The sequence below is a fragment of the Fistularia commersonii genome, chromosome 4 (assembly GCF_037954325.1).
Source record: "Fistularia commersonii isolate RoL2024-O1a breed Wild chromosome 4, RoL_Fcom_v1.0, whole genome shotgun sequence".
Taxonomy (NCBI): Eukaryota; Metazoa; Chordata; class Actinopteri; order Syngnathiformes; family Fistulariidae; genus Fistularia; species Fistularia commersonii.
Genome location: NC_141287.1, coordinates 18732349 through 18862155, shown reverse-complemented (window position 1 = coordinate 18862155; position 129807 = coordinate 18732349). Strand labels below are relative to the sequence as shown.

Genomic DNA, 129807 nt, shown 5'->3' with positions numbered 1-129807 from the left:
AAAAGACAGCAGGCAGAACTAGAGGTTGCAGAGATGAAGATGTTGAGGTTCTCTTTGGGAGTGACCAGGATGGATAGGATCAGGAATGAATCTATCAGAGGGACGGCACATGTTCGATGTTTTGGAGAGAAGGTCAGAGAAGCCAGACTGAGATGGTTCGGTCATGTACAGAGAAGAGATAGTGAATATATTGGTAGACGGATGCTGGAATTGGAGCTGCCAGGCAAGAGGTCTCGAGGAAGACCAAAGAGAAGATTTATGGACGTAGTGAGAGAGGATATGAAGGTAGCTGGTGTGAGAGAGGAAGATACAGAGAATAGGGTTAGATGGAGGAAGTTGACTCGCTGTGGCGACCCCTAACGGGAAAAGCCGAAAGAAGAAGAAGAAGACTGCTCAAAAAAAATAAAGGAACACTTGAACAACACAATGTAACTCCAAGTCAATCACACTTCTGTGAAATCATAGTGTCCACTCAGGAAGCAACACAGATTCATTTTGACTTGTTTTAAGGACATTACATCAAAGTTGGATCAGCCTGGAGTTTGTTTTTACACTTTAATTTTGAGTGTGATTCCTAATCAGACCTCCATGGGTCGATACAATTGACTTCCATTGATCATTTTTGTGTGATTTTGTTGTCAGCACATTCAATTGTATAAAGAGCAAAGTATTTCATAAGAATATTTCATTCATTTAGATCTAGGATGTGTTTTTTAAGTGTTCCCTTTATTTTTTGAGCAGTGTATATGTATATATATACACACATTATTGTTAATATGAAAACCCAGAGAAGGTATTTGGAGTAAACATTATATATATATATACAGGGCTGTCTCAGAAAATTAGAATATTGTGATAAAGTTCTTTATCTTCTGTAATGCAATTACAAAAACAAAAATAAATTATTTTAATATTGCTGATTGATGCTTTTATCTGAAGAAAACTCAAAAATCATATCTTAAAATATTAGAATATCATGAAACAGTAATTTTTGCTTTTTTAATTGCATTAAAGAAGATAAAGAACTTTATCACAATATTCAAATTTTCTGAGACAGTCCTGTATATATGTATAGTCACCCTCTTAAAATAATCGCCTAAGTCATTTTTTCAGATTTTTCAGGAAACACAAAAAACAAAAACTGAACCATGAAACCTGAACCTGTCACACTCTTGACATTGGCAATTTCTACTAAAGGGGTCGAATGGCACAATCTGTTTAACTGAGGATGTAGGCAATTTTTCCAGAGGTGGTCAGCATCATGAGGAGATGATTTAGGCAAAAAAAAACATTTCTGTAAAAAAATGAATTAGGTGATTATTTTAAGAGGATGACGATATATGAATATGCATGTACACATATATGCTTATATACATATATATACATACACACACACACACACACACACACACACATATATTTCATATATTGTTGTCAATATGAAAAGCCAAAAAAAGGATTTGATTAAACTCTGTCTTGACATGCTGACTTATCAGTCATTTGCAGGGTTTACAGTTTAAAGTGTGAGTGTCAAATAGTTTGATGTTCTGTCTTTTTTTTCAACTGGAAAACAAAAAAAATCCCCACGTTTTTGTGATTCCAAAATGAATATCTTTTGTCTTTTTGCAGCAAAGTGCTTAACAGGAATCACGTATGGGTTGATCCCTTACAACTGGCTCCACAGAGAAATAGAAATGTAATTAGGAAAATAAAGAGATAAAAAAAAATTGATTATAACAAATGCAACAATGAATGCATGATAAGTGTTATAGATGATAGATAATTGGATTGGTTTTGAAGAAATGGAAAATCATGCTTGAGAATGAACCATTCTTGATTTCCAATCAGTTTCTATCACTATTACTAATAATAATAATCATCATCATCATCATCATAATGTCTGAATGAGATTGTGCTCTAGTATTGGGTCACTTCTTCGAGAGGTGCCGTCTGTGTGGCAGGCGAGTACAAGGTGGAGGTGGGAGTGCATCAGCAGGGTTTCTGCAGGTATCAGATAATCTAATTTAATACTTTTAATGACACTTTGAACAAATTTAATGCCCATGTCCAACTGCAGGGACATTTATTTATAATGATATCAGTTATGTAGAAGTGAAATAGATTTCATAGATGCAGATATGTACATATATATGATGCATATGACCTTCAGAGCGACAATGGAACTGAAGAATTGCATGGATTTAAAGTTTTGTATGATTATCAATGGATATTTATTTTTATTTTTCATGATAAATTAAATTTTTTTCTTATTTTTGTTTCCTTTTTTTCCTTTTTTTTTTTTCATTTGCGTGCACCGTCAGAACACTGGCCGTAAGTAATGGCTATTAAAAGGGTTCCACCAGCCAATGATCACCAATCATCACACTATTCCAATTTAAATTTTTAAACGTTTATATAGCCTTATCATAATAAATTGCACATAATTTTTTCTCCCCATCAAGTGTATTTAAATTTCTATGCCTCTAGACATCAAATTTAATGCAATTTAATTCTTACTAAATCTATTTAATGACTTTTAATGCTTTTTAGTGACCTTCAGAAACCTTGATCAAGGATCACCTCTGGGCCTTGTTTGCAATGGTGATGGACTCACTGGCAGATTGGGTTAGACATGCATCTCCATGGACTATGACGTCTGCAGACGTTAGTAGATAGAATGGCGATCAGGTGGAGGAAAACCTCGAGAGGTGGAAGTACATCCTGAAAAAGAGAGGGATGGAAGTTAACCATTGCAAGACAGAATACATGCTTGAGAATGAAAGGGACTCAAATGGGACGGTGAGGCTACAGGGAGGAGAGACAAAGAATGGGAGGATTTTAAAGATTTTAAAGTGCTTAGTATCGACAAAACCAGGTTTAGAGACAATTGCACTGGGGATACGACACGACACGACACGACACGACACGACACGACAAGATAAGATAAGATAAGATAAGACTTTATTGAACCCCATAGGGGAAATTCTGTCACAGCAGTGCAACAATGATAATATTAATAAATATGAGCATAAATATAAATAAAAGAGATAATTGAGAGATGGCAAAAGACAGCAACAAAAAATAGATAGCAAAATGAACAATGATAAAAATAGACAACAGAATGAAAACAAACAACAGCAGCAACATGGGTGAGAATAGACGACCAAAAAAAGACAGGAAGCAGAGCTGAAGGTAGCAGCAATGAAGATGTGAAGGTCCTCTTTGGGAGTGAGGAGGATGGAAAAGATCAGAAACGAGTCCATCAGAGGGACAGAACGCTAAATTTCTGGAGATGAAGTCACACTGAGATGGTTTGGATATTTACTGAGGAGGGATGGTGAAGATCTGGGATGCAGAGGTTGCATCTGCAAGGCAGGAGGTCTCAAGGACCAGAATTTCTTACTTATTTTATTCTTATCATTGCTACCGTCACTCTGTTTATGTTGTCGTTTAGTTTTGGTTGTCTATTTTCACCCTTACTGTCTTCCTTGATGTTGTTGCTGTTGATCTCTCTGCTATCTATATATTTGTGGATGTCTTTTGGTTTTTTAAATTGTCTCCTTATTGTCTCTATTTATATTTATATTCATATTTATTTGACATTTACAATCTGTCATGCCGCTGTGACAAAATTATTTCCCCAAGGGAGATCAATAAAGTTTATCTTATCTTAAAAAAAGGTGTTTGTCCCCAACGGCAATTGTTGGGCACATGGGGTAGTAGCATCAAATTGTAATCATCAAAAAATAGAATAGAAAAAATAACTAAAATAAATAAAAATAAAAATATCTGGTCCAACCCCTCAAATGCACTACACTGCACTGCTTTGCACAACTTGCCATTTTGCACAAACAGCCTCGATCGCCCTGATCTGACTTGTATTTTTCACTTATTTAATTCCCCTTACATGTTTCCTGTCAAGCACCGTCAACCAAAGCAAATTCCTTGTAGTTGCAAAATGACTTGGTGAATAAAGCAATTGTGATTCTGATTTGAGTGATATGGAAGCGGGAGAGAGGTCTGAGGGGTTGGCCAATTATTTTCGAGGCCAATTATTTTGGAGAAGACCAGAGATGAATGGATGGAGTGAAAGAGGACAGGATGTCAGTTGGTGTCATAGGATAGGATGGGATGGGATGGGATGGGATGGGATGGGATAGGATAGGATAGGATAGGATGGGATAGGATGGGATAGGATAGAATAGGATAGAATAGGATAGGATAGGATAGGATGGGATAGGATAGGATAGGATGGGATGGGATAGGATAGGATAGAATAGGATAGGATAGGATAGGATAGGATAGGATAGGATAGGATAGGATGGGATGGGATGGGATAGGATGGAATAGGATGGGATAGGATAGGACAGGACAGGACAGGATAGGTTAGGATAGGTTAGGATAGGTGGGTTAGGATAGGTGGGATGGGATAGGATAGGATATATTTATTGATCCTTATAGGAGAAATTCTTTTGTCACAGCAGTGCAACAATGACAGTATCAATAAATATGAGCATAAATATAAATAAGAGACAATTAAAATATCAGATGACATTGTGATCTGTACTGAGAGGAAGGAACAGGTTGAGGAAAATCTAGAGCGGTGGAGGTTTGATCTGTAAAGGAGAGGAATGAAGGTTAGTCGCAGCAAGACAGAATATATGCGTGTGAATGAGAGGAACCCGGGTGGAACGGTGAGGCTACAGGGAGTGGAGATTAAGAAGTTGGAGGATTTTCAAGTAGACTGTTCAAAAAAAATAAACTCTTAAACAGCACAATGTAACTCCAAGTCAATCACACTTGTGTGAAATCAAATTGGAAGAAACACTGATTCATTTTGACTTGTTTTAAGGACATGACATCAACGTTGGATAAGCCCTCTTGTGTGTTTTTTCCACTTTTAATTATGAGTGTGACTCCAAATCCAGACCTCCATGGATTCATAAATTTAATTTCCATTGATCATTTTTGTGTGATTTTATTGTCAGCACATTCAACTATGTAAAGTATTTCATAAGAATAATTCATTCATTCATTCAGATCTAGAGTGTGTCACTTTAGTGTTCCCTGAATTTTTTCAGCAGTGTACTTTTTTCTTTTTATATTTACTGATGTTTCATTTCCGTGCTGTTTAACATTATAATATTGAATATAGAGAAATTGACAAAATTTCAGTTTAAAAGTAAAGAATCAAAAAACAGACATTTTAAATGATTACAAACTTTAAAAGAAAGAAATGTTATAACAAAACGTGCATTTCTGCACATCACATGCAAAAAATCATGTGAATTTGTTATCTAAAATGGACAGTTTGTGTGATTCTCTACAAGTTCATCAGAGGGACGGATGCTAAAATTGGAGGTCAAGAGGAAGACAAAAGAGAAGCTTTATGGATGTAGTAAGAGGGGATATGAAGGTAGTTGGTGTCTTTAAAAGAAAGAAATGTTATAACAAAACGTGCATTTTTGCACATCACATGCAAAAAATCATGTGAATTTGTTATCTAAAATGGATAGTTTGTATGATTCTGTACGAGTTCATCAGAGGGACGGATGCTAAAATTGGAGGTCAAGAGGAAGACAAAAGAGAAGATTTATGGATGTAGTAAGAGGGGATATGAAGGTAGTTGGTGCGAGAGAGGAGGATACAGAGAACAGGGTTAGATGGAGACCCCTGAGGAGAAAAGAAGAAAATTAAAAAAAGAGGAGAAGGCTGGATGGATTCAGACGATTGGCTATGAGAAGAGAAACACCGAAAGGGGGAAGAAGAAAAAAAAAAAGGAAAAAAAGGACTGGGTCACTTCTCTTTTTATTTACAAGGTCAGGTTTAGTTCTTGTCTCCAGCCGGTAGGTGGCGCGGTTCACCAGGCGTAACGGGACCCGCTGAACCGCTGGAATAATTGTCCCTCCCAAATTTCCTCTCACTCCACCCCACCATCTTTTCCACAACAAAAAATAAATAAAAGAAAGAAAGAAAAAAAAAACAAGGAAAGAAAGAAGGAAAGTTGTTAATATTGGCGTGGTTTCTACGTGCGTAATCACGCGAGATCACAAAAGAGGGGGGGGGGAAGAAAAACAAAAAAAACGTCGAACCCGCTCCGGTTCACGGTCACTCGGTCGAAGGGGGCCACGCACGGCGTGTGTGTGCATGCGTGGACAGGAGGATGCGTGACACGTCGATGCACCAATCACCTGCGGAGGAACCGAGCGAGTCTCACTTCCCTGCGCCGGAGTAGCGGAGGGGGGGCGGGGGTAGAAGAGGCGGAGGAGGGGGGCTGACGGCCGGTGGATATCTCATCATCACCCACAACTGCGCGGTCACGTCGCCCGTGGGAGAGATCTTGCGACGCACCGTGGATTTTGTTTTTCTTTTCTTTTCTTTTTTTTTGTTGTTGTTGTTGTTGGTGGTGTTGTTGGTGTTTCCACGTCTGCAGCGATGGCCGGGATCCTTGCGTGGTTCTGGAACGAGCGCTTCTGGCTCCCGCACAACGTAACGTGGGCTGACTTGAAAAACACGGAGGAGGCGACGTTCCCGCAAGCCGAGGATCTTTATCTGGCGTGTCCTCTGGTCTTCTGCATCTTCATGATCCGCCTGGTGTTCGAAAGGTGGGTCTGCGGGACACGCTCAAATGCACACCCTCCCGGTGCGTGTTTTTTTTTTTTTTTTTTTTTTTTTTTTTAACTGCGTGAGATGATGTGTGATGATGCGGGAGTGATGCTGCGCACACCGGTACCCAAACAATGGCATCCTGTCTGGTTGGCCAACGTGGATCTTCCCTTCCTGCAGGCCCCGCAGCGGCGTTTGCACCACGCAAATCCACAACACCGTCCTCCCTGTCCTGTCCTGTCCCGTCCTGTTCCCGGTTCACTCCCCACGCACACACACACACACACATTCTGGTCCGTTTTCCGTGATTTCCGCCGCGGTTCACATTGTCCCCCGACTCCCACGGCGCCGTCAGTCATCGCACAGCCATGATGCTCTCGGCTTTTCACGCAAACGCCGTGCAATTTCAATTTTACATCCCTTGAACGCACCCACCGGCTCCCCACTTATTTCCCAAATGTTATCTTTACACATGCAAGATGTGAATCAAAAGTTGAAATGGACTCTGAAGTCGCCTTGATGATGGAACCAGAAATGCAGTTTTAAATACTGACGTCCCAGATAGTTTTTGTTTATTAACACAGGAATTATATGCAACACCATAATTTGCAAATAAAATAGGAACTTCTGGCATTCGTGTGCCAGGAGTCAATCCGAACAAGTCTTGCATCTGTCCCTAACGTTTCACTCTTCTGTGTAGGATTATATATACCAGGAGAAAAAAAAAAGATATTTCTAAAAAATAGGATTTGAAATAAATGACCCTGATGTATAATATAAAAAAAACCTTGCGAAATTCCCCCTTTTATAATCTGCTGCGTGTATGTCAATGATTAACCCCCTTTTTTTTTTTTAAATCTAGGTTTATCGCAAGACCATGTGCCATGGGGCTGAAGATTCAAGCCAACGGGCCCCAAAAAGCGCAGCCCAATGCCATCCTGGAGAAAGTTTTCACCGCCATCACGAAGGTGAACGACCTCCCCCCCCCTCCCCCGCCTCCTCCTCGCACGTTACACGCCGGCATCGTCTAATGAGAGGCGTGTTAAAATCGACTTGCCCCGTGTCTTAGCACCCGGATGAGAAGAGGCTGGAGGGCCTGTCCAAGCAGCTCGACTGGGACGTCCGAACCATCCAGCGTTGGTTCCGACAGCGGCGCAACCAAGAGAAACCCAGCACCCTCGCACGATTCTGCGAAAGCATGTAAGTCGATATTATTCCGGCTTTTCTCCTCATCCACAGCCCGTCGGTACTTGCAACTACATACAGCAGTTTTTTTTTTGTTTTGTTTTTATAAAACAAATTGCAAATTTTCACTATGCCTGCACAGTGACAGTTAGAAATCTAGATTATTGAAAAAAAAAATGTCTTTATATCAACAAATTCAGTAACACTAAGGAAAAATGAATGTATGGCATGGGGGTACGGTTTGCGAGCGTTTTCGCCTCGCGGCGAGAGATCCCTGGTCCGATTCCGGCAACGCTATGCTAACTTTGCATGTTCCTACGGTGTCTGTCGGTTTCCTTCGAGTTTTCCGGTTGTGAATCCTCACATATGGGAATGACAGTGAACGGTTGTTCGTCTCAGTTTGTGGATTGACTGCCGACCGATCCGAGGGTCAATGCCGCCTCTTTCGCCTGATGAAAGCTGAGAAAGGTTTTACCCCGCCACCCCTGACCTTGAGCACAGAATAATCAGTACAGATAAAGAATGAATGAAAATGGATGACACCTTATGGCGCCAAAAAAGGGTGGATTTTAGCTCTTACGGTATCTTCGTGCATGTGTTGACAACGAGGTGGTTTCCTGCGAGCGTCACACTCTCTCATCACCACAAGTAAAATAGAAATTGACTTTTTATATCTCCGCAATCCCCAAATTCTCCCGAAAACTCCTCTGGCGGGGAACAGAAGCCGTGGGCTGTGTGTGGGCTGCAGGTGTAGCTGAATAAGGTGAAGCAAGAGAGCCACCTCCCACAGAGGTAAATGTGGTATTTGAGCTACGATAACAGCCTCTGTGACATAACACGGTTCTAAATATACAGAAAGATTGTTTACCACTTGTCAATTATTCCTGGGAAAGCATACTGTGTGCTCCAAAAACAATATTAGTAACACAAATGGGATAAAACTAAGAGCAGACGTAACGCTGGCGTTTGTCATCTCTGCAAGGTTATTGTCACACTGGTTGGAAATAAATGTAAAATCTGTGGCTACTGAAAAAACACACAACTAAAATATCCCCGCCTGTGTTAATAGTGGCTGCAATGTGGAGGCGCTTGTTGTAGGTGGAGTGTTATCATTTTATCAATGATCCAACCCCCTTCTCAAAAATATCTTAAATTCTTACCTTTTTATCAACCGGCTGCAAAGCTTTGCGTCCGAACCGAAAACTTTTCAGATGATCCGACAGTCGAGATGAACTCTCCGTCCCAGGAGCACGGCCACCTAGCATGCGGTGGTTTGGGAAATAGTTTTTCAGCAGTAGCAAGCTAAAAAAAACATGTAAAAAATATGAATAGAAATAAAAGTAAAATCTAAAAAAAAAAAAAAAAAAAAAAACCTCATATTAACCAATACAGAGGAATGAGCAAAGTGGTTACTAGAGTGAGTTATTCTCTAGTTATGGCATGAGATAGGAAAGATTTCTTGTATCTTACTGCAATACATAGACATAGCGGTTATATCTGATTTAAATTCTCAAATCTGAATGCAGTCGGTTTGAAACAACATGACGCAATGAGAAGCAGCTAATTCAGAAGCAATTTTTTGCTCGACAATGGCTCGGTGACTGTGACTACTGGGTCGTCAAAAGGAATTGTCAATCATCCCTTTGTCAGTCGATGAATCAGCTCTAACAAAGGAATAGTGGTCATTAGAGAGTCTCCTCTCTAAAGATCGCGACATGAATGGCGGTTCTTCTCGGGGATAATGGACGATCGTGTCCCACCGCGAGCCGCCAAACCCACTCGGGCCGCAACGGAGAACCGGCTAATCCGCGGCGGAGCGTTCGCCATCAGGGAGATGGTAGTTACTTAGCGGTGTGATGTTAAAGGCCAACCAGTGAGTGGGACTGTCACAGCGGAGTCATGTCTGACACCAGGAGAGCCAATCTGGCAGATTCAGACACGGGATATCTCACCTCTTTCAGATTTTTGCCCGAGGCTGCCATTCAGTCAGGCGGTAGAGCGTTGTTTGCCGGGGCCGACCTCTGAACTCCTATTACCACTTCAGAGCAGGGGGAGGGAGGGGGGGAGGGGGTAAAAAAAAAAAAAAACAAAAAAAACAAATACCGTTGTCTCATATGATAATCTGCCTGAGAATCCGCGGGGTTTATTTTATTTTCTTAAATGTGGCCGACGCACGTCGTCAAAAAAAAGCGGCAGCTTTATCTGCATGCAGCATAATTGACTGCAGATGACTGCAATACCAGTTTGGCCGGGGAGTCTGTCTCAGTTGCTTACGTTGCAGTTCTCCAAACGGGCCTGGCTGCCGTCCTTCCACCAGAGATTTTGTTCTAATTAAGCCCTCATGAGCAGCTGCTGTGGACTGATAGTATTCTTTGTCTCCCAGTTGTCAGGGTGGTTTATCTGTTGTCTCTTCTTTTCCCTCTCCAAACAGACACTCCGATGTCACAGATGCGTCGGGTCTTACAATAATGAAGACCAGTTTCTTATTGTTGCCTCTCCTTGTTACTTCCGTCAAGGAGGGGGTTTTGTTTTAGATTCTGTCTGTCCGGCCACAGAGGTATTTCGATTTTTGTAAAACCTGTGAGGATTACCGCCAAGTCCCCGATAGATTCTAGTGGCTAATAAAGTTTTTTTTTTTTCTTCCATTTCTTTTTATGGACACCTGTATTCTCTAAGTCCATGTCTTGTTTCCAGCAGGATAAGATAAGATAAGATAAGATAAGATAAGATAAGATAAGATAAGACTTTACTGATCCCCAAAGGGGAAATTCTGTCAAAGCAGCGCAACAATGATAATATCAATAAATATGAGCATAAATATGAATAAAAGATAAGATTAGATAAGATAAGATAAGATAAGATACGACTTTACTGATCCCCATTGGGGAAATTCTGTCATAGCAGCGCAACAATGATAATATCAATAAATTGTAACGTAAATAAGTTATAAATTTAAGATAAGATAAGATAAGATTTTGATTCGAGTGTTATGGCAGGGGGAGAGAGGTTTGAGGGGTTGGACGATTATTTTGGAGGTCAGTTATTTCGGAGAAGGCCAGAGATTAATGGATGGAGTGAAAGAGGACAGGATGTCAGTTGGTGTGAGATAAGATAAGATAAGATAAGATAAGATAAGATAAGATAAGATAAGATAAGATAAGGATTATTGAGCCCCATAGAGGAAATTCTTTTGTCACAGCAGCGTATCAATTAAAAGTATCAATAAATTTGAATATAAATATAAATAGACAATTAGAAGACAATTGGAAAATAGAAAGGGAAAATAGCAAAAAAAGAAATCCACAAATAAATAGACGTCAGAGAGAACAACAACAGCAACAACATCAAGGATAAGAATGGACAAAAAGAACGGTGCGGGGGCAGTTAGGGTGAAAATAGACGGCCAAAACGAAACAATAACATAAACAGAGTGACAATAGCAATGACAAGAATAAAATAAAAAAAAATAGGCAGGACGCGAATGGGTTGTGACCAACAAGGATAAAACAGACAATAGAGTTGATGCACCTCGGGAGGGTCAGAGTTGTGTGCCGTCCAGACTGCTGTTATACAAGATATAAAGTAGCTGAACATTTGTAAACGCTCTGCAGTATGTATTCATATTATTTATAAAAATATAGTGTCTTCTTCTTTTAGTCCTTTGGGCTGCTCCCTTCAGGGGTTGCCTCAGCCAATCATCTGCCTCCATCCAGCCCTCTCCTCTCTGGTCTTCCTCAAGACTAGACTTCCTGCCAGGCACTTCCAGCCTTGCACCCAAATCTTCACAATCCCCCTTTTCCACATGTCCAAACCATCTCAGTTCATCTCCAGAACATCTAACATGTGCTGTCCCTCTGATGGACTCCTCATCCGGTCCCTTCAGCTCATTCCCAAAAAGAATCTCCACATCTTCAGCTCTGTCTCCTACACTATATGGCCAAAAGTTTTCGCTCACCCATCCAAATAGCTTCCGTGGCCACAAGTGTATCAAATCAAGCACCCAGGCATGTTTTTACAAACATTTGTGAAAGAATGTGTCGCTTTCAGGAGCTCAGTGAATTCCAGCGTGGAACTGCAATAGGATGCCACCTGTGCAACAAACCCAGTTATGAAATTTCCCAAACATTCCACACTCAGGTGTCAGCTGTGTGTTTGGGAAGTGTTTTGAAACAACAGCAACTCGGCTACAAAGGGTTAGGCCACGTAAACTGACAGCGGGGTCGGCGGATGCTGAGGCGTTTCGCGCCAAGAGGTCGCCAACTTTTTGCGGTCAATCGCTACAGACCTCCAGACTTCATGATTATCGGTAGAACAGTGCGCAGAGAGCTTCACAGAATGGGTTTAAATAGCCGAGCAGCTGCATCCAAAGTGCAACGCAAAGCGTGGGATACGGCGGTGTAAAGCACGCCGCCGCTGGACTCTAGAGCAGCGGAGACACCTTCTCTGGAGGGACAACTCGCGTTCTAGATCTGGTGATCTGATGGACGAGTCTGGGTTTGGAGGTCGCCAGGAGAACGCTACTTGTCTGACTGCATTGTGTGAAGTTTGGCAGGGGGGGGGGGTTATGGCGCGGGGTTGTTTTTCGGTAGCTGGGCTCGGCCCCTTAGTTCCAGTGAAACCTCAGCATACCAAGACATTTTGGACGATTCCATGCTCCCAACTTTGTGGGAACAGTTTGGAGCTGGACCCTTCCTTTCCTAACATGACTGTGCACCAGTGCACAAAGCAAGGTCCATAAAGACATGTATGACAGAGTCTGGTGTGGATGAACTTGAGTCCTGACCTCGACCCCATAGAACACCTTCGGGATGAATTAGAGCGCAAACTGAGAGACTTCTCGTCTGACATCGGTGTGCGATGTCACCAATGCGCTTCTGGGAGAACGCTCAAAAACTCCCATAAACACACTCCTGAACCTTGTGGACAGCTTTCCCAGAAGAAGCTGTTCTAGCTGCAAATGGTGCATATTGAACCCTATGGATTAGGCATGGGATGCCACTTAAGTTCATATGCAAGTCAAGGCAGGTGAGCGAATACTTTTGTCCATACAGTGCATCTCCTCCATTGCTCTTCTCCACAGTCCCATTGAATTGTATCCCTCAGTACTTCTTTATCTCCACGCCCTGCAACCCAAACGTTCTGGCTGAGTCCCTTTCATTCACTCCCATGTATTCCGTCTTCCCCTCTCCTTTCCAGGACATACTTTACATCCGCCTAACTAGACTTTCCTACCTGCTCCCTGTTGACACTACAGATCACAGTGTCATCTGCAAACATGAGATTATCATTATCATGGATTATATTCACCCTCTTTAAGGTCACCTTGAAGAACTGCTGGAAATCACTTAAAATTGAGGGTGAAATATGATGAAAAATAGGTATACTTTATCAATATTATTAATGGGAATAACAAAAACAATAACAATAAACAAAAATCTGAGAAATGTACCTTAAATAAGTGCTTTTGAAATCTCCATACGTAAGGAGACACTTGGTATGCACAGTATATTTGTTTTTTTTTTCTTCTTTCAAAGAAAAATCTTTCTCCCAAAAGGCCCGCAGTGCTTATTTCAAGTGGGAAATTCAAAGAATGCAACCCTTGAGCTTTCCATGACTTGATTTAGAGAAGATTAAGTAGATTTAAAAGAAATGCGAGTCATTAGGGTGCGTGGTTGTATCAGAACGGCTCACCTCTCATTAATTCTCCCTGATAAGGACAGACCGAGGCGTCGATGTCCCCAATATATCAATGCTTGTCTGATCTCACCTTCCTCCATCTTCCCTCCGCTCCTCTTTCACTGTGCAAAGAAATTATCAAAACGATCCAATCCGCATTCAGAAGACACAAAGGCGTAGCACTTGTGCGAGACTAGCTACTATATTTATCCCCCCGTGTCTATTACTGGCCTCCGTTGATACAGGATATACCTCAAAATATAGGTTTATAAGAGACGATAGACCCATATTGCTCCCTCTCGTGATCTCGGTTTATAATTCTTCAGAAGCCCTAAATATGAAAAAGACTTTTGTGGCATGTCCAGCTGTTTAGGGTGGCTGTCGTCGAGACTTTTGGGATCCCGAACAAGCGTGGAGATTCTCTCTGCCGCAGGCTGAATAATTTGTCAGTGTATTGTTTCACCCTCGGCGATCCGATTCCGTCTTCAGACCGAGAGATAAAACGTCATCTCATCTTTTACTGAGCTGAGTTTCACCTTTGGCAGCATCTGTTTTCGATGCCGGTAAATGAGGCCCCGAAAATCAACATTTTCTTTTTTTTTTTTAATTTAAAACAAAAAAAAAAGAAAAAGAAACAACGCTTAGTTTTTGAAACAGAACGCCTTGTTAATGAGCCATGCTTACGTTGGAATCTGTAAAAAAAAATACATAAAGGCATGACACTCACCTTCAATAATATGCTTTTAATAGCAGCCTCTCCTTCAAACCCAGAAGTAGGTGTGTGATTTTCAAACCGTTCAACTGACTCACACACACACACACACACATACACACACATGCATACATCCCAACAGTAGCGCAGTCAAGCTGACAGCCAATTAGCATATTTGTGCTCAGCGGATACTTATTACAGGACAGCTGAGGGATGAGCAATTTAAATGTGTTCAGAGAGGATAGCTCCCTAAAATTAGATTCAGACTCCTAATAGGAAGCTTCGTTTTATTTTTTTTTTTTTTTTTTTTTTTTTTTTGCTTTTTTTCTAATTCGGGCAATTTGAAATGACGCCCGGTAATCAAACCAAATTAGACACAAACAGGGAAAGGTGAAGGGAACGGCCATTACTGCCCGTCAAGGGTAAAAGGCCTGTTCCTCCCGGAGCTGTGGGGTGCGGCGAGGGATGAATGGGAAACGTCAGAAGTGAATCGTTCGCCGCGGCCGGAGCTTTGTGACGAATCGTTACGTCGAAACCACTCAAGTGCTGACAGCAGCCAACAGCTGGCGACCGCCCGTAGAGACGACAAACTCCAATGTAATGATGCAGCTCGACATTTTTTTTTTTTTTTTAACGAGAAAGCTGTAGCGAAAAATCATCCGGCTTCACTTGTGACTCTTTGAACGAATCATCAACCGCACCCCGCGTTGATTCATTCCAGGCAATTTTGAGCCCAAACAGGTGGAATCGGTTTCACGGGGATCAGCGGGTCCACTCGCGGAAGAGATATCGCAAATGAATTATTAATATGTAACCCGAAAGTTGATGGTTTCTGTGGATCAGAAAGCACGATAAACCGCAGGTCGCCGATTCTTTACAAGACAAATCATTCTGTTAACCACAGTTAGTACAATACAGTAATTAATTTAAAGTGCTTTGGCCGCTCGCCACCAGATTGTGTGCCACAAATAAACAGCGGCTCGATAATTAAATGCAGAGGATTTCGCTTTCTCCCGGAGCCAGTCATTATCAACACATGTCCGAGAGGAATTAACTCATAATGACTAAAACAAGCCGGTCTTAAAGATCAATTCATGGGAAACAGTTGGGGAATCGTCGTGATTGTACAAACACACACACACACACACACACACACACACACACAGCAGCAATTCGCCTGTACTTGGGGAAAAAAAAAAGAAAAAAAAAAAGGGCTTCATGCAGGCTTGATGAAGCAGTTGCCATGCAACAGGCCTTACTGTGTGCCAGGTAGACTTGTCCGACTAATTTGGTTTCACAATACTGTTGATCCAGCACAAAAAGCGGTTGATGTTAGCATCCTCGGGCCAACGTGTTCACATGGTAACAATAATATCTTTGCTTGTGTGAGCGCGCCGCTTTTTCTTTTCATTCCCCGAGGGGCAGGTGTGGGACTTTTAAATAGTCACACCTCACGGCATCTAAACTAGCTGCTGTCCAAAAGGTGAATATCGGGAGGAAGTGGATCATTTGAATGACGTATCGGTAAGATGTTTTTATCCGTTTTACCTTGGATTAATTTAGAAAAAAAATTCCCAGTCTATAATTTTACAGATATTTTCCCCACTTGGACGCCGACATTGTTTCAATTGTGATGTTTTTTTTTAGTGGCTTTTTTAATTTGACATCCCAAGTCCACACAACATGACACTGTTACTTTTTAATGTACTTTTTTTTTTAAGCTTGAAATTAAACTCTAGCATGCAGTCCCTTTGGAGGTTTTTCCCATTTAAGGTCTTTTCTGACCTTAACTGAAGTGTTTCTTTGCACTTTTTTTTTTTAAATTGAGTTCAGGTATAATTTGCACAGTCTGAAATGTAAAAATAATTTGCAGGGACAAGGATTAAAATGTTCCAAAACTGTCAAAATATAATATATGATCTTTATGAGACTGATTAAGGAAAGTGGGTACTTTTTACTGGGCAGTACTTTTGGAATTAATATCCACAAATCAACACATAATTGATCAGTGTTGGAAATTTTTCTCTTCCAAATGTTGGTATCAGCTTCAGGAAACATTTAAACCAGGGGTCTCAAACTCGCGGGCCAATTGCGGCTCTCGGAGCAATATTTTGTGGCCCCCTGCTGCCTAAAATCAAATCTTTGTGTTAGCGCGGCCTGTGCGTTTTTTCCTATAAAGTGGGTTTCAAAAAAAAAATGGGCAAGGAAAAAATAAAAAAAGTAACTTTGCGATGTATTTTTTTTTTTGCTCCAAAATTTGAAAACAAAAATGTTTTTTTTCTGAAAACACGTCTAGTGACATTGTTTGAACGATCTTATTTTTTATTTCTAAAAAAAAAAAACACAAAAACGATAGCAAAAAAAACAGGCAAAATTAAAAAGATCGAGATCGTCTAGTGAAATGGTTAAAACGATTTATTTTTCTTTTCTTATTTCTACAAAAAACACAAAAACTAAAGCAAAAAAAAACCCACCAAAATTAAAAAGATTGATTTAATAACCAGAATAGCCACCATTAGCCTTGTAAACACTAAACCTCCTCTTATACATGCTACCAATCAATTTTCTAAAAATTCTAGTGGCAAATTTTTCCACAATGAGAAGATTTTCTCTTTTAACTCAACAATATTTTTAGGGCGTCATTTCATCAATTCTTTTTTATTCATTTTTAATATTAATTCGTCATGTATTTTTTAGAGGAACAGTTCATTACATAGAAAGATTTTTATAATTTAACTGTTTAACTCCTTTCCACTAAAACAAAGGAAGAATTTGGGCTTAGTGTTACTTTCAGGTAATGATTTTTCGGATACGGCCCCCTTGACATCAAATTAGGTTTGACACGTAAAAAAATGTCACCCCGGCATCCTTCTAAGGATTGATGGAAAGTTGTTTTTTGAGGCGCGAGCCGTCACCGAAAGCCGGCCGTAAGATCAAGCGACGCAACCGTTGAATTATGGAAACCCGAGTGGAACATGACAAGCTCTATGACTTTTGTCACAACTATTGAGTCGCCAGAACAGAAAACAGGTTTTCTTAACACCACTCTTATACGCTTAACTCCACAAAGCTGATGCAACATGAATGTGTGTGTATGTGTGTGTGTGTTATTTCATGAGAACAAAATGAAATGAGGCCTCATTAAGTCTCCGCGGTGCGCAGCGTTACGTTGAGATGAGCTTGATTCCTGAGAGGTTTAGCGCTGCTTGATTTGTATTGATGAAATTAATATGACTTACATTTATGTGGATGTGTAAGGTTGTTAGAGCCGCCGTACACCTCGGTAATCGATGCAAATCATTAACACTTAGTCGTGTTGTTTATGTATTTTCAACCTTTGCACACCTCCAAACCCTTGAGTGAGGACAAATTTATATACGCACAATTATTTTTTTATTCATAGAGAATATAGAATGTGGTATATAAAAGATTTACTGCCTGCTACAATCCGGTGCGGTTTCCAAGTCTGCTGATAGTTATTTTTATTGACATGTCACACGAGTGTGTTTATCATTCTTTTCAATGACAGGCCTGCCTCTTTTTTAGATGACAACTTTATTTACGCCCTATTGACTATTTATGAAGTTTACCGTTACTTTTACACGTCCGAGCCGCAGACGAAGAAGATTGTCGTGTCACGCTCTCTGATAAACCATGTTTTTTTTTTGTTTTTTTTTTGGTCTCATATTTGATTTAAACGCGCCGCTACCTGTACGACTGAGATACATCACTCGTCATAGGACAAGGTCTGGGTCCACGCTCACCAAATCCCCTGTCTTTCCTTGATTTTGAATTTCAGTTTTCCAAATACTTGGCCTTATTCGGTCTAAGATAATCTTGAAAAGCCCCGTGAATGATCGGCTGAACACAACGAATACATGAATAAGAGAAGACTTTGAAATGTTCTAAGCTAGATGTGACATACGGTGGTCGGAAATAAAAAAAAACAAACGTTGAATATAAAGGGCAGCCCATTTGTTGTTCCCCACTTGCTAGTCTCGCAGGTTGATTTTCTCTCCGGCTTCTTCCATTGTTCTCTGTCTTGCAGAGTTTTCATATGCCAATCACGGCATTAATTTGAATAGATTTTAAAGCGTGAGAATAATAATCAGTTTCTCCTTCTGACATCAGGATCGCTTTTTCCCCCGGCGACTGCGTAGCTGTGATATGGAAATGTGCCGCGTCATGGAAATCGCAACGCCCGCCGGGCTCGGTAGTGGACACTCCCGTTGTCTAAGCCGCGGCGACGTCTGGCCTATATTTGAAATTCACCATGAATCGCAGCCCTAAATCATTTTATTTCAGCTCACAGGCCTGACGGGCGCAGTCATGCAACGTGCCACAGCTGCTGCACCGAGGGCCGAAAACTTGGAGTTGTGTATAAGTTATTTAAAAGTTGCTTCAGGATGGGCGGCGTCTGAACGGATTGGTCAAAGTTGGGCCGATCTTCTACCTACTAGAACCTTGTTGAAGTAAATAAAAGTTCTATTCCGAGTCCGGAGGCAAAGTCGAATATCAAACGCGTAAGCCGATCCGCTTATTTTCCAATTTTTTCCGTTATGCTGATAATGTCGTATCTCTGTTTTCCCTCAGGTGGAGATTTACATTCTACCTCTACATTTTCACCTATGGAGTGCGCTTTCTTAAAAAGGTACGAGCATCTCGCAGGCCTCCTTCAAGCACAATTTTGCCCTTTAGTTAGTTTGCAGAAAAATATGCGTATACCGCATGCATCCCTGTGGAAACGGTTTCCAAGTTATGAAACTGGCGAGATGAATAGATGCTTTGGAGCAAGAAAGCGTTTCAGAGGATATTTCACATACCCTCATTATCACTGATTACTCTTTAACTAGATAACCAGAGTTTTGTTACCTGGTCAGAGGTTAACCGAGTTCTAATTCTATATTTTATGCCGTTTTCATTTTCTCTAGACTCCATGGCTGTGGAACACAAAGGAATGCTGGTACAACTATCCGTACCAGGTATGATGTCACTCTATTTAGATTGTTGTTTAGTCGTTACTCAATTTATATTGTTGTTTAGTTCTAGTTGTGTATTTTTCACCCTCACCGTTCCTTGACGTTGTCCATTATCATCCCTAATGTTGTTGTTGTCGTCGTTGTCTTGCTATATCCTGTCTTCTGCCTTTCTATCTATACTCCTATTTATATTCATATTTATTTCCTTTTTTTTTTTTCCATCTCTGACATTATAACTGTTAGGCTGCTGTGACAAAGGAATTCCCTCTATGGGGATCAATAAAGTTTATCTTAGCTTATCTTATGAGTCTCTGCATTGTTTTCATTGTTGCGTGTTATCGCCACTCACATAATACATTCAGTCCTATTTATATTTGCCACGTAAAGACTTTTAATCCTTATTAAAACTTGAAAAATTAGCTTAAACTCTGTTGTTTTGTACATCCGTGCAGCCCCTGACCGTGGACATCCATTACTACTATATATTGGAGCTTTCTTTCTACCTGTCCTTGCTCTTCTCCCAATTCAGAGACATCCGGAGGAAGGTAAGAACGACCGCAGAGCCGCGCCAGAATAAGATCCATAAACCCCGATTAACACAAATCACTGGGTGTTCGATTAAAGTCCTGCCGCAATGGACTCACTGTCGAACCTTACAGCATTTTTTTTTTTTTCCCCCGAACTGATTATTCTCAAGGTTCAAAAAAAAAAAAAAAAAAAAAAAAATTGCGTGAAGAAGTTAACTCTGGTGAGAGTATGGAAATATAAAATATGAATAATAATAATGATTCAATTTGGGGTGTAAAATTAAATTGAGCCGACAGAGTCGTCTACAAGACTTTGGTCCAATGGGAATCATACCGGGCTTGACTAAAAATTGGCGAGTTCGAGAGCTTCGAGCACTCATCGCACGTAATAACGCCTGCTTCTGCATTAACCAATTAGAAAAGAGCAAATGTCGCTTTTCATTTGAAATACAGGAAATAAAATCTCCATTAAGATGCTTCAAGTGTCAGGAACTCGAGACAGTTCACGCCCGCGACGCACGTCCACAATTGAAATTGAATTCCAGGCTGTAAAAGCCACAATCCTAACGGGCAGCCACCAGTTTCAACCCGCCCTCATTTTCTTTTTCCCCCCCAAAAAATAAAATAAAATAAACATAATTTCAAGTTCATCGGGTGTTAATTTGCATGCCTTCCTGCCGTGATCTTATCCCCCTGTCTCCAGTCCATCCCGGCTCCATCTTCACAATGCATTCCACTCACAGCGGCCCCGTGATGCCACACTGTGTATGCCTTCACTCTGTCATCTCTTTGTTGACTGTTGGCATGTTGTCTGTTTTTGTTTCTCCTTTCAGTTTTTTCATGCACAGTTCCAAACTGAGGAGGTCCTCTGCATCCCCTGCCAATTCCAGTATGTTCTCCCCGCACACTCTTGACTTCGCTTTCATTCTTTGTCTTGCATCATTACTCTTCCCTCTCATCTCCCGTCTCCCTCTCTCGCCATGTTGGGATTGTTTCTGGTTGCTCGGAGGTGGGGAAAAAAAAAAATGAAAAAAAAAAAAACATAAATCAGTAGCTAAAGGATGATATTTCGTCCGTGCCGCTCGTCTTCATCCTCAGAGCTCCATCCGAACCCAATGTCTCATTAGACGACGAACCGAAAGCGAAGTGTCCAATAACGCAGCCGACGGATTGAGTGCACGCCGAGGAGATGTCGGTCTTTTAAATTCGCTGAAATTAAATATTGAATGGCTTTCCAGACAGACAAGGGCGAATCCAGATATTTATGTATAATTGAGAGTTCGCGCAAAATGGACAAAAGACAAAGACAGTAATAAGAAGCCCTTTTTTAGTACGGACATAAAAAAATCTCATCGCAATTAAGCATGGGATTATAAAATCTCAGCTGCAAGGCACAAATATATTTTGTGTGTGCAAGGTTAATCTAGCGGTTTAATTCCACTCGCACGGAAAAACAATGTTTTAATGAATTTGGCACAGCATCACTGAGCCGACGTGGAAGTATTTATTTTAAATTGTAAGATATTTTTGTGTCCTATTTTTTAAACTAACCCGTTTTTTGTTTTTTTTTCCCCTTGTAATTGCTCACCGGTTTCTCCTTGATCTTTAGGTCATTTTGAATTTGTAGCTAATTCCTAGGGTTGGTGTTTTTTTGGAGGGGTAATATTCTTAGAGGCTTTCTTAAAATTGTTCAATGCTTTATGCAAACACAGACTGTAACATCACGGTTGTGTTGTATGAATTATTTGGCATTTTGCGTATCCTGATTTCCTGAGCCATATTCTTACGTGCAGATGTCACATTACTGGTTTCGTGCCCATTTTTTTTCCCCACCATGACCTTAAATTATCAAACCAGTCCTGCAAGCGAGCGGCCCGATTGTTCCTTGACTTGGCTGAACGTATGCATGTCTTTTGATGCCTTATTGTCGGAGTATTTATTTTATTTCTACCTATTTCGGTCTTTTTTGGACGCTGTTTGCTTCGTGCCTTCTCTTGTGTTTAAAGCTGGTCGCCCTTTAGTTGGCAGTTTGTGTTTAAGGCACGAAAAGGAAGTTGTCTGATAAGCGCTGATGTTTCATCCGCTTCAATGTACGGGAAACAAAATATTACATGATGTTAGGAGGAGAAGAACAAGACCTTGCCTTGGTCGGGTCGGTCAGAATGACGCATTCAGCTCGCAACTACATTCTCAACATGATCGCCCTGGGCCAAAATCAAAGATGATTTTATCGGGATCAATATCGCCCCTGAAGGATTGAGCGAACACTCTTTTAACCTCGTCTTAAAACGTGTGCCCGTTCCCGTCTAACTCGGTGTTGTTGTCAAAGTCAGCCGTTTCACTTTGAATCCCGGTGCAGCGCTGTGATGCTCTCGCCCTTCTCAAATGAAAAAAAAAAAAAAGAAAAGAAATTGAATGTGCCAGCAACCTGTACTTTACAAGTTTTTATCAGTAGAGGCTGCTGTTGCTCAGCAACAATATGCGTCAGGACAGGATAGGACAGGGCAGGCGTGAGCATCCTCAACAGATCATTCCTGACACCTCATATTAATGTGCCCTGGATGCAAAACTCTATCCGTCTATCCTATCCAGCACGGTTTGCGGTGATTTATCGGCACGAACGGCACTCTGAGCGCCGGATTGTCCAACGCCGCTTAGCGTTGCCGTGTTGATCCTTTTACTCGATTATTGTCCGCGGGGCAACCTTTCGAGAGCGCGGTCGCAAAAGCACGAGACGTACGGCGTCCGGATGATCGTTTCGTTCCACAAGACGGAGGATAAACATCCGGAAAAGGCCAAAAGAATCACATCGAAGTCATAGAACTACAAAGATGGTGAAGGGATTGTAAAATGTAGGTTCTACTTGTGTTGAGCAGCGAGACGCCTTGTTTATTTTCAATAAGAATAAGAACAACCTGATTTATCCTGAAGGAAATTGTTGTGCCAGAGTTACAAGAAAAACATAACAATAATAAATGATAGTAGAAAATTGTATAAACAGTAAAAGTAAAAAAAAAAAAAAAAAAAAGGGGGGGGGTTAAGAAATACAAATAAACTATAAAGTGTCTTAAGAAGTATCAAGTGAAGACTATAAAGTGTCTTAAGGTCTTAAATACTAAGTGAAAGATAAGGAGTGCACAATATTGCACAGTTATGAATATATATACAGATAAATTATTACAATTTACAGTGAGTGGGTGAGATTTTTTTTTTTTTTTTTTAAGGTTTAAGATTTTGAGATTTCCTGCGGCTGAAGGGAAAGGAATTAAAAAGTCTGATAGCCTCAGGTAGGAAAGACAAGTACGATATGTGAACCCGCTTCCATGTCCCTTTCACGTCATCACATCGGCCGCGCTGCGTGAAACTTTCTCGGGAACATGCCCGACAACGCTCTGCCGGGTCGTTTTCCGTCGTCGAAGTGGAGTTGATCATTTTTGTCGCAATTCTGTTCCCAGGATTTCCTGATCATGTTCCTGCATCACGTGGCAACCATCTCCCTTATCACTTTCTCCTACGTGAACAACATGGCGCGCGTGGGAACCCTGATCATGTGTCTGCACGACGCGGCCGACGTCCTGATAGAGGTGAGGACAGGAAAACGGATAAAGTTCGGATACTTCGGGGCTCGATGAACCCCTTTTTTTTTTATCCACAAGTAAATGTTGGTTTCTGCCATGAGGAGACTATTTCAAATAGCGTTATCAGAGGAATATTTGACAGGAACCATGAGATCAAGCGTCGCATCTTCAAAGGTGCTGCCAAACCGAACACGGCACGCAACAGAAACGGCGAGTTCCGGGTTTGATGTTTCACGGCTCAGCAGAAAGTCCTAAACAGCGTCTCGGTCACGCAGTCTAACGGGTGCTTCGCCGACGTTTTCAAAGAAGTAGCGACAGCTTTGAAAGAAGTGGTTTTGGCGTCACTGAAACAGGCGAACGCTTTCTGTCGCGACGGCCTCGTCCACATTCTGTCACACGCCGCGAAATTAGCCGTCGCCTCTACGAATGACGGTTTTCGGAGGCGTAGTAGGGAGAGCGCGAACATGCTGCTGCCAGCTGGAGAATCTCATTTCTGAAATTGTCAAACATATTTCCCCAAAGTTGTTTGAATATTCAAACTGATTATTGCTTTTTATTTATCTTTTTTTTTTTTTTTTTTTTTTTTTCCGCAGGCTGCCAAGATGGCCAATTACGCCAAATGTCAGATACTGTGTAACCTGCTGTTTGCAATGTTTGCAATTCTCTTCATAAGTTCCAGGCTGGGAGTTTACCCCGTGTGGTAAGTGGCCCGCTGTCGTTGGTGTGCGCGACCGAAGAACCGCTCGTCCGTCCAGAGATGTTTCGGAGATGAAATATACTCGAGAGCCGTGACGATTTGAGCTGCAGCTAAGACACGTCTTTGTAAATTTTGTTGCTAAGTAATAGTTACTATGGATACTGCAGCTTTAACCTCTCAAAGAAAGCTAAACAAATCAACGAATGAAAAGCCGATCATTACGGCGGCCGCCTGATCATTGGAAACTGAGTTTAAGCTGATTAAAATACATCAAGTGGAGCATCTACTCCCACCGACCTCTGGTCATTTGGTTTTTTTTGGGGGGAGTTTAAATTTGATTCGGTTTTAAACTCGTGCCTTTTAGACATGAAGAGAATTATGGGAAACTGTGAGCACAGAAATAATCGAGTATATTCTCCAGACTGTAGCGTCAGTTTACGGTCACAGATTTTTGAGTAGACCTCTCAAGGGAATTGACAGAGGATTTGTCTCTATACCATTTTAAGATACATTTAAAAGGATTTGGACTTGGTGTCCACACAGTAATATGATGATCACACACTACATTACAGTGAGCCTCCAGCACACCAGTAGTAAAGCCATCATTTATAAGGCTGTTGCCATGGCTTCGGTATCTATCTGCAGAATGATTCACAAAGTGTCAATAGATAGAATTTTTCCATGGATACATTAATGACAGATCCCTGATATTCCGATTGTATGTTCGGTGAAGCCGAGCAATCCTTGCTTTTCCGCCCCGTTAGCTTTTTCAATTGTAGTTCGATTCATTGAAATGCGTGTGGAGCAACATAAATGTCAATAAATGAAATATTCAGAGGACTTGGTAGGTCAGGGCTCTGACAAAACCAAATGATTTCACTTAGTAACGGCATCAGTGTACCACAATGGTCAGTTGGATCACTTTAGCCCAGACTTGAGCATTTTACGGCCCATTTTGCTTTTTTTATCCGGCCCGCAAAACTATTTTCCTTGAATATTTTCAATCGATATTGAATTTGGAAACCCCACGGGGAAACTCGTTCTCTGAAATTAACCCATCGTGGATGAACGAGGAACGTTCGGTTGTAGAGACGGTTGTTCTGCCTCCCAAAATGCCAAAAACGTTAAATACTTAAATTACAATTTTTATTTTGTTCAATTAACATGATACCTAATTTGCCCGCGCATAAGAATAAGAAATGTGGCCCGCCAGCCAAAATAATTACCCACCCCTGCCTTAGCCTATGAGAAACTGACACCACTTTAAATAAACTCAGCTTGTGATCGCACTTCGTTTGCGTCGCCCAGTTCACCCTAATCCACGTCCGAGACAGATGATCATCTGTCGGTCAAAAGCGAACAGCTAACTAGCGAAGAATCGTGAATCAGTCGCCTCGGCAGCCGCTTTCCCCTCCGCGTGTCTCCAAGCGGAAACGGACTTCAAGACCCAGGAGGCGATCACATTGATCAATTTCAGCATTATCTCATTACGATGCCGTCTAATCCTCTTCTAACTAAATCCGAAACGTTTCTTGATTTAATCTTTTGGTCGAACTGGTTTACCCAAAGTGAACAACCAATGACCTCTACAAAGACAACCATGCTAATGTAACTATGACGGGCTTCACACGTCATGCCCGAACTCTGCCGTCTTATCCTTGTTTGTCACACATCCTGCTTATTATTGTTCATTTATTTCATTCATTGCTATCGTCACTCTATTTCTATTTAGTTAAGTTTAGTATTTTTCACCCTCACTGTTCCTCACTGTCGGCCATCGTTATACCTGATAGTTGCTGCTATGATGTCTTGCTATCTTCAATTTCTCTATATTAACCCTCATATTATGTTAAGGGTCAATTTGACCCATTGGGTCAATGGGTGAAATGGGTCAAATTGACCCTTAACATAATATGAGGGTTAATTTTACCTTTTTGGTTTGTTTGTTTGCTAGTTTTTTTGACATTCTAACCGTTATGCTGCTGTGCCAGGAATTTCCCATATGGGGATCAGTAAAGTTTATCTTATCTTATCTTAAATGACTCACGGATGGATAAGAAACAGACCCATGTCATGTATTTTACTGGCTTTTATTCCTACTGTTTAGGACAGGGGTCGGCAACCCGCGTCTCTTTCATCTATACTCTGTGGCTCCGAGTGGCTTGAGAAAATGAATTTTAAATATCTTATTGAAGTGTATTTCACTTGTGTTAATTCCTTTTTTTTTTACTTTTAGTTCTAAGTTGGAAGATTATTCCGATCTTGAAATATCAGATAAAATTATATCTATTATTTTTCGCCGCTCAAAATAACGTCACACTCGCGGAAGCCGGTAAACCCGCCAGCAGGTAAAGTCCCGATTTGCAGATGCTGTGCGCAGAAGTGCAAGAGCAGAAGTCCCATAGACCAGGTGACATAAATATTTATGAAGCAAATATTTATTTTTTATTGTTAACTGACGCGGTGATTTTTTTTTTTGATTTATTTTTAAAATTCAGGTCAAGGCTCCGCTACACGTTCTGAAAGCCCAAAGCTCAAAATGAGTTCATTACATAAATAAAATTTAATTTTCTCTGTAATACTGTGAATTTCAGAAGCAACACACTACACACTTGTTTATACAAAGTGTAAAGTTAATAAAAGGCAATATATACAGTGGTACCTTTATTTTAGACGTCAAAAAGTAATCGCGGCTCCCATTGTTTTCTTTTCTGAGGAAACCGGGTCCAAATGGCTCTTTGGGTGTTAAGGGTTGCCGACCCTTAAGGGTTTAGGACGTTGAATAATTTCTCCCTGAGGAAGTTAGTCACCTCCTTCCCTCTCTATCCTAGGATTTTAAACACCACCCTGTTCGAGAGTTGGGAGATCATAGGTCCCTACCCATCCTGGTGGGTCTTCAACCTGCTTCTAATCTTGCTGCAGCTACTTCACACCTTCTGGTCTTATCTCATAGTGAAGACCGTGTGCCAAGCCATAACCAAAGGAAAGGTGAGTCAAAGCGCTTCCGAGATTCCCGCCTCCTATTACGGCCGACAGATGTACGGCCAGTACTTCTATAAATACTTCTGACGTGCCTTCTCTATTCTCTCTGCGAACATGCAACCCTCAAGGTGGGGAAATGGAATCCTTTACATGTGAGTAGCCTTCAAGGGTATCGGCTTAAAGAAAAGCGGGCGTTTGGTTGACATTTCTCTCTCGCCGGCATGCTGTCGTTTACAAAATTTTAGAGGGTCAAATATGGGTTCGCTTTAAGAAGCTCGGTGTCAGCTGCTCGGCCACTTCAGATACATCGGGATCGATTTTGTTCAAATATTCACGGTTCCCCGGGGCAGGAATCTTACTAACTTAAGTCCATCTCTGCGTCTTACTGTTCCAAACTTAGAGGCTGGATTTTTTTTTTTTAATGATTTTCAGACGTTTTTCCACCGACGTAACAACAAATGTGTCCGCCGACACGTCATTGTGTGACGGGGAGAGAAGTAAAAGGCATGAATGACCCGGCAGAGATAAAGATAACCAATTAGAGCATCCCTTGTAGCTGGGATGCCTATCAGTATAACGCCTGCAGGGGTTGAAACAAATCCCCTGAAACACCGATGTGCATCTCCCTGAGTGACGGCTGGAGGTTAGAGGAACTGACAGGGGAAACTGTCCGGCACGCATCAAGAGAGGGTTGGCGCGTGACGTGTCGGAGCAGAAATGAAAAGCATTTGACTGGAGAGATGGCAAAACCTGTGTAAACGCTGTCAGCGAGTATCCGAAAAAGGCTGAAAAAGCATTTCACGGGTACGGCCTTCGAAACACAGCGAAGCCCCGTTTTTTTTTGTTTTTTTTTTTTCTTAATATCGCGATTTGAAATCATCATCTCTTCCGGAGTTAAACGATCGGTTTGGCTTAAACGGGAGGCGAGAAATCGGCAAGTAGGTGTGACTCAGTAGATATCGGACCTGATCGGAACGCAGAATGCGGTCTTGAAACTGCTGTGTCATCACCGACCTTTCAAAAGCCCACAGAGAAAACGCACCAGATGGACATCACAAGACAGGCACATTTTCAGCCGTAAATAAAAAAAAGGAAGTGATTAAACACTGGATATCTCTCTAGCCTTCCACAACGGACACAGATCAAATAGGCAATAGCTAAAATATTACAGTCTGTTATTATTTAGCAGTCGACTATTCAGCCACTGGTGGCTGAATGAGCGAAAACCTGTCATTTTTAAACCTTTTCCGACGGAGATGTGAACGTTCGGTCCGAATGCGTCCCGCATCGGGTTCAGCATCTGAGTGTCAGGTTAGGTCCGAATGTGTCTACTGCCTGGACGGTTACTGAAAGCGGCGCTCAAATTAATCAAAATCCATTTTTAATGAATCATTTATTGGGCAACGAGTCAAACTCCGACTGCTGCCAACTCTAGAAATGTGTAATTGGAACTGGTCTTATGAACACGTCATCGAGCATCTATGACAGGGGTGTCAATCTCAATCACATACGGCCTAATTTGATGTCAAGGGGGGGGCGGATCAGGAAAAGAATTACAATTACAATTAATTACAAAATAATTAAATTAGTAAAACTAAGTCAAAATTTTTCCTTTGTTTTAGTGTAAAGGAGGCAAACATTTAAATTATAAAAATCTTTCTATGAACTGTTCCTCTAAAAAAATGCATGACGAATCAATATTAAAAATGAATATGAAAAAAAGAATCGATGAAAATACACTGGAAAAATATGGTTGAGTTAAAAGAGAAAATCTTGTCACTGTAGGAAAATTTGCCACTAGAATTTATTAGAAAATTGATTGTTAGCATGTACAAGAGGAGGTATAATGTTTACAAGGCTAATGGTGGCTATTCTGGTTATTAAATCAATCTTTTCTCTTTGCGATAGTATTTGTGTTTTTTATAGAAATAAGAAAAGAAAAAATCGTTTTAACCATGTCACTAGACGTTTCTTCATGAAAAATTTTGCCAAATTTTGAAGCAAAAACAATACATTGCAAAGTTACTTTTTCATTTTTTTCCTTGCCCGTTTTTTTTTTTTTAAACTCACTGTATAAAACCCCCAGATGCATGTGACAAAAAAAGTGTAGGCCGCACAAACACAAAGATTTGATTTCAGTCAGGGGGCCACAAAAATATTGTTCCGAGGGCCGCAATTGGCCCGCAGGCCGCGAGTCTGAGACCCCTGATTTATGGGATTTGATTTGTTGCACAACAATAAGAAAAAAAAAAAAAAAAAAAAGCAGCAAGGTCTGTAAAACGGCCTTTTTTTTTTGTTTTCTTTTTTATTAGAATATCTCTCCAAGCAAAATGCAGTCCCAAGTTCACAGCTGTCACTAACATGAGCGTGAATGAATGAATTAAATCTCATCATCCGTAAATATCATGAACTCAAGTCACATAAAATATAAAATCGCTTCACCGAAAGTGTTTGCCGTCGCCGGCGGCGAAATCGGCGCGCGTTAAATTCACGCGGACGAGAGGCGGTATTGCAAAACAGGCCAAACAGAAAAGAACCCGATCCCTCCGTATCGCTCGCAGGTGTCTAAAGACGACCGCAGTGACATCGAGTCCAGCTCGGACGAGGAAGAAAGTCCTCCGCCAAATCAGAAGAACCACAGCAGTTCCACCAACGGGACCAACAAAAGTCACGGCAGCAACGGCTACCTGACAGGAGCCCCTTATCCTGACGAACACTGACTGGACTGATACCATCGGAGCTACTGTCCGCCCGTCGTTCTGTGCGAGTGTGTGCGAGCGCGAATGCGTATAGTGGAGGCACGAACAATATCGCTTTCCTGGTACCGGAATTTCCAGATTGGGATTTACCTGAATGCAGTGCAGTTGTCAACCTGATTGTTTGCTAATGTCCCTTAGGGATATATTCTTTTCATCTCCACATTTGCATCAAACTGCACTCGGTGAAATATCAACGCACTCTCATCAGTACACGCCACTATGTTTAGCCAATGAGTGAATGAGGCGTTCCAACGTATGGTACAGCCATGCTACTTTAATATACAGTAGTCCGACATTCTGGGGTTGTGTTTCTTCTTACGTTTGTGTCTTTCTGTTATTTATTTTTAATGAGTATGTGCAAATCATAGTTGAACATCTACTTCGACGTCAGTAATAAAGATTGCATTATCTCGCTGTTTTCATACCACATGTCAAGAATATTCGGGTTTACTTTCAATGCTACACCCCCAAAGATTTGCCAAAACAAAAAAAAAAAAAAACACCGTACAAGTTCATCTTCGCCCACAAATGAATTGTACCGTGAGAAGTTTTACTTGCATCTTGAAATGCGAGCGTTCTCAACTCAAGACTGTAGATGAGATGTGAACAAAAGTATTGTTTGCACTTCAGACAGGAGAAGACACTGCATTCCCTTTTTGATGCTTTTGTTTTTGGTTTTTTTGTTTGCTTGTTTGTTTTTTAGCCTGGCACATTTCTGGTAAAAAAAATTTCATCGAAAGTCATTTTCTCTCCGACAAGGCAGTCACGACTTGTTCGACTTATTCCGTAAATAAAATAAAAATAATAATAAAAAAAATATATTGGCGATTGCAAATGTTTGTGTGGATATGCTTAATGGGGTAAAAAAACGCACAAGTTGAGTTTTAACTCAAAGGATACAGAGCTGGAACAAGGCCAGGAGATTTAAACGTATTTTAATTTTTCAAAATTCAAATATTCGTTGGCATATTTTACAAAAAAATAATGTAAAGAAAATCCTACTCTCTATACTATATCGCTTATTATGCTGTTCCTGATTTTTTTTTTTTTTTTAAATTGACTGCACTTGAAAAAAAAAGTCCATACTGTTAAACTTTACTTTTTTTTAAATTCAACTAAATTTAAAAGGACCTTGAATGCATACATTTCAAGAGATATCTTATTTCAGTGTTTTCATTTACAGCTTTAAAAAAAAAAAACCCTATGCGGCTTGTTTACCTTTCAAAGTAGGGCCTCTTCTTTTTTAAATGAAGGAATTCGTTTATCTGATAAGATTGTGAATAGGCTTTTCTTGGTCATATTTTTCTAACGTGGCCCCTTTGACTTGCTGTCACCTTCAAGTTTAGTCTGCTATAGCGTGTGCGGCTTTTTTTTTTTTTTTTTTTTCCCCGCCTGCTGGAATTTTCCTTCGTATTCTCCACGTAGAAAAGCTCAAGTGATTTCCGCGCAAGTGATTTCGGGAGGGGGCGGTCAAAGTTCCTCGGGTCCAAAGTCAACAAACAGTCACGGTCTTTAAGATGAAGAACAATATCAGCACCTGCTCTGTGAGTAGACGATTTGTTAAGAAAATATGTGGAACCTTGTGTTTTTTTTTTTCCCTTCCAAAAGCATCACAGCAAGAAAAAAATGTATTTTTTTTGTTGTGTTTCAGTACAACCACCTCTATCAAAACGTGAAACGGATTTCCAAAGATGGGGAATACTTCTGCAAGGAACTCATGGCTGTTTTCCAACAAAGGTAGGCACTGGATTACTGCCGGGGGTTGTTTTTGTTTTGGTCCGACCAAGGAAGTGCCAATATTTACCAATTTTAGGGCCGAGATGGAGCATACTTATGCTAAGGGGCTACAAAAAGTTGCAGGAAAACTCATGAGGGCGTCCAAAGGAATGCCAGTCAGGTAAAGAATTTCCACTCTAGCTGTTTTAACCTTTAAAAAAAAAAAAAAGCTGACGGCTCTTAAAAATAACCCAACCTACTTATTTATCACTCTGGGTTTCTTTTTCAGTTCCACCTACAGCGCCTGGTGTCAGGTGTCTGATGAGATGTTCTCCAGAGCAGACGCGCACAGGTGGGTTTCAGCCCACGCCACTATCAAAACAGATAATTTCAGGGGGAATTAATTTTCTTTTTTAGATGTCAAGAGCTTTTCCTTCCAGATCGCTAGGAAACGCATTACAGCAAGAGGCCATTCTGGAAATACGTCAAGTCTTGGATGAGCACAACAAGAGAAAGAGGCCTGTGAGTCCATTTGTTCTTGCTTAATCGAATCGCCCGTTTGATCCGGCTCTAACTCTTGATTTATCAGCTCGACAGCGCCATTGAAAGAACGGGGAAACTTGTCACCTCTAACTGGAACGAACAACTCAAGGTAAAGAATCTCCGGATTCAAAGAAGCCAGAATAAAACTGCTGCTGAGATTTTTACTCGATAAAATGAACTACTTGGAGGCACAATCCAATAATAAACGCTTAACTCGCTTTATGCATTTACACCATTGTTTTAAGACCTCATTAAGATCAAATTGGGACCGATAATGAGTATTTTGGAATTACTTCTGGTATACGGTACACTGAAAGCTACTGAGGGGATATAATAAATCAGTGTCTTACTAACCCGAAACGCTGAACATGTAGTTTGTCTTCAGGTGAAACTTCATTAATGAGTCACTGAGGCAGACGACACAAATTCAAGTCCGATTTTAACAGATACGTTTGATGATTATCTTAAAAGAACATTCACCCCGTGCTTACCAATGACAGAAATGTGATTTTGTGAAACCCAAGTACAGTCACTCCTCACTTAACAACGTACTCGGTTAACGACAACTTGGACTTACGACGGGCGTTGCGACTTTGACCGATATTCATTTGACGAAACTATCTCGACATCAATGTATATGTGCCAAGTACAGTGGCAGCGCAGTCGAGTGAAAATGTACCCAAACGTAGCTGTGTACGGTAAGTTGGGCTTAGTAACTTTTAACCGACAGTAGGTTGCCTTTTAGGCTACAGTAGGCTAGCCTACCGTAAGGCTATATGGTGTACTGCTACTACTATATATATATGTATATATATATGACGATTTGAGTTGGCATAAAGGGAATCCTTCGCCTAACGACGGATTCGCTCAATGACGTGGTCGTTGGAAGGGATCATTAAATGAGGGTTGACTAATTTTTTGCGAAATTTATGGATGTTCGCAAAGACCTGGACTCGAGTTCCTCGAATTATAGACTCGACCCAGACTTGCGGGGCGAAGGCTAAAACCCAACAGCTTGGTCTTCGCTCCGTTATTCGTTTTTCATAATACACGGCGTTTCTGATTGTGATGCAATTCTGATTTCTGACGTTTCCACAACAGACAAAGAAGAAACTGGCAGGCATAACACGAGAGCACGAGGCTCTGTTCAACTTTGTGGAGAGCAACAAGCACATCAGCACGGAAAAAGAAAAACAAAAGGTCGACCAACTACGTTTCACCCCAGCCTGTTCTTCGGCCCGCCTCGAAATCTTAGTGGTGAAAACTTGCTTTTTAATCGTTTCCTTTTCTTGACTGCAGATGTTCAACAGGCTAACAAAGTCGGCGGAAATGCAGGCGCGGGTGGACGAGGAGTATTTCTGCATGAACATGGAAGGCCATCTGATGAGACTCAAGTGGGAAAACACACTGAGAAGCTGTCACCAGGTAGCGACAATGCTTTTTTTTTTTTTTTTTTTTTTTCTCCCTTTTTGCCGTCCGAGTCAGAGACTAAAATAACCAGGAGCTCTAAAACGAATTTCTTCCTTCGAAATAATATCGCATCTATGGCTGTCGGGGGGCATTGGGGAAAAGTCGCTATCCTAACAGTCAACCCCATGATATTTATTCGAAATGATTAGTGCATTAAACGCTTCACGGCCCATAAAACAACCCTGGCAGTCTCTTAAGACGCTAAATGAATGTCAGGGAAAAGCCTCACCACTTGGCTGCTCGGCGCAGATTTTACAGGAGCTGGAGAAAGAGCGGATTGAAGTTCTAGGCGACATTCTGACGAGATATAACCTCAACGTGTCCGGTTTGGGGCAAACTTTAAATCACGTAAGGTTCTCCCGCCGTCAAGTTTGCCAGCAGGTAAATTCCTGACTGGATATTATGACGGATATTTATTTCGGCTACTTGCAGGGCCAAAAGCAAATAGAACAGGCGTCCCAAAGGGTGGACATGGACGGAGACATCAAAACCCTGATGGAGGAAAACAACATCCCCACAACAGATAACAAAGCGGAATTTTTGATAGCTGATTATTTTGTAAGTTTGCCATGACAACCGACAAATAATAAAGCTAATCATCTTCTTTTTTTCGCCTTTTCCCTTCAGATGTTGCCACAGCGAATCAACCTTCTCCATAAATAATAAAGCTAATAAAAGTAATAATAATGCTTTTTTTTTAATTTCTTCTTTAATCTGTTTTCTTACTCAATCAAAATGTTGAAATGACATTTATTCACTCCTGAATGTGATCAATGCATTGTATTACTTATAGAATATATTATGAAATATTCTCGGGATATGCGTGATGATTTACTGTACATTTTTCAGCTTACGCATGTACAACATACTGAGCCGAGGACAAACCACATGACCTGTCACACTTGATTACGGTGTTTTCTGTGTTTTCATTCATCAGGAGGAAGACAGTAAATCACTGATGTGCAAAGACCGGAGAGGAGAGGCCATCAAAATCAAGCTCAGCCGCCTGGAGGGCTGGATTTTAAAAACGAAGAAAGACTGCGAAGGCAAGTAAAAAGCACAGCACAAACCACAAAAAGTGAAGTTAAAAGGATCTACGTGGGTTGCTTAGAATGTCAAAGCTGAAAATTCAGACGGCAGGAAACTGTTGCTGCCTGTAAAAGGGTATTTATGTGGCCCTGTCAGGTCAAGAACGGCACATAAAAAGATTGCATCAGAGACAAAGGCTAGTCTCACAGCTAACAACGAATGTCAGATGTTAATAATTTGATGGGACTATTTTGTCTGTATTTCCTGTTGCAGGAATTGAGAAACTGATAAGAACGTACTCGGAAAACCCGTCCTTTTCAAACCAAAAGAACCTGGAGGAAACTGAGCAGCAGCTGGACGAGGTGGTTTTCATTTTTCTTACAAAAAAAAAAAAAAAAAGGAAATTACTTACAAATTGTCAGGGGAAAATACAATTTTGAGGACACCGCTAGATCAGCCGATTTGATGTGGAAATGAACAATATTTTCCGTTCCCCTTTTCTTCTGATTGCACCCAGAACACTCTCAAACTGGACATCCTCGAAGCCACTCACTACAAACTCTCTGCATCGCTGTCCGAGCTCGAGGGGAGACCGAGGCCCTTCAGCCGATTCGGTGAAAGCCTCTTCAAATGGAAAGATAAGGTAGGAGGACATGTTAACATATTTGAAATTGATCATCCTGTCAATAGGATCCCTCATCTTTTGTATGATGATCAAATAAAGAAATATCCCGTCTGCACCAAGAGGACTAATGTCTTCAGGATTTATTTTTTGATCAAGAGATTATGCCATGATTAAATAAACTACCTATAAATTTTACAGAAATCACCTAAAATTGGATTGAAATGGTCGAATACTCAAAAATATTACCAATATTATGATTTACCTTAACAAATTGGGGGAAAAAAAATTGGAGAACGTTAGATTTCAAGTAAAAATATAAAACTGAAATCCAAACGTCGCTCCCTGTGGCCAGTGGTGGTTTATATGCCATTTATTCATGCCTGGACAAAAAACAAGATATATTTCAACGTCAAAATATCCATCCATCCCTCCATTTTCTACCGCTTATCTGGGATCGGATCGCAGCAGCTAAAGCAGCAGCCGAAGCACACAGGCTCAGACTTCCCTCTTACATTGGGCTGCAAAGTGCTCCGTTGACAGCTGAACACCACAGTCCCAATCCAAAATCCCAATCCTGGGGTCACCAAACCAGATCCTGTCAACACCCTGGCTGCGCATAGAAATGCTGTCCATAAAAGTTATGAAGACAATCACTGACAAAAGGACATCCTGACGGAGTCCAACCCTCACCGGAAACGGGTCGAGACGACGAACGGACCTGGTTTTCCCATGTCCGGACCCAGGTCCATGGGGGGGGGAGCACCAGAGACGGAGCCCGACGGCGAGCCCTGCACCCATGGGGCTCGGGTGGACTCAGCCCGAAAGGGTAACGTGGAACCCCCTCTTTCTTAAGGCTCAACACCCATAGGAGGCCATGGGGGTCGAGTGTGATGCGTGTTAGATGGTGGGCGGAGTGTGAGACCTTGCTGGTCCGATCCGCAGCTGCAGAAGCTGCCTCTAGGAACATGGAACGGTACCTCTCTGGCGGGGTAGGAGTCTGAACCAGACCGAGAGGTTACGGCTAAATAAAGTCGGACTCACCTCGGCCTCTAGAACCAAGCCTCTTGAGAGGGGCTGGACACTTTTTATCAAAATATTACGTGTCAAAAAGCGGTGTGTGTTTTGTGTCCGGGACGTATTTTGTGACCGCATCGGCCAAAAATGAGCAACGAACCCTGTAGCTCTACATGTACAAGAAAGCGTGTACCTGAAAAAACATCTCGTCTCCACTGCAGGACTGTGAGCACAGTGCAATCCAACTGAGTCGTCCAGTCAAATGCAGAAAGACATCCTTTAGATCCAGACAATCCCTGAGAGCCTCCATTATCTACAAGGGACCTGTTGAAGCGCTGACAGTGCAGTCCGCGGCGCCTACGGCCCAAGCTACCGACACGGTCTCCGCCGAAGACTGGACCCAAGAGCCCGAGGGTGACAGCACAGGCGGAGCCCTGCCTCACGCCGACAACAGCAAACAACAAGGTAGAGCCTTAAAGGTTTATTTGTACTTGCTTTCATCACGAGATTACCGATAAACAATGTCAACACTTAGCAGGCCAAGACTTCTGCAGTATAGGACGATGCAAAGCCCTGTACCATTTCAATCCTCTGCACGACGACGAATTAACATTACAAGAAGGTGTGTGCGTCAGCTTCAGCTCATAAGAAGTCGAATTGGCGGTAATGTGATAATGAAACTAATCTGTCTTACAGGAGATCTTCTAGATATTTATGCAAAGGAAGATAGTGGCTGGTGGTTTGGTGCACTTAATGGGCAACTGGGTCATTTCCCGTCGACCTACGTCGAGGAACTGCCTTTGTTAAACACTGTCAAATCATCTGATGCCTAACATCCTGTGAAATTCACCAGGAACCAGCTGGACTAAACAAAACAAATGGAATCTGAGAATACTGATCATGTTAGCAAGAATGGACGTGCTACGCTTCGTGACGAAGGTTGATTAACACCAACCGACAAATACTTTTTTCCTAGTGCTAACCCAAATCCATTTTAGTGTAATTTACACAGCTACGAAACAATGATGCATACTTTATTATTTATTTTATAGATCAATATTACTGACAAATACAAATACTGACAAATGCTGTCGTTGATGTAAAATAAACTACAAAATGTTTTCAGGAAAAAAAAAAACCCTCAATGAGCCTGCTTTTATTTTCCAAACAATATCTACAATAAACTTGTGAAATATGTTGGCACACACAAACAAATTTCCCCCAGAACTGTTCTCTCGGTGTCCAAAAGGCCTTAAAATCAACAAGTGAAGGAGGAGAGAGAAGAAAAAATGGAACAGGAAGAAATAAACAAAAATAAAAAGACACACACACACTTGGACTAACAATGAACATTGGGATCGGTCTCTTCAGAAGATCCAAATTTAGCAATGTAGACAGTTCATCACCAGGCAAAACCAAGGTAATACCTCACTTAAGGATTGTTTCTTGACACCTCAACATCAGTCCCGAACACAGCGTGACCATTCCTGTGACCTGCTTTCCCCACCCCTTCTTTTTCAGTCTTAGCGAGCCTGTGAGATAAACTCCTTCCGAATGTGTGCAAGGAATGCTGGCAAGTTATTGGTCTCCTGAAGCCTTTTTTCCAAGACTGGCAAACTCTCCAGCTTTGGGTCACTGGACACAACTGTAGAAATAAAAGGTTCTTGTAAATATTATAGAAGCTGTTTTTTTTTTTTAAATATTATTGTAGCGCTTTGCAATTTTTCTTGCACATTTGGCTGGTAGTTTAAGGTTTGTGACACATTTGTCTATGTTCTCTGTCAAAGGACTGCTTGTTTCTTAGAAAAATAAACGGCGATGTACATTTCGGACGATATTGTTTAACAAGAAAAAAAATGGCTAGTGCCAGCTATCTTAAGATGTCTGGTCAATCACTTTTAGGCAGGTTTTTGCACAAAAAACATGTGATATACAAAGCCATCATACTATGTCACAAATACTTTGATATTGGTAGGAGTTGACTACAGTTTGATAGTAATCATTTAGTAACCGGTATTTACCGGTTGACATTTTACCGGTGTGACTTACTGTGGTATGATCGGTCTTCTTTGATACCCATCGTGATGATGTAAGGGCTGTCCAGATCAGAAGGGTTGATGTTCCGGTAAACAAACTGCAACATTTCACCTGAAAAAGCAAAAAGAAAGATTTAGTTAAATTCATTCTGGAGACAGCTGATATGGAAACTATCAATATGTACATGCAGAATCCTATCACAGCCTTTGAAATAAATGTGAAACAGCATTGCAAAGTATTAAAATAAAAAACAAGCAAATTATTCTGACCATTTCCTATGAATTGCTAGTTTGCAGGCCTCTCTGTATATATATATATATATATATATTTCTTGATTGTTTTTCTTTTGCTAAATTTTTTGCTTGGAAATGATCAAGTGAAATCACTGAAGCGAAAAGTGATAGAAAAAAAGGCAATCTTTATTTTTCAGGGCAATTGTTCAAGAGTCTTTTTTAAACTACATAATGATCCACATCCGGATAAACTCAGTCAAGTAACACACTAATTATTTAACTGCTGAAAATGCAGGCGGGAATATGTATTGACATTCAGTGTATGATGCACCGCTACTTTACCTCAACTGAATAGAGGTCCAGACAATATGTCTATTCACCTGCACAATATTACGTAATTGCGCAACATACCATTCATGTTTTTAGTGTAAGTGGCTTACCTTTATCTTCGCCACGGATTGATCGAATCTCCATCCCCAAATGATCCTGAAAGACGCCCCTGGCTTTGTTCAGATTTCTCAGTCTGTCTTTGTTTGCTTTATACTGTGACTCAATAACTGATGAGGGGAAAAAAAAAAGAATTGAATAATAAAATGACAGTGTGCAATGGAACGGTCAAAAGAATGTTTGTGATACAGGGGTTAATAATTGAAACAAACTCACGCCCTTTTCTCTTGGCTTGGTCTTCTCTAAGCTTCTCAATCTGCTGCATAAGCTCATCTTTTTCAATATCCTTCTGCTCACTCACAGCCATTGTCTCAGAAAGAATATGTTTTTTCTCCTTTATCAACACTTTCTTCTCTTGAAAATCTGTGGGAAAGACATCGCACCAGTCCAGTCAACTATCACATTACATACAATTCTTCTTTGTAGCTGAAAGGAATAACTCACCAAATGAAAACAGATAATGATTTACAGATACTAATATCAGAAGCATATAAATACACTTGCCTACTTAGCAAAAATGAGAAGGCTTTGCAGTATAATGAAGAGCCTCACCTCTTTTATAGTCCTGTATTGTTTCAAACAGCACTTCATCATCCTTGCATTTTTTTAAACATGTATCTGTATTGAAAGGAACAAAAAAATCCAATTAAAACTAGGACATCACCCATGTTCACTTAACCATCTACTGAAATTCATGATCCGCTGCACACACACAGAACAATGGATTGTATGTTTTAAATGAAATCATACAGAAACTATAGTAATATTCCAATTTCAGATGCTGGTTCATTTCCATTTACAGAAATCAGCTGAGCTTTAAACACAAGCTAGTTCTTTGTAGTTCTGGTATATTATTATGTCATATGCAGAGAGAAATGTTTTGTTCACTCATATTTTAGTGTATCATCAGGGCAAGAGAAAGGGGGAAAACAAAAGTAAAGCAGCCAAGCAGTTAATTCGCCCTTCTCAAGACTGATCAAAACCTTTTAAAATGTTTCAGTTTCAAAGTAAATGAAATGTTGTCAGATTTAATGGAGTGATACATGGAGAATCACTTTGTTAGGTTTTTACTTAGTACAGCGTAACTAGATCTGTGATAAAACCATGCCGACGTGCAGTTCAGTCATTGAAACAAAACACAAAGGAACTTTACCAAGAGCAGATTTCAAATAATGCCTTTGGGACTGGCACAACTCTGATGTGGAGTCAATAATGTCCCTGTAAATTTTCAGCTGCTTGTCTTGCATCTCCTCCATTGCTTTTGTAAATCTTTCGTTAATGTTGGGGTCAGTGATCGAGGCCATCTCTACTGAAGTCACCAAAACTGTGGGAAAGAACAAGCGCAGACAGCATGACAATTGTGAGCAAGATATTATTTTAACAATTCAGCAAAAAGGCCCAAAGATGTGATGAAAGGGGATTGTCTGCAAATTTAGTCTGACACATGCAGCAAAATTTGTTTATTCATTCCAGACTGTTTAGGCATGATTTTGCTTGTGAATAGGGTATTTATTTCCCAAATATTGAATCATAATTTCAGTCCTTTAAGTCAAACTTCACCCTTATAGTTTGCGTAAAACCTTTGACAACAATTGTGGATTATTTCCCAAGGTGGCATATTTTTTCGAAAGACACAGTAACGTCAAGTCAGAAATGCTGAGCTCGAAATAAAATTTTAATACTTAAAACATCGCTTGAAAAATGTTATCTTTAGCCAAAGCATTGAAAATTTGCTTTCTGAATAAAATATTATCCATAATCAAAAGGGTCATGCTGAGACACAAGTTATCGATTGCTGAGAAACAAGTTAATGTTGTTTAAGCCCGTTGAAAACGCCAAGTCTCCGCGTTGGTGTTTAAAATAAAACCAAAACATATTTAAAATCATCACATCTTATTACGGCATTTTCAATAGAAGTGGAATGATGCCCTTCAGAGAATTTAACATTACGGCTTCGTCAAAACAGATGCTCTGTTGTCTATAAAGAAAACCTACAGCTGTTAACTTCAGCATTAGCAAACAAGCTAACGCTAACATGGAAGCGGTGCCAGAAATGTTATGTACTTTACTACCCAGAACTTCGAAGTCTTCAGCGGTAAATAAAGAATTAAAACGATTTTTAACATGTTCCTTCGAACACGATGGATACTTACTTATTAAAAATCTCGTTTCCAAGGGAGCTCCTCCCAATGATAGAAGGACTACTTCTGCTTATATTGTAGTTATTTTCAAAAATTCCGCGGTCAACGTTCGTCCACAGGGCGGGCAATATATACAGGAAATGACGTCAGGTAACTTCCGTTTACCAATGCGAGAAAACTACACATGTCGTCCCTTCTGTCGCCCTTTCTTTGAACCCGTTTTAGCGTCTGCCAGAAATGTATTGTATATATTTTTCATAAACCTGTTCAGACAGCCAAAACATTTCCGTTACGCCACACATGGGCTTTGCTGTAAATTTGTGCCACCTAGTGGTGAAACGTCCGATTGCGTTCCGATCAGCCTGCAGTCAGTCTGCTTTATGAATCAATCTAAAACAGACCTACTGTTTGGCTCTATTTTTTTTGAAATATTATTGATTATGTAGTGACTTATTTGCACATTAAATCAGAGATATGCTGCGCAATACTTTAAAAGGGGAGGCTTCGTAAATGCCACATTCTCTGAATGGGACTGGATGGCAGCTCTGTGCTCCTTCCCCCTCAGTGTGTACAATGGCTAATATTTAACAGCCATAAAAGCAATGACCTGTGAAATATCTAATGGCTACACAGTCAGGGTGTAAACAGTTTTTGTAACTTCTTTAATGCTGAGCTCTCATGATTTAGGCACACATGATTTTACATCTTCCATGTTCAAAGTGAAGAGCTTGCTCTCGTTGCCATGGTTCCTAAATGATTCATGATGCCGGGGGGGATATATAAAGCTTAGGAGCTGCAGAGCAGTGGAGGCTCAAGGGGTTTTGACTGGTTGTGTTGTCGTTCTTCTGGTCCCGAAGACTAAAAGCTAGTTTCAGATGGATTTCCTCCACAGTTATGGGGTGCTGGTCATCCAGCACATCCAGAGCAACTACAGGGAATACTACGACTTCCTAAATTTAATGTCAGCTGTCGGTGACCCGCGTAATATCTTCTTAATTTATTTCCCCCTTTGGTTCCACCTGAGTCACCATGTGGGCACCAAGATGGTATGGGTGGCTGTTTTTGGAGATTGGTTCAATCTCATTTTCAAATGGTAAGCCTTTTTTGTGTTTGAAATGTTGCCATCAAGAGAGTACCTGTATCATTTCAACTCTTTAATTTATTTAGGATTTTGTTTGGGGAGCGACCTTACTGGTGGGTGCATGAAACCAACGTTTACAACGACTCATTACCACACTTGGAGCAATTTCACATAACATGTGAAACGGGGCCAGGTCAGCTTCAAGAATCTAGCGTCTATTTCACCGTCTTCGATATGTTTATTTTCATTTCATTTTAATCTGTTCTTTTGTGAAGGTAGTCCATCTGGTCATGCCATGGGCTCATCGTGTGCTTGGTATGTCATGATCACGTCGGCCATCAGCTTTACCCAGTCCTCCAATGTCACGTCAGTGCCGAGTTTTCAAAGGTTGAAAGATTATACGACTGTGTCGGCACCGCGTCTACAATAGCTTCATGGCGAACGGTCAATTCAAAACTCTTTTGTTTCTCTCAGGTTTCGTTTTGTGAGGTCCTGTTTGTGGACGGCTTTTTGGACCATCCAGATGAGTGTCTGCATCTCCAGGGTTTTCATTGCCACACATTTCCCACATCAAGTCGTCCTTGGTCTCCTCGCCGGTGAGTTTAATTCCTTCCTCCGTCGAGTACTAAACCGCTCCACGTTAAAGTTAATATCATGCATTTTTGTACTTTGTAGGTATGCTGGTTGCCGAGGTGTTTGAACACATCCCCTCCATCCACAACGCCAGCCTGAAAGCCTACCTCCAAATCAATCTTTTTCTTTTCTCCACCGCCGTTTGTTTTTATCTGCTCTTAAAACTGGCGGGACTGGATCCCCTGTGGTCGGTTACGAAAGCCAAGAAATGGTGCGCTAACCCCGAGTGGATCCACCTCGACACCACCCCTTTTGCCGGTCTGGTGAGAAACCTGGGATCCTTTTTCGGCCTGGGCCTGGCGCTAAACTCGGAGATGTTCGCACACAGCTGCAAGGGGAAGAACGGCTGTGACACTCGATCGAAACTGATGTGCGCCACCGCGACGCTCACGTCTCTGCAGCTCTACAATTTCATCAAACTACCCACTCACACCGAAGTTCTGTTTTACTTGCTGTCATTTTGTAAGAGTGCTTCAATTCCCCTTGTTGTTGTCGCTGTTATCCCTTACTGTGTCCGTTTGCTTATCAGAGAAGAGGACAGGAAGCTTGTTTAGTCTTCGGGGCGATGTGGACATTATCTAACAACTAATGTTTTACATTCGCACTGAACTATAGCAAACACTTTGACATGTGTCGAAGATAACCTGATTTTGTCACCTGTGGTTCACAGTTACTGCACTGTTACAAGTTTTACTGCAGCCCGCATTCATTGCATATGATGTAAATACAAAACGTACCTCTCAGTTTTTATCTTTTGCTTGTTTTAGACACATAGTTCACTTTGTAGCTGTATTTTACGTACAAATGTGAAAGCGTTTGCAGCCCGATGAAGATTTTTGTAAATAAAAGGATGCCAATAATTGTCAATTTGAATTTTTACAGAATTATTAAAAATCTAATAATTCACTTATAAGTCACGCTTGTTTGTTCTTGTTTTCCAAATCTATGCAAAGAACAGTTGGGGAGGAAATACATATAAGGGTTTTTTTGAAGTTGATATTAAGACTGGAGGAAATATAACAATATTGACATTGACATTAGAAGCTGAATTTAAAAATTACTTGAGAGATATTAATTAACAAACTGACAAATAATGCACCTTTAAATCACAGAATTTGTGTTCCTAATTTCTGGCAAGAGATAATGACTATCTCTACCTCGACTGCTTCTTTTTTACATTTGTCCCATTTAACAGATTCAACATTAAAATTTAAAACTATACAGGATTTAATTATTTCATGATTTCTTTTTCAAACAGGAATGCGGGATGTCCCTTGTTGATAGTTTAGGAAATCCATTGGTAACAAAGGCATACATTGAAATTTAATCAGACGCAAAGAAGCAGCCACAGATAACTTTCCTTCCCTATTTGTGCCGGCAACCCTTTCAATTTTTTCCTCCGTGCATCTCTGTTTGTATTGGACACGTTTGTGTGGATACCCCACACTGTGCGTACTACATAATCTGCCTCGCGTTGCTTAGTTTCCTGAGGAAAATTCAGTCATTATTCAACCAAAACGTAATGGGGTAGAACAGAATCTCTGATGTAACTGGATCAGGCAGGTCAGTAAAACTCCCCGGCAGGACTCAGTTTGTGTTTTACGCTTCCATCAGTAGTTGTTTAATCCCCAGTAGCGCCGTTGGTCACACACCAAATGATGTAACCGTCCTAAATGGTTTGGCTAAATGCTAAACCAAGCTTGAAGATACATCTGTGCGTCTAAGTGCCACAACATTTTGCTGCCAAAGGTTCAGTTGAATATTAAGAAAAATGACACTCCAAGCACTCTTTCATAGAAAAACAAAATCAAATAATTATTTCATAAATCCATGTTCTTTGAATAATTCAGAATGACGTAGCATCACGTTTACTCTGAATACTGTATCACATTGCTGATTTGTCAAGTATTACGTATTGTATCTGCCGCTTTGAATACAATGTCCACATGAATATAATGCATTTCATGCTGAATCATTCCAAAGTCCATGGATGCCCAGATGGGTCTTGCCAGTGTTCATCAGAATAATAATCATAAAACAATAAATAGTCTCTTCTGTATGTGTGTGTGTGTGTGTGTGTGTGTGTGTGTGTGTGTGTGAGGCTCTTTGTCTATCTTCCAAAAATGCACCAAGCTCACCCTTTCCATGCAAAACGAAAATACGTGCTCTCTTTGCTTTGGCACCTTTGACAGCAATGCACAAATAATTCACAATACATTTGTAATGAAAGAAGTTTTACACCGCATGTGGCCTGTGAGAACATCTCAAAAAGTCTGATGGCCTTAAAATAAATAAGTCAAACACGTGCATTGACCATCAACAACATTTCCCACCATTCATGACGGTCATGTTACCCGCGAAGTGACGGCATTCTGCCATTAAATTGCGATGTATCCACATCAATGCCATTTTCAACAAATGGAACTGAGATGATCCCGAAATGTCCAGGAAGAGAAAAGTCGATACAGATGGAAGGCTGTTTCAAGAAAGATGGGAAGGCGAATACGTTTGTGCTTCCAGGAGGAAAAACGGTATGTCTTTTGTGTTGGGTTGTCAGAGAGTACATTTTGACACCAAACACAGAGCTCAGTATGCCCAAGGTAGCCTTTCAGAAAAGCAACAAATTGTCTAAAAATTAAAAGCCAAAACATTACATGTGCACAATTTTGGAATTGAATTAGCAATACATTCGGAGTTATTTAACATTAAGGAGTACAGTGACCCCTCGCTATAACGCGGTTTACGTCTCACGGTTTCGCTACTTCACGGATTTGCATCGTGCATTGTGTTCTGCATTCTGATTGGCTAAAAAGTCACTCCGCTTCTTCTCTACCTGTGCATCAATAACGTTGCAGTTTAATATGTACACGTACGTAAAACAGCTTGCCAAATTTACATGACGTACGTGCAAATTCTCTTGCAATTTCGAGTTTCTCTAAAACCCATAATGTTGACAAAACGCTCTGGACCGACAAAAGCACCTTGCAGGGCCCAAGAGGCAGCGGAAGATGCTATCCATCGCAGATAAAGTTAAACTTCTGGACATGCTAAGGGACGGTAAAAGCTATGCGGCTGTAGGTCGGCATTACGGAATTAATGAATCTTCCGTTCGTTCCATAAAGAAGGAAGAAAAAAACATAAGGACGACAGCAGCAATGTATAATAGAGTATTTAATTGAATAATAATTGTAAAAAAAAATAAAGGTTTCTACTTCACGGATTTTGCCCATCACGGGTTCTATTTGGAACGTAACCCCCGCGAAAAACAAGGGTATACTGTAGTGACATTTATTTTACATTACACTTAGTTACATTTATACTGTTACCGTTACATGTGGCCCTTTGAGGGCAACCATTATGCCCTCGGTGAAAATGAGCTTGACGCAGCTGGTTTCGTTGAAATCAACCTAGGATGGCGAGGGTAGGATGGACTAGCTGATGGGAGCACCTGTTGTGACCAGTTTATGATAGGCGCCGGTTTTGGCCATGAGTTGTTCATGTGTTCCTTGTTCTATTATCACTCCATTCGACATCACCGCAATGATGTCAGCGTTCTGGATCGTAGACAGCCGGTGAGCGATGACGATGCTGGTTCGTCCTTTTCTCGCCTCGTCCAACGCGGCCTGGACAGTCTGCGGGATAAACCGTATCTTTAGAATGCCATCATGAAGATGAGTGAAACATGCTGTACAGATAACTCTGCTGCTACTCTTTATATTCAAATTCAAATTACATATATTTATACAGCTCAGGTTTCTGTGCTGTTAAATCCTTGTCATCCTTTCACCTCAGTACCAGTAGATTGTATCTGCGTGCACCGGCTGCAAACCTTCTCGCTCTCCGTGTCCAGAGCAGAAGTGGCTTCGTCCAGTAGCAGGATCTTGGGGTTCCTGACTATGGCCCGGGCGATGGCGATGCGCTGCTTTTGTCCCCTGGACAGCTGGGAGCCCTGCGCGCCAACCTGTGTCTCGTATTTCTATCCATTTACCGGCATAAAGTGAAATGCGGACAAGCCGAAGAAATAAAAGATTCAGTTAGAAGTAAATCGAGCATGACGAAACGTTTTCGCAGTCGTTCGTTCAGTAATCCGGGTAAGGCATACAAATTGGGACGATAAAATCGGATCCGGTTCATGCGGTGTTTAAGCCAAGCAAAACGTTCGCCCTCACATTTGGTAGCGTCATCACAAAATCGTGAAGATAGGCTTTTTTGGCGGCCTCGATAATCTCGTCCATGCCGACAGAGCGCGTGTTGTCTCCGTATTGGATGTTCTCGGCGATGCTGCAGTCGAACAGCACCGGCTCCTGCGACACGATACCGATTTGCGATCTGAGGAAAGGCACGTTGACCGTATGAGATGGGTGGTCGTCGATAAGCTGCAAATAAAAATGACGAAATTAGGTGGTGAATCGCGCTCATGTCGCCATCGGTAAAAACGAATCTCCAACTCGATAGACTCACCACTTGCCCTTCATCTGGGTCGTAAAATCTTTCCAGCAGCTGAACGCTGGTGCTTTTCCCACAGCCGCTGCTCCCGACAAATGCCAAAGTCTGACCAGGCTTCACGGATACGGCAAGTCCTTTCAATACTTGGGTATCAGGCCGTGTTGGATAAGTGAACTTGCAGTCCACGAACACGATTTTACCCTTAAAGTTCTCCTTTGGATGGAATATATAGGTTGATCACATGGCAGTAACATGATGACACATTATATACATCCATGTTTAAGTCCTATCGATTGGTAGCCGTTTCAATTTACAAACCCATTTCTCGCCATCTGTGTGGCACGTGCTGATTTTAGGGATCCGGTCCAAAAGGTTGAAAAGGCGAGCCGCGGCAGTCTTGGCTTTGACATAATCTGGGGTAAAGGTGAAAACCCTGCCCACTGCGACCCCACTGATCACAACCAACGTAACCACCCTGGAGAATAAACATGCACTCGTGATGTACACAAATCATGTCGCAAAAGAGGAATAGTACACATACGCATGGACCGTAAAGGCGTTTTACCAACCTGAAAACGATCATATAATGTAAGCCCTCTGTACTAACCAGAAAGCCTCCATATCTAAATGATGCCGCGTACGCCATGAAGATAACACACTGGGCTAAACCAAAAAACATCCCATAGATGTTGGCTCTCTTCTTCGCAGATTTGTACGGGGAATCAAGTTTTCGTTCGTAAGATTCCACAAAAAAACTCTCTTTGGTCAGGCCTGCAATCGTCCGGATGTTGGCGAGAGCTTCGCCAGACGTCTGCGAGAGAAGGATACGATTTTGTACAGCAGCTGATGAAATCACATAGAACGACACGGCTTTAAATAGCAGTCCAGGAATATTGCGATATGAAGCCGGGAGAGATTACCTGACCCGCCGCCTCCAAGGCATTTCTGTCTTCTTTCGCAAAACCTGTTAGCATCTTGGCTTGAAACACCCCCGACAGCCCGATGAGCGGCAAAAAGCACAAAATGACTAATGTCAACTTCCAATCAAAGTAAAAGGCCATGATGAAAGATACTCCGATGTTTGTCATGGAGTGAACAATCACACCGATCTGAGATCCTGTAGCCTGCGGGCAGGAAAGAGAAAATCACACCTGCTACATGCAAAATTCACAATCAGAAAAAAAAATTGATTTGCCCCCCGAGGGGCAACTGGCAGCACTTAGGGGTAGCAGCAGCAAATTGTGAACATCAAAGAATAAAATGAAATTGAAAAAAAAATATATATATATATAAATATTAAATTGATAAATTTAAGAAATAAAAAAAAACATAAAAATGACCAACTATAATCATGTAAAGAAAATATATATATAAATTAATAAAATAGATAAATAAATATTTATATGTATAAATAAATTACCGTACAGTATAAATGAATTGCTCTAACTAGCACACCCCCCCACCTGATTTCAACTTTCAGTCTTTATAAATAAATATAAAAAATAATAAAAATAAATAAATACACAAACAAACAAACAAATAAATAGATAGATAGATAGATAGATAAACAAACAAATAGATAAATAAACAAACAGATAGATAGATAGATAGATAAATAAATAAATAAATAAAATTAAAAAAAAACATATATCAATATTTATGAATTCATTTATACATTAATTCAATGTTCATCCTTTTTCTTTGCACTCTTGAGCTGTGAGATGTGACCATTTTCTACTCACACCCTGCACCATAGACGCGTCGCTGGCGAGTCTGGTGGTCAGAGCCCCGGGGCTGTTTCGGAGGTCATCGAACCAGCCGATCTCCTGCCTCAACATGGCCTGGAAACCTACTTTCCTGAGGCGGCGCGTCAGCAGCTCTCCAGACTTTCCAAACGCAAACCCCTGGAACATAAAGGCTCGGTTGGTACCAGGCCTTGAACAAGTTGAAATAAAAAGCCAATACACTAAACAGGCTAGATAGATGGATGGATGGATGGATGGATAGATAGATAGATAGATAGATAGATAGATAGATAGATAGATAGATAGATAGATAGATAGATAGATAGATAGATAGATAGATAGATAGATAGATAGATAGATAGATAGATAGATAGATAGATCGTCATACAAACCTGCAAAAACTGTGTGAAGCAAACAATAATGGCCAAAATGCAGAACAGCACACAGATGCCATTGATGTCCTGTTTCTGTTTGTTCAAGTCCTGGACAGCAAAGGTCTGCGGATATAAAGATCGTACGAGTTGTTCATTCGAGCCGGTCGAGCTCAGAAACGAGAATAAACGGATGTCGATCGACAGGCCCGACCCCAATAATCTGGCTGAAGAGGATGGAATAGATGGGGTTCACCGAGCCGTTGACTGCGGCGGCCAGAGAGCCGAGGAGCATGTAGGGCCACTCGGGTTGGTTGTATTTCAGGATCCGCGCTACTGAAGCTGCCTCCTCGCCGTCGTCCTCGCAGTCCTCTTCTTCCTGCAAGATCATTTATATCCCATTGGTGGTTTTTACAAAAAAAAAAGGTTTCAAATGCCAACAGGACAACTTGATTACCTTCTCGGGTGCAATCTGGTGCGGGAGGATCCCGAGGGTGGTGGACACGGCGTCAGGGCTGACGTCATTGGACAATGTGCTCGGCGATCGCAGTCGCATGGAGTTCCTGTGGGAATTATCATGAGAGGGAGCTGTTTTTAAGAGACATGTTCACCGGGTCGTGGTAAATTCTTGGCAAAATCTTCTTGTCTTGGCAACCGGACTTGAATTTTGAAGAGTTGATCTGCAGAAATGGGGTTGAAGGGGGAGTGTTTTGCTAATGGAGGTGTCGTCCGTTGGAGCAAAAGAGCACTTTAGTGGGAATTGGTAATCACGTAATCTAGACCCGCCCAATAGGTCATTGGACCTGAAGGAGCCTCTCGGATCAGGAGTGAAGAAATTCCGGTTCCCAAGACAAGAAGATTTCTACAAGTGGTTTTAGAGACGATACTGATATTTTTTCTCCACTACAACCAAATCTATTTTACGGCACCTTTTATTTAACTTGATGCTTCCAGAGTTGAAACTCCTTTTCCTGAAACTTCCATCCTTCTCAGCATCAACATCTGTTTGACAAAAAAAGGTAATTCTACCTTAATACAAGAATTTAAAGGCAGAATTGTTCACATACATCGGCCGGGAGTTGAATCAGTAAATTAAATAACGGCAACTCCGTCCTTGCCGGTGCCCCAGCGGTGACCATCAGGCCTCTGGAGCTTATTCAGAAACTGGCAGCAACTCCCCTTCTTATGTCCCTACATTGGCTCCCGGTAGCCGCCCGCATCAATTTCAAGTCCCCAGTGGTCGCCTACCGGGCGGTGAATGGGACAGCCCCGTCTTATCCCAAGGTTATGGTCAAGCCACATGTCCCCATCCGTCCCCTCCGATCTGCCACCTCTGGGCGACCGTCCACCCCGTCGCTCAGAGCCCTCCGGCTACCGATCCAACCGGCCTCGGCTCTTCTCGGTCTCGGCTCCACGGTGGTGGAAAGAACTCCGGACTCAGAACAGCGGGGGTCGCTGCCGATCTTTCACCCTGAGCTGAAAACATACCTCTTTGCCAAGCACTACCCTACTACTAGCCTCCAAAAAAACACCCAAAAAAACTATGCACTTCTTGTAAGTCGCTTTGGATAAAAGCGTCTGCCAAATGATTGTAATGTAAATGACGGTAACGTAACCTACCCGTGTTTTCTCTGGCCTTGTCTTGGTTTTGCAGGGTGACCAGGGTGAAGTAAACCCCTTCCTTCTCCAGCAGTTCACTGTGTGTTCCTTTCTCCACAGCCCGTCCGTGCTCAAACCCAACAATTACATCCGCTTTCCTGATGGTAGAAAGTCGGTGGGCTATGGAGACGGTGGTCCTGCCCACTCGTACCTGTCAAGGGTAACAGGATTGTCCATCGATGAACACACTATGAACCGCGTTAATTGTTGAATCGGACTTACGTTTTCCAAAGCTTGCTGGACTACAGCTTCACTCTCGTTATCCAGGGCGGACGTAGCCATATCCAGCAGGAGTATCTTGGGGTTTCGGACCAGAGCTCGAGCTATCGCGATCCTCTGCTTCTGTCCTCCGCTCATGTGACCTCCACCTTCTCCCACCAATGTGTCAAATTTCTATGAAGTAGAAAATTTCTATCAAGTTTGTTTGGGATCTAGCAGACCGACGTTACATCGAAAATATAAAGTGCGACAAACTCGGGGACCAAAATGCACGATTCTACAAGGTCAACGCACCTGTGGCAAGTCCATAATGAAATTATACGCATTAGCTTGTTTGGCTGCCTTGATCATTTCTTCCTCGGTAACTCCTGGTTTCCCGAAGCGGATGTTTTCTGCGACGGTCGTAGCAAAGAGCGCCGGTTCCTGCTCCACAACGCCGATGAGCGAGCGAAGCCACTGGATGTTTAAACTCCGGATGTCGTGACCGTCCAAAGTCACCTGAGAAAGCGAGAAAGCTGGTGATGTGACGCCGCGATCCGGTCTCAGAACGCCCGTGCCTTTGCGCGTCCGTGGTTCGTTACCATTCCTTGATTCGGGTCGTAAAACCGTTGCATGAGCTGGACTGCCGTGCTCTTTCCGGAGCCGCTCGGCCCGACAAAAGCGGTGGTCTCCCCCGCCTCGATTTCCATGCTCAGATCATCTAAAATCTGAAAGAGTCGTTGGCTCCTCGTGAGTTCAACCGCGAAACGATAAACTGAGCGATTATAAAAGTTACCTTGACGTCAGGTCGAGATGGGTAGTAGAAAGTGACGTTATGGAATTTAATGTCACCTTTTACTCGGTCTAATTTATGACCATCCTCTGAGAGACAGTTGATTTCTGGTTCCTGTGAATACCCCAAGACTGACTTTAACAAACAATATAATTTGCTTTTAAGCGTTTTAGGCATAGAGTGTTAAATAATGTATCTCTGTTCTGGAATGCTGAATTTTACCCGATCGATTAGGTCGAAGATGGTCTTCGCGGCGGCTCGGCCGGAGGCGAAGGCTTCCAGGCACGGAGAGGCTTGGCCGAGGTTCATGGCTGCGATGAGTACACCAAAAAACACCTGGGAAAACAAAAAAACAAAAAGCTGCGGTGAGGGCAATTGTCCCTGAAAAGTCAGAGTCTAACCCAGTATTTGAGGTTAAGGACTTTTATTTAAGTACCTGAATAAGAGTACCGGGTGACAGCTCCTTCGTTTCAATGACCAATTTTGATCCGTACCAAAATGCCAAAGCGTAGCAAAGGAAAATGATTCCCCACAGATATCCTTGAAACATTCCTATAATTGTGCTCTTTTTCACGCCCCAGTTCTGAGCTTGAAAAAGTTTCCTGTCGTACCTGTACAGGAGGAACCTTTTTAGTAATCTCAAAACATTTCTGTTCAAGTCAAATGTTGAACGAGCACCCGGGATCATTTCCCATACGACAGTGTTATTGTATCCTTTAACTATATTGTGCTGATAAAATAAAATAAAATAAAATAAAATAAAACAAAAAAAATAAATGATAATAAAATAAAATAAAATAAAATAAAATAAAATAAAATAAAATAAAATAAAGCTTTTCTATAAATTATCTTGTGAGCACAAAATTAGCATTTAATTACCATGCTCCGACAACTTTTTATTTCATTCAGGAATGATGATTAGTTAATGTGGACGGGATGATTATTTAAGATCAGACCTATGCAAGAGAGATACAATGTTTTTAACTTGAGGGTCTCCATTATTAAACATTTTGATTAAAAAAAAATGACCTTTCAGCTTCCTTTTCCTCCCCGCCAAACGCTGCCACTGTTCTAATGGAGGACAGGACCTCATCGGCCACTGCACCCGCCTTTGCGTAGGCTTTCAGCTCCTTCCTTGTCAGTTTGGACACAGCCTACAAAAACAAGCAGCACAAAAATGTGACAAAAGAACATGAACGGCGAGTAAAAAAAAAAATCACCGTCCGTGTCTCGCACCATAGCCATCAGCCCGGCGGCTGCACCGATCAGCGGGCTCACCGCCACGACCACCAACGTCAGCTTCCAGCCACCAATGAATCCAACCATGAAGCCAAACACAAACGTAGAAAGCCTCTGGATGAAGAGGGACGTTTGGTCGGCGATGGCGTTATCTATCTTGTTGATATCACTGAAAGAAAGACAAAGAAAAATGACAAATATTTAATTATCACGCAATCCCGGCTTTTAACGCGTGACGGCGTGAGCTGCAAACTCACTCCGTCAGCCTCGTGTTCAGCTCCCCCACAGAGTTGCAGTCGAACCATCCGATCTCCATTTGCATTACTTTTCGGAAATAAGCCTTTCGGATTTTGAGCGTCTGTCTTGCGGCTGCCGACACCCAGAGCGCAATCTGGAGATGGTTTAAGGTGCACTTTACCAATGGAAGAACATTGAATTCAGAAGGGCGCCGGATGAAATATACTAACCTGAAAATACCCAAGAAGAAAAACTCCCAATCCAATTCCAATGTAGTAGTATGCAAACATTGTCATTTCTGCTTCAATATCCACCCTGTTGAAGGAATCATTGTGAAAAACCAGCCCGGGATAGCAACAAGTGGAAACATCATTATTTACTCACCCGCAGTAAACGGTAATATTTTCAGCGTTTTCATAGATGGAGCCATTTTTCCAGTGGATGCTGTTGTTAACGCACTCCTTTCTGGGGTCCTTCAGTTCTTGAGCCTCCAGTTCATAAGCCACAAACGTGTTGGTCATCATGCCGTACACCAGGAGCATGAGAGGGGCGGCGGCACCGTGGAGGAGGGCACACACACTCCCAACGGACATCATCACCGAGTCTTTCAAAGTGGCGAATCGGAACTGCGGCGAAGAAGGCAATCACATTTCTACCTTTTTTTTTTTTTTTTTTAATTATTTTTTCATATCTCAAATCATTTAATGCACTTAAAAATAAATAAATGTATTTACCAGTTGAAAATATCCCACACTCGGCGTTTTCCCTTTTTGTTTTTTCTCTCTATAAACATGAAGTTGAAGATAGCCTCGGTTATTATTACCGTGAAACGATCCATACTGTATATCCTGATGTGAGATTAACACAGTTACCCTTTCTCTTTGTGATCTGGGAAAAAATTGAGGAAAAATGAATTTAAGTTTGCTTCAAGCCAGTTAAGATTTCATATAAACTCATGAAAATGTCACTTACCATCTTCATCTTCACCTGGAGGTGCAAACTTGACCGATCTCTTCATGCTGTCTAACTGGTTTCAGTTATTGCTGTCCTCGTGCAGAAACTGTTGATGCTGACAAAACAAAAGAAAAAAAAAAAGGAATAATGATAATTATTTGGATGCGATTCTTGATATAATAAAATCAGCTAATAATTAAAATAAAAATAATTGAATCTAGTTTGAATACTATTGATTTTGTTGAAGACAGGCAAAATTATCCCTTTTTTTAAACATCTGCTTTTCCTCCAAGTTGGGCAAAAGAAGGAAAACAGAATTTCGACGCGCAACTTTAAATACGTACCGGCATCGGGGACGACAAATCAACACCCGATAACAAAAGGAAGAGAAACGATCCAAGGGGCGGATGGAATATTTGTTGGAAACGAGAAAAGAGTTGGAAATGGAAGAATAACCCGACTTACCGGGACCGCTCGCTCCTCCGTCAGACTTCAGAAACCCACTACCACCAACACCGAGGTGCATCAGGTAACCTATGCCCCTCCTCTCCTATTATCTATAGCCATAATCACCTGATAAGACTTGTGTCAGCATTCTGACCTTCACTAGACTCGCCCTGCAAGGGAAATTTAAATACATGAATCACTGTATTATTGATTAGCGTTAACCATCAGTTATACTTGTGTGTCTTCAAACACCGGACGATTTGACGTTGGGAAATTACGTTCACATTGCTCGGTCACAGGAAATGAAAACCCCTCATTACAACTGTGTTGACTCGTTATCAAAAGCGATTGTAAAATGAGTTTAATGACCTCGAGGCCATTAGTTACGTCCAGGTGCCGTTCAATAACAACATACCATGCAATCGTAATATTCTGGATGTTGGCATTTTGGGAAACACCAGACATCATTGGAAATAACTTCAGCTGGAAAAATACTTATAAGCATTGGAAATATAATTATTTTTACTGAAACAACTACAAACGTACAATACTAATATTTAATGTTCATGTATTTATACTGTATATACAGCATATAATATCAGTAAAAAGTGGGGGATGATGCAGATTTTGATATCTAGCAATGGTCACACAAGCAATGTATTTTTCATATTCCACTCCTCACTTTCCCCACCCCGAACCCCGCACAAACACACACACACACACATACACACCCATAACAGCCCCCCTGTAAAACACACACTGTCAGATATGAGCATACATGTGCACGTACAGGACTGCCCCAAAAATTAGAATATTGTGTTAAAGTTCTGATCAAAGTGCGATCAAAAAAACAAAAATTACTTTTCCATGATATTCTAATATTTTGAGATAGGATTTTTGAGTTTTCTTAAGATGTAAGCCATAATCAGCAATATTAAAATAATAAAAGGCTTGCAATATTTCAGTTGATTTGTAATGAATCCAGAATGTATGACATTTTTGTTTTTGTAATTGCATTACAGAAGATAAAGAACTTTATCACAATATTCTAATTTTCTGAGACAGTCCTGTAGATACTATACATGTTTGTAGATCGGTGTTGATATGTGAATATTGGTATAAATACAGTATTTATGTGCAATACACACACACACACACACAAACATTATTTTTATACATACAGTATATATATATATACACACACACACACACACGCACACACACACACACGTCTGTATACGTATATCAAATGTGATGTATAATCCTATGATTGTGATTATATATGACATACATAAAAATTACATGTATATATTCACGATTAGACTATTTAGTATTTCTGGACTGGTTTTGTGTTAAATGCCAAAATAATTTCCTGGGGAAGTGATATGACTAAACGTGTAAATGTTTGCCTAGTTTATTAATAATTATGACGGTAATGGAGAGGTGAATGCCCGCCAGGTCACATCGCTGGACTGGAATTCGCTCTTATTTCTGTTGCAAGCGACTGATAATGCAAGTGAGGCTCAAATAGAGCAAAATGGCATCAGAAGAGAGGAGAGCTGAAAAAAAAGTGAAGTAAACGAATGATAAAGCATCCTGTTTCCTGCAGGAGAATTAATACACCTAGAAGTGGGTTTCCAAGGGGTGGGTACTTGGTAGGGTTGCAATATTGTACGTAAATCAACTTAAAAATACCCCCAAATCCAACATACTAGTCCTTTGTAGAAATAAGTGATGAGGAAAAAAAAAATTGAAAATTCCCTGATTCATTCATGGATGTCCCTCAGTTTCCAAACAGAAAAGGCAATTTTTCATATCATCTTTTAATCCTAATAATCGATCCCTCCGATCCCAACGAGGACGCAGCGGTTTTCCAAGAGCTCGCATTTTAACAAACTTCGAATCGGTTTCAGGCAAGACAAAAAGAAAGAAGAAAATTTAAAAATAACCCTTTCTGATTGTGTGCTTCATATTCCCAGACAGCATATCCATCCACAGCATCCAGGTTTGGACATCCTGACCAATCACGCACAAGGATCTTATTCATTATTAATCATACTTCCTTGAATAATTCCAAGAGGATCCTCATGTAAATCTGGAATAAATATTAAAATGCGCAGTTTCGTCCTCCGACACAGAGGGGATCCTGAGGAAAGAGGCAACCCTTTCTTAGGAAAACCGAGAACACCACCACATCAGTGGTGTTTGTGTGTGTGTGTGTGTGTGTGTGTGTGTGTGTGTGTGCGTGTGTGTGTGTGTGTGTCGATGTCTGTGTTTGTTTAGATATATTTATGCTAATTGTTTTAACTTTGGTATTTATTTTGCTACTCTTTGTACTTTTAATTGACCTGAACTGAACTGAACTGAACTGAACTGAACTGAACTGAACTGAACTGAACTGAACTGAACTGAACTGAACTGAATTGAATTGAACTCAGTTGTGCTGAACTGAACTCAATCGTCTAAATCAGATCCAACTGAGCTGGTCTTTGTAGTGAGCAGTACTGGGTGCTCAAACCTCATTTGTGTGCAAACATACCCAGGAGCACAGGGAAAGGAAACCTTAATATTTACTTTGCTACTCTCTGTGCTTTTAATTGACCTAAACTGAACTGAACTGAACTAAACTGATCTGAACTGAACTGTACCGAATCAAACCAAACCGAATCAATGTGAACTGAACTGAACTTAACTGAATTGAATTTAATTGAATTGAACTCAATTGTACTGAAGTAAACAGAATCGTCTTTGGAAATGTTTGTATTTATTTTGCTACTCTACATGCTTTTAATTGACCGAAACTGAACTGATCTGAACTGAACTGAACCGAACCGAACCGAACCGAATCGAATCGAATTGAATTGAACTGAATTGACTTGAATTGAACTGAATTGACTTGAATTGAATTGAACTGAACTGAACTGAACTGAACTGAACTGAACTGAACTGAACTGAATTGAATCAAACTCAATTGTACTGAACCGAACTGAATCATCTCTGGAAACTTTGGTATTTGATACTTTGTGCTTTTAATGAACCGTAACTGAACTGAACCGAACCAAATCGAATCGAATCGAATCGAACTGAGCTGAACTGAATCGTCTAAATCAGATCTGACTGAGCTGGTCTTTGTAGTGAGCAGTACCGGGTGATCACACCTCATTCTTGTACAAACATGCCTTGGAGCACAGGGAAAGGTACATGTAGGTATTTTTCAAGTATAAATGATTGTGTTTCCTGTTTTGCAACTTCACCCCGAAGCGTAGCGCTCTTACAACACAAAGCAGGATCGTCCAGTCTAATTACCTAACTAACTTTGTCCCTTGAACTGGTGTAGATTTGGAAAGAACTTGAAATTCAATACATGACAGAGAAAAAGTACAGGAAAAAGTGGAAAAACAAGCTTAAAATGTTTATTTGAGTTAAATTTCTTTCACATTATTACAAGATCAATACCGAGCCCAGAACATGCAAAGCAGAGAACAAGACTGAATATTAAATACATGTACACTTCCTCATTTCAGACATGAGTAAAGTACGAGTCGATGCAAATGCTGCACTTCAACGTGAGACAAGTTCCTGTCCAACTGAAGCCGCAAATTAAGTCAGATCAGTTTCCACATTTCATTCATTCATGACTGTTGCAATGTGAGGATTATATCACTCCATTTTCAGCCACATTCATTTTCAGATTTGTGAATAAAGAGGGATAAGAAATACAAAAATATAAATGTTATTGGAATTTACCCACCATTATTTTAAGGACAATTAAACATTTCTAACCAAAAAGAGCAGGGAGGGATTAGACAGCAAACAGTAAATAATAAAAAGGCCTCCTATTTATGTAACAAGCTGAGCATCTTCATCTCCTGATTATTTAGCAGCTAATGATATTGCAAACACCTACATTGTACTGGTGGACAAAATTAATAATTCATTTCAAGAACGGCATGACCAGTGCAAGCAACTGCCGCCCCTAGTTTTATTCATTTTATTTCATATTATTTATTCTATTTTAATTTATTTTTTATATGTGAATAAATAGATTCAAAGTAAATAGAATATGATAAATCTGTTTTAAAAAATGAAATGACATGAAATAAAATGTTTTTTTCCATTCCATTTGTTAACTTAATTTGTTTTAATTGTATTATTTGAAATAAAATAAAATGTAATAGAATCAAATTATGTAAATAATAATTACAGTACTACCATAAATTTATTATATTATATTTAGTTTGACTTGACTTTATTTCATTTGACATTATTCAATTTATGCAATAAAATTGAATAAAATAAATAGAATTAGGTTTATCTAAATAGCTGATTGAAGTAAAATTACATTATTTCATTCCATTTAGTTTGATTTGACATTATTTTAATTTGTTTGATTTCATTTCACTGATAAAATGAAATTGAATAAAATAAATAGAATTGGTTTATCTAAACAAGTGATAGAAATACAATCACATAATTTTATTCCATTAAGTTTGATTTGACTTTAGTTCATTTTGTTTGATTTTGTATCATCTATAAAATAAAATTGAATGAATAAATATAATTAGGTTCATATGAATAGGGGATAGAAATACAATTACACTATTTCATTCCATTTAGTTTGATTTCCCTTGTTTTAATTTGTTTGATTTTATCTCACCGATAAAATAGAATTGAATAAAATAAATAGAATCAGGTTTATCTAAATAAGTGATAGGAAAACAATCACATAATTTTATTCCATTTAGTTTGATTTGACTTCATTTCATTTGGTTTAATTTCATTTCATTGATAAAATAACAAAATAAATAACAAATAAAATAACAAAATAAATAATAAGAATTAATTGTATTTTAATAATATTAAACAAAAAAATACATTTAATTTAATTTAATTTAATTTAATTTAATTTAATTTAATTTAATTTAATTTAATTTAATTTAATTTAATTTAATTTAATTTAATTTAATTTAACCCCAGTGAGCATGTTATGTATGTTCCAATCCGCTAGGCGGCAGTGTGTGCAGCGATTGCAGCCGAGCGCACTTTTCTTGGTTCTTGTTTTTTTTCCCTCCCAGTCTCCGTCCAAGCCTTCAGAATCTGGTCAACCGATAAACGTCGCCTGGTTGTTTATTACCTCTGGCGTCCGATCGGGGGGACAGAGGCTTTTCCTACTCTGCTTTTTTTTTTTTTTTTAAACACCGACCGCGGAAAATACCGGAACAAGTAAGTGTGAGTTGACTTTGTGGCGAGCAGGAAGCTGCGGAGGAGTCCCAGCAGATCATTGACACACCGATACCGACGGGATTTAAAGTTTACTTCGTACTTCTATGATGCAACAATCTTAATTATTCAAAACAAAAAACAAAAAACCAGAAAGAAGGACTAGGAGTGAGACGAGTCTTGTTTTGTTTTGAAGTGATGGTCCTGAGAACTCTGGTCCTGGGACTGTCCCCTGCACACACACACACACACACACACACACACACACTGTCACACTCACACACCATGCAGAGCATCAGTTTGCGTGAAAGTTTAAAATAAAAATTGCAATGAAATCCACTTTTCAAACCCCAGATCCACCTTCTGGAACTATTGATCAGGGTTGGACTCACCAGAGGCCTTTAATTCTCTGTCACTTTATTTTATTTGTTTTTGGTTTTTTTTTATATACCAGCTTAGAATAATGCACCCAAACCTGAAGGAACGCAGGTGGAAGGGAAGGCACAAACCGGCTGGAAGACTGATAACCGCACAGAAACAGGTTTACGTTCACAGAGGAATCTGTTGGGGGTTAGAAAGGGTTGTAGATTTCTGTGTGACAGATTTTTGAATTTGGAAAAAAGGAACTTAAATGTCACCCGACGCCTGATAAAGTCTAAAACAAGTCTGAACCGTCCTGAAGGAATGATTGTGCATGAATCTTGCGAAACATTATTTGTGATACTTTAACTGACACATTCCAGTGTTGTCCTGTTTGCGATTAATCCATTTTATCATTACGACGATCACAGAAACGATACAAAAGACGTTGACGTTATTCGAGCTTCTTATTTTTCGCAGAATCACTCTTGAGCCGCACTTTGACAAAATAACTAACAGCAAATAACGGCGCAGAGCAGATTGTCGTCGGTCCGAATGAAGAGAGGGGAAAAAACGCCCATCCAACCAAAGTCCAACCAGAGGTCAATAATTAATGCTCCTGCAGCAACATGAAGACAAACGTGCACGGAGATAAATCTATTGGCATGATAAGGAGGAACGTAGAACATGTATGACAATCTCACCATATGTGATCTATTTGATATTTACCAGAATTATGACAAAGGGGGGTAATGTTGCAGCGTGCCGAGTCACTGTTCCAATCTTACCCGCTTTTCAATACATATATCATATTTTTCACGCGTGTGTTTGCATATTTTCACAAAACATTGACGCTTTTTCTTGCTTCTTCATGTGCAAGTGGTGCAAAAAGCTGCGTTGCAGCGTCCCCTGCTGGCCAACCTTTGTAACAGCACAGTTTCTTGGTATACTATTTCTTTAAATAATATATTCATAGAGATATAAATATATGTCTTAGGAAGGCACTTGTTGGCTGATAACATTAGAAAATAAGTCAACAGCTCAGGCAATAAAAGAATTATTGGAGTCAGTGGACTTCATGGAAACAATAACATGTCAGTGTTCATCCTTCTTCAAGTTCAAAATAAAAAAATAAATGTAGGGAAGTAACACCAGCAAAAAAAAAAAAATGCAGAGAAGTTGTCAACTTTGACAGGTATTTCAAAATTAGTACCTGTCAAATTACACTAAACTGTGTTTTTTTTTCATGTAAATCCAGTAATAACATTTTTGTCCTCTTCTTATTCGGACTTTTCTCCTGTATTTTTTTCTGCTATGCTAACATATCGACGTATCGTGGGTAAGCGGCCTATTTCACTCGAATCGTCATGCACGCGAAAATAAGCGTTTCGCGTTATATGTAAAATAAATTGTCTTTTCTTTTTGGAAAATTTCAGCACCCGTCCTGATCTGGCCACCGGACGTGCGTTTTTTTGCTCTTCTAGCTCTTAGAAAAAGCCCTTTTTCTTTTTTTTTTTTTTTAAATATTTATATCGCAAGCAATAACTGCAATTTATTTTCCGTTTTCTTTTCAGACAAAATGTTCCTGTACGTCATCGGCCTGTTGGTCCTGTGGTTTCTCTACCGATGGATCAAAGAAATGCCCCGGGTGCCCGACAAGGCGGATAAGTACGTTTACATCACCGGCTGCGACAGCGGCTTCGGTAATCTCCTCGCCAGACACCTGGACAAGCTCGGTTTCCGCGTGGTGGCCGGCTGCTACACGGGAATGGGCGAGGACGAGCTGAAGAAGAGCTCGTCGGAGAGGTTGATCACCACCCGGCTGGACGTCACCAGCTCGGAGAGCGTCGCCAAAGCGGCGGCTTTCGTCGCCACCCTGGTCGGACAGAAAGGTACGTAAGTTTAGCTTCCCCGGAACGAGCGTTTTTTGTCCTCTGGCGAGCGATTGTTGGTTTTGAGGTGGTCGTGAGCGTCGGCTCACCTGTTCGGATGTGGTCCCCCCTCCCCTGCAGGGTTGTGGGCCGTCGTGAACAACGCCGGCGTCGGTTTGCCCTCCGGTCCGACGGACTGGCTCGTCATCGACGACTACAAGAGCATGTTCGCCGTCAATCTTCTGGGCGTCATCGATGTCACGCTCAGCGTCCTGCCGTTGATCAAGAAGGCCAGGGGTCGAGTGGTGAACGTGTCCAGCGTTTTCGGACGAATCAGCCCGTTCGGCGGACCGTACTGCGTGTCCAAATACGGCGTGGAGTCCTTCAACGATAGCCTGCGGTGCGAGGAGGAGGCGTTTCATTCGCCGTGTCCCTCTCTTCCCTTCGTTTACAGGAATGGTGTTTTTGTTTCAGGCTAAACATGGCTCACTTTGGGGTCAAGGTCTTGTGCATCGAGCCCGGATTCTTTCGAACGAACGTCACAAACACCTCCATGTTGACAAGCGGCTTGATGAAGCTCTGGGACAGGTTGCCTCAGGACGTGAAAGACGATTACGGCAGCAATTTTATGGATAAAGGTGAGTCGCAAAGCCTTTTTCAAGATATGTTAAGTCATGAGAGAAAAATCCTCTTAGCTTTTGTTTCTTTTAAAGGCAAATCAAATACAAGAGCCGGTTCGGAGTCGCAGGAAAGGGATATTAAACCCTCTGGGGGGAACGGTAGAAACAAATTAGTCGGTTTGTTCCTAATTTCATCTACGGATCCGTTGGAAAACAGATTTTCGGCACAAGTGCTACTAATTCCTGAGTCAACTTTAAAAGATATTGACGAACAATGTTCCTACTTACAGGATAAATATCTGAATATTTACCGTCAATATTTTTGGGGTGGAGTGCATCCTCATAAATCTGAGCAACTAGCTAACCAATAAATCCCCCCCCCCCAAAAAAAAATACAGTATCGTGTAACAAAATGATGAGAAAATACTTGTCACAATAAAATTCTGCAGTTATTTTTCCCTAGAAATATTGCAAAGTCGGCATGTTGTAATAATATCCTTTTTTTTTCACTAAAATGAATACATTTGTTACCTTACAGTGAGAATACTCACCTTCTAATACTAATACCTTCTTCCCTCAGCCGCAGGGAATCTTCAAATCTTTGTACTTAAGACCTTAAAACACTTGATAGCCTTAACCTGAATATTTATATTTTATTGTACTTTTTACTCTCCCTCCTTCCTACTATTATCTATTATTGTTATGTTTTTGCTTGAAACTCTGGCACAACTTCGGGATAAATAAAGTTGTTCTCATCTCGTCTCATTAATAGGATGTGTTCTCTTAGACACCAGCAGAGGGCGCTGTTGCTCAGCAAACCTATAAAATAATCAAATCTTGAGTTTTTCTTGCTCCTTTTTTTTTTTTTATGGTTACCTTTTTTTTTTTTTTTTTCCTGAGATTATCAACTCGGATTAACCTTCAAGGCGCTCCGTGCATGAAACGTTTTGTCTCGTAGCTCTCGAGCTGATGAACGAGCGCTTCAAGCAGCTGACCGACGGCGACCTGATGAAGGTGGTGGGCTGCATGGAGCACGCCATCACCGCCGTTCATCCCCGCACCCGCTACTCCCCCGGATGGGACGCCAAATTCATCTGGCTGCCTCTGTCCTATCTACCCACCTGGATCGCCGACCCTCTCTTGCTTAGAAGCACCCAGAAGCCCAAAGTGTCCGTCCTGTAGGCTCGATCCAGAGTCCCCTCTTTGGTTTCTCCTCCCTCAGTGTCGTCTCATCTCTTCCGACCGCGCAATCGAATTTATCTCTAATTCAGGCCAGTTTGTCAGTTTGCGGCCGAACCGATGTGCCGTGTTGGAAGAAGTTGTAAAAAAAAAATGCAAATGTACTCAAAAAAATCCATCAATAAAAACCTGATTGGATCGCCGAGGTCTTTTAACTCGTCACTTTTGTTACCGGGTCGTCGGCGGGGATTATCTCGACTCTTGTCGCTTCGCTTTGCTTTCCGGGTGGACTTTGTCTTGGCCGCAGCTCGGGGTCAGCGATCGTTCGCTCCTCGACGGCAAACACCAGCACGGCGCGTCGCGCAACCTGCGAAATGTCGTGGCCTCGGAGAGTTGATTCGAGGTGAAATGGGAATGCGGTTATCGGGACGTGAGCTTGTGTTGTCGATGACACAATCCCCGGGCTTTTGAAACAACCGGCGTGTTGTTATGTTGCAGATGGTCCTGGACTGTGTTCGCTTCCAGCCTGGAGTTTCCCTTATCAGCTGAAAGGGATTGTTACTGTGGCCTGGTATTTTTGTTTTATTTTTTTCTCCGAAAACGGAAGGCAGATTTACCTCCCCAGCAAGTGTAGTCATGGTACGTCAACATACTTCATCTATATTGAAACTTAAAAACGCACAAGAGATAATCGAAAGAGTCAAAAAAAAAAAAAAAACGTCCTTATTTTCCCCCTGTTTTTAAATCAAAATACTGGGAAAGGCTTTTATTTGTCATTTCCAGCTAATATTGTCAATTCTCTTGGTTTTAAAATCACGCCAGTGGACATTAATCGTGTACAAATGACTTGTGTTTCATTGTTGTGAATAGGAAAATAATGCTTTTTGATAACGCGCTATTGATTATTACCAATGAGCATCATGGAGCGTTAATTACCTCGGACCATGCTGCGTGAATGTTTTACGCTTACAAATAAATAGAGGGTTTATATTATTTCTGCATTCAAATATAATATGTTGTATTTTACGACTGTTCCGTCTTGTTTCGCCCTTTTGATAAAAAAAGTACAAAGGTTAAAAAAAAAAAAGATAATATTGTCAAGTGCTCTCCTGCTGGATATGAGATACTCGTTTCTTTTCTCCACATTTGCAACATATATTGAATTTCTAAAAAATCCTACAATCGGGAACCAAATACCGATTTTTATCAGGTATTTCTTATTTTCTGCCCTTAATTGGAATGTTAAGCCACTTTCAGAGAGGATGCACGAGGAGCTTAACATTTCACCTTCCCGCTACTGGAAAACTAAATATTTATGAACGGAACTATATACACATGTTCATATTTACACATCATCCCGTTCATACAGTTCTATCCCGTCATTTCGCACGTAAGTATCTGCATGAATAAAATTATTTTTGGGAGGATGATGAAATTGAATTTAGTGTTTTTTTTGTTTTTCCTCAATTTTTTTTTCTTTTTTTTTTTTTACAAATATCAAATTAATCCTTCCAGGCAATTTCAAGCACCATGATAAAGGTGATAAAATAACATTTAAAAATGACTGTTGAATGTTGAAAATTGCCAAAATACTCATGGTAATCATCGAATTTATGTGTGTGTGTGTGTGTGTGTGTGAAACGTTTTCAAGTGTGAGTAACTCGTCTCATATCTCTATGTTCAGGTGTCAACTGCTGATCTCTTAGAGGTAAGTGGATAAACCCTCTCAACTCATATAATGCATTCACACACACACACACACACACACACACACACACACAGACACAGCAGACCATCACATATGTGAAAAGTCCAATAAACTCTTTGTCTTAAAAAGGTTTGCATATGAGGACATGTCAGTCACGATAAATAGTTTTTCCAGAGATAGTTAAGGTAAAGAGGTGATTTGTTTTTGAGTTGTGTCGCTAAAACTGCCCAAACATCTTTAGACTCTGAAAAGATTTGGAAAAAAGACTCGTGGAAAACTATCATCTCACTCCAGCTCCCATCGAAAGACTAGTTTTTTAGAGTTTTAAGAGTCGGCCTAGTCTGACTGGAGTTTTGACAAAGACTGTGGATCTTACGTTCAAAGATTTGGACAAGACTCGTGGAAAACTACGAGTAGATTCTTTCTAGAATCAGAAGAAAAAAAAAGCAAATTGGCAACTTGGGGGCACATGGGGTGTAGCAGCATCAAATTCAATAATAATAATAAATAATGACAAAATGAAAAATAAATAAATAAATCTAAAAATAAAATAAAATGAAATAAAAAAATAAGTTAAAATATACATATGTATAAAAAAAAGAGTAAAATCAAATTTTAAAAAAGTATAATATATATACTGCTCCAAAAAATAAAGGGAACCCATAAGCAACACACTGTGACTCCAAGTCAATCACATTTGTGTGAAATCAAACTGTCCACCTCGGAAGCAACACTGATCCATTTTGACTTGATTTCAGGACATTACATCAACGTTGGATCAGCCTGTAGTTTGTTTTTCCACTTTTATTTGGAGTGTGACTCCAAATCCAGACCTCCATGGGTTCATATATTTTTTCTTTCCATTGATATTTTTCATATTTTTTCATTTTGTTGTCAGCACATTCAACTATGTAGAGAACACCCAAGAAAGTATTTTAGAAGAATATTTCATTCTTAGTTATTTCAGTATTCCCTTAATTTTTGTCAGCTATATATATATATATATATATATATTTTTTTTTTTTAATTATTATTTTTTTTAATATATATATATATATATATATATAGATTACTGCACAGAATTGTGCAAATTGTAAGTAAGCTTGCTTTGCATTTATAGAATAAATATATCATGAGTGGCATTACACTGGCAATGAGGGGTCTGCAGGATGTAGCATTTTTTTCCCCACCATGCAATGTTTTCACCAGATATTTGCAGAGCGTCCGTTGCTTTTCCCTCTCCGCTCGGTCGCGATAAATAATCATAAATAAATAGTCATAAAGCCGGGCTGTTCCGTCCACACCTCCGCCGTCCGCTCCTCTTTCCGGGCGGTCCTGATCGTTACCGTTCATCCTTACCGCCAAAAAATACCGTCTCAATCCATCAATTGTTTGTCTACTAAGTTTCCTTTTTCCGGTGTTGTTCAAGCTCAGCTATTGGTTGTTGATTGTGTATTAAGACTTGCGATAATAACAAACATGTTTGTTTTTGTCACAAACCCAAGACAAGGAAAAGACTGAGCTAAGTTTGGAATATTACAAATGTTATACATTATACTACACTGCTCAAAAAAATAAAGGGAACACTTAAAAAATACATCCTAGATCTAAATGAATGAAATATTCTTATGAAATACTTTGCTCTTTACACAGTTGAATATGCTGACAACAAAATCACACAAAAATGATCAATGGAAATCAATTGTATCAACCCATGGAGGTCTGGATTAGGAATCACACTCAAAGTTAAAGTGTAAAAACAAACTCCAGGCTGATCCAACTTTGATGTAATGTCCTTAAAACAAGTCCAAATGAATCTGTGTTGCTTCCTGAGTGGACACTACGATTTCACAGAAGTGTGATTGACTTGGAGTTACATTTTGCTATTCAAGTGTTCCCTTTATTTTTTTGAGCAGTATATATTCTACCAAGATGACGGGAGCGCACCGCGACCCCAGTAAGACTCTTCAGATTTCTCTCATTTTCAAGTGTGCGACGGTGAAAATGGCTCGCTGTGAATTCTGTGCTTGTAGGTGCTCCTCTCCCATCCGGCCTTAACCTTTGCCTTCCTGCTGGTCATTTTCTACGCCGTACGCCGGTACGTCAGAGATTCCTCCGAGGTGGAGGACCTGAGCCGTAAGCACGTGCTCGTCACCGGCTGCGACAGCGGCTTCGGGAACCTGCTGGCCAGACGGCTGGACCGGCAAGGCTTCCGCGTCATCGCCGCCTGCCTGACGGAGGAGGGGGCGTCCGATCTGGCCTCGGCCGCCTCCCGCCGGCTGAAGACGGTCCTGCTGAACGTTACGGACGGCGAGAGCATCAGGAGGACGGCGGAGTTTGTGAGCGGGGAGGTGGGAGAGCGAGGTGAGTCGGGCGGGGGGCAACGGACAGATAGGGTGCCAGTCAGAGTGAGGCACTGGGAGAGATAAAGACAACCTGAACCGCACCGCCATCAACCCGTCATCCTCCCACTGGTGTGCTCAGCAAATCCTCTTTTTCAGGAAGAGGAGAAACACTCTTCCCCCTCGCAGTGCGGTAAAGCTTCCTCACGCCAACTTCTGCTGCGAGCGATGCCAGAACCCTGCCGTCGTCGACGTAAAACTAGCGGGTCGGGGTTTTTGCAAGACCCCCCAAAACACAAGAAAAAAACAAAACAAAACGGAGCAGTGAGGAAGATACGATGGACCCCCAGCGAAAAGTTGAGACGTGATCATTTCGATGGTATTTGCAGATATAATTAACCCTCAGCGAACCTCACTCAACCCTGTACCATCCTCCCTGCGCATACGCCTGGACCTTCTGCTTACTGGTATCTTCAGAAACATTCTTGGAGGCAGTTGCCACCTCTGCTTTTTTTTCTGTTAAAAAAAAAAAATATATGTATACATATTAATTTTATAAATACATATATAAAAATATGTATATAATTTATATTTTTTTATTATATTATATTTATATTATATATACTTATATATATTTTTAAATATATTCACGTGTATATATAAAATACATACAAATACATTTCCACACACATATATTTTTTTGTATATATATGTATATATTGATATAAAAATAAAAAATATTTATATATTTTATATATATATATATATATATATATATATACTGCTCAAAAAAATAAAGGGAACACTTGAACAACACACTGTAACTCCAAGTCAATCACACTTCTGTGAAATCATAGTGTCCACTCAGGAAGCAACACAGATTCATTTTGACTTGTTTTAAGGACATTACATCAAAGTTGGATCAGCCTGGAGTTTGTTTTTACACTTTAATTTTGAGTGTGATTCCTAATCCAGACCTCCATGGGTTGATACAATTGATTTCCATTGATCATTTTTGTGTGATTTTGTTGTCAGCACATTCAACTGTGTAAAGAGCAAAGTATTTCATAAGAAGATTTCATTCATTTAGATCTAGGATGTGTTTTTTAAGTGTTCCCTTTATTTTTTTGAGCAGTGTATATTATATACATATAGAAATTTAAATATATACATGAATATATAAAAAAAAAAATATATAGATACATATGTATGTTTGTATAAACTGCCATGGTGCCGTCGATCGAGGTACAAAAGTGGACTGACTGAACTATCGTCCCAATCCTTCGACAGATTTTGCAGGGCTTTTGAGGCGTTTGTTTGAGCGTGAGACCAGTCACTTTAATTTCTTCCTCTTCTTGTCGCTTCCCTTCCTCTTCCTTGCTGGCAGAATTCATCATCTCGTTGAGGTCCTCGTCCACCAGCAGAGGAGATCTCAGATTTTATTTATTTATTTTAAAATTTATTATAAAATTTTAGTTTGATTTTATCATACTTTTTACCTTTTTTTTTTTCTTCTCGGGCTATGATATGACAAAAAAAAAAATGTTGAAATACCAGCAAAAAATACGAAATAAGGAAAAAAAAACATATGAACTTAAGTGACGTCCCATTCCCAATTCATAGGGATCAATATGCACCATTTGCAGCTAGAACAGGTACAACTCTTCTGGGAAGGCTGTCCACAAAGTTCAGGAGTGTGTTTATGGGTGTTTTTGAGCATTTTCCCAGAAGCGCATTTGTGACATCGCACACCGATGTCGGACAAGAAGGCCCGACTCTCAGTTTGCGCTCTACTTCCCCACCAGACTCTGTCATCCATGTCTTTATGGACCTTGCTTTGTGCACTGGTGCACAGTCATGTTGGGAAAGGAAGGGTCCAGGTCCAAACTCTTCCCACAAAGTTGGGAGCATGGAATCGTCCAAAATGTCTTGGTATGCTGAGGTTTCACTGGAACTAAGGGCCCGAAAAACAACCCCTCGCCATAATCCCCCCCCCCCTCCGCCAAACTTCACACTTGACACAATGCAGTCATACAAGTAGCGTTCTCCTGGCGACCTCGTCCATCAGATCGCCAGATCTAGAAGCGCGAGTCGCCTCTCCAGAGAAGGCGTCTCCGCCGCTCTAGAGTCCGGCGGCGGCGTGCTTTACACCGCCGCATCCCACGCTTTGCATTGCACTTTGGTTGCAGCTGCTCGGCTGTTTAAACCCATCCTGTGAAGCTCTCTGCGCACTGTTCTACAGATAATCATGAAGTTTGGAGGTCTTTAGCAATTGACTGCAAAAAGTTGGCCACCTCTTTGCTCTATGCAGCTCCGCACTTTGAGTCTGTCGTTCCCAAACGCTTCCTATGGAAACATTGCAGAATATTTGGATTTGTCGCACAGGTGGCATCCTATCGCAGTTCCACGCTGGAACTCACTGAGCGACCCATTCTTTCACAAATGTTTGTAAAAAAACAGTCTGAATGCTTGAATTGATCCACCCGTGGCCATGGAAGCGATTGGAAAACCTGATTCCGATTGCTCAGATGGGTGAGAGAATACTTTTGGCCGTATAGTGTTTTAAAAAAAAATCACGAACAGCTCAAAAGCTCAATAATCGTGACGCTAACATGAATGTCCGAGGCCCAGCGGGAGGTGATCGGAAACAACGCGCTTTAAAAATCAAGAACCTTATAGTCTGATTATTTAGTTTTCACCTTCAGGAAGGCAAACGGTGGCTCTTTGTGTCTCCCCCTGCAGGTCTGTGGGGGCTGGTGAACAACGCCGGCAGGTCCACGCCCATCGGTCCCGCCGAGTGGATGAAGTTGGAGGATTTCACGCGTGTTTTGGACGTGAATCTGGTCGGGGTCATCGAGGTGACCCTCCGCTTTCTGCCGCTCCTGAAGAAAGCCCGGGGACGCGTGGTGAACGTGGCCAGCGTCCTCGGCCGGCTGGCTCTCACGGGAGGAGGCTACTGTCTGTCCAAATGGGGGGTGGAGGCTTTTTCCGACAGCCTCAGGTAAACGGCGGGATGTGTCGAGAAGAAGCCGCCTATCAAAGAAATAGAATTAGATTAAAAAAAAAAAATAAATACAAAAAAAACAGCAACTTCCAGCTTGAGCTGATTTTCAAACTAATAAAACAGTGTCAGCGTTATATTTATATATATATAGACCTTAAAACACTTGATAGCCTTAACTTTGACACTTTATATTTTATCTATATTTCTTATTCTCCCTCCTTCCTACTATTATCTATCATTATGTTTTACTTGAAACTCAAGCACAACAATTTCCATCGGGATAAATAAAGTTATTCTTATCTTATCTTATATTTCTATTAAAGTATAGAGGCTAAGTCTGATGTTTTCTTTTAATGTAACAATTTCTTTTAGATGTAAAGGGTTAATTTTTTTTTTCAAATTTTTTTAATTGAGTTTTTGACAGCAACTGTGGGAATACGATGCAAAAAAGAGAGTTATGGTTGTGTAAGGATCCTTTTTTAAATCTAATTGTGATCAGAAATAACTTGCAAAGCGCGACATCCCTTGCTGGATATTTACTTAACACCTTTCAAACACAGTTTGAACAGTCGCTTCAAAATTATCACAATAGATAAAAGTTGAACCTTTTAAAAAAGGACAGAAATATGGAAAATGTATCAGGCACTGAAGTTTAAGGTCATCCAGGATTAAGATTTCTCTCTACAAGAATATTTCTGCAAAATTGTTTTTTTTTTTTTTTGTAAGAGGCCATTTTTGTTATATTTCATAAATATACATTACTTATACTTTGTTGTCTGCTAAGTTAAATATCTCTAAAAATTAACCTCATAGCAAAGAATGAATCAGTGAGATGGTAAATAAGCATTGCAGCTCTATTAAAAAAAAAACAAAAAAAAAACGTTTAAATAAATAAATAAACGTAAAAAATAAAAAACTCACTAACCCAAGCATACTGTTCCGTATATTTCCTGTGCATCGTGTATTTGCAAGTGTATTTCCAGTCCCTATGTCCTCTTTTGTAAGTCGCTTTGGATAAAAGCGTCTGCCAAATGCAATGTAATGCAATGTAATGTTTCTGATTTCCAGGAGGGATATGCAACCATTTGGCATCAAAGTGAGTATTATCGAACCCGGCTTCTTTAAGACCAACGTGACCCGGCTGGATCTCATCGAAGCCGACCTGAGGAGGCTGTGGGTCGGCCTCCCCCAAGATGTCAAAGACTCCTACGGAGCCGCGTACTTCGACGAATGTGAGCAGGAAAATTCAGAAAACCGTAATCGCGATCGATCCGTCCTTTTTTTTTTTTTTTGGTTTGGTTTGTTTTTTAGACGATTCCCCCTCTTTTGTCTTTAGATCTAAAAGCTCAGAGCTTCTCAATGGGCATCCTGTGCAGTCCTGACATCTCCAAGGTGACCGGGTGTATGGAGCACGCCTTGACCGCTCGTTTCCCGCGCACGCGTTACAGCGCAGGCTGGGATGCCAAACTCCTCTGGATCCCTTTGTCCTACCTCCCCTCGTTCGTGTCGGACTTCGTCGTGGAGAAACTTCTACCTCGGCCTTTGGCTGCGACCGCAAGCGCAAAAAAAACCCCCCCGCAGGCCGGAAGCTAGTCAACGAAAATAAGTCGAGACCATCACAAAATAGAAAATTTATTCATTCATGTCTCAGTAGCAGCAACTGAACCATGCGGAGACCTTCCTGGATGATCAGAGAAAATTAGAATTTCCTTAATAAAATGCGAAAGAAATCATTTGTAAAAGGGTCGTTCCAGAAACTGTGGCCGTGATTCAGGAAACGCAGTTTCAAAGTCTGGGGATAATAAAAGTAAAATGCTTTATTCGATATACTACCATTAGTATTTCACGTTTTTTGTTTTGTGCATCTTCGCATAATTGGTGCGTTTTTGAACAATTAAAAAGGTGTAAATCTATCTTTTTTCGTTTGCTTTGTCAGCCCTGAAGGTATTGAGGTATATAAAACATGAAATAAGACCTAAATACATCTTCACTTTTGTTACGTGGAAAAATAAAATAAAATCAGCATCCCGTGGTTTTCTCTGATACCCTCTGATTATAAAGTACTGTACATTCAGAATACATCTCACCTTTCATATGTGTTATTGTGTTTATGCAATACTACTCTTAATGGCTATTTCAAATAGTTTGAACATTTCTCTTGAACAAAATCTTAATATTTAAATTTACAAATATACAACATATTCATCTACATCTTCATCAGCAGCTTCAGTGCAAAGATATACGTATTGTACATCGGAATACGGAAGAAAACATGGACACAAGAATTGGCATCGGAAATGTCAGAAGGCATGTTCTTCATTCAATGGAAACGTTTATCTCTTGACTAAAACAAATTTTCAGACTTCCACACAGGCTGCATAAAAAAATAAATTCTGTGCAAATTGTGTTTCTTCTTTTTTTTTTTTTTTTTTCTCATTTTTCTTCCCGTCAGAAAGAAGGGGTTATACGTCACTGTCCTCTCTGACGAGGTTGGCTGTGTCTTTGAAACTGTCCTCGGTCGGTGAAAAGGTGCTTGGACGCTCCCGCTTCTGGATTTTGGCGGGCTCTGGGCCGGAAGGGTCCGCGTCGCTTCTCGCTGGGTTCTCGTCCTTCATCTGCAAAACATCCCCGTTCGGATCACCGTCGGCTTGAAAAAAAACCACGATTCCGACCCCAAAAAGAAACGTACCTCTGAATATGACGGGTTGTCAAACGTGGTGCTCGGCTTTAACTTTCGCTTGAAGAAACTCCACTTTGACTCCTGCGATGAAAGCAACAACAAAGCTGCGGCTTCAAAAAGCGGACGGATTTATCTTGCTTTTTTTGTGGACAAAGTGCGCGGAGAGACACTCACGTCCGCAGGTTTGACGCCGATACCGTCGCAGGACGGGGTCGCGGTGTCGGCGGGCGGCTCAACCTGATACAGCGGGTTGACGAAATTGTTCTGAATCTCCTCCCCGCTCACGTTCACGGTTACCTGTCGGAAGAAATAGATAAATGCAACAAGAAGCAACAAGACTAGCATCATCTCTCTCAACCTTCAAGAAACAAGTAAAAACTCTTCTCTGTCAGGACTATTTACTGTGCTGATGCTTGAGCTGCCCAAGATCAGGTTAGGCAGCAAGTTAGGCTATACAGTATGTATGTGTACGTTTGTGTACGTCTTTGTCAAAAAAAAAAAAAAAAAAAAAAAAAAGAAAAAAAAAACCTCCCTAACCCAAGCTTACTGTTGTGTTTATTTCCTGTGCATCTTGTATTTGCAAGTGTTATTTGCAGTCCTTATGTCCTCTATTGTAAGTCGCTTTGGATAAAAGCGTCTGCCAAATGTAATGTAATGTAATGTAATGTAAAAAATGTAATTTCACAACTAAAGGACTGTCTCAGGAAATTGGAATATTGTGATAAAGTTCTTTATCTTCTGAAATGTAATTAAAAAAACAAAAATGTCATACATTCTGAAATCATTACAAATCAACTGAAATATTGCAAGCCTTTTTTTTTTTTACTGTTTATATATTTTCCTACTATTATTTATCATTGTTATGTTTTACTCGAAACTCTGGCACAACAATTTCCTTCAAGATAAATAAAGTTGTTCTTATTCTTATTCTTATTTTCAATATTGCTGATTATGGCTTACATATATAGAAAACTCAAAAATCCTATCTCAAAATATTAGAATATCATGAAAGAGTTTTTTTTTTTAAATTGCATTACAGATTATAAAGAACTTTATTACAATATTCTAATTTTCTGAGACAGTCCTGTATATAACATCTAGTTAATATGTATGCAGGAGACGTGCGACGCCCACGAGAAAAGACGGAAGCATTTTATGCTTTTTATGCATTTTATGAATTTATTTTCATCTTGAAAATAAATGCTGGGCTCGGATTTTTCAAGCCACGGTTCCTTGTATTTTGGGTTGGAACAATAGTTGTGAAAAGCGCATGTCTTAACTGTGGTTAATACCTTTTGAATACAATTACAAAAATTTAAAAAATCATTTTCGTAGCATTGGTCCAAAACTTGAAGATGATCTGCAGAGTAGAGTTCAGTGTATCATTTAAAATTATTATATGAGATGAGATGATGAGATGAGAACAACTTTATTTATCCGAAGGAAATTGTTGTGCCAGAGTTTCAAGTAAAAACATAACAGTAATAGATAATAGTAGGAAGGAGGGAGAATAAGAAATACAATGAAATATAAATGGTCTTAACTGTTAACTGTTAACTACAAAGATTTGAACATTCCCTTCGGCTGAGGGATATTATAGTTCTATATTATAGAACTATATAAAATCACAATTGGTCTTTTTGAGACTTAGCAAGAGACTTAGGGGCTTATTAGCACAATTACTTTTAAATTGGAATAAAAACAGGATGTAGACGGTGCACTGATGAAAGAAACCAGTAAAATCAAATTGTTTGTGGAGAAAAATATACATCCCCCTTTCTAAAATCTAATTTAAGTGACTGTTAATAATTCATTTATAAATTGTGCAAAGTGTTTTCAGTTTAATGATCCAGATTAAAATGACGTTTCCGCAAAGGGAAGCGCCTTCGACTATTGCTCGTCCCAATTTTGTGCTTCGGATTACACGCACGGCTGCGACTTGTGTATCCACGGTGTTTGTTGGAAATGTACCTGTGTGGCGTGAATGACCGCCGGATCGCTGAGCGTTGGGGGCGCCGTGGCGTACAGAGGGTTCTCAAACGTGACCGGATTCCTCCCGGCCTCCACGGCAAAGTTGTCATTCTGCGGTGATCGAAAAGAGGAGACGGGTTTCGTTCCAGGTTGTTCGACGGCGAGCTTTCGGCGAAAATTTGGCGGAACTCACCACCAGCACGTTGGTGTCAATGAACGAAACTCCGACTTGTGAGGGTCTGAGATCCATATCGTCGCCCGAGTGAAAAGTGACTCCGTTGCCATTGTCACTTGACTTCACTAAACTGCTGAGGCTGCAGAAACACGACATCATTTTAAACCTGGTGTCCAAAAAATGAAAGGGTTCAACGGAAGAGGACTCCAGGGACGGAGCGACTACCTGGGTAATTTCGGCATGGAAGGGATGAAGGATCCTGTTCGTTTGTAGTTGACGAAAACCCCGACCGCCAAACCTCCGGTGATCAAGATGATAATGACCGCCAGCAGAACGGCCACAGCTTGAAAAGACGATTTTGAAAGTATTTATATAGAAATGATTTACGGCCAAAAAAATACATCGATCGTTGTTTATGACTCCCCTCTGACTTTTTCTGCAAAGGGAAGTCAAAAGGTGAACCTGAGTACTATCACTCAGGAAAATGTTTATATATACACACACATATGTGTAAGTATATATACACACATTTTTTTCTGTCATTTTTTTTTTTATGCCTGTACAGTGTCCTCGAGTTTGGTGTACCTTAAATAAAATAAATTATCATTTTTATTGTTATTATTGTTATTTATCAGAGGCAAAGGGTGACCCGTCCAATCCGTTGTTGTCAAGCAAAGATTCTTGTAAACTACTTTATTGCACATTTCTGGCTCAGTGAGTCCAAAATATTATACTTTTTGCATGTCGCGCCTGAAAGGAATCCAGGGAGAAGAAAAGTACCTGTGCCTGCCGGGGCGGCCCTCGACGTCCCCATCTCACAGTAGCTTCCCATATAACCGTATGGACATCTGCAAAAAGGTGTTTGTTTGTTTTTTTTTTTAAAGACGGTGGAATATCAGGCATATTTTAACACCTCTGGTAGAGAATCAATCATTCACTGGTTATAAAAAAAAAAAAAAGACACCTGCAACCAAACTCACTTGCATTGCGGCAGACCCCCTTCATCAGTGTAGCAGAGTCCACCATTCATGCATCTACATGCAAGGGGCATTGGGATAGGTGCCTCAATGGCTGCAGGAGCAGAAGCCAGGCATACACAGAGTCAACAACGGGACGGCACCATGTAACGAACTCACGGAGGGAGCAGCCGCCGCACGTGCACGACGATTTTCTGAATGCGAGTTGAGATGCGACGGGTCAACGGGTAACGCGGGGGGGCAGATGCGTACCTGCGTCGCAGCGGTTGGGATTGGAGCTGGACCGCGAGGATCCTTGAGGGCAGGCGCAGGTGTAGCCGTCGGGCCGCAGGAGACACAGATGACTGCATGCGTTGTCGCAGGGGTTGGGAACTAAAAGGGCAAAAAAAAAAAAAAAAATTAAAAATAATTCAATGATATGTAATGTTTGGGCATTCAGCAAAATAAAATATTCACTATTTAACTATTTAATCAAAATGTATTCAATTTGAGTTTGAGCTTTTTTTTTTTATTTGGAGATTATGCTGATTTTGTATCATCTAAATAAAATGTGTGAAAATATTTTTGTCGCCCTTCATAAGCGAATGCACGTGACGATAAAAGGATGTCAGAGGAGAGACAATGGTGGATAATTTAAGGCTTTTTTTTAATAAATACAAGGAGGACTCAAATAGACATTGAGTATTTTCCATAAATAACCTCCAACCTAACAGGTTCAAAATGTTTCGTTGCATGCGGAAATGTAATTTTGTTTGATTAAAAAAAAATGCAACACATGTTTTGCTTATACATAATAGCAAAAAAGATAACATCATATGCCGTGTTAATTCATTTTAAATTTACACGGCATAGCGCCTCAGCGACTGACTCATTGACTGACTTATCAGTGACATTTTTGAGCATTTTGTTGGGGGGACAGCAAAAGGGATCCGTCACCTGATCGGTTACTGCGGTGCTCCTGATAAATGCGGACCTGGGTCAGCCACGGATTGATGGTCAGCAGCTTGACTTTGTGTCCGGTCCCGAATTTGTCGATCCGCCACACTTCACCCCTCTCCTTCGTCGTCCAGTACACGTGTGTCTCGAAAACATCGAGACTGTGCGGATGTCCGATGTCTGTGGGCGAGAAAACCCGATACCGTCGGTGCACATCGAGCCTCGGTTGCTTTATCAAAATCCCTCCATGACAAATATCTGACCTCCAGATATAACAATCTTTCTGTCGGTGCCGTCGGGCTTCATTGATTCTATCGTGTTTTCTTTGGAGTCACACCAGTAGATCCTGTTCCCGTTCAGATAGTCAATGCTCAGTCCAGTGGGCCAACCCAGGTCCTCTTCGCCGACCAGCACCTGCCTGTGCTGACCGTCCATCCACGCTGACTCGATTTTAGGCTTCTGGCCCCAGTCGCTCCAGTACATCATTCTGCCAATCCAGAAACGATAACAGATAAATCCATATCGTCACCTTCTCACTCTGTTTATGTTCCTGTCCCTGTTGTTGTTGTTTTGGTTGACTATCTTCACCCTTACTGTCTTTTTTTCCCCCCATTCTGTTGTCCAATCTTATCCTCTGTTGTCTATCTATTTGTCTTTTCTAATTGTCTATTTATATTTATATTCATATTTATTGACACTATAACTGTTATGCCTCAGTGACAAAAGGATTTCCCCTATGGGGATCAATACAGTTTATTTTAAGTTATTTCTTGACAAAAAATGATTCTTTGGGGGGCCAAAGTAGACTTCTTATTCAACATAGGGCTCATTTTTCTGAAAAAAATTACTTAAGCAATTATTTTACAAAGGCAATGATATCACTTTCATTAAAAATGTAATACTCATTAACAATGTAAATAGCATTATTATGAAGTTAGTTGGTGTGAGAGAGGAGGACACAGAAAATAGGGTTAGATCGGGGGTAGGCAATTATTTTGGGTGGCGGGCCACATTTCTGATTAATTAATTTTAATTCTTATGCCCCGGCCAACTGGGTATCATGTAAATTGAAGAAAGATGAAAATTGCAATTCAAATATTTACAGTTTTTGGCATTTTATTTCAACTTTAAAATCATGGATGATCATATAAATGTACCGACATTATTTTGTATGTAATCATCCATACAAAATTAAACAAGCCAATAGGAACAGAAGTAGAAGAAGAATGTAAAAAGCATTATTTTCAAGATAAATAATGACCATTTCATACCCAATTGACGGATTGAGAACGATTGCGGCCGGGTGGTCAAGGTCGGTTTGGATTAACCACTTCCTGTATCGCCCGTCCATTTTGGCCACCTCGATCCGATTGGTTCCCGAATCGGTCCAGTAAATATGGCTGTCGGGAGTTAGACGCGCACGTCAATTGAGGCGACACTGAGGTGGCAAGGAAAAGTGCTTATTCCCGGTGAATTACCCGCCGACCCAGTCCACAGCGATGCCTTCGGGGCTGGTGATGTATCTCAAGTTGAGATTCACCTCCTTCACCGGGTTGTTGCCATGGTCATTGAAAGTGGTAATAAAGGCCCGTTTGATAGAGCCAAACTGCGACCCTCGACCTCGGACGGTCCAGTAAACAATGCCTACAACGCGGGGGGGGGGGCAGATGTTAAAATACTTTCAGAGTAGAACATTGAAGAACATAAAGCTGCAAACTATCCAGCAATCAAAGCGGTTTGGTCTACAAATAACTTTATTTTCCAGCCAATAAGCCGCTAATTCGAACCCTGCGGCTTATACAACGATGCGGCTAATCTATGGATTTTTCTTCGCTAACGGCCATCAGGGGGCGCGCTAGCAGGGAGTGCAAAAACGAGACAGACCCAATAGGTCAACACAAAGAAGACGTTAGTTTTTGGCGCGCTTGACGCGAAACGCAGCACGACACGCAAAATATTGAGTTTTCGCAGCCGCTCGACATCGATGTGAATCGTGCATTTTAAGTGGCACTTCGAGGTGAGGGGGAGGCTTGAGAGAAATCATTCACAAAAACTGGCCGCATGCGAAGAGCATCCTTTTCTGAGCGTTTCTGCCAGCGTGGAGCAGTGTGAAAGAATCCAGACTTCAGGGGTTTGAGTTAACAGGATGTTCTGTTTTGTCTGATCGGCCGTTTTACTGCCGTGTTACAGAGACACTGTTTGGAAACAATCAATTAAGTAAATAGATATTAACAAAATCTGTGTAAATATCTCATTTCACAATGTGGATGCTGTGGTATATCCTCTGGTGCGGCTAATCTATGTACAAATATTTTTTTCTTTTAAACTTTAGCGGGTGAGGCTTATATTCCAGTGCGCTCTATAGTCCAGAAAATACAGTAGTGCACAAGATAGCTTTGCGCTATTGGGAATTTTGCAGACAGTCTTACTGAGGCCTTGTTTCTCTGGATCCCAGACGTAGTCCAGGGCTTGGATGTGCTCGGCGTTGTCCAGATAGTCTGAATATTGCTCTGTCGAAAGGTTGAAACGACGGATGCGGACGTTATCCGGCAGCAGCAGCACTGGCGGGTTTCCTGTTTCGGAAAAATCAGAGGTGGTTCTTGCAATCACTGACTCATATGCAGATCCTGGTTATTCCCTTATTGTCAACGTAATGTCCGAATTATTAGCCACCACTTCCACACGCTTTAACAATTCTGCAGCTAAAGCCGCCAAAATATTTAGCCTCGTCACATCAGATCAATGAAATGACCAAATAGGACAAAGTGCAACCAATTAAATTGTTTGAATTTAATCAAATGCACTTCCACTAGATTCTTGAGAGCAGTCATTTTCCACTTTGTCCACACACACCCTCATCATGGAAAACACACAAAGAAATGTACGTATGATGCCGCTTTTGAGTTAAAGGTGACTCAATCTGGCTGTCGAAGAAGGAAATGAATCGATAGCGAGATGTTGGAGACGGCAGAAGAGAACTGACTCAAGTGTGCAGGATGACTTTTCCTAATAGGCCACTGTATTTCTTCTTTTTTTAACCAGACACACTAAGAATAAGAATAAGAACAACTTTATATATCCCGAAAGAAATTGTTGTTTCAAGTAAAACATAACAATAATAGATAATAGTAGGATAGTAGATAATAGTAATAGTAGTAGATAATAGTAGATAAATAGTGGCACTACAAGCGCTGGAAAAAAGCATTCATGGTACATATGTAATGAAAAGTTAAAAAATAAAATAAAATTCTGTGTGAATATCTCATACAAATTACATATATATATATATATATATATATATATATACACATTTTTTTTTTTTTCTTTTCAAATTTAGTGTGTGTGGATTATATTGAGGTGCGCTCAGTAGTCTGAGTGATAGTCGCTAAAAAGTTTTTATTTACCTTGAGCGGCACATGCCTGGCCATTAGGCTCACCCACCGAGGAAAATCCTTCTGCACAGAAACACTCGTAGCTGCCCTTAGTATTGATACAGTGCTGCGGACATTTCCCATACACCTCACACTCGTTGATATCTGCGTAGAAAAAAAAGGGGAGAAATAAAATGAAATCTTATGAACGTACGTCTGAGTAAGTAACGCAGTAGAAACGTTCGCTTCACCTTCACACATGTGTTTTTCTGTCGCTCTGGGCTTAAAGCCGTGCATGCAGGAGCACAGGAAGCCTCCGCTGCTTAGATCAGTGCAGTTGTGTTCACACAGATTCTCACTGCAGGAACCTGCGTTTTCTTCATCTGACAGACCAAGAGAAAAAAATATTGTTACGAATAAATCAATAGTCACGCACAGCTTGTTGTGATGCATTTCAATTTGGTATACTGTTGATCGTACAGTTTCTCAGTGCAAATAAGACAAAAAAGTGCACTATAAATATTAAACAAAAAAGTGTGGGCTGATACAAAGATAAAATAATAATAACAACATATCAATTTTAAAGCTTTCTGACCTTCCCCACAGTGTTATTTACCTTTGCCATATTCTTATAAACTCTCCCTATATAATTCGCAAACACAGCAGCATTGCAGTGTGACACCACGAGTAGCAGGTGCACGTCGATACGAAATGCACATGACAAGCTGCAGAACGAGTGTTTACGCGCAGGAGATGCAGAAAATGATGCTACTGTTGCTGAGCCAATCAGAGCCCAGGATACTCAACACCATGCTCATATTTTATATGAAATTAGATATGTAAGGGTTAAAAATGATACAGTGAGGTGAACCGCAATATGGCGAGGGACTATTATTTTCAGTATCACGTGTTAATTATATATAATTACATGTATTCTTCTAGATCAGGGGTCAGCAACCCGCGGCTCTTTCATCTTTACACTATGGCTCTGAGTGGCTTGGGAAAATAAATTATAAATATTTAATTGAAGTATATTTCATTTGTGTTAATTCCTTTTTTTAACTTTTAGTCCTAAGTTGGAAGATTATTGTGATCTTGAAATATTAAATGAAAAGATATTTATTATTTTTCGCCGCTCAAAATAACGTCACACTCGCGGAAGCCGGTATACCCGCCAGCCGGTAAAAGTCACGATTTGCAGATGCTGTGCGCAGAAGTTCAGGAGCAGAAGTCCCATAAAACAGGTAAGATAAATATTTATGAAGATATTTTGCAAATATTTATTTTCTATTGTTTACTGACACAGTGATTTTTTCTGGATTTATTTTTAAAATTCAGGTCAAGGCTACGCTACACGCTCTGAAAGCCCAAAGCTCAAAATGGCTTCATTACATAAATGAAATTTAATTTTCTCTGTAATACTTTGTGAATTTTGCAAGCAACACACTACACACTTGTTTATACAAAGTGTAAAGGTAATAAAAAGCAATATATACAGTTGTACCATTATTTTAGACGTCAAAAAGCAATTGCGGCTCCTAGTGTTTTTTTTTCCGAGGAAACCGGGTCTAAATGGCTCTTTGGGTGTTACAGGTTGCCGACCCCTGGGCTAGATGTTATTTATATTTTTTGTCTTTATATCTCTAATCCAGAGATGCTGCTATCGTGTATTGTTGTGCTGTGCTTGCATTTTAAGATTGGTTGTGTCTGTTTTTGATTCCACTGAACCTGAGAGCCGCGATCTCTTAATTTCATTGCATTCTGTGCAATGACAATAAAAGTCTCGAATCTGTAATTCACTGATGACGTGATCTATTCTAATTTGGCGGCATTAATAACAAATCCATGCTACTGACGGCAGCCGAGCTCATCCGATTGGTCTCCGCAGTCGTCGTAATCGTCGCAGGCGTACTCCAGGGGGATGCATTGTCTGTTAGTGCATTTAAACTCGTCATTCGTGCACGGTCCGTGCGTGGGGCTTTGGCCTGAACGGGGTGAAAGAAAGAAACAGATAAATAAAAAATTCCCCCCTGCAATCACGTCTGATAAAAACAACATCTCGCTCTTACAGTTCTCCTGTCTCTCGTCGGAACCGTCGCCGCAGTCGTCAACCGCGTTGCACAGCTCGTGGCTGTAGATGCAACGGTTGTTGTCGCAGCGGAAGCGGAACGGAGTATCGCACTGCACGTCCACTGCGGATGAAAAGGCCCGTTGAAACGTCAAGCCGGTTCCATGACGAGAACCGATCCGCGAGCTGATGTGGCATTTATTTATTGCGATACGGGGGTAGATTTTGTTTCTTCCTTACGGCAGAGGTGAAGCTCTTCGTCCGAACCGTCCCCGCAGTCGTCGTCTCCGTCGCATTTCCAGTAGGGTTGGACACACAGGTGGTTTTTGCATTCAAACATGGCGGGAGAGCAGTAGGTGCCGTTTGGAAAACGGGGAGCTGCAAATCAGAACCGTTATGCGAGTTACACCCCGGGAAATAAATAGCGAATCGCACAATCAGACCCGACGGTATCGAGATAGGACTGAAAATACAACAGAAGTCTGGGATAAACAGCATCGTATGGAGAAACTCACGACACGCTATCTCATCGGAGTAGTCCAGACAGTCGGTGTGGCCGTCGCATTTGAAGCGTTCAGCGATACAGTGTCCACTGTTACACTGGAAGTATCCAGGATGGCAAGTTTGAAGTTCTGAAATATAGAAAAAAATAACAATTATTACGTCATGTGATAGCCTGTTACACTATGTATGTCTTTCTAGTCTGAATAATGAAAAAAAACAAAACAAACAAGGCCTGCTTTCCAATAAATAAACACCAAGAACCGAATCTTCACTATAATTTATCGGGTTGCAGTTTGCGACAGATTTCAGCTTGCAAATGTTATAAGAAATTTACCGAACAGTTTTGTTGATACTAAGCAATCATCTAATCCAAACAATAGTGGCAAAGTAATTTAAAAAATAGGTACATATTTAGTGTATTTATTTGATTTCAGATATTTCTCAAAGAGGAATCACTGTATTTTATGTATGACGAGTTAATTTATAATAGCCCTGAAATCCCGCGAGCCCATAAAGGAGAAGCCCTGCAGTTGTAGCAGAGTGAATAATCCTTTGAATCGGTGACAACTGGTGGTCCTGTCCGTCTGCGGTCCTAAAAAGCTTGAAGTTTTATTGCTTTTTTGTAAAGCGGTCCTCAGTTACTCCCAAGCATCCAGAGCCAGGGCCAAAACAAAGAGCCTCCACTTACCACAGTCCCTTTCATCTGAGTTGTCCTCACAGTCGTTGTCATGGTCACAGACCCAACGGCCGGGAATGCAGCGGAGATTATCGCAACGAAACTCGCTCTCCGTGCATGCGCGCGGAACTGAAGGAAAACAGGAAAAACAGATTTCAGGCTGCGAGATCAGACACATTTAAGATAATTCGTTTGATTTTCGGTTATTCAAAAACCACACGGGAAAAGCCTTTTACGCGTGTTCTCTTTTTTTATAGGCGGAATGGTACAAAAATGAAAAAAGTTATTGGAAACTGGATTTTTCATTTCCTTTTATTCTAATCACGCAACAACCAACAATCCACCGACATCGCCATAGCGATCACCGAGTTCCTCTGGCATCGGCAGCACCGCCGGGATTTAACCCGGGCCGGTGTTTCTCCCTTTGAGAAGCTGCATTATCCTTATTAACTGGCATGTTCTAAGACATGTTTAAATTCTCCGGGGCAAAGGGTGACCGACTCCCTCACTCCCTCGTTCTGACACGCCGGCCGAGGAGGGTCTGTTTCTCAAGCAGCTGATAAGACTACCTTGCTCGGCGCTCCGCTGTCAGCAGAAGTGTTGAGCCTGTAGTAAAACACTACTGTTGTCTAAGAAGATCACGGAACGACTATATTCAATCCGCAAATATCCGAAAGGCGGAGCTAAAATCCCCCAATTAAACATATTCAAAAGACAATTAATTTTTTTTTCCCGTGTTTTTTTTGTTTCCCGCCCACCCCTCGCACCCGCTCAAATTCTCGCCACGAGTTCAAAATGGCGGGAACTTTTAAAGGAAGTTTAAAAGCGCTCACCGCAGCTGGTCTCGTCGGAGTTGTCCCCGCAGTCGTCGCCGCCGTCGCACCTCCATCTCAGCGGGATGCAGCGGTGGTTGTCGCAGCGGAAGTCTCCACTGGCGTCACACGCTTTTTCCTCTGAGAGGATAAGGTCATAATAATGCATTTTATTTAAGCCGCCTTTCTCAACACTGAAGGATATCATACGGACTTAATATACATATATACAAAAGTGGCAAAAAACAAAAAATAATGTGAAAGAAGTGGCATCAGATGGAAAAGGCGATTTAAAAAGATGTAAGAGGTATCATTTTAAAATCTAAAGCCTGAATTTTTTTAAACATATCATAATTCCGAACTATAAGCCGCTATTTTTTCCACATGCTTTGAGACAATTCCACATGCTTTGATTCGATTCCACAGGAGGAAAAAAACAAAGATATCGATCAGCTGGAGTGGGATCGAAAATGGATGGATGGATGCACTTTTCCTTGTGTTATTTATTAATCTTTTCCATCAGCCGCGTTATAGGAACTTTTTGGAAAAAAAAAAAAAATTCCAGGACGAATTTGTGGATGTATATATTAAAATCTTTCTGTATAGATATCTCAATGAGGACACCTACAGCTTTTCGACAAGTGCGTCGTATATATATATATATATATATATATGTACACATACAGCTATTTGTTTATTTTTAGTTGATGCGGCTTATATTCCGGTGCACTCAATAGTCAGGAAATTGAAGTAATTTCTCACCAGGTTCACAGAACTTTAGAACCTCCCTTGATATAAAGTGACCTTTAAGAATTCGATGGGAAAAGTCAGATGATTTTCACGTCGATCCTTATTTTCTTTATTAACGCAAAGCAGGTCTACACCAACTGTTTTTACCGAGTCGAAAGGATCTATTTCCCCCATGCAGGGAAGTTTGAAGCAGTTTACTGCATAACTGGGCTAGAAAAGTAGTGGAGGGGCAATCGTCGCCACGGTAACAAGGCTGCGTCTTCCTGCTGAATTTAATTTTATAACAAGAGCTTAAAAAAATTAAACACTTGAGTGTTTGTTAATTTACATGCTTGCTTAGGGAAATTGCGCCACACAAGCCTGGTGGAAAACAGGACTACGCAGGTTATGTTTTGACCTAAAATCTAAAATGGGAGTGGTCATTTCTGAAATATTTTGGTAATATTATATTGGTAATTTTTCTGAAATAGTGTCAAAAAGCGATGTAAAGATGAAAAGAGTGTCTGCATGTTGGGGACACAACAGGTTAGTTCTGCAGTTTAGCTCTAAATGCTCAACTGGATAAATAGTTTGCAGGTTTGAAAATTTGTACAAAATCAGCTACGTCTAAAAACAGATTAATTTTGTTCTTCAGAATTGTTCTATATCATTTGTTGCAGCCGCGATATATTTTCCAGTGATGAGATATGCTGCATATCTAAATAATACTAACCACCAAAATGATACTTTCTTCATGTCTCTGACGGCCGCAAAGGTTTAAGACCCTTATTTTCATTTAGAAGCCACGACGGTGTTCGTACCTTGACCGCAACTCGAGACATAAAGATAAAAAAAACCGACAACTTCCGCGGTACGACCCGGCCCGCTATGTAACTCTTAAGCGTTTAAAGTGTTGATGTAAAAAGTCAGTTTGAAATGAGAGGAATCCTGTTTTTTTTTTTTTTTAATTAAACCGCAATAGTCACGGAGGGAGTAGACCGGCAAGCATGAGACAGATGGATGACCTCTTTCCATGCCAGTATGTCTGCAGAGAGATGTGAAGGGAGAGAAGAGGAGGAGAGCTGGTCTGAGCCGTCTCTACCACACAGTGCTGAGTGTCAAAGATAGTGCAGTGTTAGCTAGTCCTGCCCTCCTAGACCTCCACCTGGCCCATCTGCTACATTCTTACAGGAAGATTAGCACGGATCTCCCCTCCCGGCTGGGCATGGCACTAATGGAGTGAGGGCCTCTGATAAGAGACAGGAGAACCACGGTGAGTGTGTAGCCATAGTACAAAGCGGCTTGTGTGAACCCTGCCCCCACGCAAGGACAGAGCAACAACACACACACACACACACACATGCGCGAGACCCCCGTACCATCGAACAGTTCATAAATTTGCTTGAAGGAAGAAAGAAATGTCGGGGGAGGACAACATATGGGGGAGGCAGTGAAAAACCTCTTAATTAATACATCCACTACCTGGAACGCTGAAGCGGAGGCTGCGATTGCGCGTCCGAAATGACATAATAAATATACCGTATTTTCCGGACTATAAGTCGCGTTTATTTTTCATAGTTTGGTGAGGGGTGCGACTTATACTCTGGAGCGACTTATGTGTGAAATTTTTAACACATTATTACCGGTACCGGTATAGAATTTCACATGTTATTTTCACATTGAACCGCAAGAGGGCGCTATAGGCCTGTGATAATAATTTCAACATTAGCGAAGAACTTAACAAAAACGGCACCGAAAAGGAAATCGTATTCTGCTGATTACAAGCTGCAAGTAGTAAAATATGCAACCGAAAACAGCAATCGAGCTGCAGAGAGAAAGTTTGGAGTTAGCGAGAAGCTTGTAAGAGACTGGCGAAAAGCGGAGGTAACTCTAACTGAAATGAAGACAACAAAAAAAGCCAATCGCGGGCTAAAAGCTAGGTGGCCACAGCTAGAGGAACGAATGCGCCGTGCAACTTTCGTGGAAGTTATTTAATGGATTGAAAAAGGCATGGGCTTCGGTGACGACCGAAACCATTCTGGCAGGATTCAGAAAGGCTGGAATAGTTGGAACTGGAAGTGACGATGAGTCTGACGTAAGTGACGGAGAAGAGGAAGCGCCGCATCTTCTACCTCCGGAGTTAGCGGAGTTGATGAGAAGTGACACCGAGGATGAAGATTTCATGGGATTTTGGTTACCAGGTATTTGGAGTGACACGGATGGTTTTGGTAAACTTCTTATCATGTTGTTTATGCTATAGTCATCGGAATAACTGTTAGCATGTTATATTAACCCTCTCAGGCTCAAATTAAGTTGTAGTTGCAGGAAAAATCTGATATTTGGCTGTCGCAAATCTGCAACATCTGCCTGGAGAAGGTTAACATACCACGCACTTTCTCAGTTGTGTCATGTAATGTAAGCATATCGTTCAGCCTGTTGCTGCCTCTATTCTATTTTTATTTTAAATTGTTCGTCATTAAAATTTTAAATGACATGTCTGTTCTTGTTGTTGTATTTTATTTAAATAAATTCCCCCCCCAAAATGCGACTTATACTCCAGTGCGACTTATGTATGTTTTTTTTTGGTTCTTTATTATGCATTTTTGGCTGGTGCGACGTATAGTCCGAAAAATAAGGTAGTTTTATCGTTTTAAATGGTTCCAGTCGAGCTGAAACGTGAAAGGATTGGCGCTCACCGCAGTGCTCCTCGTCGCTGTTGTCTCTGCAGTCGTTTTGTCCGTTGCAGACAGACCAGAGCGGCACACACCGGTAGTTGGTCCTGCAAGCAAACTCCGTGTGGTTGTCGCATCGATAGGCCGGACCCACTTTGGAGAACAAAATAAATCATCAATCGGCGACTCTGACGCACGTCCAGACTTACAGGTATTTACAGAGGGTCATCGAAAATGTGCAGCGACGCACTTAAGGGCAAAGATCCAGATTTGATTTTTACTTACTGCACTCCTGGATCGGCTCATCGGAGTTGTCCCCGCAGTCGTCATCGAAATCGCATTTGAAACTCTGACGGATGCAGCGCCCGTTGCGGCATTTGAATTGTCCAGGACGGCAGGTCCTCGTGGAGCAATGGGTAGGATCCTCATCCGAGTGATCCAGACAATCTTGCTCACCGTCGCACTGCCACGTTTCGAGGATACACTGTTTATTCGCACACTGCCACTGGTATGCCCCACACTGGTGCGTGGCTGGAGGGAAGACGAGATGGCAAATATGTGCTATCGACCATGGCATTAAAAAAAAAAAAAAAAAATTCACAAAAGTGGAAACGATTATGAAAAAAAATGTAAAAAATACCACAAATGACGGCGTCTTCATCTGAGCCATCGGGGCAGTCCTGCCTGCTGTTGCAGAGGAAGAAAGAATTGGTGCAGTTTCCGTCGTTGCACTGGAACTGCCCGATCCTGCAGTAGCGAGGCGGGCAGGTGGCGGGTTCGTCCGAACCGTCCCTGCAGTCCCTCTGACCGTCGCATTTCCACCATAAAGGAATGCAACTACAGTGGAAATATATACAATCAAATTTTTACTTATGTTAGAGGAAATGTGTACATGACTTTCAAAAACTTTCAAAAATGTTCTTTTTATAGAATTTCTTTGTAGTCTTCCTTGCGTTTTGATTTTTTTTTAAATGAATTGTTATTTTTATAGCAATTTGGCATTTATTTTTTTACTTCATGTAAATTAATACAATATGCCGAGACATCAAGTATGATGCACAAAAACAGATTACATCACTTTATAGCCTTGACTTTGACACTTCATAGTTCACTTTATAGTTTTATTTGTGTTTCTTATTCTTCCCCCCCCCCCCCCCTTTTTTTTTTTTTTCTTTAATGATATACAATTTTCTGCATTATTTATTATTGTTATGCTTTCCTTGAAACTCTGGCACAATAATTTCCTTCGGGATAAATAAAGTTGTTCTTATTCTTATTCTTGTTCTTATTTTATATGAAAAAATATTACATACCAAATTGGCTAAACCACATGTGATATACTGTATGCCTCGCACTGTAAGTATTTGTAGTACGCTGTTAAGTGCAACCCCCCTCTTTTTTTTTTTTCTTACAAACACTTCTGATAGAATTAAGTTTAAGGAAAATGATTTCCTTGCCATTCTAAAATCCAGCCATACTTTAAGGCCCGTTAAAAAAAAAAACAAAAAAAAAAACGCATAATTTGGCTTGAGAAAGGTGTGTAAAAATAAATCTATATTCTTACAACAATATCACTTTCAACTTGGGTTTTACTTATTTTATTGCCTGTTTATATATTGTATAGTTATTTTATTGCCTATTTGTATATTCTATATATATTGTCTATTTGTACAGTTTTATATTTGTATTGTCTTCCCAGGACCACAGATGGAAATTAGCTATGAGCTACAATCTGGTACAAACATCTCTGCCTCTGTGCTCAATGTAATTGTACACTGTCCTGATAAACTTTTTAAACTATACTAAACTTAAGGCTGTTCTATTTTCTCTTCACTTGAGTGTCTTAAAACCAAAGATGCATAATTCAAGTAGTTTGGCAAATATTCTATCAATAAATGACAACATGTTTAAAAAATACAGTCAAATTCAATGACAAAGCATGCTGGGTGAAGAAAGCACGACAAACCGTTCGTTGTTAGCACATCTATACTGGGTGCTGGTGCACATGGGCATGCAACCTGTCCCGTGTCCTGTTTGGATCCTCAGGAAATGGTCGGGGCACTGACAAGTGTGTTCCTGCCCTCCGTGACTGATGAGGCACAGGTGAGAGCAGCCTCCATTGTTTACTGCACAGGGATTGTTTCCTGTCGGAGGAGGCGGCACAGAGGGGTCAAACAATATCAACTCACATCAGGACAAAAGACGGGACAGGTATCGTTCGCGAAAATCAACGTCAATTTTTGCAGAACTATTTCACATCCTGACAAAAAAAAAAAAGTCCCATGATAGAAATCGTTCGGTGGAAACGTTAGCGGCAGTGTTTCCTCTAAGCTGCGCAACTGTGCACTGCTGGCACACTCTCAGCGCACAAGAAAACCTATCCTGCGCTGCAAATGAATAAGCTATAAAACATTTTTTTTCTGTATCATTATGCTGTGTAACTCAGTAAGTGACAGCCGATCGTCCGATACGATGCAATTACGCTATGCAGCCGATCACGGCATTGCACGTCCACGCTATATAACGGGGGTGTTATATAGCATTATATATATAAAACTTTTGCAAAGAGGTCCATATTTGGTGAGTTGAAAATGTGTAAAGGCCGACCATTCAACCAGATATTCTTTGAACCATTAACATTAAATGACAAATCAACATTTTCATAACATTTTTCATTGGAATTGGCAGTCTTTTCATGTCTTAACATATATTTGAATATGTCTGTCATATTTTAATACCACATAAAATGAGGAAAAAGTCCATCTGGAATAAGATTAAACATATGGGTTCATTTGAAACATTACATTTTATTCACTATTAAATGCTCACTTTGAACTTCGAAATTCAAAACGTGTGAACAGGTAAATAACTCTAACAGTGAAGTACAAACCATTGAGTGCCATATGAATCCTTGTATTACTTCTTATCAAAAAGGGGAAATGCAGTGTTTTTCATTATTTCAGTTTTAAACTCAGATCAAAAATACGAAACAGAAAAATGGGAAATTAGATTTTATTATTGATTTTATGACAGAGGTTGTGGGCCGGTGGAAATTTGAACACGGGCCGCATTTGGCCCGCGGGCCGGACTTTGGACATGCCTGCTATATAACAAAAATAACAGTGTGGCGGAGTTAAGTGACGCTAATGCTAACCCCTTATCATGGCGGAGCGAGCGGGCAGTGAATGTGATACGTCCACTCACCAAACCAAAGTAAAAAAGAAATGCAGTCCCTTTAAATTGGAATGGCAAATAGAAGAACAAGCGCTGAAACTGGGTGAGTTTCAGTATGGGTGAGATTTTTTTTCTTTTTCGAGTGAGAAAGGTCTGCTCTGCAAAACATGCAGCAAAGCTAAAGTAGTCATTTGATTATTTTAATAATCCATGAAACTTCCTATGATCCCGGGTGTGATACTGGTGTGTGACCACAGCGTGCACATCTAATGTCGCTCACAGTGGCCCTCAGTGCGCTCAGGGAGGTTGTCTACATGCCCAGACGTATGAAAAATTAGAGGGAAGGCAAATTAGCGGAAAGCAAGATTGAGATGAAAACTCACCAAAGGGCTGCCTGTACGGATGGCAAGCATGAATGTCGAACGGTCTGTGTGTGGTGTTAACCAGGACCTGCCGACCAGAGCCGTCGTACTTATTGCCTTTTTCCACCGTGCGCGTGTTCCAGTCGGTCCAGTATATAGTGTCCTCGAACACAGTCAGGGCAAAGGGGTGAGGCAAAATTCCATCATACACCGTGTGTCTATGTTGTCCATCCAAGTCTGAAAACCTGAAACGTCCAACAAAACAAAAACGTTTGTAAGTCTCAGAGCTTTATTGTAGACACTCACTGTCACTCGTGCTACTTACTGAATGTAGTTCAGATGGGCATCGGACCAGTACAGCTTGTCATTGGTGTAGTCAATTGTTATCCCGTTGGGCCACTCAATCTTGCTGGTGATGATCGCTGTTTTATTGTTTCCGTCCATTCCAACACGACCTATGAAGGCTTTGTCGCCCCAGTCTGTCCAGTACACGTATCTAAAAAAAGGGGGGATAATTCCATACAAATTAAAAAAAATAAAATAAAAAATAAAAATAAATAAATAAATAATATACTGCTAAAAAAAATAAAGGGAACACATGAACGACACAATGTAACTCCAAGTCGATCACACCTGTTTGAAATCGAACTGTCCGCTTAGGAATCAACACTGATTCATTTCGACTTGTTTTTTTATTACATTACAACATTGGATCAGCCTGTAGTTTGTTTTTCCACTTTTGTTACGAGTGTGACTCCAAATCCAGACATCCATGAGTCAATAAATTTGATTTCCTTCAATAAATGGGGTGTGATTTTGTTGTCAGCACATTAAACTATGTAAAGAACATTAAATAGTAAACAGTTAACAGTATTTAATAAGAACATATCATTCATTCAGATCGAGGATGTACAATTTTGGTGTTCCCTTTATTTTTTTTCAGTAGTGTATAAAGTATACACTCTAATAAATGTCAAACTAATAAACTATCTATTTTAGTTAATTTTAGATCATTACAATCATCTTCTAGAAATTTGACCAGGAATATTTAACTATTGTTATTTCTATGTTGGGATAAAGCTACTTCAATATTTGCAAGCATTTAAACAGCTTTTCAGAAATGTTATTCATCATACAAATATCTTTGCATTCAATAAACTTATTTTTTATGATAATGTAAATAAATCATTTTGGAATAAAAAGCTCAATTGCAAGTCAATAAAATCGCTAATGCACATTCAAAAAATTCAGTTTTAATTCATGGACTGATCCCATATCTTTCAAATATAAATATCTCCCTTTCTGTTTCATGGTTCACTATCATTTATAATGATAATTTGAATTGAAGTGCTTGAATTTAAATCATAAATTCGACGACGCTTCATGGTTCTTACCCATACTTGGGGTGTAAAACGATGCCCCTGGGGTTCTCGAAGCAGTACTTGTTATCGACGTCGACACAGTGTTCCGCCAGCTTCCTCACAAATCGTCCGTCCAGTTCAGAAACCCTGAGAATATCAACGTGGTTGTCCACCCAGTAGAGTTTTCTGGCTATCCAGTCGACCGCAAGCCCTTCTCCGTAGTGAACTTGACTGACTACCACCTCTCTGTTAGTGCCGTTGAAGAACATCCTCTCAATCACTCCGCGATTCACGTCAATCCAATACAAACGTTTCTCAACGCGGTCAAAGTCCATGGCGACCACACTGGTCAGCCCCTGCAGAATCAGAGAGTACGCCTCCCCATCTGTCGACAGGTTCCGAAGGTAGTAGCGGTTGCTGAAGATGAGATAAGGCGAGATGTTGCTGTTGTGGCGGCAGCTGCGTCCATCCGGCTCTCGCAGGAATCCCGGGGCGCACTTGCAAATATGGGAGCCCACGGTGTTCTCACACACCTGGCTGCAAACCCCCGGCGTCTCCGCGCACTCGTCGATGTCGTCGCAGCTTTTCCCGTCGGACATGAGGCGGTAGCCCGGGCGACAGGCGCAGGTGAAGCCGGTGGGCGTGTCGGTGCAATTGTGGTCGCACAGGTGGACGGACGCGTCCAAGCATTCGTTGATTCCTTAAGTCAGAGAAGCGAAATGAACAAAACATGAGTTTTAGTTCCACACCTAAATGGTTAAATGATAAATATCTCACTTTAGCCTGATTCATTTTGGACTTTTCCATGCCACAATTGTACAGCCGCTTTTAGCGAAGAGCCAAGAATTATTCTAATCAAACACTCGAGGTGACATAATAGTATCACACCTCACAAAAGAATTCGGTCATAAATCAACTTGATTAGAATCGGAAATAGAAAAACTTTATTTGTCCCCGAGGGGCAATTGGGGGGAACATTGGGTAGCAGCATCAAAGTTGTGAACATGTGAAGATCAAGAATAAAATTAAAAAAAATAATCAAAGAGAAAAAAAAAGAGAATAATATATATGTATATATATATATATATATATTTATATAAATAACTTTACTATTATGATTGCAATCCGTGATAAACAAAAATCTGCACAGTAGCGAACGTATTTCATATTTTATTATTTATATGTATTTTAAAACTTTAAAATCCCCCCCACACACTTATTAATCTTTCCCATACTAAATCCTTCCTATTCTCTTAAACAAGTAGCGATTGCGCGTTGACATGAAATGGATATGGCAAGATGCTGGATGCATGTTATGTGCAGAAGATGCAGAAAATGATGCTACGGTAGTGAAGTGATCCAAGGCTGCAGAAAACCAATCTCTATGTAGTTGGCACCCTGGAAAATGCCTATTTAATAAAAAAATAATTGAAATAATAACTATATATATATATATATATATATATTTTAATTATATAACTAATGACCAAAATATAGTCTATTGCAAAAACCTGCAGTATAGCGAAAAATAAAAAAATTCTGATTTTTTTTTTTTTTTTTGTGATTCCACAGATTTTTGCAATTTTAAATCCCTAATTAAGAATTTAAAAGGCTGAACCGCGATAAGGCAAAGGACTACTGTTCAATATTTTTTGGCAACTACGTTTTTTTTTTCGATTTGTCCCCAAGAGGGAGCGTGAACCACTTTAACGATACAATTCTTGAAGCATTGTGAACATTTCCCGCGACGCTTACCGCATCTGTTCTCGTCGCTGTTGTCGGAGCAGTCATCGTTCCTGTTGCACACCTGACTCAGCGGGATGCAACGTCCATTGTCGCATTTAAACTGTAACGGGGGGCAAGTGGGCGCCGACGTGTGACACGAGTCTTCGTCCGACTCGTCGCCGCAGTCGTTGTTCCCGTCGCAAACGTAATCCCGCGGCACGCAGCGGGCGTTCTGACAGGTGAACTGATGCTGCTGGCACGGCTGGTACGTACAGCCCCTTTCGTCGCTGCTGTCGCCGCAGTCGTCATGCAAATCGCACCTGATTTCAAAGAACAGGGAACAAAAAAAAAAAAAAACATACTTAGCCGGTAACTGTTACCGAAGAGCACCGTTACTGTACTGCTCAAAAAAATAAAGAGAACACTTGAACAACACAATGTAACTCCAAGTCAATCACACTTGTGTGAAATCATAGTGTCCACTCAGGAAGCAACACAGATTCATTTTGACTTGTTTTAAGGACATTACATCAAAGTTGGATCAGCCTGGAGTTTGTTTTTACACTTTAATTTTGAGTGTGATTCCTAATCCAGACCTCCATGGGTTGATACAATTGATTTCCATTGATCATTTTTGTGTGATTTTGTTGTCAGCACATTCAACTGTGTAAAGAGCAAAGTATTTCATAAAAATATTTCATTCATTTAGATCTAGGATGTGTTTTTTAAGTGTTCCCTTTATTTTTTTTTGAGCAGTGTATATTCCACTGGGGCGTCTCTCTTACTTGAAGGAGCTGAGAATGCAAAGGCCATTTTCACAGCTAAACTCATTGATGCCGCAGCTCCTACGTGTGCAGTTTTGATGTTCGTCCAACGCATCGGCACAGTCGGCATCTCCGTCACAAATCCAGTCTTGAGGAATACATCTCCGCTGAGGTGGCCGGTTGTTTACGCAGGTGAACTCTGCACTCGAGCACGTGCGATTGGCTAGATAAAACAATATCGAGAGGTGGATGGACAAGAAGTTCAATTACGATGATGATGGTCCGTTGTCATCCCGCTTATTTTGCCCCCCAAGACATTCCAAGCTGTATTTCCAAAGCATCCGGCCAAAACTTGAAATTCTTTATCTATCTGATGTGATTGATCCACATTGTTTAACGCGAGCCTCCAGCAGGGTTGCACGCAGTGCTGAAGATTTTAGCTTCAGGCATCTTATTGTTGGAGCACACATTGGTGAGGCTTGATCCACCCTGAGCCAGGAAGCCAAAGAAAGGAGACATGCACAAAGTAACGAGTGATGCAAGAGAAATCAGGAATGTCAACTCCTTGGACTGGAGATCTTCTACAGAAGGCTAAGATGCTGGGCACCGTCTACCGGTGTCTCCGCACATAACACTCCCAAGCGGTGCGCTTGAGGAATAATGACTGAGTAAAAGGGGGAGGAGAAATCAGGAATATAATAATAAGGATAAAGAGAGAGAGAGAGTCAGAGTCACTGAAAATCTGCATACGGCAATTGTGTCTTTGGTCTTCATCGCTCATGTCACCGCAGTCGTTGTCGCCGTCACAGATCCAGGATGACGTAATGCACCTGCCATCATCGCAGCGAAACTGCTCTGTGTTGCAGGTTTTGATCACGGTGGCTGAGGACAGATGTAAAAAAAAAAAAACTAAAAATCAGACTGCAGATGATACCAGATGGCAATTCACTAAATTTGACTTAACAATCGTGAAGAAATTTGAATTTGTTTAATTGCGAACTTTTAGAATGGGTGTTGTTTTTTTTTAAATGTCACAAATGCGATGTATTTCATCGGCAAAGCACAACACGACACAGCCAACACTTTCAAAATAGTCATGGTAACTCCACATTCCCATGCATGGTGAGCTATCTAAACAAAAGCCAAAGCGAGGCTCTGTAACCCCTGGTGGACAAAAGTGGAGGGGGAGGTGCTGTTTGTCAGAGGACACTGAGGGGCGGCAACGCAGCGGAATGCAACACACAATGGGAGGCCTGGCCGACCGCATAGTCAACAAAGAAATACACCACTGACTGACACTCTCCGCTCCATCACTCACACCCGCACTCACTTGCAGAGGGACGGAAAGAAACGGCGCACAAAAAAAGCGAGCGGCTAATTAGTCGGGGATGCCGGGACACGAAGAGCAAGCAGACTTTTTTTTTATTTGGAAGGGGGTTGGTCTTCAACACTCACTCCTGCAGGTGGGGGGTTCGTCGGATTCATCGACACAGTCGGCCCCTCCGTCGCAGTACCAGTTCAAGGGGATGCAGCGGCCGTTGGAGCAACGGAATTCACGCTGAGAACACGTGGAGGAAGCTATGTGGAAAATGCAGGAGATGACATCAGCGGAGGGGTTTTGTGAACCCCCTGATGAGGGGGAGAGGCTAACACTAATCTACTCTTAAGTAATGGCTTTTCAAATGTTTGGTAGATTAGAAGATTGTCTTCCCTGGATTAAGGAGACAAAGAATTCCTCGTTTGCAACCAAAATAAATATCCAGGGCAGCCGCGGGGGCTTGAGTTTTCATTTCAAATTTCAAATTCAAACTTAATTTGGTCCGTTTCACATAACCCCTCATCGGAAATTGTATTAAATCACTCATTTCTCAATAGAGGGTTTTCTTGGACATTCAATGTCTATTTATTGATAATGATCTTACATTGCAGCATTACTGATGCACATGAAAGATATGTCATATCACTCAAAACTGAATTTTCTTCTCATAACAAAGTAAAATTTCCAGTGTACGTTACATTGATGACCAGGAGTATGATCTGGAACACTGTCTGAAACTGTTTTTGCATGATGCTATAAGCGTTAATATACAATGACTATTGTAATCATACTGATGGCTCACTTTTGAATCTCCCAGTGACTGTAAAAGTGAGTCAGCATGCACCATTACATACGTTAACAGTCACCTTCAACTTTTCCGCTAGAATTAAATGCAGGCTAACACTCTTGTATCGAAATGCCACTATGCAACGCAACCTTTCAATAAAATTGGTTCTGTACTCACTGCAGTGTGTGGGGCTTTCATCGCTCATATCTCCGCAGTCATTGTCTCCATCACACAGATACGATCGTGGTATGCAAATATTTGTTGACTGACACTTCGTCTGTTCAGGCTGGCAGGTTCTCTCAGCTAAAACCATCACGAAGAAGAACGGCCGGTAATTAGTATAAGGCAAGTAATGATTTGTGCTCGTTGATTTTTTTTTTACGTTTCAATCTTGGGATACCCACGGCAGTTCTGCTCGTCCGAGGTGACATTGTCATAGCAGTTGTTGATTCCGTTGCAGACGTATTCCTTGGCAATGCAGCGGCCATTGTTGCAGGTAAACTCCGTGTTTGGGTCGCATGGTCCAAACAGACAACCTTCCTCGTCGCTGTTGTCTCCGCAATCGTTGAAGTGGTCACAGCGGTAGCGGTAGGGTTTGCATCGGCCGTTTCCGCAAGTAAACCACGTCGGCTCGCAAGTGTGGAAGGCTGCCGAGCAGAATCAAGGACATGTCGGACCTCTGGATCTAAATCGGTGTTTATGTACGAATGCATTGGAAGCTCATTTTACCTGACAAGGCTATAAAGGATGAAAGGAGCTGGGGAACTGCATGCAAAGATAGGCACATTGATTATCGGGTTAGTGGCAATTGAAATGCATTGCTTTCAGGAGCTTGTTAATGGATATCTCATCATAATGAGCAAGCATACACACCTACATAGTCGAAATCAACCTTGGATCCTAAGAAGGAGATTTTTTTTTTTTTTTTTTTTACAGTGAAAGATAGAGATTGTTAGTCGGTTTAGAAAAAAAGACAGAAATTTTTCATTTCACAGAAGGGTTGATTTTTGATTGACACGCTCAAGAGGGAAGAGGTCTCTTTGATGGACTTTGCCATAAATTCAAAGCAAGAAAGAAAACTAGAAAGAATTCTAATAAAGGATATAAAGGATATAAATGATTCAAATTCCTTGTATTTAAGGACACCCTACCACAGACTCTCTCCAACTCATCACTGCCATCTCCACAGTCGTCGTCATTATCGCATTTCCAAAGGGCACGGATGCAGTTACCATTAAGACAGGTAAACTGTTCTGGTTTACAACGAGTGCCATTATCAGGAATGCAGTGCTTATTGTCAGCTAGATACCACTGGCCCTCTGACGGACAGCGACACTCAGCTCCATTGGGTCCTGACGACACAAAATCAGACCGGACAAGATAGGCGGTTAGAAGGGTTTTTTTTTTTTCTCCCCGAAACACTGCTGCACATTGACGGTTTAACAAACAAAGCTTCCATGACTAACTCCCAACCTGATGTACAAATGTGACTGCAGCCTCCATTGAACTGCTGGCATGGACTTTCACACTGCTGCTGCTTCTTGCTTGCCAAAACATGGATATCCATTGGCCGAGATGGACGATTGTCGATCATAACCTTCAGATCCGAGCCATCGTATTTGTTGGCCCGGTAAATGCTGGATGTGCTCAAGTCAGTCCAGTAAATAAACTCCCCAAACATGGTCACGGCAAACGGGTAGATGGACGTCATGATTATCACTTCTCGATCGGATCCCGTGAGAGAGGATCGCTCTATCCTTTGTCTGATGGCGGAGGAAGATAATGACAATAGCGTTACTTCCAGTGTATGGCATAATCAAATACTTCTTTTTGACGTGACTTTACAAATCTTACAAGCTGGCATCTGCCCAATACAGTCTTTCTTCTTCATAATCCAACGTAAGTCCATTGGGCCACACCAAACTGGTGTTGACGATCTCCAATCTGAAGTTCCCACCTAAAGTAGCACGTTCAATCTTTGCATGGGTTCCCCAGTCAGTCCAATACATGTATCTGTGTGAAAGGAAGGATCACTTTTCCGTGCAAAGATAACTCAGCTGTTGTGGTCATGTGTCTTACCCCCTACAGGGATCCAACGTGATGGCCCTTGGTTTGGACACATGGGCAACGATGTTCCTCTGTGATCCATCTACGGACATGGAGCTGATGGTCTGGTTATCATAATCGCTGTAGTAAATTCTTTTGTTAATCCAGTCATACGCAATGCCATGAAGAGACCCCAGATCTGTCACGACACAATGAACACGTCTACGTCAGCAACTTCACTGGTATGAATGCCGAAAACTCCGGCGTGAACAAATCAGACGCTGTTTTAGAACTTGCCTGTAGCCACCACCACCGGCGCTGAAGAGGGAGAGGAAAGGCTGATGTAGCTGATTTTGCTTTTTGCGTTCTGTGAGCTTTGGGTGAAGTAGATCCTATTGTCTGCGAGGTCAAAATCCAACGCGACTGAGGTAGGTGGGACATTTACGATGGGGAAGGGAACCCCGTGATCCTCAGGATCTAAGCGCAAGCTACCCACTGTGTTCTCGGTGGTGTAAATTAGATAATCGTCCTGAGACATCAGACAGCTTCCATTTTCTGGGACAAGGTCTCCAAAGGCACAGCTACATCGCTTGTTCTGGATGCCAGAACTGTTGCCTGGCAGGGCAAAGCAAAAATGGGCACAGCCTCCGTTGGCCTCAACACATGGATTGTAGTTAAGATCTTGGGCACCGGTGGGTTGTGTCTGCTGGTCAAAGATGGTAACATCTCTGAGCCGGGACAGACTGTCTCTGATGACAGCTGGTTGCTCTGTGCTGCCAGGTTCCTTGCTTGCTTGGAACACCTTCCTGAGGTTCCTGTCGACCCAAATAATGCTGTCCTCGAATACCGTGATCCCGTAAGGAGAGGGGTAGCGGCTGCCGTACCTGATGATCTCGGTCTCCCCTCCTTGAGGGCTGACCCGAGCAATCATATCAAGCGAGTCGTCTACCCAGTAGACATACCCGGTTTCCCTGTCCAGAGCCAAACCTCGAGGAGTGATGATCCCCGCCGACACTAAAACTGTGCGGTTCGTTCCGTCCAAAAGTGCTCTCTCAATTTTGGGGTTCTGACCGTAGTCCGCCCAAAACAAATATCTGTCCCTGGGGTTTACCACGATGTGACGCGGCATGTCCACCTTGGTCTTCAGCAGCACTCGGCGGAAGGTTGTGTTTAGGCGAACCACTTCCACATATGTCTCGGTGAAAAAGGCATTGGTGAAATAAAGGTTCCCTGCGGACACAAGACACGGAAACATCAAATGCAGGTCGCAGCTGATGCAGAAATCCAACCTGCAAGGCGAGAGGTTTACCAAAACAACGCATTTTGCCAGCTTAAGTTTAGCACTCAAGTATGAGTGCCACGCAAATCAATTTCATGTTTGATTTTCATGAAAATCTGAAAAATCTACTTTCCTGTCACTTGGTTGGGACTCGCTTTCTTTGCTCTATGAGTTTAGCGCTGTGACTGTGTCACAAACCAAATGTGTTTATTTTGGGCACTGTGGTTTTTTTTTTCCCCTTTATATTCATTCACTGAATATCCTTCACACAGAGTTGCAGGGGGGTGCTGGAGCTAATCCCAGCTGACTTTGGGGCGAACGGCGGGGGTTTACACCCTCAACTGGTCGCCAGTTGATCCCAGGACCATATTTAAAGACAAACAACCAGCCAGTCTCTCAGTGCAACATGCAAACTCCACAAAGAAATGCAGCAAGTTGGAAATGAACCAGGAAACCTCATGCTGCGATGTGGCAGTGCTAACAACTGACAGTGTAATTGTCTATATAATTTGGGCACGGTATACATTTTTTTTGATTGAATACAGATTAACTTCTATGATAAATGACTATGATCCTCTAAAAAAAATGTTTATGTTTGCTTAAATCCACATTGCTTGAGTTCAGTAGTTAAACACAACATACATCATGACAGCATACCTGCAGCCCAGTCCACAGCAATGCCTCGTATGCCATTTTGTCCTATTCCAGATGTTACTATGCTACGTAATCCTGAGCCATCTGGCTTGATCCGTCTGACCCCGTTATGAGCCCCTTCAAAGGGGTTGAAGTCGCACCAGTAGATGAAACCAGAAGCCATGTGCACATCGATGTGTAAAGCATTACGGCCTGGAAGAGCATAACACAATTATGGGACATATGTTTTTTTTTTTGTTGTCGTTGTTTTTTTCCCCCACCGGTTAATGTAATACGCAGCAAGAGTCACATACCTGAACCAGCCACGGGTACCATGGCATCAGAGTGATCTGCCTCTTGAAGACTGAGGCCTCTGATAGTGGAAAGAGTTGAAATGACAACAAAGGACTTGTATGGAATGCAGGTCTTGTTGTCAACATGAAGTTTAAATCCCGTGGCACACGAGCAACTGAAAAGACCCTGCGGCCGAGGCAGGCAGAGCTGCTCACATACATTCATATTGTGTGTGCAGCCATTGGAGGTACCTGCAGAGGCTTGTGAAATACAAACAAATATACATATATAAGTATAACAAACTGGTATAAGCCAAACATGTAATGATGAGGTCTTTCTGCATTACTTACTGTCTCGATAATGGATTTTTAGTGTTCTGAGTCCCAAAATGTTGTTTCGCATCACAACCTTGTTGGCCCCCGTGTGCTTGTCCACGCGCTCTATGACCTCGAAGTCATCGTCAGTGAAGTAGAGGAAGTTCTGATAGACAGTGATGCCCCAGGGGTGAGACAGACCCGACACGATGGCGATGCGGCCACTCCCGTCCGTTTCCCCGCACTCGATCTATGGACATTCGGGGTCGGACAGCTTGTCAAACACGTTGTTTACGTTTTGAAATGCAAAAAAAAAAGTCCCAGTGTGTGAATATATTTGCAGGTACTTAACAGAAAGGAGTAACGATCAATATTGAAAGATAACATTGAAGACAAACCATGCCGGTACTTGTGACCACCCAGTAGAGCTTGTTCTCTCGAATGTCCAAAGTTAGGAACTCTATATGCTCGAGATGGCCGGTGAACAGGCTGACGGAGTTTAAACCATCCATGTCTGCAGATGCAACCTTGGCAGGGATGCTACTCTCTGTTCCTTGGTCTGTCCAGTACAGTTTGCTTAACAGAGACAGCAAGTTCATTTCTTTACTTTTATATCGTATTAATAAGTGCAGACGAGGATGAGATGGCTAATACGCTAAGTAGCTATGGGACCAAGTGGCTGTGCCTTGCGGTGTAAATAGAACTTACCCGCGTGCTGGGTCCACTACGATGCCAACGGGATTTCCAGCACCGGTCGGAGAACCGTCATTTGTGATTAGCTTTTTGTGGTACTGTACCTCCCCCTTCAACTTCAAAACCTGTCCAAGAACATCAACGTTAATCTTGAGTATCTTTGTTGTTGTTGCACAGCCCTTGTGTTAATTTCACTATTTACCAATTACAGTGCAGCTGCAGCACAAAACTATTTTGCTAAGATACCAGAGTCAGTACTAAATAGCAGAAAGAGCAGCAACAAAGGGTATTGTTTTTCTTACTTCAATAGAATGTGTCATTGGATTGGTGTAGTAGAGATTCCCTGTAAGCCAGTCTAAAGCCAGACCATGAGGACTGCCCAGGATGGCTGCAGGGGCAAACGCTGTCTTGTTCGTACCGTCGAGGTTCACTTTGTGAATTTCACCCTGGAAAACATGTGACAACATTTTGTTACATTTTTGCCTCGTACTTTTAACTATCCCTATATTATACATACCGTAATTTCCGGACTCTAAGCCGCTACTTTATCTGACGCTTTGAACACTGAACACCGACATTGAAGAAGACCACTTTAATGGTTTTAGTGTGAAGGAGGAAGACCGAGATAGTGATTAGATAGGACGAAGCAGGAATAGAAATGGATGGATGGATTGATGGGCTTTTCCTTGTGTTATTTACTATTAATCTTTCCCATTAGCCGTGTTGTATTTGTGAATGTTACCGGTATGTATTTAATTCAAAGTAAAAAATAAAAAGTTTCTGTGTAGCATCTTTCTGTGTAAATATCTAATTTTACAACATGGACACCTGCGGCTTATAGATAAGTGCGGCCTATACACATTTACTGATTTGCTCATTTTTCTCCGGTGCGGCTTATATTCAGGTGCGCTCAATAGTCCAGAAATTACAGTGCGTACAATCGGGTTGGAACTGGAGGTCTGAAATTGAAAGAGGAAATAGTGTTTGCTTGCTTTCTGGACAGTAACTCACAGGGAACTCCACCCAGTAGATGGTGCCGTCAGTATCATCAAAATCAACGTCAAATACATTTTGAAAACCAGCAATAGGGACCATGGCATCATTACTCATGTCTTCCGGGTCCAGCGAAATACCGTAGATCATCGTATTTTTCACAACCACCAGGAAAGGATCCTGAACTGAAAAAAAGACACGGCAAAAAATACAAGATCAATAAGGCAAAACACAGGAATAATATAAAAAGCAATGCTATTATTCCTTTTGGATTTTCAACACAAAAATCCTGTGCACGCATGATTAATTTATCCTTTAAAAAAAAAAAAGCCCTCGAATAGAATCTTTTCCCGAATGTGAGTGTTTTTATACTCCAAAAAAAGGTATTTTTTGGTGATAGTCTTACCGATGAGAAGGATCACTTAGTGAAAGTTTGTTTCACAATCTGACTTGCTTTGTCATCATCAGATTAGAATCTACCAGTAGTTAAGGAGCAGTTTCATTCTTGGATAATAACTGGGCTGGTTTTAATGGGCTGAAACCTGAGATGAGTTAAGCTGGAGATGTAAAGGAGACCTCTATGACTTTGAATTAAAGGCCCCTTGTCTCGTCCTTTAAAAAGTTTGAAAGTCAAACATATATTTTTGTCGGAAGTTACACTGACTTGACTAGAAAAGTAGAGTTTGAAAATATCTGCACACCAGAATATCTGCTCCTCGTGTGTACACACATCTCCTGCAAGCATCTGAAGAACAGCCCATGTTTTTGCTGTTTTGCTTTTTTTTGTGTTATATCTAAAGTAAATCACCTTTCTTTTCAGAGCATTTTTGGCGTGCGGATCTTTTCAAACTCTACTTAGTTGACGTTTTTGGATCCCGCACCCGTCCCTTACTGGGTTGCGGATGTACGTGTGTTTTTCTTTTTTAACTCTGACTCGAAAATCCAAGTCATGCTGTTGCAAAGTTTCGGGGCCTTTTTCCCGTAACCAGCTTTTTTTGCGATGACAAATAATAAAATAATAAAAAAAAAAAAAAAAAGAAACTAAATCTAATGCGATTTCCTTTTTCATTAAACTGGGAGATGACAGGATGCATACCTTTTGTGCAGGTGAATTTATCTTCTGCAAGCTTCCAGCCTGAGGAGCAGGCGCACGAGTAGTACAGCGGCCCCACAGCGGAGAGCAGGCAGAGATGACTACAGCGGCTTTGAGAGCAGTGATTTTCGCCTACGAATTGCAAGAAATAAGACACTCGGAGATGTGCGGTGACGTGCGTGTCAACGGATCATGCTATTTTTAGGAGCCTATCACAATTATAAGCAAATGTAATTTTTGAAAATACTCGTTGCCATTGAAAGAGAATATCCACACCAGGTAAGCTGGTTGAGTCGTCGGTTATAATTGGCTGTAGGTATGCGACAAAGATGATAACGCGCACTATGTCGGCCCTACCTGCCGGCTGCCTGGCCGGGTGAACGGCTACCAGCCCCATGGGCCGAGCCACGTTGAACAGCAATGTCTGGTTCTGCCCGTGCCACTTATGGGCTCGCATCACCTGTCTCATCAATCTGTCGGTCCAATATACGTAATCCTCAAAAATGGTAATGGAGTGGGGCTGTTTCAGTACCTTTTCACAGAGAGCGGCAAAAGACAAAGAACAATACTTTTTCAGTACAGACTGTTTTTATCGTTTACTATTTATCGCAAAAATAATACGAAACGTAACTCACCAGTTTACTTGCCAGAACTTGTTTCCTGTTTTCACCGTTATAATCGCAGTAGTCGATGAAATCCAAATAGGCGTCCACAAAGTATAATAAATTATTTGGGTAATCTATAGTAAGGCCATTAGGCCAGTAGACTTTGGTGCTGACGATAACAGTTCTCATCTTCCCGTCCATGCTCGCCCTCTCGATACGAGGGTTCTTCCCCCAGTCGGACCAAAACATCAGGTGAGAACTGTGAAGCAAATGTTCGTCTTTTAGCGCGGCTCACTTAACAAAGCTGGATGTGCAGATTGTGAGAAACTCGACTCTGACCTGACGCGTGGGTCGAGCACCAGCCCTCGAGGGCTTGTGATATTTTCACTGACTAATACGGTGCGGTGGGTTCCGTCCAGTTTGGAAACTTCTACCGTCTCCAAGGCGTAGTCAGTCCAGTACAGGTTCCTGCCCACCCAGTCGACGGCAAGGCTCTCTGTCACCGTCACTCCGCTGTCAAATATCTGTCAACAAGGAACCTGATCTTCAGTTAAAAATGACCACTTTGCACGAATGTGACGTGTAGCAGATGATACCGATGATGACGTCGATGACAAAAAAAAAAAAAAAAGATCGAGCCAAACTCACCACTGTTCTATCGCTACCGTTTCTGTGAGCGCTCCAGATTTTGTTCTGGCTTGTGTCCGACCAGTAGACACGTTCGGTGACGGAGTCAAAATCCACAGCCACGATGTTGCGTCCGTCCCGCACCAGCGAAGTGATTACGTGGGACGTGGCCGTCATTTCATCTTGCATGATTTGATTTTGACTCGCCACTAACAGCACTACCTGACGTGAATCTGCAAATAGGCATCAAAATTGTTAATTTTTACATTTTTTTTTTTTTTGCAAAGAAGGGCATTAAAAAAAAAAAAAAAAAAAAAAAAAAAAAAAAAAGAGTTCGGCACGTCTTCCAGCTCCATGCGGCATGACTGATAAATAGGACCCTCCTCAAATAGCAGTCCTTGGGGAATGCACTCTTCTCTAAATAATGGCCTATTGTGTTACAAATCCTTTCAGCAGGTTATCTGTATGGAATAGGAGCTCATGTCAGGCACACTCCCCATAAACAAACCTTTGTTGGTGATTATGTCCTAATTACGCTAGTGATGACCACTGATTGACATCAGTGTTATTTGCCTTATCAGAGAAATCAGAGCAGCAAAGAGAGACAGACACAGAAGACAGAGGAAAAAGCTAGTGTGTCAGCTCCCCCTATACCCGAGCTCATTCTTGCTCACCGGACAGAATGAGACGCGAAATCATTCGCAGAAAATGAGTTAAGTCGCAAAATGTTCCCCCCGTAGACGAGCTTTTGAGCGTCGCCCATCTCACCTGTGGCCTTGCAAGTACGCTGGTCTTCTTCGAGGCTGTAACCCTCTTGGCAGTTGCAGCGGACGGAGCCCCGTTCATTGAAGCACTGCTGGCTGCAATATCCGGGGGGTCGACATTCGTCAATATCGTCACAGGTTTTCGAGTCATTGCTGAGTTGATAACCCACGGGGCAAGTGCACTGAGCCCCGAATGGTCCTTGAATACAGTCGTGTGTGCAGCCCGCATTGTTGTCAGAACAACTCTCCTGATCTGGATTGTAAGCAGGAAACGATATCAAGAATATTGTCATGCTTGAAGAAGAGCTCACTAACTCATTTTATGTTTTAAATCGCTACCCCGGTTAAAGTCTACTTTTAAAATGTATGCTCATGACTATTCATGCATTAAACACACACATGCTTTTCTAACAATAACGTAATTCCCCACTGCTCAGGACTGTCACCAAATAACTTTCAGATTGTTAGTGAAAGAGGTGAGTCGGAGTTATCCGAGCTTTTATTGATCAGAAGACCTGAGCCGCAGAGAATTCTAATCGACAAGGGAAGTTCCAAGTCACGAGACGGCAACGACAGATTTTTACACAGCGGGTTAGTGTAGCGGTTATTAAATAGAGTGGGATCAAAGTGTTTTATTTTGTGGATACATATCCATATGTACAGGATGTATGTTTTTGTTTGGATATGCTGTGAAGGTTTAGTTTTCAGTGCTATTTTTGGTGAGTAAACAAACAAGCGCAGAAGATTGCAGCGTGGGGTATTTCATATGGCACATCACTGTGGAGGAATGTCATTAAGTGAGCTTTCCCTGGAACCAACTTTATCAAAGAGTACCATTTCGAATAATGTTTTGAATTGGTGACTGTCTAAATTCTTATTAGAGATACTTCATAAAACATTTTGATCAAATCTACTCGCCGCATTCTACTCATGACCGAGAGCTTGTGCCTACCTGGCAAAGGCTCGTCTGAAAGTTGTGCGAAAAGCGAGAGAGGAAAATCGCAGATCATTTTCAGGTTAATGCAAATCAAATCACATGCATGCATGATTTTTTTTTTTTTTTTTAAAAACATGAATGCAAAGACAAACAGGTGACACATTCGACGCATATTTGCCGACACGGATTATGAAGCGGAGAACAGACTTACTGCAGAGCGGAGACTCGTCTGCACCGTCAGGGCAGTCATTGGTATTGTCACACACTCTGGTGAGGTTGATGCACACACTGTGGCCTGGGCACTGCCACTGCCAACCGGGACATTGGAAAGGCGGCGTCGGGCATCCTTGCTCGTCGCTCGTGTCCCAGCAGTCGTTGTAGCCGTCGCAAAGCCACGCGCGGTTCACGCAATTTCCGCTGTCACAGCGGAAGGTCGTGGCGGGGCAGGTACGAAGCGGACAGGTGTGATGTTCATCACTGCCGTCTTCGCAGTCACGGTGACCGTCACACTCCCAGGCAGACGGGATGCAGTTTCCATCTGACTGGCACTGGAACTCTGTGTCTTGGTGACACATCCCTGGGGGCCTGGTTGCTGAGACACATAACGCATGACCACACATACTACGGTCAATTTTAATGCGTATTTAATCGACGATATCGTACTTTCAAACTTGGAACGTGATTATGGAGAGAAAATCACTGCTTACGACAGCCTTGCTCGTCCGAGCCGTCGCTGCAGTCGTTGTAACCATCACACCGGTAGTACAAACTGACGCACCGTTGATCGTTGGAGCACTTGAACTGATATGAAGTGCAGTTGTAGACTGAAACATGTAAGTGAGTATTATAAAACTGGACTTTATTTCCCTATAGTATTCCAGTTTTGAGATTTATTGTTGTGCAATGGAATTAATGACATCAATAAACACAGGGGTGTGGCAATTTTACAGGTATTCCAGCTGAAGTTGCTGAAACCGTAAGGTGATCTACCGCAATTTCCGGACTATTGAGCGCGCCTCAATATAAGCCGCACCGGCTAGCCGATAGCTATCTCGGGCTTCCTCCTGCGCGCTAAAACCGTCAAAGTCGTCTTCTTCGGTGTCGGAGTTGAACGGACTCAGAATTACCCGGTCATTTCATCGGTCCGATGTGACGAGGATAAACGTTTTAGCGGCGTGAAGCTCGTTAGCGTCCCCCACCCAAAGTCCATATTTTAGCCGCATCGTTGTTTACGTGAAAACAGTCGCGGCTTATCGTCCGGAAATTACGGGTACTCTTTCCATGGGAAAATTACTTTACAGAAAACAATTTCTGTAAAGCTCAAAAATCGAAAATATCTTGGTTTTTTTTTCACCTTTCTAGGTGTTTGTGAATGTTTAAGATAAAGTATTTTTGGTGAAGAAAAAGTGACAAATTGACAGTTGTGAAACAGTCATTAGTTGTAGCCATGACAATAACAGCAGCACATACATAGTCATGGACTTAAATCATTTAAGTAACAGTATATTCAGAGATACTGATAATTTAGAGGGACTCACTGCATCCTTGCTCATCTGCTCCATCCATGCAGTCTCTGTCGCCATCACAAATATAAGTAGTGTCTATACACCGATGGTCCGGACACTGAAACTGCGTGGGACTGCAGGTGGTTCTCAGATCTATCAACACAAATTGTTGGACCATGAAATGAGCCTGCAACCAAATCTTTAGCCACCACGTAACTAATAAAAAAATAAAAAAAAAAAAGGGTGGATGGCTCAGATAAGAGCATGTTCAAGTGAGATTATTCAGTTCGGCAATCTACTTGCATATCCCGCACAACTGATTCAAAAAAAACAACAACATTTAATTGTATCATTACAGACTAATGACAAATAAATCAAATAAATGCATATGCAACATCTACTGCTGGAATAACCCTTTTCTGCCGAAGCAACGCCGTGAACGTTGCTCCATGTATCCTAAATAGAAAAACTCACGACAGTCAGCTTCATCGGAGCCGTCCGAACAGTCGTTATCAGTGTCGCAACGCCAGGTTTCTGAGATGCAGCGTTTGTTGGCGCAGGTAAATTCATTTGCGGCGCATGTATGAGGGATCTCTGTGGGGCAATTATTCTCATCGCTGTCGTCCAAGCAATCGTTGTGCCCGTCACAGCGCCACCTCGATGGCACGCAATGCCCGTTGGCACAGGTGAATGCAAGGGAGGAACAAGTGTTATCTAGAAAAAAAAAAAAGTTAATGTTAATTAAACTGTATAATAGTAATACTATGTGTTAATGTATTTGATTTGTTTGTTCAAAAGAAAGCATTACTGTTTATGCCACAGTCAATTTCATCACTTCCATCATGGCAGTCATCCACACCATCACATTGGTAGTTTTTTGGGACGCATTTGCCGTTGCTACAGGAGAAGGAGTTTACCCCACACTGCGGAACAGGGGGTTCACTGGAAGGGTCCTCCACACAAGTCTGTTGATTGGGTGACAGCTTCATGCCGTACGGACAACCGCACACCCTCTGTGAAACCGGGACGGGGAAACAGAAATGGCTGCAATCTCCATTCGGATTCGTCGGCCTATTGCAGAGGTTGGAACCTGAGAGGGCACATCAAGAGTAATTATACAGAAAAAGGACTCCCATACGGAGCCGTGGAAAAGGAAGCTATAAAGTAAATTACTGACCGATTTGTATATTGGAATTAAAAGATTTGACATGCATGATGTGTCTAATTCCTTGTCTGATGATGACCATCTCTCCGCCATCAGTCTTGCGAACGCGCACAATTGCATGCATGCGCCAGTCGGTGTAGTATGCGTAGCCTTCGGGAGCATAGAACAAAACTTCACTCGCGTCGTTTTTCATTACATCCTGGTAACAGCATGTGAATCTTCTGATTCCGTCATAAAGTCAAGAATAGTAAAAATGCAGCTCAAAGAAAAATGGGAGTAAAAATGAATTTGTCAAACTGAAAGAGTCATTTTCAGAGTTTCTCCCCGGACTATTTACCTTCAAAAATGGTGAGACTGAACGGATGAGATAATTGTGAAATGTGGCTCAGAGACTGACGGTCTTGTCCTTCGAAATTGCTATGCTCGATTTTGTCAAAGAAAGCGTCCACCCAATAGAGACGCATTGAGCTGTGTGGAGATCGAAGGAGAGGTAAAAGGTGAAAAGACAGACATGGAAACAGTTGGAAGAGGAAATTTCTAAAAAAAGTGATTTTTTTTCTAGTCAAAATGTCAAGATGGTTTATTAAGGCCTGTAACGGGATACCAGGGAACTATTTTTGGGGTCTGGTTATCAACGTTTGTCTTACCTCCAGTCGATAGCGAGGCCGTTTGGCCAGCCGTTGGTAGTGTTTACAATGGGGACGGCATGTGACCCGTCACCCCATGCCCTCATAATCTTTGCTGGTCTGTACCAGTCCGTCCAAAAAATATACCTGCAAAAGCAAATAAACAAAATGTATCCACTCAGCAAATCTGTAAATAACTCTAGAAAAATCAATTCCTGCACGCGTTATTTGCAGATATTTGAAAACTTGGGCGAGTCCACTTCAAAGTATTCACTATAATAATGTTGTTCAAGCTGCACCGATCTCTGCTTTCTAATGCAGAGGCCTTATAACTATGACTCAGTAGGAAAGAAGAGCTTATTCTATTCTATATGTGCGTGTGGTCACCGTGGGGCCCATTAATGAGCTGTCTATGATGACTAAATTAAAAAATATATTATTGTTTAAACACAAAGCCTCATCGTGTAGTACAGGGGTGGGCAAACTTTTTGGCCCAGGGGCCGCATCGACTCTTAAAATTTGACAGACGGGCCGTGTCAGCACAAGATACGATACACATTAAAAAAAAAAATGTTTGAAAATCGTTAACAGTACATATCATACTCGTCTGACATTTGTCTGAACGTTGTCTGACGTTTGCTTGCATTTCATGCACGAACCATTTATTTGCTTGTAGCTTCACGTCCAGCTCATTCATGTATGTCAGTATGTCCACAGTAAAGGCTAAATCCCAAAGCCAATCCGTGTCATTCAGCTCAGGAAAACTCTCAAGTAGCTCCAAAAATGAAATAATCTCCTGTTTGAGCTCCCACATTCATTGATCCAATCATTCGCATCAAGTATGAATTCTTTACCAATCTTCGGCGGGTCGGGTTAATAAGACCAACGGGCCGGATGTGGCCCGCGGGCCGTAGTTTGCCCGCCCCTGATGTAGTACTTTGGGTGACAAGTTTCTCAAATCATAATTTACCCAATCAAAGGTTGGACCACAATAGCCCTTGGGTTGTTGAGGTTTTGTACGATGGCCCGTCGGGACTTATCAGCGAGCTTCATGACGGAGATACTCCTGTATCGCGGGTTGGTCCAGTAGAGGTTCTTCGAAATCCAGTCATAAGCCAGGTCCTCCACTCCTTCCACTCTGGTGGCCGCCAGGATCTCTCTGCCTGTGCAGATCCAAACAGTTAGTGTTTAGAGAGTAAAAGAGGAAGGCATTTAAATAAATAGGCTGTAAGTTCAAGTTTTCCCAAACGGAGCCAGACAGGAAAATCTGGAGCTGTTACAAAAGCACGTCTCATGGATTATTGCACTGGTAACTACCTCTGCGGTCGGGTTGGCGTGTTAAACACTAACTCGTCCCGATAAAACGTGATTGCGCGTGAATCGTACAGGGGAGGAAGCAAAAAAAAAAAATGAACATAGAAATTGAGTAAAAAGTAAAAATTTGTTTTTAAGTGTCCTTTACATTCCCTTCCTGTAATTCCAGTAACCCCAATCAAGCATCGTCTTTTCTCCTTGTATAAGCCTGGCCGGATCACATGGTGGAGCTTTCTGCTATGAGTGAAATAAGCCAAAGTCCAAGCTATTCTTAGTTAAAGTAATGTAATTGATGAAGTTTGTGGTAAATATAGAATGAAGATAAGCAGTTCAGGTTCTGCAACATTAGAAATACTTACCGGTCCCGTCCAATTTCTGTTTATAGATTATGTGCTTTGACATGTCCGAGAAGAAGATAAGGTCGTCCCTAGCGCTGAAGTCCACCCCGATAAAGGAGGACGGGGATCCCGTGATGGGTAGCATGACGTCTTCCTGAGAGGTGAGGTTAAATGGGATCCCTCTCACAGCCAGCATGCTGGAGAACAACAGAAACTGCCTGACCACTGAGGAAAAGAAATCGGAAAAATTATACGTGGCAGAAGATAAAATCCTCCTGACAAAGATAGTAAGTCAAAATAAAAGCACCAGAGTATTAAAAAGAATCAGTTCTTTAAATGCGATGTCGACTTACAGAGACATTGCTTGCCATCGCTTTGCAGATCGTAGCCGATGCGACATTTGCAGCGATAACCCAACCCGTCGTTGTCGCTCTCGTGACTCAAAACGCAAATCTGATCACATCCGCCTCTGTTGTCACCGCATGGGTTCGGCACTAAAGACAAAACAACAAACGTCCTCAAGAAACTATAACGCTTGCATGACGGAAAACATCATTTGACCTTCGACGACGCTGAGGAAAACACGCGTGCACGTTTGAGGCGCTCACCGTACGGCTGTCTGAGCGGATGTATTACCGCCACGCCATACGGAACTTGAGATGTATTGTAAACCGCTTGAGGATTTCTCTCAGTGAACCTGTTAGCTTTCATCACCGCCATCCTGGTCCGGTCGGTAAAATAAACCTTGTGCTCAAAGATGCTGATACTATACGGGTTTGGGACGGAAGCCCCTCCGTGGGCAACGGTTTTTCTATAAAAATAAAAAAGAAGTCACATTTTATCCATATATATGAAGCATTCATCGAGCATAAGAGTGTACGGGCTTTCAGGTTATTTGTCTCATGGTTTTTCCGTTTGGAGCGAAATACAAATCACAAATGTTTCAATTTTGATTTATGCATGCAAAAAAAAAAACAAAAAAACATGACATTTACCTGTGAAGGCCATCATAGGTTACGGTTTCTATGTAGTCAAAGCGACTATCGACCCAATAAACACGTTTGGCCTCAATGTCGAGAGAGATGCCAACTGGCCAGCCCAGTTTACTCCTGATGATCCCGTAACGGTTGCTTCCGTCCATAAAAGCTCGCTCGAGGCCTGGTTGTCCATTGAGCGCCTCCATATCTGAGAAGAACATGAACCTGTGGAAGGAAAATGGCGTCAGTTCATTCCACGCATATTCAAGTCGAACGGAATAAATCGAAACACTGGCGGATTTCCTCATTTCGACTAAAATCGAAAAACGCCGGCATCTTCCCAGCTGTTTCAGGTTGTATCTTAACCAAAGAGGCATGCATTGATTTAAAAGACCCAATTTCTCTTTAGCCACCTGGGTCTCCCCCCTTGAAGTATACTATTGGATTACAATTAGGGTCATCACTTACATCGCTCCCCAGTAATCCACTAGGCGAAATCTCCTAATCTCACACACACACACACACCATTATTCTATGCCAATGGAGCATGACGCCGATACTGTATGTGGGAAATGTCTAGATGGATGGAAACCGCTTACCCGACGGTGGGGTCCAGCGCAAGTCCTCTAGGGTTTCCGAGGTTTTCGGTGATGAGCGTGACCCGGTTCTGTCCGTCAAAGTCCACCATTTCAATCCTGTTGACGTGGTTCTCCACCACATACAGTTTATTGTTCACCCAATCCACTGCCAAGTTCTCCGGGTGGTCAACTGATAAATTTAAAACCACCTGCATATTGGAACCGTCCATATCCGCAGAAAACACCTGTGTACAAAAGACGGCATTGTTGTCAGAGAACCCGCTCATAGGCGGTCATTGTTGTGAATAATAAAGGTAATAAAGGAGGACAGTCAATGGCGGTCACGGGGATTAATTCGTTTTTCTTGTTCGATGGGGTTTTACGGAGAAGAATGCAAACATTGCAACTTCCAGATAGTAAGATAAGGATAAATATAAATAAAAGAGACAATTAAAAGATAGCAAAAGACATCAACAAAAAAATAGACGGCAAAATGAACCACAGCAAGGATAAGAATCGACAAACATATATAATACGCTGGGTTTCTAAGTCCAGAGGCCTCAGCACATTGGAGCTACTTGAGTGTGTTGTTTTTAGCAGCTCTCGCTCTTTTGAAACAAGATCCAAATGACCAAAACACAGGATTTTCACCTGACCTGCTTAGAGAGAAACTGAAGATGTGGAAATAGCCCGGGAGTTTAACCTCTCTGGCTGCATTCACATGCCCCGCTTGTGCTCTCCCTGCATTTAATCTGACATGTTGCCAGGAAAGCGATTGATCTGCACAAATGCCCTGTCAAAGCTGCGTCTTTTCAGCGAGCGACTGTACTTCGAGCAATGGAGAAGCCAGGGCACATGCTGAACAAAGACTTTTTAACTGGGAAAAGAATGCATATAGATGGTAAGTGCCAATGAAAGAAGAAAAAAAAGGTACAGCATGATTAGTTTCAGCTCGAGTTACATAAATTGCGCTCCTGGTATGTGAAGATCATGCCTGCCTATCAGACAGGTTGCACGATACTGCCATTTGGGCTTCATTTCACAAGTACTTCTTCCCCTTCATTATGATCCAGTCACACAGGAGCCAGCAGTCTTCACATTATTATGGTATCAGCATTGCTGATCTGGGCTAGTTCCTGATCAACTCGGACGTTTCCTCGAACGAGACAGATGTTAACACCCTGCACCTTAGTTCTTTCCTAGGTATAAGGATGCCTGTGAATATAAACATTCATAGATAAACGAATATAACTCGCGGCAGTGTGAAGCTATGCTTTCACAAGGAGTACAGCACGCTACGGCCGAAGCGCTAACGCAAAAATATTTCATATTATGTAGGTGAAAACACAACACCGCCTTTATCAGGCTTTGGAGGAAGTAGATGAACCGTAATTTCCAGACTATAAACCGCTATTTTTTTCATACGCTTTGAATGCTAAGGCTTAAACAATGAAGCGGCTAATTCATAGATTTTTCTGGGCTAACGGCCGTCACGCCGCCAAAACGTTTAGCCTTGTCACATCGGACCAATGAAATTACAGTGAAAGTCTGAGGCTGTTCAATTCCAACACTGAAGAAGACCACTTTCATGGTTTCAGTCTGCAGGAGGAAGACGAAAATAGCAATCGGCTGGAGTAGGACAAAGCGCGGATAGAAAATGGATGGATGGATGGACTTTTCCTTGTGTTATTTATCATTAATCTTTTCCATCAGCCGTGTTTCAGGCACTGCTTGGAAAAAAAACGCATTTCCAGTACACATTTGTGGATGTTACCAGTATTTATTTGATTGAAAGTTTAAAAAAATATTTCTGTGTAACATTTTTCTAAGTAAATATCTCATGTTACAACATGAACACCTGCGGCTTATAGACCAGTGCGGCCTACATATGTACACATACATTGATTTGTTTGTTTTTAGCCGATGAGGCTTGTATTCAAGTGCGCTCGATAGTCTGGAAATTACGGTACATCTCAGAACGAGAATTGCATTGAACCACAGTAGATCGCAAGTAAATAGTAGCTGTAGCGCGAGTTTTCGTACCAAAACTGAAGATGAAATATATAACAAGTTTATCACCCAAGACTGCAGTGTTGCCATGTCTTACAGCTAAGTCGTGAGCTAGTGAGTGGAAAAACAATATATGGCGTGCATGTAATACCTTTTTCTGAACGATGTCAGTCCAGAAGATCTTACGGAGATTAAAATGGAAGTCCACTCCCGCTGCGACCCCTCTGTTCTGTGAATGGACAAAAGTACGGAGATTGTTCCCATGGAGATCACCTATTAGTAGGTCTCTACCATTGGAAAACACCAAGGAGGGAATTCCAGCTGCGGCAAAATCAAAACATAAACAATTAGCAATCACCGTAAAAACAACTTGATATGTTGGAATGTATTTTCTGACAAGTACTACATCCACTATCAACACTAAAACCAGTGCATGTATATATATATATATATATATCTACGAGCAAAATTGGAAAATTACAGAATGCAGCATTAGGTTTCTTTTTTCCGTAATCTCTGGCTCAATCCTCGAAAGGTACATGTACATATATATATATTTACAAGCAAAATTGGAAAATTACAGAATGCAGCATTAGGTTTCTTTTTTCCGCAATCTCTGACTCAATCCTCGAAAGGTACATAGCTCATTCATGAATCTGAGTACACACTCTGTTCTTCCTACGAAAAAAACGGCAACGGTCGGTGCCTCAGTCACCACCTTTTGTAATTCGACAAAAGCAAGAGACAGACTAAAACAACTCTCTGTATGCAAGAATGCCCATGAAAGACCTGCAGATGCTCAGTAAAGCAGTCACAGGGTTGTCTACAGAAGGGGCAATGCTAACAAGACTTGTTTGGATGGATCATTCAAACATTTTAAATCTGAGCTTACTGTGTGTAAAACAATCCCTTCGAGCAGAGAGGAACTCACACTTACTCGAGACATTGGCTTTACAGTATCTGTGGTGTTCCAGGATGTAACCCTCTCGACAGCTGCAGCGATGGGAGCCCACCTCATCCGCACACAACTGATCGCACGCTCCCCACATTGAGCAGTCGTCAAAGTCTGAAATACAAATCAAAACAGGTGAAAAATTAGACGGTAAAAACCTTTTCTGCTCATCAAAAAAAACAGCCATGAGTATTACGGAGTCCCGTTGATAAGCAAAAATCGACGGGAAAAAAGAATGTCCATTCTCTCAGGAGACTGTGACTTGCAAAACAAAGAATCCTTGCGTTTTATACAAATGTGAAGAGGCAAATAAGGAGTTTATACCTATACATGAGCGGCTGTCGTCGCTGCTGACGACGTATCCAGAAGGACAGGAGCAGGCTCCCCCGCTTGGCGAAAGATGACACCGATGCTCACAGCTCAAAGATGCGCATTTTGAGATACCTGAAACCGCGGTCATCGTAAGTAAGCGCGCTTTATTTCGATTTCTGCGTCGCATAAGGCTCACTTGTCTTTGGCACTTACTGCAGTTGCGTCCGGCAGCGACGTCGGTTTCATCCTCGCCGTCCGGACAGTGAGGTTTCCCGTCACACACCTGATCCACAGGAATACACACACTGGAGGATGGGCACGGCCACTCTCCTGGGTAACACTCCCGTGGTACATTATCTGTGGAACAAACAAGCCATTATATTCACCAGACCTGGTCATTTTACGGCCCCTAGCCGCATGTAGCCCATTTTACTTTTTTACCCGGCACGCCAAAGTATTTTCTTTGAATATAAGAATAAGTCTTAATAAGTTTCAGTCAATACTGAATTTAGAAACTCCTTGTTTTATCCTTTTGTTTAACCCTTGTGTTGTCTTGCGGGTAAAAAGTGACCCACTACCATTTTTAGCTGTAGAAAACTTGAAATTTCATGACTTTTCCTGAAGAGACTCCATAATTAGAAAAAGTGATCTTTCTTTTTTGTTTATGTTTCCATGTGGGCTGTACACCACTAGGGTACAAAGATTGTCTTATGGGTCATTTTTGACCCGTAGGACAAGAAGAGTAAACACAATGTTAATACCACACGAGGGTTAATTTTGTATGGATGATACAAAATAATGTCGGTACATTTATATCATCACTCATGATTCAAAAGTTGAAATAAAATGACAAAAAATGTTAATATTCAAATTGCAGTTTTCATTTTGTTCAATTTACATGACACTTAATTGGCCTGCACATGAAAATTAAATAAGAAATATGGCCCGCCAGCCAAAATAGTTGCCCACCCCTAAAATATTCACTGTTGGGACTTGATGCACAGAATATTGCACTAAATGAGGAAAAAAAAAGGGCAGCTGATAGTTGTCACACTGTTGGAGATGCAAAGATAATCAAAGTGTGCGCTCTCTATTAAAGACAGATAGCCTTATCTCCGCAAGACTGCACCGCTGATCTTAAGAAAACCGGCTGAGAAAATTTTCAGGGAAATTACTGTCACTTTAAATCAATGCAGGCGAGTGGCGCTTTGAAGGGTCACAGAGGCCTTTCACAGCCCACCCTCTAAAAACACACACTCTTCTCAGCCGTGTGCTGAAATTCTAAAGCCCTCTGGGGGGCCGTGGAATCGTGTGCCACAAAGAGGCATTTGAAAACTTCGGTGACAAAATTATAAGCCCACTGTCTCGCCCACGATGAACCGACCGCGGATCAATCCGGTGACTCACTTCCTACCGATGTTATCCCTCCGAACTAGTGAAATAACCCAAAGAACAAATGTTGTTTGTACACAAACAACAACTGCTTTAATACGTACCACAGCCTTTTTCATCCGCGTTGTCATCACAGTCATCCATTCCATCACAAAGCCAGACATGGTGGATGCATCGACCACTGGGGCACGTAAAGTAGTTGCCCTTGCATGGAGGGTATGCTGCAAGAGTGGGGAGAAGAATTGTAAAAAAAAAAAAAAAAAAAAAAAAAAAAAAAAAGAGTGTGTTTTCAGGGTAAACATGAAGGTTGAAAACTAAATACAGCAAGGAGGGTTTCATACTGCAGTTGACTTCATCGCTACGGTCCCAGCAGTCGTCATCATGGTCACAGACGTAATTTTGAGGAATACACCTTCCGTTCTGACAGGGAAATTGGCCTGTGCTGCAGTGCTGCGCTACAGACAGCAAACCAGAAAAGGACCGAACAGAACGATCATTGATGTCGTGGACGGGATTGCGTTTTCTCGCATTGTCCGACACAAAGGCCGGGCTGAAGGATGACATTTAAGAGAGTCTGTTTCTATCAATCGGCGAGCCTCTTACTGCAATTTGCCTCGTCGGAGCTGTCTCGACAGTCGATTATCTGGTCACATCGCTGGGTCTGGTTGTAGCAGGCTCCATTAGCACATCTCAGCTGTGTACACTCGGGGTAAACTGAAAGAAAAATCATCAACAGAGCAATTTGATCTAAGTCTGCTTGACCGCTGTGTTCTTTTCAGACGGCAGCAGCCACGGGATTCTTGCAATTTTGATATTCGCACAGTGTATAGTGTTGCGAGTCTGCCGTGTTGACCATGACAAAAAAAAAAAAAAAAATGGCATAGTAACTGAGCTACAGCTTGACTAATCCACCAAAGAATCCACAATCAACCTCTGACAACAAGAAGCATATTGTGGTCTTTTCTGTCAGTCAGCGAGCCTCTTAATCTTGAAAAAATTGATTAAAATGCCACAGAGGCCCGAGATTTAAAAAAAAAAAAAAAAAAAAAAAAAAAAGGAAACCACCTTGAAGAAGACTTACTGCAGTTTCTTTCATCAGAACCATCCAAGCAGTCAGCCACATGGTCGCATCTGTAGACTCCTGGGATGCATGACCCGCTACTACAGCCAAATTGGTCACTTGCGCACGTTCGGGAAGCTGCAGACAGATTGAAGATACCGTCGGCCGTCAAATTCACTTTAAATGCCTTCTTATGTTTCGGGATTACGTTTTATCATTAACGTTGCTCGGATTTCACAGATAATTTGCGTGAAATCTGCAAAACGATTGTGACGGTTATACCAGTTTATCGTGCAATTGAAATTGTTGGAACGTCAAAAAAGAACGCTGTGAAATATACTTACGACAATGTGTTTCATCGGAACCGTCGTCGCAGTCTTCCTCATCGTCGCACACCCACCAGTCTGGGATGCATTCGTCGTTACTCAAACACATGAAACTCTCGCTACTGCATGTTTCAGGAGCTTTGGAGACACAAAAATATTTTGTTTTGTGTTTTTCGAATCAAAATAAACTTGCATCCATGACCAGTAGTTTACCTGATATATTGTATTAACTTACACCTTTAAGTTAAGCAGTTACAATGAGCAACCCTCACTAAAATATAACAAAAAAGTCTAAACAGGAACCAGTATGGGGATGTGTAACTATCACAATATATGGGAGATGAATATCCATCAACTTGTACGTTTTCATCAAATGATACTATTGTTCAATTAGTAAAAGAAAAGAATAAAATAAATAAAAAATAATTTCTGCCTTTTTCATGTATATACATATATATATATATATATATATATATATATAAAATATGTATATATATATTTTTTTATATATATATACAGAGAGATTTTAAGAGATTTTTTTTACTAATTGAACAATAGTATCATTTAATGAAAGTGTACAAGTTGATGGATAAATTCTCTCTCTCTCTCCCTCACTCTTCTTGTTTTTGTTTTAAACATATATATATAAAACAAAAAATATATATATTTTCTGTTTTTTTATATGTAAGTATATATGTATGTATGTGTGTATATATATTATATATATATACATATGTATGTATACATATATTTATATATATATATACACACACACACACACACACACACACACACACACACACACACACACACACACACACACACACACACACACACACACACACATATGCGTATATGTATGTGTGTTTTTTAATGGCTGAAGTCAATGTCTTTTTATTTAAAGTAAAAGATTTCCTGCAGAGGTCATTAGGGGAATATAATGGCAAAAGCCAACAGCTTTGCTACAACAACTTGATCACTTTTCAACCTCTTGATAGCTCAAAACAGGAACTGTATTTCAGCTTAAATGACGGTTTGATTTAAAGATGCATGACCAATACCCTTTGCATAATGAAAACCCGGTATCCGGGATGGAGACGCCTTCCGCCGGCGAGGAAGGGTGTTAAAGGCGTTGACAAGCCGCGGAGACAGGCGTGCCAGCCACCCCCAGCCCCCCGCCGCCCCATAGTTGCACAACCTTTGCTACTCATCCGAGCCTTCTTTTGATGTTGAGTGGCATCTGTAGTGATAAGGTACCACTGGACTGCCTTCCCTGACGTTTTCCAGGAGAGATTGATTTAGTCAGCATAGTTCAGTGGCAGAGCACTCCATCAAACGGGAATGTACAATTCTGATTGTCTCCCCGACAGCTTGATTTATGATGCGGGCTGCTCGTGTCCGGTCTGAATTGTAATTGGGATAAATAGTGGTACTGGGTGGTACCACAGCTTTTTTGACCTGATTTTTTTTTTTTTTAATGAGAGGAGCTGTGGTGTGGTGAATTTCTTAGTGACGGTGCTGCATCTCTGCTTGGAACGGTCCATTATTTTTTACCACTGCACAATCAAATATCTCGCTGAACTTGAATTTTTTTTTCAATATGAGGAATGTTGCTATAAAAAAACAAAACAAATGTCGTCGCCTGAACCTTAAAATGCTACATGCCCTTAAAGCTACTTGTTAAAATAAATGGGAAAAAAAAAAACTCATTCCGACATATCCTCAGGGAAAGCTACGAAACATACAATCGTGTGTGAACAAGCAGTTTCCCGGCTTGATAAACCCAGTGTGAGTGAGACAGTGACTGTCAGAGGTTCATGACATCCTTCGTAACACGCGCTTTTTCCCTTTTTCCTTCACTGTAGTGGAAGCAGGAAATCCTATGCTTGCCACTCAATCATTTTTCGGCAAACAAGCTACGTCCTAAGAAGAATGATACCAAAAAAGCTATTAATGATCTTGTCTTGAATAGAAATGGGGAGTCGCTGAACGGTCAGCTCGACTTAAAGCCAGATGTGTCAAGTTATATTGGAAACAAACACTCGAGTCAGACTATGAAAATCACTACTTTGTGGGAGAGCCCTTTCTATATCCTAGTCTTTGACGATGTTTGTGAAGATTTCAGAATAGGAGTCACAAAGGCCAGTTGGATTAGCCCCAAATCTAGTCTGCACCTGACGATCGCTGTGTTCTGTCTATAAGCCTGTTTGTGTAATTTGATGTTTTCCGTTTCCTTTTCCTGCGAGTCTTGTCTTTTCTAATTAGCAACTTAAACCCACAGCGGGAGAGAGAGTTCTAACTGCACTGTCCGAGGAGGAAGATAAGGATGCCCTGCCACGGTCCTACAGAGGAGAACAGTAGAGGAATTTTCATTAGAATGAATCCCACAAAGGCCTTAAACCCCACTGTGAAATTACAATGGCACAAAGGAGGTGCCTGCAGGGATGCAAACTTATGAGTGGAAATGTCACACTAAAAAGTCATTTCGAAGATGGACAGGCGAGGACAGGGTACAGTAAACCGTTTACCGTGATAACGCAAAAATGTAAAATGAGCCCGGAACTGAAATGAAAACACCTGTCCGCTTTCTACCGAAACATCTCTGTCGTGCCACGCTGGCTGCCTACGAGACGTCTTTATGCATTCGTCAATACCGTCTTGTTTGGCGCGGCCCTCGGCGCCCACTGAATGTGTCGGGGGGGAAAAAAAAAAAAGGGAATAAAACGGCTGCTGGCAGCATGAGACGCTGGACCCGTCGGCGCTGTCAGAGCAAAGTGCTGCTGCCCATTTCATATGGAAATCAATGCAGCAGAATGCTGTCAAATGCCAAACAAGTGACTTTGGCTCTTACCGCTACAAACAAAACAGTGGAAACGCTGAGAGGCTTTGGCAGCGGCACGGGAGCAACAGGAATAAATAAATGGAGTGTTGGGCGAAGTCTGGGTCTCTGTCAAATTGAAAAATGATAACCGTGTTTTTTTTTTCTTACGGGACAAAACAAACACCGGTAACCTCATCGTAAATAATGGTGTTACAATCCACTGACGCGGCCACTAAAAGTCAAGTTTCTGCCGTAAATTGATTCTCAGTTAAAAGCCGCGGCGTACGTGTAACCGAGACAGAAAGAGCTGCAGTTCGAGTAAATGCAGTATATACTCTGTAGTTTTTAGTAAACTCTGCTCCTGTTTCTCGTGTCGCACAAGGATTTAGGCCTCTGGACCGGAAAGGCGGCGGCATGCATGGGGTTTAACATGCACCTGCTGGCCAAGTTTCACTGCTGAGGTTATAACACAGCAAATACATTAAACAGTCTCTAATTTAAAGCTAAATCTAATAAAGACATCCTAATATGGTGAATGGCAAACACATTGCCTGCATTCCTAGTTGTCTATGTAAAGTCCCCTTGTGAAAAGCGCTTACTGCGCTTAATAGATAATCAAGAAGTTCCCGGCCAATGATTTAATGAGCGTAGCCTCGGAAACCCCTTTCCAAACTTGCCTACAAAGCAAAAAAAAACGGCAAAACATGACATTAGGTGTAGTGTAACATTAGCCAAAAGCATCATGGTCAGCACATTGCGAGAATCTCAAACCTGAGCCACAGTTGTTGTGCTCATGAGATGAAGGAAAAGAGTAAAAAAGATCAGAGTAAAACAGTTTGTCGAAGCTGAGACAAAAATAAGTTGGAAAAAAACAAACTTCTTTCAAAAGAAAATCGTTTCTAAAGCATCCGATAAGAAGACGAGGTTTATTATCACACAACGTCACTCCTTTTTAATTCAGTGATGTGAATTTTAAAATACTACTTGAAAAACACAATTAAAATACTTGCGAGTTATATGCTCGTATATTTTTTGTTGTTGTCGATTGTTTGGATGGCATTCTGGTTTACCACGTTGTTATGGTAACTGCTTTACTTGTGTCTATTTTTGTTCATTTGCAATGCTATGTAAGGTTACAGGGAAGAATACCCGCTAATTTAGAGGCAGCTAATGGGGATCCGATTAAATAAAGAATAAACGTGACTTGGAAAGCCCTCCGGAAGAGACTTAAGACTTATTTAATGGTCAAACATTTAAACACTTTTTCCCCAATGGGAGTTGACCAGATCTGACGGGCCATCAGCAAAACCTACACGACAAACCCCTGACACTTCTTTAAGGGTTGTGTTAATCCAGGCAAATCTGCGCTACCAATCGCCATAAAAATGCTGACAGAGTCGCCGGAAATGATTTGGTGAGTCCTCATGTTGTACAACTCATATGTCAGCAACCGCAAACGGGAAGGTTACCGGAGAAAGTTATCGGAAATGACCGTTCCTCGTCAGAGGCGCCGGCCCATTTCAAGCTTACAGACACTTCCCATTTCGTCTGACACATCGTGAGGCCAGCAGATGATATAGTACATTACATCACAAACAACAGACAATTGTTAACATCATCATTTCCTCCTGGAAACATATTTTTCTTAACTCCAAACCGGCCCCGGTTAAGGAATGGCTCCATTCTGCAGCAGCTGCTGTGTAATTAGTTGCTTGATTCACACTAAGAAGCTTACACACTAAGGGTTGAGCAAAAAGAAAGCAGATTACAATTTGAGAAGCAGGATCTAGCCGGGCTACAAACATGAGCGACAAACACAGGACTGTAAGGAGTGGCGTCTGCGCATTTCACCTGAAAATAAAACGTCCAACTTTGAGTCGGACCGAGGTCCGAATGACTGGTTTTGCAGCAGTGGGGGAGGAAAAAAAAAAAAAACTGCTGCACCGACACGAGATTTGTACCAGTAACCCTCAGTCCTTACAGATTGTCTGTAAGTCACATGCTCTTTTCTGTTACCTAGCAACAGTTAAAGCTCAGGCAAAAGTTCCTCAGGAGAACTTCCAATCTGTCTGAAGCAGGCTTTGTGCGCAACCTTAAAAGTAATACTACTATGTACTAAAACACGCTACTCCGAGGGGTCAATATTACTTTGGCCTGCAGCCGCATCACTAATGCAGGTTAAGTTTAGTGTAATTCTATTAAAAATAAAAGGGGTTAAGATCTAGTAAGACAATGTGTTGTCAATTTGATTGGTTTTACTTTGGATTTTTTTTTTTTTTTTTTTAATTCAAAGTACTTCACCCATTCTATTGTTTTATAAGCACAAGTGTGTTTTGCAATACATCATTTATTGACAATTCATCCGGCATCCCAGCTTCAATTTCCCCTTTCGGGCTTATACTTGTTTTGTTTACAAGAGCAACAAGTGCACGGATCATTAGAAGCACGGCAACTCCTTCTCCCACCGAAATTATAAGAAACCCGTGACCAGAAGCGTTGGTGGTGGTGGAGTGGGGGTAAAGCAAAGAAGAAAAAAAAAGAAGAAAAGTACTAACCTGCAACCGGGCACCGAATAACCCCGTATATGAAGAGAAGAAAGAGTTTAAGAAGCAGGACTCTCCGCATTCTGGCCGCTCCTTCCAGCTCCGTTGTGCAGATGGAGGAGCTGTGGGGACTGAGACTTGGATGCTGTTGCTTTCCTCTGTCTCCCTTGGCCCGCAAGTTGATAAAAAAGGGGGGGAGGAGGAAGAGGGGTGGAGGGGCGTATGCAAAGTGGAGGACAGCCGCTCCCCTCACCCGGCCAGCCTCGGCCCTCCGTATAAATCCCCTCTAACCCAACAATCTGCATAATGCTTTGGGAGATCTCATAATGTGAGAAAGTCCATTTCTCACATTGAGATGCAGTGCTTTTGTAGATGATTTTATATATATAAAAAACTCATCAGGTGGAATCCCAATTGTCGATCTGAGAATGTTTATGATTATTTATGATTTTTGTTGTTATTATTATTAGGAGACGTCCGTCTGTCCCCGCGTACGTCACCGCGCCGCTCGGCTTCAAATAGCGGCGCAACAGCGCCACCGTGTGGTCAAAAGTAGGAACTGCAACTTCACCTGCCGCCCGGAATGAATCAAAGGGCCCGGGACGGTTTCCAATAGCAACCGAGCAACTGAAACTTTTTTTTTTTTGCGGCCGTCAATTAAAAGTGGATCCGAGCAGAAAGAGGAGGTTGAATAAAGGGTGTTACTTGTTTTTCATTTCGAGTGTCTTCTTCTTTTTCTTCTTCTTTTTTTATTTTCCTCTTTTACACGCGATGACGACACCGCAGGGAAGCCCGAAGAGTGCCAGGAGTCTGGACGGCGACCCGGAGGTGACCAACAGTTTAATCCACTATTCTGCTTCTTGGGAGTTTAAAAAGTCACCGCTTCTGCATTTTTTTTTCCCAAAAAATAATAGTATTGTTGTGAATTAAACATGGGCGGGTATTAACAGTTCTGAACTATTCACACTATCTTTAAAATAAGCGCGTTATCGCTGCCGTTTCGAAAGCTAGCAAACATTTACGTAACGCTCAAGTCAACTTTCAACGTCACTTTCATTTGACTTCATATTAGCTGAATGACAAACTATATACCTTGACAAAACACATACAATCATCCTATTTTGTGAACCTGGCTGCAGTGAGTGTGGATATAATCTAAATAGTATATCAATATAAATAAATAGCTCCATTTACATATAGATATCACACTAATAACGTGCTAACCTCATCAACCTCATCTATCAACCTCATCTGTGCAACAAGATTTCCAGTTTAAAACTATGCATTTGTTAGTGATGCTGAAATTCCCACCGGTAAAATTTTCCAAGCTTATTGATTAAGGAATCAATTTGATTTTTGTTTGTTACATGAACTAATTCACCAGCTGTTTATTTTACAACTATCATAGTTTAACATTGGATCTGTGTCTTCTTTTCCTAGTATTCGGACAGTCACAACAATTCATCTCAAAAACACCTAAGCTGCTCTTCTGAAGATGTAACCGAGACAGGGATCCTGCGGGCCAGGATAAAGGAGCAGTCGAGTTTAATCTGCATCCTAAAACAGCGAGCAGATGAGCTGGTTCTCCGATTCCAAGCCCTACAGAAGGTCAACGCAGAGCTGGAGGCGCAAGTAACAGACAGCAAGAAAAAAGTGGAGGACGAAAGAAAGAAAGCAAAGATGTTAGAGAAAAGACTATTGGTCGTCGTCGCCAACCATCAAGCGATTATCGGTTTCATGGATGAGTACAAATGTCAGAACGCACAGCTGAGGCTTCAAAATAAGCAACTGCAAAGAGAAAATGACACCGTTTTCTCCCAAAAGTTACAAGATAAAGAGGTAGCTCTGCAAAAACTAATGCAAGAAGTCAAACTATTCTCAAATAAGGAGGATGAATATCGGTGAGATTTGTAATAAATGCTAGTTGTTCATACTGTATGCATAGTTTTATAAATCCCTTACACAAAAGTTTCCTAAAATTGAGGAATGGCTCGGGTGAGAAGTCTTTCTATTGTGCTTACAGGGGAGTTCCTCAGAAAAATGTTACTCTTCGTCAGTAAATTTTGGATACCGTAAAAGTGAATCAAATAGTTCGTTTGAAATGACCCTTGTTCATTTGCTTAAAAGTCTCATTTTAACATTTACTGTCAGTAACTTCCCTTTTTGTCTGATGTCATTGGTTAAAGTAGGAGGCATTTGGGCAGTGATGTCTGCAGATAGTGATTTCATTGTCTACTAACCCAAAAGGAGATGAATCAGCATTCATAGTAAAAAGAAAGATAGCTAATAGTCCTAACAGTTCAAAATGCAAGATTTACTGTCTAAAACTAATATCTGTGTGTTACAAATACTCTAAAAGGGAGAAAATATCTGGATGCCAGATAAATCTCCTGAAACAAGCCTCTGAGTATCAAGCCAAGGAGACGTTGCTGTGTGATCAACTGCATCAACTGCAACAACGCCACACAGACGCAGCACAAATGTGCAAAGGTAAGCAGCTAGTATTTGATTATTCCAAGTCAAGGCGATAAAATAACATTTGCCTCTCATTCTCCACCTTTTTCATCATCAGATGTGAAGCTACAGCTGCAAACGGCCGAGGAGCAGAACGCTCTTAGAGAACTCCACATGCGAGAAAGCATAACCAGCCTCACCAAAGAGAAAGAATCATTACTGTGTCTTTCCTTGGAAAGAGGGAAAGTAATACAGGTAATTCAAAATAGCACAATTCACATCACGCGAGCGCACATAAGGAATCAGTCCAATCATATTGACAGATTTAATAATTCAAGGAAAAACAAGAAGAGATCCAACAGCTGATGAACAAGATCCAAGCAGAGAGAAAAGCTCGAGCCAAAGTAGAGGGCAGGTAAATTGTTTGTCAACAAAATGTGTACGGTGTTGCTGTTTACTGGACATAAATGCTAAGATCAATATTCTGCATCTGACCTCAGGTTTAAAGAGGAAGCAGAAGCTGTTAATCGAGATGCGAGAGTGACGTCTCTCCAGGCGTCACTCGATGAAGCCACCAGAAAGTATGAGAAGCTCAATAAGGTCTGTATGACCTCTGAGCGGTGAATTTGACACTGGCTCGTATTGGGAGCTGGGCAAACTGAACATGTCTGTGGTTTTTACAGGATTTTGAGGCCTACAGAGAGCACAGCTCCAGCCTGCTTGCACAAGAACGGGAGTTAAATAAGAAACTTCGTCACATGATTGGCTAAATCATGTATCGTGCAATTTGTGATTTTTCACCTCAATATATATGTAGCTATAGTACGAACATGAAACAATCCATTGTTGTATATACATATCTCAGTGCCTTTTTAAAATGATCTTTTTTTTCAACTTTTTCAGAAAACACGAAGAACTGGGCCTTATGTTGAATAAGGAGTTGATTTAGGCCCCAAAAAACAATTTTAGTCAAAAAAATATCATTATTTTAAAAAGGTGACGATATTTAATATATACTGCTCAAAAAAATA

At 41.3% G+C, this 129807-nt stretch overlaps 9 protein-coding genes across 17 annotated transcripts; 6 read left to right on the top strand and 3 right to left on the bottom strand.

Moving 5' to 3' along the window:
• Window positions 1-6224: 6224 nt before the first annotated feature.
• cers6 (ceramide synthase 6) lies at window positions 6225-30536 on the top strand. Of its 2 annotated transcripts, XM_086145800.1 has the most exons (11): window positions 6225-6605; window positions 7469-7574; window positions 7676-7806; window positions 18773-18830; window positions 19111-19161; window positions 19611-19703; window positions 23141-23269; window positions 23857-23963; window positions 26792-26948; window positions 27071-27094; window positions 29504-30536. In XM_086145800.1, the coding sequence occupies exons 1-11, from the start codon at window positions 6436-6438 to the stop codon at window positions 29660-29662; spliced, it is 1185 nt and encodes a 394-aa protein (XP_086001926.1). In that variant the 5' UTR covers window positions 6225-6435; the 3' UTR covers window positions 29663-30536. The 2 variants fall into 2 exon arrangements, with proteins under 2 accessions (XP_086001926.1, XP_086001927.1); XM_086145801.1 differs by lacking the exon at window positions 27071-27094.
• A 475-nt stretch (window positions 30537-31011) lies between these two features.
• nostrin (nitric oxide synthase trafficking) lies at window positions 31012-37241 on the top strand. Of its 6 annotated transcripts, XM_086145791.1 has the most exons (16): window positions 31021-31245; window positions 31353-31438; window positions 31515-31598; window positions 31707-31769; window positions 31858-31939; window positions 32007-32069; window positions 33062-33160; window positions 33260-33385; window positions 33680-33778; window positions 33863-33988; window positions 34368-34476; window positions 34733-34821; window positions 34977-35102; window positions 36320-36563; window positions 36634-36720; window positions 36795-37241. In XM_086145791.1, the coding sequence occupies exons 1-16, from the start codon at window positions 31219-31221 to the stop codon at window positions 36929-36931; spliced, it is 1647 nt and encodes a 548-aa protein (XP_086001917.1). In that variant the 5' UTR covers window positions 31021-31218; the 3' UTR covers window positions 36932-37241. The 6 variants fall into 6 exon arrangements, with proteins under 6 accessions (XP_086001919.1, XP_086001917.1, XP_086001916.1 ...); XM_086145790.1 differs by lacking the exon at window positions 31021-31245 and having other exon boundaries at window positions 31262-31438; window positions 36637-36720; XM_086145789.1 differs by lacking the exon at window positions 31021-31245 and having other exon boundaries at window positions 31262-31438.
• Window positions 37242-37347: 106 nt separating this feature from the next.
• spc25 (SPC25 component of NDC80 kinetochore complex) lies at window positions 37348-41129 on the bottom strand. Its single transcript, XM_086145795.1, has 7 exons — window positions 40969-41129; window positions 39969-40139; window positions 39368-39433; window positions 39032-39178; window positions 38809-38925; window positions 38148-38246; window positions 37348-37743 (listed from the first exon to the last, which is right to left on the bottom strand). The coding sequence occupies exons 2-7, from the start codon at window positions 40117-40119 to the stop codon at window positions 37622-37624; spliced, it is 702 nt and encodes a 233-aa protein (XP_086001921.1). The 5' UTR covers window positions 40120-40139; window positions 40969-41129; the 3' UTR covers window positions 37348-37621.
• Window positions 41130-41800: 671 nt separating this feature from the next.
• Window positions 41801-43452, top strand: LOC147235025 (glucose-6-phosphatase 2-like). Its single transcript, XM_086144668.1, has 5 exons — window positions 41801-42049; window positions 42124-42230; window positions 42313-42424; window positions 42512-42633; window positions 42713-43452. The coding sequence occupies exons 1-5, from the start codon at window positions 41832-41834 to the stop codon at window positions 43222-43224; spliced, it is 1071 nt and encodes a 356-aa protein (XP_086000794.1). The 5' UTR covers window positions 41801-41831; the 3' UTR covers window positions 43225-43452.
• Window positions 43453-45833: 2381 nt separating this feature from the next.
• abcb11a (ATP-binding cassette, sub-family B (MDR/TAP), member 11a) lies at window positions 45834-54363 on the bottom strand. Of its 2 annotated transcripts, XM_086144666.1 has the most exons (27): window positions 54331-54363; window positions 54231-54246; window positions 54093-54141; window positions 53743-53984; window positions 53589-53673; window positions 53379-53512; window positions 53119-53290; window positions 52912-53036; window positions 52319-52493; window positions 52105-52218; window positions 51886-51996; window positions 51692-51817; window positions 51405-51608; window positions 51114-51284; window positions 50853-51042; window positions 50162-50234; window positions 49690-49795; window positions 49447-49611; window positions 49254-49358; window positions 48859-49020; window positions 48037-48240; window positions 47686-47927; window positions 47435-47591; window positions 47132-47329; window positions 46840-47046; window positions 46500-46646; window positions 45834-46302 (listed from the first exon to the last, which is right to left on the bottom strand). In XM_086144666.1, the coding sequence occupies exons 4-27, from the start codon at window positions 53952-53954 to the stop codon at window positions 46102-46104; spliced, it is 3786 nt and encodes a 1261-aa protein (XP_086000792.1). In that variant the 5' UTR covers window positions 53955-53984; window positions 54093-54141; window positions 54231-54246; window positions 54331-54363; the 3' UTR covers window positions 45834-46101. The 2 variants fall into 2 exon arrangements, with proteins under 2 accessions (XP_086000792.1, XP_086000793.1); XM_086144667.1 differs by lacking the exon at window positions 54331-54363 and having other exon boundaries at window positions 54093-54238.
• Window positions 54364-59728: 5365 nt separating this feature from the next.
• Window positions 59729-64212, top strand: LOC147235023 (retinol dehydrogenase 7-like). The gene is made up of 5 exons (XM_086145799.1): window positions 59729-59982; window positions 61914-62231; window positions 62352-62610; window positions 62685-62848; window positions 63789-64212. Exons 2-5 carry the CDS (start codon window positions 61919-61921, stop codon window positions 64010-64012), a joined length of 960 nt encoding a protein of 319 aa, XP_086001925.1. The 5' UTR covers window positions 59729-59982; window positions 61914-61918; the 3' UTR covers window positions 64013-64212.
• Window positions 64213-64298: 86 nt separating this feature from the next.
• On the top strand, window positions 64299-73093 carry LOC147235022 (retinol dehydrogenase 7-like). 2 transcript variants are annotated; one of them, XM_086145797.1, is made up of 7 exons: window positions 64299-64412; window positions 64508-64648; window positions 65694-65717; window positions 67751-68081; window positions 70802-71060; window positions 72132-72295; window positions 72400-73093. In XM_086145797.1, the coding sequence occupies exons 2-7, from the start codon at window positions 64646-64648 to the stop codon at window positions 72654-72656; spliced, it is 1038 nt and encodes a 345-aa protein (XP_086001923.1). In that variant the 5' UTR covers window positions 64299-64412; window positions 64508-64645; the 3' UTR covers window positions 72657-73093. The 2 variants fall into 2 exon arrangements, with proteins under 2 accessions (XP_086001923.1, XP_086001922.1); XM_086145796.1 differs by having other exon boundaries at window positions 64299-64648.
• Window positions 72683-121067, bottom strand: lrp2a (low density lipoprotein receptor-related protein 2a). The gene is made up of 78 exons (XM_086144574.1): window positions 120977-121067; window positions 120654-120770; window positions 120176-120286; window positions 119914-120027; window positions 119677-119793; window positions 118394-118537; window positions 118193-118312; window positions 117854-117982; window positions 117068-117237; window positions 114928-115151; window positions 114347-114553; window positions 113960-114162; window positions 113705-113845; window positions 113373-113576; window positions 112670-112862; window positions 111721-111846; window positions 111411-111541; window positions 111086-111223; window positions 110717-110998; window positions 110379-110622; window positions 109942-110054; window positions 109111-109227; window positions 108615-108995; window positions 107471-107719; window positions 106724-106935; window positions 106415-106599; window positions 106106-106334; window positions 105828-106002; window positions 105474-105602; window positions 104396-104562; window positions 103687-103830; window positions 103400-103509; window positions 103090-103267; window positions 102728-102941; window positions 102398-102637; window positions 102108-102296; window positions 100469-101401; window positions 100205-100370; window positions 99980-100138; window positions 99599-99888; window positions 99277-99477; window positions 98999-99025; window positions 98855-98890; window positions 98530-98772; window positions 98303-98428; window positions 97476-97598; window positions 96771-96902; window positions 96042-96243; window positions 95287-95576; window positions 93565-94231; window positions 92496-92666; window positions 92192-92415; window positions 90601-90778; window positions 89275-89471; window positions 88920-89165; window positions 88659-88787; window positions 85255-85374; window positions 84434-84550; window positions 83757-83873; window positions 83482-83619; window positions 83243-83365; window positions 83030-83158; window positions 81425-81556; window positions 81207-81338; window positions 80232-80375; window positions 79281-79446; window positions 79074-79202; window positions 78066-78289; window positions 77803-77982; window positions 77119-77238; window positions 76870-76960; window positions 76670-76737; window positions 76115-76232; window positions 75908-76028; window positions 75715-75825; window positions 73918-74040; window positions 73753-73824; window positions 72683-73678 (listed from the first exon to the last, which is right to left on the bottom strand). The coding sequence occupies exons 1-78, from the start codon at window positions 121065-121067 to the stop codon at window positions 73526-73528; spliced, it is 13806 nt and encodes a 4601-aa protein (XP_086000700.1). The 3' UTR covers window positions 72683-73525.
• A 6026-nt stretch (window positions 121068-127093) lies between these two features.
• On the top strand, window positions 127094-129546 carry LOC147235020 (coiled-coil domain-containing protein 89). The gene is made up of 7 exons (XM_086144573.1): window positions 127094-127150; window positions 127763-128223; window positions 128682-128812; window positions 128895-129031; window positions 129115-129191; window positions 129277-129376; window positions 129460-129546. Exons 1-7 carry the CDS (start codon window positions 127094-127096, stop codon window positions 129544-129546), a joined length of 1050 nt encoding a protein of 349 aa, XP_086000699.1.
• Window positions 129547-129807: the final 261 nt, after the last annotated feature.

What these genes read in the sequence shown, in the direction of transcription:
- cers6 (XM_086145800.1), top strand. Translation starts at nt 6,436, where the DNA reads ATGGCCGGGATCCTTGCGTGGTTCTGGAACGAGCGCTTCTGGCTCCCG. An exon ending in ATCCGCCTGGTGTTCGAAAG is followed by an intron (nt 6,606 to 7,468) that starts GTGGGTCTGCGG and finishes TTTTAAATCTAG; the next exon opens with GTTTATCGCAAGACCATGTG. An exon ending in CGGCCGACGTCCTGATAGAG is followed by an intron (nt 23,270 to 23,856) that starts GTGAGGACAGGA and finishes TTTTTTCCGCAG; the next exon opens with GCTGCCAAGATGGCCAATTA.
- nostrin (XM_086145789.1), top strand. Translation starts at nt 31,272, where the DNA reads ATGTGGAACCTTGTGTTTTTTTTTTTCCCTTCCAAAAGCATCACAGCA. An exon ending in CACTGAGAAGCTGTCACCAG is followed by an intron (nt 33,386 to 33,679) that starts GTAGCGACAATG and finishes TGCTCGGCGCAG; the next exon opens with ATTTTACAGGAGCTGGAGAA. An exon ending in CGAATTAACATTACAAGAAG is followed by an intron (nt 36,721 to 36,794) that starts GTGTGTGCGTCA and finishes TCTGTCTTACAG; the next exon opens with GAGATCTTCTAGATATTTAT.
- spc25 (XM_086145795.1), bottom strand. Translation starts at nt 40,119, where the DNA reads ATGGCCTCGATCACTGACCCCAACATTAACGAAAGATTTACAAAAGCA. An exon ending in TTATTTGAAATCTGCTCTTG is followed by an intron (nt 39,434 to 39,968) that starts GTAAAGTTCCTT and finishes CTTTCAATACAG; the next exon opens with ATACATGTTTAAAAAAATGC. An exon ending in AATCCGTGGCGAAGATAAAG is followed by an intron (nt 38,247 to 38,808) that starts GTAAGCCACTTA and finishes TTGCTTTTTCAG; the next exon opens with GTGAAATGTTGCAGTTTGTT.
- LOC147235025 (XM_086144668.1), top strand. Translation starts at nt 41,832, where the DNA reads ATGGATTTCCTCCACAGTTATGGGGTGCTGGTCATCCAGCACATCCAG. An exon ending in TTCAATCTCATTTTCAAATG is followed by an intron (nt 42,050 to 42,123) that starts GTAAGCCTTTTT and finishes TAATTTATTTAG; the next exon opens with GATTTTGTTTGGGGAGCGAC. An exon ending in AACATGTGAAACGGGGCCAG is followed by an intron (nt 42,231 to 42,312) that starts GTCAGCTTCAAG and finishes TCTTTTGTGAAG; the next exon opens with GTAGTCCATCTGGTCATGCC.
- abcb11a (XM_086144666.1), bottom strand. Translation starts at nt 53,954, where the DNA reads ATGATGTCCGTTGGGAGTGTGTGTGCCCTCCTCCACGGTGCCGCCGCC. An exon ending in TCATTATGGACTTGCCACAG is followed by an intron (nt 51,285 to 51,404) that starts GTGCGTTGACCT and finishes TCTACTTCATAG; the next exon opens with AAATTTGACACATTGGTGGG. An exon ending in ACACAGATGGCGAGAAATGG is followed by an intron (nt 47,330 to 47,434) that starts GTTTGTAAATTG and finishes TTCCATCCAAAG; the next exon opens with GAGAACTTTAAGGGTAAAAT.
- LOC147235023 (XM_086145799.1), top strand. Translation starts at nt 61,919, where the DNA reads ATGTTCCTGTACGTCATCGGCCTGTTGGTCCTGTGGTTTCTCTACCGA. An exon ending in TCCTTCAACGATAGCCTGCG is followed by an intron (nt 62,611 to 62,684) that starts GTGCGAGGAGGA and finishes TTTTTGTTTCAG; the next exon opens with GCTAAACATGGCTCACTTTG. An exon ending in CAGCAATTTTATGGATAAAG is followed by an intron (nt 62,849 to 63,788) that starts GTGAGTCGCAAA and finishes TTTGTCTCGTAG; the next exon opens with CTCTCGAGCTGATGAACGAG.
- LOC147235022 (XM_086145797.1), top strand. An exon ending in CAACTGCTGATCTCTTAGAG is followed by an intron (nt 65,718 to 67,750) that starts GTAAGTGGATAA and finishes CTGTGCTTGTAG; the next exon opens with GTGCTCCTCTCCCATCCGGC. An exon ending in CGGGGAGGTGGGAGAGCGAG is followed by an intron (nt 68,082 to 70,801) that starts GTGAGTCGGGCG and finishes CTCCCCCTGCAG; the next exon opens with GTCTGTGGGGGCTGGTGAAC.
- lrp2a (XM_086144574.1), bottom strand. Translation starts at nt 121,067, where the DNA reads ATGTGTTTGAGTAACGACGAATGCATCCCAGACTGGTGGGTGTGCGAC. An exon ending in ACAGAAATTGGACGGGACCG is followed by an intron (nt 112,863 to 113,372) that starts GTAAGTATTTCT and finishes GGATCTGCACAG; the next exon opens with GCAGAGAGATCCTGGCGGCC. An exon ending in CAGCGACGAGGAGCACTGCG is followed by an intron (nt 85,375 to 88,658) that starts GTGAGCGCCAAT and finishes TTATCCTCTCAG; the next exon opens with AGGAAAAAGCGTGTGACGCC.
- LOC147235020 (XM_086144573.1), top strand. Translation starts at nt 127,094, where the DNA reads ATGACGACACCGCAGGGAAGCCCGAAGAGTGCCAGGAGTCTGGACGGC. An exon ending in CGCAGCACAAATGTGCAAAG is followed by an intron (nt 128,813 to 128,894) that starts GTAAGCAGCTAG and finishes TTTCATCATCAG; the next exon opens with ATGTGAAGCTACAGCTGCAA. An exon ending in AGTATGAGAAGCTCAATAAG is followed by an intron (nt 129,377 to 129,459) that starts GTCTGTATGACC and finishes TGGTTTTTACAG; the next exon opens with GATTTTGAGGCCTACAGAGA.